This window comes from Miscanthus floridulus, chromosome 8 (genome assembly GCF_019320115.1).
Source record: "Miscanthus floridulus cultivar M001 chromosome 8, ASM1932011v1, whole genome shotgun sequence".
Taxonomy (NCBI): domain Eukaryota; kingdom Viridiplantae; phylum Streptophyta; class Magnoliopsida; order Poales; family Poaceae; genus Miscanthus; species Miscanthus floridulus.
The window spans coordinates 19999985-20144163 of record NC_089587.1 but is presented as its reverse complement, the minus strand read 5'-3'; the positions used below and the strand labels follow the sequence as shown (position 1 = coordinate 20144163).

The 144179-nt window shown below is 45.2% G+C and overlaps 5 protein-coding genes, 1 non-coding gene and 2 pseudogenes across 10 annotated transcripts; 7 read left to right on the top strand and 1 right to left on the bottom strand.

The window, feature by feature from the left end:
* Positions 1 to 10837: 10837 nt before the first annotated feature.
* Positions 10838 to 14555, top strand: LOC136471291 (probable receptor-like protein kinase At1g80640). The gene is made up of 10 exons (XM_066469019.1): positions 10838 to 11474; positions 12076 to 12240; positions 12357 to 12607; positions 12730 to 12862; positions 12990 to 13053; positions 13146 to 13242; positions 13369 to 13471; positions 13590 to 13708; positions 13877 to 13966; positions 14051 to 14555. Exons 1-10 carry the CDS (start codon positions 11081 to 11083, stop codon positions 14213 to 14215), a joined length of 1581 nt encoding a protein of 526 aa, XP_066325116.1. The 5' UTR covers positions 10838 to 11080; the 3' UTR covers positions 14216 to 14555.
* A 21695-nt stretch (positions 14556 to 36250) lies between these two features.
* LOC136471290 (proteasome subunit beta type-3-like) lies at positions 36251 to 39183 on the top strand. The gene is made up of 7 exons (XM_066469018.1): positions 36251 to 36383; positions 36516 to 36697; positions 36812 to 36919; positions 37293 to 37382; positions 38030 to 38114; positions 38548 to 38642; positions 38908 to 39183. Exons 1-7 carry the CDS (start codon positions 36378 to 36380, stop codon positions 38954 to 38956), a joined length of 615 nt encoding a protein of 204 aa, XP_066325115.1. The 5' UTR covers positions 36251 to 36377; the 3' UTR covers positions 38957 to 39183.
* On the top strand, positions 39145 to 40965 carry LOC136471289 (zinc finger protein 2-like). 4 transcript variants are annotated; one of them, XM_066469016.1, is made up of 3 exons: positions 39192 to 39283; positions 39362 to 39454; positions 39533 to 40375. In XM_066469016.1, the coding sequence occupies exon 3, from the start codon at positions 39614 to 39616 to the stop codon at positions 40265 to 40267; it is 654 nt and encodes a 217-aa protein (XP_066325113.1). In that variant the 5' UTR covers positions 39192 to 39283; positions 39362 to 39454; positions 39533 to 39613; the 3' UTR covers positions 40268 to 40375. The 4 variants fall into 4 exon arrangements, 3 of the variants coding, with proteins under 3 accessions (XP_066325114.1, XP_066325113.1, XP_066325112.1); XM_066469017.1 differs by lacking the exon at positions 39362 to 39454 and having other exon boundaries at positions 39145 to 39283; XM_066469015.1 differs by having other exon boundaries at positions 39362 to 40375.
* Positions 40966 to 78157: 37192 nt separating this feature from the next.
* Positions 78158 to 81313, top strand: LOC136471288 (disease resistance protein RPP13-like; annotated as a pseudogene).
* A 14511-nt stretch (positions 81314 to 95824) lies between these two features.
* LOC136475904 (two-component response regulator ORR24-like) lies at positions 95825 to 100479 on the top strand. Of its 2 annotated transcripts, none has more exons than XM_066473562.1 (6): positions 95825 to 96330; positions 96988 to 97156; positions 97639 to 98034; positions 98146 to 98222; positions 98928 to 100013; positions 100110 to 100479. In XM_066473562.1, the coding sequence occupies exons 1-6, from the start codon at positions 96223 to 96225 to the stop codon at positions 100161 to 100163; spliced, it is 1890 nt and encodes a 629-aa protein (XP_066329659.1). In that variant the 5' UTR covers positions 95825 to 96222; the 3' UTR covers positions 100164 to 100479. The 2 variants fall into 2 exon arrangements, with proteins under 2 accessions (XP_066329659.1, XP_066329658.1); XM_066473561.1 differs by having other exon boundaries at positions 95827 to 96330; positions 97004 to 97156.
* A 145-nt stretch (positions 100480 to 100624) lies between these two features.
* LOC136475903 (chaperone protein ClpB3, mitochondrial-like) lies at positions 100625 to 107233 on the top strand. Its single transcript, XM_066473560.1, has 10 exons — positions 100625 to 101591; positions 102758 to 102976; positions 103080 to 103317; positions 103523 to 103718; positions 103818 to 103872; positions 104254 to 104404; positions 104683 to 104991; positions 105087 to 105352; positions 105657 to 106586; positions 106727 to 107233. The coding sequence occupies exons 1-10, from the start codon at positions 101289 to 101291 to the stop codon at positions 107030 to 107032; spliced, it is 2973 nt and encodes a 990-aa protein (XP_066329657.1). The 5' UTR covers positions 100625 to 101288; the 3' UTR covers positions 107033 to 107233.
* Positions 107234 to 128685: 21452 nt separating this feature from the next.
* LOC136478561 (U1 spliceosomal RNA) lies at positions 128686 to 128848 on the bottom strand. Its single transcript, XR_010764285.1, has one exon. It is a non-coding gene; the product is annotated as a U1 spliceosomal RNA (small nuclear RNA).
* A 745-nt stretch (positions 128849 to 129593) lies between these two features.
* On the top strand, positions 129594 to 133647 carry LOC136471287 (uncharacterized; annotated as a pseudogene).
* The last annotated feature ends 10532 nt before the right edge of the window (positions 133648 to 144179 follow it).

The following is a 144179-nucleotide window of genomic DNA, read 5'->3' as shown; positions in this document are numbered from 1 at the left end:
GAAATCACCTCAAAGATTGGACAGGAAAAGAAGAAGAATCGTCGATCATCAAATCTGTCCAGAAGATTGCAAATCTGAGTTGACTGCCTTCAAGCATGGATTTGGAGATTCAAATACTGATAAATTGACCTGAAACTTTGTGAGCATGCTATGCACATCTAGTACTTGTTGCTGTACAATTGGTATGAAGATTGGTTTTGAAGAAAATCAGTTCTAAGTTAGTTTCTGTCAGCTTCAACAGTGCAGTTTCAGATTTGAGCAGTTCTAGTAGAAAATTATTTTCACAGACCAAATGGAGTTCAAATGAGCTAAATTTTTTTAGAGAAGTTAGAGGACTCATAGATGAAGATCTCTACCAAATTTCATGCATATTGGGCTAGTGGTCTGAGAGATATGGATTTCTTTTTCTTTATGAGGATGACAGAATCTAAAAACTGTCTGAATGGAATTGGATTGCATTGTGGCAACAAGATTGAGTTAGCTCTCAAGTTGGTCATGAAGAATCAGGAAATATGAGAAATATAAATTTGGTCTAAAGGAGTTTCAATGGAAGAAAAGAACTCACACAAGAGTCCAAATAAGTTGCAATCAGAGTACAAGCAGCAGCAAGTGATTGCAACTAGTTGGAACAAGAAGTAATCAGCTGATACTATTGAATTGCAAGCAGTTTCAAGGAGTTTAAATTAGTTGAAGTATAGTGCTAGTCACTCCCTTGACCTCATATTGTTAATGTGCTTAAGTGAACTTTGTGTACTCTTGTATGCACAAATTTAGGGGGAGCTTAGCCTATATCTTGTGAGATTATTGGTTTCTTTCAAGTGTTTGATGTGCAGTCACACACATGAAAAAAGAAGGATGGGTAGTTCCTTTGGATTCTCTAGGTGTTTCACAATTATTCTAGGAGGTCTCAGTCTTTATAAACCAAGTGCTCCTGGTTTAAATGTTGAATGTCCCAATCCTTTAAATGGACCTAGATTTGGATGAGATGGAGAAAATAATTGAAGAGTGGGCTTTCATTGCTATTTCTCCTCTCTAAGTGCTCATCAAGTACCTATGATCCATCCCATTGATCTCCCGAGATCTTATCAACAAAGAGTGGTAACTCCTAGTTCATAACTTGCAAATTTCATGAATTTTACCCTTGCTCTCTGTGTGAGTTGCTCTAGGTAAAGAAAGAACTAGGAAACTAATATGGATCTTGGATGATCACAAGAGCTTAGTTTTACCACATTTCATCAAGTGAGAACTATAGCCATCCAAATCATTGAAGTCTCGCCTATGATGGTCATATCGATGAAAATTTATGTGGTGATCTATCTACCTTGGTGGTGGTATGTTTCCTTGGCATAATTTCAATTGTTGCAAATTTATCATGCCTTTACCAAGATATAGGATGAACTTCCCTCGACTCTTAAACCGATTCTAGTGCATTTCACAAGTAATTCAAGCACTTGATGCACATACTAAGGGGGAGCCCATCCTATGCTTTGTGTCTTTTAAGACTAACCTTTTCTTCTAGTGAATTTGCGTAGTCTCTTGCTGAGAATGAGTCTCTCATGAGTATGCTACATTGACTCAATCCAAATTGGTTATCTCTCATATTCATTTGGATTGTATTTTTATCTCTTAAGTAGCTACTCTCCATAATATAGCTTAAATTCCCTTGTTTGGACTTAATTGACCAAAATTGCCTATGTTCTTGCCTTCCACATGTATATGTATGCACTATCAAAAAAATAGGAATTTAGTCTATGTTATAAGGTTTTGCAATTAGTGATCTACATGCCTTCCACATCCAAAGTGATCACTAGTTGTGAAATTCTCTTATGCAATTTAATGCTATCTCTTGTCTTTATGAGCATTTCCTAGGTAACATTATGAGATATGGGCATTCATTCCAATTGGCATAAACTAGTGAAGATCCTTTCAATAGAACAACACTCTCACTTGTTGATCTTTGGGATCTCTCTTGGTTGGGCTGGATAGCTCTCGAAATAAGCTTTCCAGAAAGTCCAAGATCACTAAAACGGAGTTCGGAGTAAAGAGATATGCCGTTTTCCGTGAGGTGACCTGTGCTGTTTCTGAGAGCTGCGGCAGTGCCGCGCATAAAGGCGACAGTGCCGCACCTGTACAGGTCTTGATGGCTAATTTTTGAACTCCAATGGCTAGTTTTGGTTTTGGGTGTATATATACTCATCCCACGGCCCCTGGTCTAGCTGCTGACGACCAAAACATTACAAAGCCTTGTGAAGACTCTCAATTGGTGTCAAAATTATGAAGATCATATTTCAATTGGTATTGATTGATAATCTTTAACTTGGTATATCAAGAAATTTGTCTTCAGCTGATATCTTAATATGACAACAAGAGCTAGCAATGGACTTTCAATTGATATCAAGCACAAGTTTATGATATCTCCTTGAAGATGACGATGATGAGAGATGGGCACAAATGAAATTATCTTGCATAAAGAAATACTAGTTCCATCAAAGCACTAAATCCAAGTATTGAAATCATCTTCATGATGGAGATTATGAGGCTTAGAACAAAGGTATATAGCTCCATAAACTCATGTATTACCTTTGTGCATCTAGGCCTTTACATGCTAGTGTGTGTATGTGTATGCAATTTTTGAGTCACACCATAAGTTTGTTCTTGTGGTGGCGATTAGAGAATTCTTTAGATATTTGGTTGATACCTCTTGTTGTGATGGCATGAGTTTGTCTCATGTTATACTGTCATCTAAGTGAGGTATGAGCCAAATATGCTAACCTCTCAAGAATCTTGACCTAAAAGTTGCATACTTTGTTTGGTAGAAAATAGGTGAGAAATCCCATATGCTAAACTTTTACCTACTCTCTGCCCTCACTTGTCGACCATCATTTCTTCCTTTTGGTGGAGAGATCCTTTTTAGAGATTAATGCCAAAGAGGGAGAAATATTGAGGGAGAATGTAAGGGGAGAGAGATTGATATGAGGATAGAAAGGGGTAAAGGACATGCATACATATAAGTTTTTTTAAAAAAATATTGTGGTGTGTGTAAGGATAGTTTAAATTGATGCTCTTGATAAGGACCATTTATGCTAGTGTGTGGTATTAATGCCTTGAGTGATGCTTGTTTTCTCCTGTGCTGGTCAGGCAGGTGCGGCAGTGCCGCCCTCTGCTGGTCAGTAATCTTTGAGTGCATGAACTATCATGAGCATCACGGTTATCATGTTATACCTTGCACCCCATGGATGCTAAGATATAGAGAAGTTCCCACACTTTATCTTAAATATATGCATTTGGCATTTGAGGCCAAAATTTGAATTCCTTCAATGTACACATTTAGGGGGAGCTCACTATATAATAGGATTCAAAATCTTAATGTTTATCAATCTCTTGTAAGCTTTAGTTGTGTTGTCATCAATCACCAAAAAGGGGGAGATTGTAAGTGCATCTAGCCCTTTAGTGGGTTTTAGTAAATTGAATGACAACACAATTAAAGGTCTAATAAGTTTGCTAAGTGTTGAATAGGAAATTGAGTCTATTGCATATACTTGTGGGTTGTGTATTAACAAGTATATACAATGTTCAACTAGTAGGCAAACTTGATGATATACCACATTGTGTTAAAGTGAATGCCAAACTATATATTGTTGTATCGGAAGTTTTTGGAAGTAATCTAGTTCAAGCAAAAGACAACAATGCAAATGGAATCAATGAAATGGCTTCTATGTTGTGGGATATCATAGCATCATGTGAAAGCAAACATACTTGGTAAATGACAATGTATAGTGGATATAAGTCGGTCTCTACATTGGTTTGCTTATATGGATGAATATATGAAAGATCAATTGGAATGTCAAGCAAAAATGAGAAGGGAATAAGGAATCGTGAATTGGCTTGACCATATTGATGTTGATCCATGTATGTCTCTATGTGAGACAAACTGAAGCTTGATTGATCTCAACATTCATATCTAGAAAATATTCAAGCAAGGATCAAAATATTGAAGAAATATTTTTCAATGGATGCTTAATATAATATGACTTAAGTATGGCTTAATAGGGTGAAGATAGCAAGGAAAGGGCTTCGAGGTACTAAGCGAAGGTGAAAGGCAAGCGACGGCTTGGCGACCGAGGTACCATGGCTAAGGTGAAGAAGAGAGTACTTGCATTGAGTCGAGGTACTAATCAAGCTATGAGGAGTCATATTGTGTTGAGGATCAAATCATTAGTGAAAGTGACTTGAAGCCATGAAGGTGAACTCATAAGTATGGAAATGGTTCAAGTCACATAATCAAGGTATAATGAGAATGAGGAAAACATATTCGATAATAGAAGTTTTCAATTGCCAAATGAAGTGGCAACCAGCTCAAAGGCATTTACATTCTTTTATGCTTTGAATTTGAGTTTAGGAAAAGCCGTACTATAAAGAGGGATTCTAGTATAGTTGGTCAACTGTGCAACCAGATGCTCAAAACTACAGATCTATATCATCTTACCCAGCCAAAGCAGCCAGCCAAAAATCTCCTGATTCTACCTGTTTTGGCTAGGGCGGTAGTGCCGCCCATAAACGACCATTGGGATCCAAGAGGTATAAATACCATTTGGGCCGGCCCACAACGGAGAACCTTCTTCTCCAATGGTTCAGTTCAAAACTGAACAGACCAAAGCTCACCTCTCTCTCCTCCATTGTTGCTCCTTCATCCCACAAGCAAATCTTTGATTCCAACCATCAAAACTTGAGAGAAAAGTCAACAAAACTCGATTGAAGAGAAGATCCACTGATTCCCAAAGTCTAAGAGCATTTGATTCATGTTTGGCCAGCGGTTCTAGGGTTTGTTACTCTTGGAGCTTGCTCCTAGCTGGCTAGGCGTCGCCCTTGTGCTTGCTAACTCGTGTGGTAGCCTTGGGAGGTTTGTAACCTCATCCTACAGCTAAGAAATTACCCCTCACTTCAAGAGTTCATTCTCTTGATTTGAGAATGAGGGCAAGGCAAGCCTTGGTGGCAAGCCAATCCTTTTCTGGATACCTCAACAACGTGGACTTAGGCAAGCCTTGGTGGCGAGCTAAACCACGGGATAAATTTTGTGTCTCGCGTGCTTCACTTTGTGTTCTTGCTGGTTCAGCTCTTTGCTAGCTGTTGTTAGGGTTTGGTAGCTCGATCCTCTATTGTGTGAGATTTCTGTGATATCCAGTCTTCGAACTAGATTTTATCTTTCTATTGCAGGATTGAGTAGTTGAGAGGGTCAGGTTACTATCTGTGAAATCTCAACACTATCTGCTTTATTTTTAAAGAGCGGTAGTGCCGCCCTCTGTTCTAATAGAGTTTCGAGTTGAATTTTTATAGGCCTATTCACCCCTCCTCTAGGCCTCCTAGGCGACATCAAGGTCCTTTCAAGGCCGAGGCCGCCAAGCGCATGGCGGACGCCAGCGCCGTCGACGCTGCTCAGCAATGCGCCTCCCGCCAGGTGGCCCGCGCAGCCGCCCTCGCCCGCACCATCACGACCAAGGCCGAGGCCACCGCCCACGCTCGCATTCGCGAGGCCCTAGTGTGCACCGCATAGGAGTGCAAGGGCGCCCCGCCTGACTCCGACAAGGAGGACGCCCGTGATGACCTCTCTGCTGTCTCCGATCAGGCACCTGACGCTCATCAGACCATGCTACTCCATGAGGCCGCTGTCGTCCTCAACTTGCACGCCTAAGCTGTCGCCGTGCAGAACATTCGGCACCTCATCCCTATCATCCTTGACGTCACTACCGGCAACTACACACGATGCGTGAGCAATTTCTCCTCACGGTTGGCAAGTATGCGCTATAGGATCACGTTCTTTGCGATGTTCCCGCTGTGGCCTCTCCTGATTGGGAGCGCATGAACTGCGTCGTTCGGTCTTGGCTCTACAGCACCATTGCCAACGACCTCGTCGACGTCGTCATGGAGCACGGTGCCACTGCTCGTGCCACTTGGCTTGCCATTGAGACGTAGTTTCTCAGCAACCGAGAGACGCAGGCCCTCTACCTCGATGCCCAATTCTAGAACTTTGTCCAGGGCGACTTGTCCATCACAGACTACTACCGACGTTTCAAGAGTATGGCGGACGTTCTCGGTGATCTCGACGAGATGGTCTCTGACTGCACCCTCGTCCTCAACATCATCCGTGGGCTCAACGAGAAGTTCACCGCCGTCGGCCGCGACATCTGGTGCTCCCGTCCTCTTCCCTCTTTCTTGGAGGCTCATGACTATCTACTCCTTGAGGAGCTCACGATGGCGTCCCCTGCATCGACTCCGTCCATGGCACTCCTCACCGGCGTCAACACTGGATCCTCCTCCTCTCGCCCCTCTGCGTCTCCCCACCAGTCTGTTGGCCGTTCTAGCTCTGGGGGCGGTAAAGGGGGCGACAAGGGGGGGTCCTCCGGTGGCAACCCCTCCAAGTAGAAGTGGGACAGGGGCTAGCGTGGCGGCCAGTCGCGTTAGGGCGGCAGTAGCGGCAGCAAGGCCTCTAGCACCCAGGCTCCTACCCCCGTGGACTGGTACCATTCAGATGTACCCAGGCCCACGACAGCAGGCCACCGCTCCTCTCCGTCTAGCCACGACACCTACATCGCTAGTCCAGCAGGCATAAGAGGCTCTCCTTGCCCAACAGCAGGCGTTGTACGCTCAGCAGCAGCAGCAGGCATAGCTACAGAGCCTCCAAGCACCCCTTCTAGGGCAGCAGGCGCCATAGGTGCCCCTAGGTTTCTACAACCCCATGACGGGTCTGCCTTTCTCCTAGGATCAGCAGTCCCTCGCCTCGACGTTCAGCACTATGACCCTCAACCAGCCGCAGGCGAACGACTAGTATCTTGATTCAGGTGCCACCTCCCACATGACTTCCGACGCTGGTACCCTTTCACATTTTGCTCACCTGTGGTATCCTTTTCCCTCCTCTATTGTTGTCGGTGATGGCTCCTTGCTTCCTATCACGGCTACTGGCGCAGCTCATTTTTTGGGTTCCTTATCTCTTAATAATGTTTTAGTTTTGCCTAAACTTATTAAGAACCTCATTTCTATTCGCTAGTTTACTTCCGATAACAATTGTTCCATTGAATTTTATCCCGCTGGCTGTTCTGTGAAGGATATGGTGTCTTGGAGACTGATCGTCAGGTGCAATAGCTCTGGTCCACTCTACCCCCTACGGTTTCCTGATGCCCACGCCCTTGCTGCCGTCTCCACTTCATCCATGTGGCATCGCCGTCTCGGTCATCCCGGTCATGAAGTTTTGTACAAAGTCACTTTGGCTATTCCTTTTTGTAATAAAGACATTAGTCCCATTTGTCATGCATGTCAGTTAGGGCATCATACTCGCCTTCCTTTTCAGTCATCCGTTTCTCGAGCATCTAGCAATTTTGATCTTATTCACTGTGATTTGTGGACATCTCCTATTCCCAGTGTTTCTGGATACAAATATTACTTGTTCATTCTTGATGACTGCTCTCACTATTTGTGGATGTATCCTCTACGTCTCAAATCTGACACATTTGCGACTTTGGCTAACTTTTTCTCCTTTGTGCGTACTCAGTTTGGTGCCACTATGAAGACTGTTTAGTGTGACAACGGCCGCGAGTTTGACAACTCTAGCTCACGCACATTCTTTCTTACACATGGGGTCCACCTACGCATGTCCTGCCCCTACACCTCGCCCCAGAACGGTAGGGCCGAGCGCATGATTCGGAGTGTCAACAATGTTGTTCGCTCCCTTCTTTTTCAGGCCAGTATGTCACCTTCTTACTGGGTTGAGTCTTTGCACACTGCCACCCATCCGCCCACAAAAAAGCTTAGCTCCTCCACACCGCACATGGCTCTGTTTGGCGCCCCACCTATCTATGATCATTTATGGGTCTTCGGTTGCATTTGCTATTCAAATCTTTCCGCTACTACGCCACACAAACTTGCTCCCCGCTCCACCCTGTGCGTCTTTCTTGGCTATTCTGCTCATCATAAGGGATACCGTTGTCTTGATCTCTCGTCCAACCGAGTCATCGTCTCTCGACATGTGGTGTTTGACGAGACTTCCTTTCCCTTCTCTTAGCAGCAATCGCCTCCAGCTAATGCGGATTTTGATTTTTTGTTGGAGCCTCTTGATGTGGTGCCAGCGCCTATTGGCTCGGTACCTCCTCTGTTGCTTGCAGGTTCCTCACCAGGCGCACCTCCGGCGCCCTCGGTGCCTTCCAATGGCATCTCTGCTGCATCCGTTGCCTTTGCACAGCCACGTGCGGCTGTGTCCCCTGGTGTTCTCTCATTGCCACGTGCGGCCGTGCCATCTCCCGATGCACCCGGCGATCCTGCACAGCCACGTGCGGCTGCTGTGGCCTCCCCTTCGTGGTCGGCTGCTGCCTCGCCGGTGCTATTCTAGGAGCCTGCTGGGGCTGCCCCATCACCCCCTCGTGCAGTTCCCGCTGCTGGCGCTACCCCTGCTTCACCGGGCGGCCACCCTGGTGCTAGGCAGCCGCTCCTGGTGTACAATCGACGACCTCGGCTGCCTCTCCCGCCCCCTGCTCCTGTCGTTCTACCTCGCGGTGCTGTTCCCATGCGTCCCGTCACCAACCAGCACTTCATGACGACATGCGGGAAGTTGGGATTTCATTTGCCGGTGCTATTTCAGTCCTCCCCACTGTCCCCAGTGCCCCGCACCTACCGGAGCGCTCTTGCTGATCCAAATTGGCGTCGGACTATGCAGGAGGAATTTGATGCGCTCTTGGCCAACAATACGTGGGATCTCATACCACGTCCTGCTCGGGCTAATGTTGTTACTGGCAAATGGGTATTCAAGCACAAGTTCAATGCCGACGGTTCTCTGGAGCGCTACAAAGCGCGATGGGTGCTTCGAGGGTTCACTCAGCGTCCCGGGATTGATTTTTCTGAGACTTTCAGTCCTGTTGTCAAGCCAACCACCGTCCGCACCGTGCTGTCCTTGGCCCTCTCTCACCACTGGCCGATTCATCAGCTAGATGTGAAGAATGCCTTTCTTCATGGGACACTTTCAGAGACCGTTACTGTGCTCAACCTGCTGGTTTTGAGGATTTCGCCCGCCCTGACCACGTTTGTCGGCTGAATCGCTCTCTATATGGACTTAAGCAGGCTCCTTATGCTTGGTACAGTCGATTTGCCTCTCACCTGCTGTAGCTCGGTTTTGTGGAAGCCAAGACCGACACTTCTCTGTTCATGTATCACCGCGGCGATGACATGGTCTATCTTCTCCTTTATGTGGATGATGTAGTCCTCACAACGTCTTCGACACCTCTTCTTCGTCGCACTATTGATGCCTTACAGCAGGAATTTTCTATGAAGGACCTTGGTGAACTCCATCATTTTCTGGGTATGCATGCGCAGCGGTCTGGTGATGGTCTTCTTTTGTCCCAGCGCCAGTTTATGCTGGAGATTTTGGAGCGCGCTGGTATGATTGATTGCAAACCTTGTTCCACTCCGGTTGATACAAATCCCAAGCCGTCTGCTGCTGAAGGTGCTCCCCTTGTCAATGAGACTGATTTTCGAAGCCTCACTAGTGCTCTCCAGTATCTCACCTTCACTCGCCCAGATATTGCCTATGTTGTTCAGCAGGTCTGTCTCCACATGCATGATCTTCGAGAGCCGCATCTTGCTGCTTTGAAGCGCATTCTGTGGTATATTCATGGCACTCTTCACTTGAGTTTGCTTCTACGGCCCTCTACTCAGTCGGATTTGCTGGTCTACTCCGACGCTGATTGGGCTGGCTGCCTAGACACCCGAAAGTCCACTTCCAGGTATGCGGTCTTCTTGGACAATAACTTGGTCTCCTGGTCATCCAAGCGTCAGAATGCAGTCTCTCGCTCGAGTGCCGAGGCTGAGTATCGGGCGGTTGCCAATGCCGTTGCCAAGGTCTCTTGGTTGCGCCAACTCCTTGTTGAGCTAAACGTTCCTCTGCGTCGCACCGCCCTTGTTTACTGTGATAACATCAGCACTGTTTACATGTCTTCGAACCCCATTCAGCATCAACGCACCAAACACGTGATTGATCTACACTTTGTTCGTGAGCGCGTTGCTACCAGTGATGTCCGCGTTCTTCACGTTCCGACGAGCTCTCAGTACGCCGACATACCAAAGGCCTGCCTTCTTTGGTGTTCACGGAGTTCAGGTCTAGTCTGAACATTCAGGCTCCCGACGATCAGACTGCGGAGGAGTGTTAGATATGTATGTGCTATGTGCGTGTGTATGGGTCTCCTGTGGCTGTGCGCCAGGCCTAGGCTGGTTTCCTGCCGTGCCTAGGTAGATTAGGATAGGCTGCCTATATATTTATATACCTTGTATACCCTAATCAATCTACTATTCCACACAATCTCTATTATTTTTATTCCGGCTGAAAAAAAAAACCAGTTAAAAAAGACGGATTATAAGAGAAGCGAACATGACGTGGTATCAAAAGTCTTTTAACAACTCTGTCACTTGTTGATTAACACGCTCAATGTCACTGGTACAGTGGTACTGCCGTACTGCGTAGCAACTGGCCAGCTCGGTGTGCACTCGGAGGAGGGGACGGGCTGGCTGATGCCAATAGGATTGTGTCGTGCAGAGCAGAGCAGCTGAACGGAACTGAAGTTGGTGTGCGCGGCAGCACAGCGCATGCGGCATCAACCGCAGGCCGAAGTGATGGGCGATCGCCATCCACAGCTGCGGTGCGGCGGTGCCTTTTCGCAACTGCCACATGACAAGCTCGACGCGACCACCAACCCTACAAGAGCCGAGCACCGCCTGACCCTCTCCTACCCCCTGCCGTCCGTGCACCACTAGGACTTACCGGGTTACCATTCCTGATTCCTCCCTCCCTCTCTTCTCTCTTGTCGCCATCGCTATCCGTCCCGCCGTGCTCCGTCCCTCTCACTGACCCGGCACCTCAAGAAAGGGTTACGCTGGGCGAAAAGAAACCGAGAGGCCAGAGAGATCAACTGGCGGCTCAAGAAACCAGAGGGAGGAGTGCACACAACTACATTGGGCGAAGGCGCCGAGGAGCCGAGAGCGCAGCCGTGCAGCTGTATCTGCGTTCTTTGTTTCTTTTTTTTCCCCTTTGGATTCCCTGACTCGCATGGTATCTGGTCAGAAAGGCACAGACTTTAGTGTGCCTCTTCTTGTTGTAACGCCCCTGTCTCTCTGGTCTCTGCTCCTGCGGAAGAGGGGTGCGAGCACCGAGGGAGGCGGGAAGAGAGAGAGAGAGAGAGAGGGACAGAGACGGAGGCGGGGAGGAGTAATGAAGTCAATGCCGCCGCCATTGCCGCTCCTCTGCTCCTCCGCCTTCGTCGTCTTGCTGCTCCTGCTGTGTCGCCCGTTGGTGGCCAATGGGAGGGCCACACCGCCTTCTCCGGGGTGGCCATCGGCGGCTCAGCCCGCGCTGCAGCCTGCACCCACCGCCAGCGGCGGCGTGGCCTCCGCGGACGGCGCCGCCGCCGTGCTTCCTGCGGCCGCGGGGCCTCCACCCTTAGGTAGGCTGGAATGCTGGATCAAAACCTTGCTCTTCTTTTTTGCGGGGTTTCAGCGTGTTTTGCAGTGAAATGATGTTCCTGGTTTCTTCATCCTCGTTTGGCCTCGTGTCGCAAAATTACGCCTTTTGGCCGGGAATTTGCTCATGTTTTTTTGGGAAAACATTTAGTGCTGATTTGATGGGCAAACCATGTCATTGGAGTGGTGGGGAAAAGTTCATTGGGATCCTAGTCTTTTACAATTTGAGCAGAAAACGTGGATTATTTTTCTTTCGGATTTTGCATTCAGGAAATTGTGCGGGAATCTCGTGGAGTTTCATTTGCTTATTAAACTTTATTATTCCTATTGCAATGAGGGAAATATTTGGATTTTAGGCTCCTATAACCTCTCTAAAAGGAAACAGTTGAACGCCGTCAATATTGTTCCATTTAATTTAACTCAAATTGCAGAAAATATCTGCTCTTCTTTTGTAGTTTAAGGAACCGTGTCATCTTTGAAACTCCAATTTACCCAGTTCAGTTTGGTTTCGAAGCATTCATCTTTCTGCGACGCCCCAATGAATCTTGCAGTGTTCATCATTTTGCTTTTGTGGTGTTGTTGCAGGGGTGATTGTGGTGGAGAGGCACCACCACCTCCGCACGGAGCTCATCGCTGCCATTGTTATCTCATCCGTCGCCAGCGTCGTGATCACTGTTGCCGCACTGTATGCCTTCTTGCTGTGGCGACGATCACGGCGAGCCCTGGATTCCAAGGACACCCAAAGCATAGGTCTTGGCCTGACTGGTTCTTGTTTCCCTTGGTTGACTTGCTGTGCTGCCCATGTGGGTCATGTGAGTTACTTACCTAGCTCCTGAGAATCTGACCTACTCACTTGCGTTGTTCAGATACCGCAAGGATTGCTTTTGTGCCAATGTTGAACAGCTTCAACTCGTACAAGGCTACCAAGAAGAGTGCTGCGGCCATGATGGATTACACATCTTTGGAGGCAGCAACTGAAAAATTCAGTGAGAGCAATGTCCTTGGAGTTGGTGGGTTTGGGTCTGTGTACAAAGCCAATTTTGATGGGAGGCTTGCTGCTGCTGTGAAGAGATTGGATGGTGGAGCTGGGGCACATGATTGCGAGAAAGAATTCGAGGTGATAATCAACTATGCCATTTTTTATCGACAAAATTGTCCATTTAAATGGTTGTGTTCGGATTGTTGTTATCAATTAAACAGTGCTCTAAAAAAAGAATTTATTATTGATTGAATCGGCAGAATGAGCTAGATTTGCTTGGGAAGATTCAGCATCCCAACATTGTGTCCCTTGTGGGCTTCTGTATTCATGAGGAGAACTGTTTCATTGTTTATGAGCTGATGGAGAATGGGTCGTTGGATTCACAACTTTATGGTATCACTTGTTTTTCAGAAATTCTACTGTGTTTTGTTGTTTCCTTATGTTTATTGTTGAGCGTGACCATTAATAAAATTTAGAGATTATAGAAGCTTCGGTGTAATCCCTGTGGTTTTGTATCCAGGGCCATCACATGGTTCAGCTCTGAGCTGGCATATTCGGATGAAGATTGCTCTTGACACAGCAAGGTTCCCTTTTTGCACCTTTTCTTAGTATGGTTAACTATGTTGTCTGCTTATGACTGTATTTTATAATGTGCATCTGTATCTGAACCAACCAGGGGATTAGAGTACCTGCATGAGCACTGCAACCCACCAGTTATCCATAGGGATCTGAAGTCATCTAACATACTTTTAGATTCAGACTTCAGTGCTAAGGTATGCCTTTGTATTTTCATTCTAGTCAATTTATTATTGCTATTGACCAATGACCACAACTCATATGAGTATATGGCCAAAATACGAAATGAAGAGTCAGTGTATTGTTTCTTTCTTGTTCGGCAGATTTCAGATTTTGGCCTCGCGGTGATTAGTGGGAATCACAGCAAAGGGATTTTAAAGCTTTCTGGGACTATGGGCTATGTGGCCCCTGAGTACTTATTGGATGGTATATGTGCCCTTTTTCTCCCCCTCCTTGTGTCTCACTTGTAATCCTGTCTGTTGAAGTCTTATTCATCACGACTACGGTACTCGACTCTAATCATGTGCAACTGCATTGAATTCAGGAAAGTTGACTGAGAAGAGTGATGTATATGCATTTGGGGTAGTACTTCTAGAACTTCTACTGGGAAGGAAACCTGTTGAGAAGATGGCACAATCTCAGTGCCAATCAATTGTTACATGGGTACACAATGTTATGACATTTGGCGTCTCAAATCATTAGAATCTAGTGTCCAATTAAAAAGTAGAATATTGTCCAATTAAACATTTGGCGTCTCAACATGCCAGAATCGAGGCAGATAAATTGACCTATTGACGTCTGACATATTGCCATACTTGGATTCGAATGCAGGCCATGCCTCAGCTAACTGATAGATCCAAACTCCCTAACATAATTGACCCCATGATCAAGAACACAATGGATCTGAAACACTTGTACCAAGTAAGCATTTTCAAGTCATTACAGTTTTGTCTGTTTCATGTGTATTTAGCTTTTTAACTGATCAGACGGGTACATTTCTTCTAGGTTGCTGCAGTGGCTGTGCTCTGTGTGCAACCAGAGCCAAGTTACAGGCCGCTGATCACCGATGTACTCCATTCGCTTGTACCCCTAGTGCCCATGGAGCTTGGAGGAACGCTGAGGATCAGCCCGGAATCACCCTATGCTACTCAGATGCAATCTCCCATTTGAGATAAATGAAACATGGACATGATTGGAATTGCTGATTCAGTAAGGCTTGTCCAAGTGGTTCAAAAACCAAAACCCCCAGATAACTTATGAAGTTGAGCACGGGTTATTGTTCCTTGCTTGCATTGCCTTCCATGGTGTTTGTCAATCTGAGGTGCCGCTACATGCCGAGCTGTGTTGGCACAGTTTTTGGGTTTGTGGAGGAGGGCTACATATTTCCATGGCTGTACAAAGAAGTAAAATGAAGTCCTTCCCCCCTTTTTATGGATCTGTTTACTTCTGTATAGATTAAAGATTTTCCACACTGTAACTCATCAGTACTACCATCGAGAAAATATTATTTGCCCCAGATCATGGCATGTATGGATGGTATCTATAAGGAAAATGGATCCTAGTCCATTTATTTTGGATTTTGGTGTTTGATGACCAACACAACTAAATTAGACTAATGAATTTGCAAGTGATTGTTTTGTAGTTCAATAGGATGCCAGACGTGACTTGGACAAAGACGACGTGATGATCCGATGATCAACACCTCAAGCAAGACCTTATGAGCACAAGAGAAGATCCAAGATATCAAGTAAAGTTCAAGCATGAAGATAGGAACCAAGCCACACGCAAGATCGCAAAGAAACGAGCTCACAGAAGCGATCGGACGCTGGACCAGACGTTGGAAGAAAGTGACCGGACGCTCTGATCAGTGGCTCGGCAACAGTAGGCGTCAGCAGCAGCGACCGGACGCTGAACAAGCAAAATGACCGGACGCATCGATGTCACTATTCATCAGTCCGGCAACACACTCAGCAAGTGACCGGACCCTGGCGGCAAACCGACCGGACATAGGACAGCAGCGTCCGATCGAGAACAGAGAGGTTCTAGAGTGGCGAACTTGCGACCGGACACATCCGGTGGCATGTGACCGGACACTGGCAGCGTCCGATCAGTTGTTCGTGGCTCCAACGGTCGGGACGACCGGACGCGTCCGATCAGGACGACTCTAGCGTCCGGTCAGTAGCAGAAAAGCGGGACTTCGTCCCTAACGACTACTTTCTCAGTGGGGCTTATAAATACAACCCCCAACTGGCCATTTAGGAGGAGTGAAGTTGAGGTAACATATCAAGGGTGTTGAAAACACTATTTTAGTGATCTCCACTTGCATAGTACTTAGTGTTTTATTAGGTGATTAGCATAGGTGCTTTGCGAAGTGCTTAGGTTGATTAGACCACCACTTATGCGCTTGCTCTAGATTTAGGCCTAGTGTTTAGTGAGGTTTGCATACCTCTTACCACTCAGTGCTTGCGAGCACCATTGTTGTACATAGGAGGGGCTTGTAGTCTTGCGAGATCACACCAACCGCATTTGTGGTGTGGCCGTCACCGTGTACCGGAGGGAATAAGGCCCGTGACGTTTCAGTCGGAAGCTTGATAGTGAAGACGGCGGGGAGCATCCAGAAGAGATTGCCGGAAGGCACGTCAGAGATCCACTTGTACGTGGGGAAGGCCCGAGGCTATCCACGGAGTTACCCGACCAGGAGCTTGGCCCTTGCGGGGGGCTCTAACGAGGACTAGGGGAAGCTTGCGCGCTTCTCGATACCTCGGTAAAAATACCGGAGTCGTCGATGGGAGTTTGCATATCTCTACCTTGCTCTTTAGCTTCCGCATTTACATTGATTATATTACTCATTTTGTGGTAGAGATAGCAACACACTAATAAAACCGTAGTTGCACATTTAGATAGTTTATCTTTTGCATAGGTTTTGCTAGGGTTAGAAAAAGAGGCCATAGTTTAGAGTTAGAATTTTAAGTTGCCTAATTCACTCTCCCTCTTAGGCGTCATGGTCCTCTACAATTGGTATCAGAGCCGGTTGGCTCAATTTGGATCTTTGGCTTAACCGCCGTTGAACCGATGCTATTTAGAGTGGTTGGGATAGATACCTCTAGGCCTCCGCACTTTGACGGCACTAACTTCCCATACTATAAAGCTAGAATGGCTTGCTACCTTGAGGCGGTTGACTTGGGAGTTTGGAGAGTCACTCGTGACGAGATAAAACCCATTAAGAATCCAGATAAACCCACGAAGAGTGATAAAAAGGAAACTCATTTCAATGCTAGAGCAAAAAATTGCTTGTTTGAATCTTTTAGCATGGATGTGTTTAACCAAGTGTTCACTTTAAATACGGCACATGAAATTTGGTTAAAACTTCAAGAGCCACATGACGGCACAAGTAATGTCCATGAGCAAAAACATTGTCTAGCTAAACAAAATTATGATTCCTTCGAAATAAAAGATGATAAGCTTGTTCGTGATATGTATTCTCGTTTGAATCTAATTATCAATGAGCTATATTCTATAGGATTAACAAAGCTAGATGATGCGGACATCGTAATGAAGATCATCTCTATGCTATCTCAAAAGAAATATGCAAGCATCATCATCATCCTTCACAATATGGAGGACTTGAGCACCATGACCCTGGCCATATTCATTGGAAAGATAGTGGCATTTAAAATGTCACGCAAGATGGGTCAAGAAGAAGCCTCTTCATCAAGCAAAGGCAAAGCTCTTGCATGTGTTAAGAAGAAGATGAAGGGCAAGCAAGTTGAGACAAGCTCAAGCACAAGCTCCTCAAGTGAAGAAGAAGAAAAAGATGAGGATGATGATGATGAAGATTCAAGTGATGTTGATCAATCTTCCTCCTCCACCTCCGACCTTGATGAAGAATCAATCAAACTTATCAATAAGGTGAAGAAGATGATCCAAAGGCTCAATGTCAAGGGTGTGCCCATCCAAATTTAAGATATCATCTTCACAAAATCAAAGAAATGAGCAAAGAAAAAGAGGATGTTATGGATGCGGCGAGTTAGGGCACTTTGTGGAAGTTTGTCCAGATAAGCCCACACTCAAGACAAAGAAGAAGGCGTGCAAGAACCAAGCCCTCACATTAATAAGGTTATGAAATGATTCTTCAAGTGAAGAAGAATACCATCATAAGAGGTGAGGGCATAAGCACTCATCATCAAGCTCTTCTCGTGTGTGCCTTATAGCACGAGGTAACGAAAGCTCATCCTCTAGTGAGAGTGATAGTGATGATGAAATAACTTCTTATGAAGAAATTGTGCAACAAAACCTTAATTATGCTAAAGTTTACACTAGTCAATAAAAGAAGCTCGAAAAAATAAAAGAAAAGCTAGATAGTTCACAAGAAGCATACAAAACTTTGCTTGAATAATATGAGAATTTTGCTAATCTTAATGTTCAACTATCTACTAAAATTGAACAACTTGAGGCTAGTGCAACAACAAACGCATGCACAATCAATGATGAGTAACTTGTAAAGAAAAATGAAAAATTAAAAGAAAAGTTAGCTAGCTCATAAGATGCTTATAAAAGTTTGCTTGCTAAAATGGAAACCATGTGCAAACATTATGATGAGCTAACTAATAAAGTTGCTAGTCTTGAAGCCGTTAGTACAACCCCCACCAAGACATCTAAAAAGAAAAGTGCTATCTTTAATATGTCTAAAAAGGATGTCTCTACTTCTTGTAATGATTTATGTTTAGACTCATCTTTGTGTAACCAAGTTTGTGTTGAGAAAGTTGTTGTAGATACATGCACACAAGAGGCTGCAAAGGAGAATGAGCAACTCAAGCAAGAAGTAGCTCGCCTCACCAAGGATTTGACTCAAGTAAAAGACAAGGCGAAGCAAGCCCAACTTTATCAAGATAACACCATCAAGAGAGTGAAAAAGCTTGATGAAGGACAAACCGTGGTTTGCTATGTGTACCATAAGGAAGGGCACAAGTCCTATGAATGCAAGGTGAAGAATGGGGGAGGAGTAAAGAAGAAAGAGAAAAAGCAAACAAGCAAACTCTCCAACACCTACACCAACAATGTGGATAAGAAGGCCTCCACACCATACTTGCTAAAGAAAAAGAAAAATGACAAGGTGGTGGCTATCAAGGTAAACAAGCAAGCCAACAATAGGGTCAAATGCTTTTGGGTGCCAAAGGAAATCATCTCCAATATGAAGAGCACCAAAAAAGTTTGGATCCCAAAAGAGAAGTGAGAAGTCCTATGGACTACGAGAAATTTGGAGACTTGGCAAAGTGTGGATGCATTTCATGGGGTGCATCATGATGGACAAAATCATTGCCAAGTGGGTTAGTGAATACTATGGACCCAAATTCCCCTTCCCATATTAGGTAATTAGATTCAATTTACTTCAATTGGTATTAGATTTAAATTTTCCTACAATTTGTATCTTTTAGCATCTAGTTACTCTTCATGCCTAGGTTTGCATTTGCATTCTTATATATTTTGTCATGCATACACTAGGTATTTCATATGGTAGGCTTGCTCGATTTCATTCTTATTCCTTGGAGCAATCCTACATGGTTTTAAATTGTTTAGAAGTACGGCATATAGCTTGTCCTTTAATTATTCATCTAATATGTGCCAAAGTCCAAATTGTAGATAATTTCTCCCGAATATCGCTTTTGAAAATGACTCACATTCATGTGATGTCATCTTTCAAGTGGTATTTTTTATTCTAAAATCAATATGCATGTTTCCTACAAGTATTCCATACTTGTGTGCACAAATTTAGGGGGAGGTTACTCTACAAGTTGGATGCTTTGAGACTAACACCTTTTCAAGCTTATCATGTGTATAGTAGTCTCATTGCAAGGAAAATGGAGTCCCCAAAGTTAAGCATCATACTTCAAATATCCACCACCGATTGCAAGTGGTAGAAATCAAATTAATTTCTACATGTGGTATTTCTAAACCAATATTATCATGTTGATTTCATTTTGATATTTATACGCTTTCTCCATGCATTATATAGATTAAATTTTCTTGTGCAATACTTTACCAATTATGCATATGCTTTGCCTTCTATCATATGCATGCATATTTTTAGGGGGAGCTTAGTCTATATAATGTGAGAGTCAAATTTTGTGATCTATTTCACTCTACACACAAAGGATCACAAAGTTTGACCCTCCCTTGTGCTACTAATGTCTTTCTTTTTGGTATTTGATTCCAAAGGGGGAGAATTTAGAGGACCAAAAGCAAGCATTAATTTGTAGTAATGGTCAGAGAAAGGGAGGATAGTGGATTATGGATTAGCCTATGTAATGGGGAGAATTTATAGGAAGAAGGCTTAAATCCATAATACCATATGGAGACATTTGCAAGGGCAAGATGAGTTTTTATGTGGACTTACAAGTAGTACCTTTTAGCATCATATAATCTTGCCCCTTGCATTGCATCCTAGCAAGTAGATATGTTTTAAATTCAAAATTTTTATTATTTGCTTATTTTGGTTGTGTTGTCATCAATCACCAAAAATGGGGAGATGGTAAGGAAAATGGACCCTAGGCCCATTTACTTTGGATTTTGGTATTTGATGACCAACACAACCAAATTGGACTAATGAATTTGCAAGTGATTGTTTTGTAGTTCAATAGGATACAAGACGTGACTTGGACAAAGGCGACGTGATGATCCGATGATCAACACCTCAAGCAAGACCTTAGGTGCACAAGAGAAGACCCAAGATATCAAGCAAAGTCCAAGCATGGAGATATGAACTAAGCCGCACGCAAGATCACGAAGAAACGAGCTCACAGAAGCGACCAAACGCTGGACCGGACGCTGGAAGAAAGTGACCGGACGCTCCGATTAGTGGCTCGGCAACAGCAGGCGTCAGCAGCAGCGACCAGACGCTGAACAAGCAAAATGATCGGATGCACCAATGGCACTATTTATCAGTCTGACAACACACTCAGCAAGTGACCGGACGCTGGTGGCAAACCGACCGGACGTAGGACAATAGCGTCCGATCGAGTACAGAGAGGTTCCAGAGCGGCGAACTTACAACCGGACGCGTCCGGTGGCATGTGACCGGACGCTAGCAACGTTCGATCAGTTGTTTGTGGCTCCAACGGTCAGGACGACCGGACTCATCCGATCAGGACGACTCCAGCGTCCGGTCAGTAGCAGAAAAGCGAGACTTTATCCCCAACGGCTACTTTCTCAGTGGGGCTTATAAATACAACCCCCAACCGGCCATTTGGGAGGAGTGAAGCTAAGGAAACATATCAAGGGTGTTGAAATACCATTTTAGTGATCTCCACTTGCATAGTGCTTAGTGTTTTATTAGGTGATTAGCGTAGGTGTTTTACGAAGTGCTTAGGTTGATTAGACCACCACTTATGCGCCTGCTCTAAGTTTAGGCCTAGTGTTTTGTGAGGTTTGCATACCTCTTACTACTTGGTGCTTGCGAGCACCATTGTTGTACATTGGAGGGGCTTGTAGTCTTACGAGATTAGACCAACCGCGTTTGTGGTGTGGTCGCCACCGTGTACCGGAGGGAATAAGGTCCGTGGCATTTTGGCCGGAAGCTTGATAGTGAAGACGGCGGGAAGCATCCGGGAGAGGCTTATCGGAAGGCACGTCGGAGACCCACTTGTGCGTGGGGAAGGCCCGAGGCTATCCACGGAGTTACCCAACTGGGAGCTTGGCCCTTGCGAGTGATTCCTTATGAGGGGCTCCAACGATGACTAGGGGAAAGCTTACACGCTTCTCGATACCTCGATAAAAATACCAGAGTCATCGATGAAAGTTTGCATATCTCTACCTTGCTCTTTAGCTTCTGTATTTACATTGATTATATTACTCCTTTTGCGGTAGAGATAGCAACACACTAGCAAAATCATAGTTGCACATTTAGATAGTTTACCTTTTGCATAGGTTTTGCTAGGGTTAGAAAAAGAGGCCACAGTTTAGAGTTAGAATTTTAAGTTGCCTAATTCACCCCCCTCTTAGGCATCACGGTTCGCTACAATATCTATCTACAACTACTTCGTATGCTTGTGTAACTGTTTGAACTCAAGACCAAGGCTGATTAAGAATTTTTTCAAGAATGAATCATGGCATTACTTGCTTCAACAACAACAATAACAAAGCCTTCTCTTCTAGTCCTGCTTGTCCTATCTACAAAAGCTGACATTCAGATGAGAGAAGCTAGTACATGTACTGCATGCTAATAAGTTATTTTTCCTTCTGATGAAATGTCAAGATCCAGTCTGTTCCTTATCCAAAACTACAAAGTTCTCAATTTCTCAGCCTAGTGAGTAAGGAGGAGTGACTTCGAGAGAGAGCACCTTCTAGCGCCGGCGACCACCCCGGCCCCGGCCGCCACCGGCTATCTCGACCGAGTGACTTCCCTGGTCCTCCTCGTGGTTGTACTGGAGCTGTGGTGGTTCTTGTGATACTCGCACGCAGGTTGTTCGACGTTTTGCCAGAAAGGATTTTACTTGGCGAAATGGTGAGCTCTGTCCATGGCGCCACTTAGCGCCTGATGACCATGGCTGCCTCTGTTTCCAACACTCGGCCTGGCTGGGTGGTGGAGGCTAAAATTCTTCATCGGTATGGCTCCTCTGTTACCAGTGATCCATCTTTAGCTGCTAAGGATTTCTTCCTTGTTCTCTCTGTGAGATGTTGTAAATTCCGTCTCTCAAAGCATTTGATTGAGAATCTTCTTCGCGCTATCATTGGTGGTTCCCCTCAAGCTTTCAGAGTTGTGAAGCTAGATGATAGAGTCTTCATGTTCTCAGTGGCCTCTTATCATAATCTACGCTCTTTTGAATATCAAGATTTCAAGGTCTTCTTCCATCACTGGCACAATGGAGGCCCCAATTTTAAAGTTGAATATCGTAATTGGTGCATTGAGCAAGCTGCTGAATGGATGAAAGTCTCTAAGCGCAAGTCGGTACGTCTTACTTGTGCCAATTCTGTTCCAATCGCCATTCCTACTATTCGCTTTCCTGCTTCGAGCTCCAATTCCATGGAGTTTTCAAAATTTAAATTACCTTTTAATTCTCATCATAAATCCGTTTTTATGAGACTTGATTACCCTATCAATGCCCCTAATTATAAGAACGTTCCTATATCACCCGTGGGTATTTTGGACCCAATTCCTGACCCTAGAAGTATTACTAATGGTCATGGGCCTTTAGTGCAGCTTTGCACCAACTGTTTATCGCTGGCCCATGCTAGGCCTGCCTGTAATAATCCACCACGATGCCGAAATTGTCTTGGCTTTGGTCACATTTCTAGAAAATGCAGTCTCCCGCCCTGATCCTCGCGCCTCCTAAATGATCAGAGTGCCCCTTTGAATTCTTATAATAGTCGCTCTACTCACTCGCTGAATGGTGGACCTTAGCAATCTTATACGCTAAGATTTTATCTCTCTATTTCTGAATACATTAAAGAGTTGGTCGGAATTCAGTCCATTCCCTCCCCTGTCATCGTCCCCTGGCGTCGGCCTTGGAGACTCTGAGCTCTAGAGTTCAACGACGATGGCTCTTCCCTCCTTCCCTGCTTGAGGTGTTATCGTCGTCCTCGTCACCACCGTCGATAATCTTCTCGATGTTCGGTGAGTACGCGTCTCGTGTTATTAGCATTCACCATTTGCCTACAACTGTCCATGTTGCTTGGTCTCTGAAAACCCCAATTGATGGTACAGTGAACCCTGATCCTTCCACTATGGCATATAGGTTTGTTGACCCAACTCCTTTCATGCCTACTTGGGGTCAGCGTGTGATGGTTCCTGGTCGGCCTACCATGCATCGAGTTGTTACTGTTCGATTGCAGCGGGTCAATAACGATGTCGCCATTGCCTTCATCCATCCTTTGCCACACCATCAGTTGAATTTCAATGACATCCATGGCACTCTCACGGAATTTTTGAATGTGTAGATGGGCATGCCGTATCAGTCAATCTAGCCCTGCCCATTTGGTCAGGCTTATGTCACCCTTAACCGTGTGTCACACAAGGACTCTTTGATTAACAATGGCCCTCATCAGTTTGGAAACACTCACATTTCCTTCATTGCCCATAATCGAGCTTGGAATAACAGAACTGCAGTGTATACACATAAGGTGTGGTTGATGATGATTGGCCTCAATGTTGACATCTAGTCGTATTCTCTGGTTGATAAAGTAGTTTCTCAGTTTGGCAAGCTTATGGTTTGGGAGGAGGACCATGATCATATGGCTAGAGCTTTAGTCAAAGTTAGAGTCACTGGTTTGGATGCCATTCCATGGTTTTTCAATTTTTCTAAAGGTGAAACCCCAGAGTCTGATAGTTGGATAGTATAGTGTGAGATAATTTCAGCAACAATGTTGGGGGCCCAACTCAAGATGAGGATTTCCCACCAGAAGATCCAGATGATATTGACCCTAATCATTTTGAGTTCTTTGGTTATGGGCAACTAGGTAATGGGCCAGCTCCTCCAGATGGCCCCAATGCATAGAATCAGTTTGTAGAAGACCAAGGTAACCAAGTTTGGGCCCCTTGGCCTAACCAGAATGTAGCCTAGCTTGGACAGGGCCATCCTGCTGATCAGCTTGGAATTCAGCCCAATATAGATGAAGTACCTCTTTTAATCCCATTTCAGCCTATTGAAGCTCAGCAAGGTGGGCAGGAAAATCATGTTGAGGAAGATGCTTTGACTATGCCTATAGAAGAAGTCATTCAAAATGTTCAACATCAGGTTGCAGTCTCTCCAGTGGCTGAAGAACAGGTCATAGTAATGGATGATGATATAGACACTGATTCAGAAGACTTTCCACAAGCTTAGTTACTGTACCTCCAGTGGAAATTATGCCCTTTCCAGATTTTAATAATCTATAGCCTCTTATGCCTGAAGAGATCCAGGAGGGTGATCTGATGGGCTAGATCAATGGCCAAGGAAATGTTTTTAAGCATAATGAAGACATTCAACTAGGGATGGTGTAGCTTTAGGACTCTTGGCCTCAACATCCAAGTCTTAGACCTTACCCTGAAGCAATCAGGCAATGGGTAAGACATTTCTTAGATAATTCTGGTAACTTTTCCTCTGTCCTTATCCCTGAACCATGGATTAATTTCTTCACATTTCTCTTATTACAGTCACCTACTTTTGATTGGGCTAAATCCTTTCTACAATCCAATGCCTGGAATCACTTTAGCTCTGATCTGTCCTCTTTAAATGGTAATGCTACTCTATTTTCCATTCCTCATTCCTGTCCCCAAGTTGATCTTCAGATTTGCTCTAACTTTGAGCATACTTCTTCTGTTGTTCTAGAGTCACTAGGAGAAGATCTTGGTCTTGACACTGAAGGCACCAACTCCAAGGCTCCTGATAATGTCACCACTCCCAAGAATACTCCTAAGAGAAAGGGTAAAGCTCCACTCTCTGAAGCTGATGTCAAAAGAAGCATGAGACTGAAGCTAATCAATAAGGGGTTCAAGTCTTCACCCACCTCTTGCAAGGATAAGAACTGCCTGGGTTGTGCAGCTATGCCACCCACTATTTCTCCCAAGGTCATCAGAAATTTGGGGGCATCCTTTTGTGGCATCAATCCTGTAGACCTCACTCCAGCAAAGCTCAATGCCATTCCTGTTGCAAAAAGAAGAAGTCTGTGAAAAGCAAGAAAACTGGCTCATCAGCAAGCCAAAATTCTTTAGACTAAGCTAGCCCTTCCTCTAGCCATAGCTCCAAGAATGGAGCTGTAGATCCTAGTACCTAGCTGCATAGGATCTTCTATCTTTTGCCTTTTGTTTAATCAATGTCAATTAGATCTTGGTATGTCCTTAGTTGGAATGTTAGAGGAATAAACTCTGATAAGAAATGGGATGCTATCAGAGATCGTGTAATGAACTACAATTGTGATATAGTTTGTCTTAAGGAGACAAAAAAAGCAAACTTTCGATCTTATGTTTATTAAAAAGATTTGTCCTCCTTTTGTCTCTTTTGAATTCATTCCATCTGTTGGAGCTTCTGGTGGCTCAATGATCATCTAGAAGTCTAATTTGTTTTCTGGCTCTAAAGTTTTTGAGAATGAGTATTGTGTGTTTGTGGAATTTGTCTCTAATCATAATAATGAACCTTGAATTCTCACAAACATATATGCACCCTGTACTGCTCCTGGAAAGAGGGCTTTTTTGCAATGGTTTAAGAACATCAACATTCCTGATACTGTTAACTGGTTGATAGTGGGTGACTTTAATCTTTATAGAAACCCAGATGATAGAAATAAATCTGGAGGTGACCATCTTGAAATGTACCTCTTCAATGAAGCTATTAGTGCTCTTGGTCTAGTTGAACTCCCCCTGAAGGGTAGAAGATTTACTTGGTGAAAGGTCCTAATATGGCTAGAGGGGGGTGAATAGCCTATTTAAAAATCTACAAACCAACTAGAGCAATTTGATTAGTATAACAAATAGCAAAATACAAATTTGCTCTAGCTCTACAAGGGTTGCAAGCCACCTATCTAACAATTCTAGTTGCTATGATCACTAAACACACAATTTGCTATGTCACGACTCACTAAGAGCTCTCACACTTGCTATACTAAAGATCTCCACTAGATGAACTTAGGCCCTATTTGGTTTCCATAAGTCAGGTGACTTATTAAGTCAGGTGACTGAAAACCAGTGACTTATAAGTCATGCCTGTTTAGTTGTAGATGACTTATAAGCTCATGCCTGTTAAGTGAAAGGTGTGTGCCCCACGTGGAAAATGGTGGCTTATAAGTTTTAAGCGAGGGTGAACCAGCTTATTTCTTATAAGCAGGGGTGACTTATAAGTTGGTGGTGTTTGGCAAAATCAGTCACTTATTTCACTTTTTAACTTATAAGTAGGTGACTTATTTGGAACCAAACATGCCCTTAAACTACAAAGCAAACTTTAGCTACACTAAAGAGATTGCTACAACTAGTTTGCAAGAATATAAATAAGTGAGTAGGGTGATTATACCGCCATATAGAGGAGTGGACCAATCACAAGATGAATACTAAATCAATCACCGGGAGAATACCAAAGTGCAAGAGACAACCAATTTTTCTGCTGAGGTTCACGTGCTTGCCGGCATGCTAGTCCCCATTGTGTCGACCAACACTTGGTGGTTCGGTGGCTAAGAGGTGTTGCACAAACCTCATTCACACAATTGGACACCGCAAGAACCTACCCATAAGTGAGGTAATTCAATGACACGAGCAATCCACTAGAGTTACCTTTCGGCGCTCCACCGAGGAAGGCACAAGACCCCTCACAATCACCACAATCGGAGCCAAAGACAATCACCAAACTCCACTTGACAATCCTCGCTACTTCAAGCTGTCTAGGTAGCGGCAACCACCAAGAGAAACAAGTGAATCCCGCAGCGAAACACGAATACCAAGTGTCTCTAGATGCAATCACTCAAGCAATGCACTTGGATTCTCTCCCAATCTCACAAAGATGATGAATCAATGATAGAGATGAGTGAGAGGGCTTTGGCTAAGCTCACAAGGTTGCTATGTCAATGCAAATGGCCAAGAGGGTAAGCTTGAGCCGGACATGGGGCTTAAATAGAAGCCCCCACGAAATAGAGTTTTTGGCTCTTCAGTCCACTGAAAAACGAGGCGACCGGACGCGCCGGTCAGATCGACCAGACGCTGGACCCCAGCGTCCGATCGCGCGATGTGTACCACGTGGCCCCTGCTTCAAACATTGATCGCCCGATCTCAATGGTCATTAATACATTTAAGTTGTAATCGGACGCGCCGCTTTGAAGTGACCGAATATAGGACCCCAACATCTAGTCATTTCTAGTAAGGTTCCATTATCGACCGGACGCGTCTGGGCACGCCCGACCGGACTCACCCAGCGTCCGGTCACTCACCATCTCCTCTGTGTGCCGCCACGTCAGCGTACATCAGCACTGATCAGATATAGGCCCTGAGCATCCGGTCACACTTCGCACTAGCGTCCGGTCAAAAGACCGAGACTATGCGCTCACTGCTGCTACTGACCGGACGCAGGACCCCAGCGTATGGTCACTACGTGGCCAGCGTCCGGTGCACTCTGTGAAACCCTATCTTTTTTGTACAGGGCGTCGGTGGCACCATCGGACTATCCGCACTCTACGGGCGGACACTCCGTCGATGGAGTTCTGAACCCTTGCTCACAAGTGCTAAACACAATGTGTATCATCTTTGTGCATGTGTGTTAGCATATTTTTACAAACATTTCCAAGGGTGTTAGCACTCCACTAGATCCTAAATGCATATGCAATGAGTTAGAGCATCTAGTGGCACTTTGATAACCGTATTTTGATACGAGTTTCACCCCTCTTAATAGTACGGCTATTGAACCTAAATGTGATCACGCTCGCTAAGTGTCTTGATCACCGAAACAAAAAGGCTCCTACCACTTATACCTTTGCCTTGAGCCTTTTGTTTTTCTTTCTCCTTTCCCAAGTCCAAGCACTTGATCATCACCATGGAATCACCATCATCATGCCATGATCTTCATTTGCTTCACCACTTGGAATAATGCTACCTATCTCATAATCACTTTGATAAACTAGGTTAGCACTTAGGGTTTCATCAATTAACCAAAATCAAACTAGAGCTTTCACTTGGTCAAATAAACAGTTATCCCCACTTTTGGAAAGGTTAGATTGGTTCTTTACTTCTGCTCTCTGGACTGTCACCTATCCTAACACCTTTGCATCTTCTGTGGTCAATGAAACCTCTGATCATACCCCATGTGTCATAACAATTTCGACTGCTATTCCAAAGACAAGTATTTTCAGGTTTGAAAACTATTGGATGGAACATGAAGAGTTTATGCCTTTGGTTCAACATACTTGTGCTTCTTCAGTTAATGAAACTGACATGGCCAAAGTCATCACTGCTAAATTCAAGAATTTGCGAAGGGTTCTGAAAGATTGGCAAAGAAACTTATCCAATCTAAAACTGGCTATTGAAAATGTCAAGCTGATTTTAACTTTTTTCTATATCTAGAAGAATTTAGAGATTTGTCCATCCCTGAATGGAACTTTAAGAAAATTTTAGAGCAAAAGCTTACTAATTTGCTCAGGCAGCAGCACATTTATTGGAAGCAAAGAGGTTCTATTAAGTGGATAACCTTAGGGGATGCTTCCACTAAAATTTTCAATGCTAATGCTTCCATTAAATTTAGAAGAAATCTGATCACTACTCTTGAAAATTCTGATGGCCAATCTTTTACTAAGCACAGTGCTAAGGAAAACTTGCTTTGGGATTCTTTTAAAGAGTGGCTGGGGGTTTCCTCTTTTCAGAGTGTAAATTTTCATTTGCCTACTTTTATACATCCAGTCAATGATCTTTCCTTTTTGGTAAACCCAATTCTTAAAGATGAGATTGACTCAGTGGTTAAGCACCTCCCTTCTGACAAAGCCCTAGGCCCAGATGGTTTTAACACGGATTTTTAAAGAGATATTAGCATATTATTTCCAATGATTTTTATGACTTGTGCTCCTCCTTCTTCAATGGGGATATTTGCCTTCAGAGTTTGAATGGTTCTCACATCACCCTGATCCCCAAGCATGATAATGCACTAAATGTTTCTGATTTTAGACCCATCTCTTTACTTAACACCTCTGTTAAGATCCTTACCAAGATTCTAGCCAATAGACTCCAATGTGCTATGCCAAGACTTGTTCACAAAAACCAATATGGTTTCATTAAATCTAGATCTATACAAGATTGCTTAGCTTGGTTTTTGGAGTACCTGCATCTTTATCATCAATCCAGAAATGAGATCATCATTTTGGAATTAGACTTTGAGAAAGCCTTTGATAAGGTGGAACATGAGCTTATGATTCAAATTATGCAGAGTAAAGGCTTTCCTGACAGATGGGTCACTTGGATGAAGATGATCTTTGGGTTTGGTACCTCAGCTGTTCTTCTCAATGGGGTGCCTGGAATTTTTTTTTCATTATAAACGTGGTGTTAGACAAGGTGATCCACTATCCCCCTCATTTTTGCCTTGGCAGCTGACTTCCTACAAAGTATTCTCAATGCAGCAAAGCACCAAGGTTTACTTACTTTACCAGTTGATTTACCATTTGATCAGGATTTCCTAATTTTACAGTATGCAGATGATACCTTAATTTTCATGCAAGGTGACACAAGGCAACTTTTCTTTCTCAAGGCTATCCTTAACTCTTTTGCTGAGTCTACTGGTTTAAAAGTTAACTATGCTAAATCCATGATGGTCCCAATTAATATCAGTGAGCACAAGCTTAATCTTTTGGCTAATACTTTTGGCTGTTCCAGTGGCTCATTCTCTTTTACATATCTTGGTTTACCCCTAAGTCTCACAAAGCCGACAGTGGCTAATTTTTGGCCTCTAATATCTAAATGTGAAAGAAGGTTGGTAACTGTTTCATCTTTTTTGAGCCATGCTGATAGATTACAGATGACAAATGCAATCCTTAGTGCTTTGCCTACATATACCATGTACACTTATCTTTTGCCAAAAACTATGATTAAGCAAATAGATAAATATAGGAAGCACTGTTTATGGAGGGGATTTGATATTAACTCCAAAAAGCCACCCAAAGCAGCTTGGAAACTTATCTGCAATTCCAAAGAAAATGGTGGTTTGGGTGTTCATGATATGTAGATTCAGAATGAAAGTCTTATGCTTAAGCATCTGGACAAAATTTTCAACAAATATGATATCCCTTGGGTTCAGCTGATTTGGAATTCTCTTTACAATAATGAAACAATTCCAATATACAACAGGAATGGTTCTTTCTGGTGGAGGGATGTCCTTAAACTACTTGATTCTTTCAAGGAGATGGCATCTGTCACAATTGGTGATGGCTCAACTTCCCTTTTTTGGTCAGATGTTTGGCATGGTGTTCCTTTCAATGTTTAGTGGCCTCATTTGTTTTCCTTTGCTAAAGATGCTAATACTTCTGTACAAAATTTCCTAGATGTTGATGATAAATCTGAGTTTTTTCATGTCCCTCTATCCATTGAAGCCCATGATCAATACCAGCAGATGATTACTGAATTGCAAAACATTCAGCCTAGTCACAAGAAAGATGTATGGAATTATATTTGGGGAACATCTCTATTTACATTAAACAAAGCTTACACTCATCTTTTGGGTTCTATACCAGTTTCACCTATATACAAATGTCTATGGAATTCGAATTGTCTTCTAAAAAGGAAAGTTTTCTTCTGGCTTACTTTGAAAGATAGACTCAATACCAGAGAACTTCTAAAAAGAAAACAAATGGAGCTACAGAGCTACAATTGTGTGCTTTGCCACCAAGATGTTGAGGAGTCCCTTCATCATCTCTTCATGGATTGTCCTTTTGCTATGACTTGTTGTAATCTGTTGGGCCTAGCACATCTCATTCAGGGAAGCATGCTTGACTTGGTTCTTTTCTTCAGGGCTCAAATCAACATGCCTTTCTTCATGGAAGTGTAATTGTTGCAATGTTCTGGGCCATCTGGTCTGCTCGTAATGATGTCATCTTCAGAAATCATCATCATTCTGTACAAAGATGCAAGATGGTTTTTAAACAGGAATTAGTCTGGGTTAAACTCAGATCTAAAAGGGATATAGGCACTCAGTTACAATTATGACTAGACAATTTTGTGTAATCTTATTTATTTTCTTTGTCTCTTTTTATATTTCTTGATTTGTATTTGGAGGATTTGTACATTTAAATTTTAATAAAATCCAGTAGGGGGCAACCCCTCCTGTTTCCCTAAAAAATAACAAAGCCTTTTAGTACCAAGTAAATTGGGGTAGGCTAGAGTTGAAATCTAACATGAGTCCCTAGTCACGATTCAAGCGCGTCAATAGCTGCTTTCCAAGCACTCCTATCCAAAACAAAGATCTCTAGGTATATCCTAACCCTTTAAATCTCTTTTTATTGCCTCTCCTATGCCAGCTTCAGTCTTCCTCTACCTCTCCTCATATTGATATCTCGACTTAGGACTTCTCACATGGCATTACTTGCTTGATTCTGAAATTTTGCTAGTACCTCCAAATTACTTGCAAGACATGCATTCTGTCCACAAAAGAATGTAATTATGGGAATCGTGCCGGTCAAACTAGCTCAAGTTTGACCAAGTCTATAATAAATAGTATTAATATTTATGTCTCTAAATAAATTTATTAAGTATATATATTCTATGACTAATCTAATGGTATTTGTTTTGTCTCATGAGTGTTAGTAGTTTTTCGTATAATTTTAGTCACAGTTTGAATCGTTTGACTCTCGAAACGTGATAATTGTATTCTTTTGTGGACACATGGAGTATATTCAGGGGCCGTTCGGCTGGTGCAAAAATTGCACTGTTCATGGCTGAAAGTTACTGTTCATGGCTGATTTCCTCTCACAAATTCCTCCAGAATCATTCAGATTCCTCCAAATTCCTCCAAACGAACGGGGCCTCACTTCCATTGGTACTTTCTACTGTGCCTGGTGGGTTATAGAGTGCAATCTACCCAGGTGCTTTCCCCTAATTTCAGCTGGTGAATCAAAATGTTTAGCGTGATTCATGGAATTCAATTACTAGGACTACGAGGGAAAGCAGTGAGAAAAAGAACAAGTGACCATGATGCTTACTCCCTCTGTCCCGTAATATCTGTCGTCGGTGAAACAACCCAGTTACCAATGACAATGGCAAAAGACGCTGACACCCCTACTCGAATGATTTGTCAACTGTGCATTTGAACGGACATGCCATCAATGCTACTCACCACATCATTCTTCTTACAATAAACAAATCCGAACTCACACCCACTTTTTCACAGTTTTACATGCAGTACAGTATTTCTCTCTTAAACAATGCATGCGTGCGTTTTTTTTACGAAAAAAGGCCTTCGGTGACGTGTGAGGCTGTGAGGGGGAGGGGGAAGAGATAAGACTGCCTTGGCCGACAGCACATGGTGCGGTGCAGCAGTACAGCTACGGCCTATGACGGGGAATAGGCAACGACAGATATTGCGGGACGTTCCACTGTCGCTCCAACGATAGATATTGCGGGACGGAGGGAGTATTAGGTAGGAAACTAAGGTCCAGTTTAGTTCCAGAAAATTTTGCAAAATTTTTCAAGATTCTCTATCACATTGAATCTTTGGACACATGCATGAAGCATTAAATATAGATAAAAAATAAAACTAATTACACAGTTTAGCCGTAATTCACGAGACGAATCTTTTAAGCATAATTAGTCCATGATTGGACACTAATTGTCAAATAACAACGAAAAGTGCTACAGTAGCATTTTACAAAAATTTTCGCCATCTAAACACAGCCTAAGCGACCATTTAAGCGACCATTTTCATATGGACGAGTGATCATAGACCGGAAGAAAGCGCCAGACATGCAGCAGCAAGTGCATGCAGCGCAGTGACAAAAGGCGACAGTGTGCAGTGCGATGACAAGAGGCGACAATGACATGCGTTGCATTTGTCGCCTTGTCGGTTCAGAGATTAGCCAAAAATGCTCAGCTCACAGGTTGTTGGCGACCTAACGTCCATACCAACTTTAGCAGGTATGTAGATTAATGCCATGACTAATGCTGTGTTTGGTTTTTTACACTACACTAATGGTGTATCATCAGGTAGTTGGAGATACTGTTCAGTGTTCATACTTGCTTAGAAATCAGTTTCTAGGTTAATCACTAGTGATGCCCTTGCTCTCTTATACTACTACTAATGATACCTGGTGCTGACTATTGAACAGCACCGTGGTCTCAACACTGAGTTTGACAATTCTTTCTCTGTAGTGTCATTGCACCTGAAAGCCAACTGAGTGGTTCATGGAAGTGCCCAGTAAGATCCTGCTCTTCATCACCATGAGTAATTTAGTCTTGCTTTTCTGTCGTTTCCACCTAACCTCCATGGTTACAATGTGTTCAAAATACTAGAGTGTATGCTTTGTCCTAAGCCAAAAGCTCTGATTTCGTGGCAGCATGTGTGTGTATATGGCTGTCTTTATGTACCTTTTTGGTAATGAACTCTTTGGATATAAAAAGACAGGCTGAACAATGATCACAGGGGAGTACCCCACTAGTACATTGCTTCCTATCAGTGGCGGATGCACGATGCGGGATAAGGAGGGGCTAAAACAATGGAGATGTTGATTTGCATGAAGATTTAACGGTGAAATTAAGTTTTTGCTACAGTGATTAGTATTGAAATCAAATCATTAAGGGGGGCTGGAGCCCACCCAACCCCCCCCCCTCTTTGGATCCGCCCCTGCTTCCTATGTACCTTCCTCATCATTTTTAAATATGACAAAAGGTACCAATAGCAAATGGAGCTTAACTTGTAGCTTTGTTGTTACAGAGAAGTATTATCTGAAAACAAACCTCTTCCACGGAAGTTTGAAATGAATTTCGCGAAGTTTTGCACGCCCTAGCGCTCGTTTAGTTCCGCCGAATTGGCGCCGGCAGGAACACTGTAGCGGCGCTGTAGCTACAGTGCCGTTTTGTTTTTATTTGGTAATAATTGTCCAAACGTTGGCTAATTAGGCTCAAAACGTTCGTCTCGCAAAGTACAACCAAACTGTACAATTAGTTTTTGATTTCGTCAACATTTAGTACTCCATGCATGTACCGCAAGTTTAATGTGACGGGGAATCTTCTTTTTGCATAGTGTAAAATTTGGGATTTTGGTGGAACTAAACAGGCCCCTAGTTTAGGCGAAGCGATTCCTTTCACGTTTCCTGACCGGACCGCGAGCATCTTGGGACAGCTCTGACAAGGATCGCGTCTTGCCGTCTTCACGTGCATTTGCCAGTTTGACTTGCACAGGTCACGGACGTGCGTGCTAGCACCTTTGCTTCCGTGGGAAGTAGTTAGTTCAACGGTTTACCTGCTCTACCACCACATGAAGATGATGGCGATCAGCTCGTTTTTATCTGATCCGATCCGATCTGATTTGATGATGGCATTAGCACCTAGCACACCTCGCATCTGAGGATTGCAATTGCAAGCCTCAGTTTGTCTTTTTGGCGCCTGTGTTTGTGTAGTTTTAAAACAAAGAGGCAGTATAAATACAGGACTACCTAGGTTTAAGCTTCCTAAGGACAGGGGCTCGTTTTCGTCATAAAAAAAACGTAGAAGGGGGGAGGGGGGGGGGGGGGGGGGGGGATCACATTTCAAAGGTCTAGACAAATGCCAGCTGTCGGCATGCTACTCATCTCAAGAATCGTGTTTTAGGCCTTTTATTAACCATATGTTTTAACTTTATATTTTATTTAGGTACAACACTTCAATCTGGAAATGACGGGTACAGTGCTACTTTGAGCTCAACTTCAGAATCCCTGGGAGCATTATTTTTTAGAAGAAAAACGTGAAATAAAAGCTTAATCTTTTGCACGTATATTGACTATGAGAACTTGCACCTTTGTGATCGGATCTGTTCAACTATGTGCTTCAAACACTATATTCGAGCTGCACGTACAACCCAATACTCAATAGAAATTTACTTATATACGACATTGTATATTGACTATGAGAATTTGCTTAAACTTTTTATATACTAAATTGAATATGTGTTCTTCCTGAGCAAGAGAAGGAAAACATTTTTGTGCAGCTGTATGTATCTACATGGTAATAACAAGGGAAGCTATAATAGTCATTGACGAAGCTAGAGCAAATTAAAGGATGATGTACATGTCTTGTGGGTGCATAGACAAGTGTCCTAGAGAGTGCATATATGATGAAAATTTAACCAAATCAATTGTTTTTACATTTTTTGGGTGCATTTTCACCCCTATCAATAGTGTAGCTTCACCCCGATAATTGTCACGACACAGCTATAATATTCACGCAAAATATGACAAAACTGTTATTATAGCAGCTATAATAGCCATGCAGCAGCATCACTATAATTTCAGTACTGGTGCACCATTGCAAAGCCGGCGTCGCACCATGAATAACTCGTGTGGCTCGGATCTAAAGATTGAAGACGACGGGTGACCATCTTCAAAAGAAAATATGACGTAACATCATCATGGAACACTGAAACACTAATTCTGTTAGCTTAGAGCGATTACTGCTCTGTGGTGCCGTGCACGAGAATTTGTACAATTTGCCTACACCCTCTGCCTATATAAACCATGGGCGTATAGCCCTCTAGTGAACTCATCAAAAGACTAGTATCACACACACTACATTCTCCGTCGCTAGCTAACCACTCCGGCAGACTCCACAGTCTCAATGGCGCGCAGGGCTCCGGCGGATTCGGAGAGTGCCAAAGCTGGCAGGGTCGGTCGGAGCCGGAGCAGGAGGCACGACCCTCATTTTCATCGAGGATAGTCTTGGTTCGGCCGGTAGACCCTCATTTTCACTGAGGATAGTTCGGCCGGTAGAATTTTAGCTGAAAAACGCTGTTCTAGCTAAATTGTTGTGAAAAAAATACTGTTTTAACTGAAAAAAGAAGTCAAATAAGCTAAATATGGGGTAGGCCGAACGGGACCCAGCTGTGGAAAGTCGTGAAGGGGTAGGGGAGCAGTTGTCATGGGGCGCGTTTAGTTCCGGCCGGATTCGGCATTTGCACAGTGTTTGATGTGATGACAAACACTGTAGCAATTTCGTTTGTATTTGTGAATTATTGTCCGAATATTGACTAATTAGGCTCAAAAGATTCGTCTCGCAAAGTTTAACCAAACTGTATAATTAGTTTTTGATTTCATCTACATTTAATACTCCATACATATACCGGCGTGGTAGTCGTGCCTGCGGCAGGAGCTGCCGTCCTCTCCACCTTTCTTCCTCCACTGCCTCCTTCTCCCTTGCCGAGGCCAAGTACGTCGCCAGTGACGGCGTCCGTCACGTCGTCCTCCAGTCCGTCTGTAACAGGTCCAGTAAAGAGTGGCACGTGCCCGCACTCAAATTCTAAATTTCTAAATAAAAAATATGCCTTTCTTTCAGCCGTCACTAAAATATTGTGCTAGTCATCATTATGAATTCACGGTTACCAAGTTCATCGCTGATGGGCTCCGCGTAGGTCAAGAACTCTTTAGAGCATCCTCAAGTCTTCGTAGGCCCAATTTACTCCCCAAAGTTTCAATTCGGCCCAGTAACAGTGAACAGTGGGCCTTCCGTAAAAAGGTCTCGAGCTGGTTACAGTGTTCAGAGCCCGGAGTCCGTATAGGCCCAGCATCCAGTTACAGTATTACACAGAGCCCGGAGACGGTTGGTACTCCGCGCTGTTCGTTTTTTTTTCTTTCCGCCGGCGGAAATCAACCTGAGTCGCCGCCTTCTCCGTTCTCGCCGTCGCCTCTCCTGCCGCCGCGCCCGCTCGCCACATCAGCGCCAACCATGTCGGTGAGTGCCCTCCGGAGCCCTAGTCTCCAACTTCCGCTTCTCGCTCCCCGTGCTCCGAAACCCTAGCTTTCAAACTCATGGCAACGCCTGATTGAGCGGCTTCGCTCCGTTGCTCGCTGCTTGCCCCCTCAGATCTTCGAGTACAACGGGAGCGCCGTGGTGGCGATGGTGGGGAAGAACTGCTTCGCGATCGCCAGCGACCGCCGCCTCGGCGTGCAGCTGCAGACGATCGCCACCGACTTCCAGCGGGTGTTCAAGATCCACGACAAGCTCTACATCGGGCTCTCCGGGCTCGCCACCGACGCCCAGACGCTGTGGGTCTTCCGGATCCTCGATTCATTTTGGTCTGGGCGACCTGTCTCGGGGACGGGGCCAGTACATGGTTTAGGGTTTGGGTTTGATGCGCGTGTCGTTGTCTCTTTGTGCAGGTATCAGCGGCTGGTGTTCAGGCACAAGCTGTACCAGCTGAGGGAGGAGAGGGACATGAAACCCGAGACCTTTGCCAGCCTTGTTTCAGCCCTCCTCTATGAGAAAAGGTGACAACAACCTACAATTTTTTATGGATCCAGTTATAGGCATGGTACAATTATGATTACCTTGGAGTGTATGGAGGTAAAACACTCACTGAATGAAGGGTACACTGGCAGTGTGAACTGCGAAGTACTAATATCGTTATCTCCACTCCACATCAAGAAATTGAGAACCATTGGGCTTTTGGGAGGCCAGTAATTAAATGCATCTCTGTGCTCTGCTGGCTGATATTAAGCTTTGTTGTTTACTTATTTCTCAGTTATCTTTAGGAAGTGTGCTGTTTCAGGTATTTGTGTGGATTCAGTCAGCTGTTTGTCACTTGACATATCATTTTTTGACTTTGGAGATCTCTGACGGAAGTATTTCGTGACATGTAAGGTTTGGGCTGTACTTCTGCCAACCAGTTATTGCTGGCCTAGGAGACAACGACGAGCCATTTATATGTACAATGGACTGCATTGGTGCCAAGTATGTATCAACTAATCTTCAGTTTATCTTTCTGGACTCTTTACTCACTGCTGTTACTTGTCTGAAATTTCTTTTAAAAAAATAGGCTACCTAGGTGGAACTAGTTGATTCTTGATTTTGCATCAAGAAGAAAATAAACACCTGGTTCAAATTGAACTGGACTCTAATCTAGATGGTGTTTTATGTCCACACCTCCATCCAACTGAGATAGGCTCAGTTTCTCAAAATTCCTGATTGATCTAAACTACTGTACATTTTGTTAATGTATACACCTCCACACCTTCCACCAACTGAGGTAGGCTCAGTCAGTGCATATTTCAGATTGGTCTGAAGTACGGCACACTTGTTTGAGTAAATAATGTCTATTCTTTTGACTTAACCAAAATGCTATGGGTTTCACAGATCCAAAATTAGGATTTAAAAAGCATTACAAACACACAGGTTTGCCAGGAACCCCCAAAAGATGTATTATTATTTATTTATTAATATATAAAACGAAGCCTTATTTTTGTTCCCAACTGTACCCTGTGCAATAGGCCTTAATGTTTAAGCCTGTTCATATTTGTTCGTTTAGATCCTATATGCTGACTTACTTCTCTGTCCTCTTTCTAATTAGTAATCTTATTAAAGTATTTCCTTTTGCGCAGGGAACTAGCAAAAGATTTTGTGGTCTCTGGTACTGCTTCAGAGTCGCTTTATGGTGCTTGTGAGTCCATGTATAAGCCAAACATGGTTAGTTTCTTTACACGAGAACTCTGCAGCAAATCTTTTACTGTCAATTCCATCTAGTTTGCTTATCTTTTATGTAGTCTCATAGGTAATCTTGTTCTTTCATGGATCTAACTATTACTTTTGGGAAGACATTTACACATCTTATTAGTTGGATTATTTCAAACTTGTATCAACCCTGAGATACCAGTTACCATCATCGAACCTGCACCAGCAGGGTTTTTGCTTTGCATATATGGTGACCACGTTCCATCACTTTTGATTCATCCTATAAATATTTTCTTTCTGTTCTATATTATAGCCAGTTAATTCCATAAAGGTTTGCTTTCTATATACTAATATATGCCTATACTGCTGTGTTTCTTTAGTTGTATATGGCGTGAAAATAACTCTCTGACTGTAAGCTGATAGTTATCACATTAATTTTTTTATGAAGGAACCTGAAGAACTGTTCGAGACAATCTCACAAGCATTGCAGGCATCTGTTGATCGCGACTGCCTCAGTGGCTGGGGAGGTTATGTTCTTATTGTGTAAGTTCCCTACATCTTTCAGATAATTACAATAAAAACGAATGCTTGTTCAGTCAACTCCACTGAGCGACAAGAGCCGCGTAATTAGCCAATTGGATTCCCAGTGCTAAAAATCAAACCCCTAAAAATCTAATCGAAAACAAAAAAAGTGGTTATGTTTTACTGCTCTTTGGCATTAGAATTTGGATGAAGATGAATATGCCTACTCTCCGTGGTTTTATAAGGTCTTGTTTTATTAATAAGAGACTTCTTTTCCTGGATGCAGCACACCCACTGAAGTGCAGGAGAGAGTGCTGAAGGGAAGGATGGACTGAGTGCTGCCATGTAGTTATTTTAGGAGATTGTTTCTTCATTCGGCCGTCCCTGCCCTGTACTACGGCGTACAGATTTCAGAAAACCTGTGCACTACGTTTACTTCTCAAAGGACATTGATTCAGTAGTTTCCTTCGTCTTTCTATGCTGTTTCTTCCCCAGCATTTTAGAATTGCATGACTTGTGGCACTTCAGTTATGGTAATCGACATATCTGTTTGACTAGTTAACAGGGACATCCGTGCCGCACGGGTTTTGTCTTGGAATGACAGTTTCACCTCATTTCTTATTCAATTGTTGACATGGATCCCAAGGCTGCACGCCAATCAGGTGACACCATGTCCTAATCCTTGGTGCTAATCACTTGCTCTTGCTCAACTCCTGACGTAGGCATTGGAATGTTAAAAGAAATCACCCACACGAACGGCAATCTTTGTTGCATCAGCCGGCAGATACATTCCTGCCCTCTGGAAGCAAAATACGGCAGGAAACTGGAAACAAGTAACCATTATATGCTTAGATAAAAATGTGCAGAGTACGTCCCTGTCGCATTACACAATCATGCTCATCTTATTGCAGTATCACTTCTCACAAATACAAGACGGTCGGGGCTTTACGGAACTTGCTCTGGCGACATCCAAAGCATTTGCGTTGCGCAGCATGCACGTGCTGTACCGTATGGAGGCAGAGGCTGACAAGGAGAGAGGAGACACCGGGCTAAACGGCGGCGGCGGCAACGGTCACCGTGGTCACCACCGCGACGTCAGCGCCGCCACACCGGTTGAGCTCAACCTCCTGGCCGGGATGGTCGGCGTAGGCGGCGCCCGCCAGAACGCCGTGCGCGCCGCGCAGCCGCTGCCTGTGGTCGTCGTGCCGCTGGACGTGGCGCAGTCACCGGCGGCGGTCGAGTCGGAGCCGCCGCAGCTGTTCGCGTGCCACTACTGCCGGCGGCAGTTCTACAGCTCGCAGGCGCTCGGCGGGCACCAGAACGCGCACAAGCGCGAGCGCACGCTCGCCAGGCACCGCGGCGACACGGCGGCAGCGCCACTCGGGGTCGGCCACGACCACATGCGCGCCGCCCATGGCGGCGGCGGGCCGGCGCCGTTCGCCGTCGTCCATGGCACCTTTGTGCAGGCTGCAGCGGCGCCGGCGCCGGCGCTGGAGTGGAATGACGCACGGAGCGGCCAGGCTCCACCCGTGGTGGTGGTGGCCTCCGGCGAGCAGCTGTTCACTGGTGGATACGTTGACGGCCCGGGGGTTGGAGTTAGACAAGACGAGCTGCCGCCTAAGCTTGATTTGACTCTGAAGCTGTGAGCCTGCCTGCCCTACATACATATACAGAATTTTTCTTGCTAGCTCAAAACAGTGAGTATACAGTGTGCCATTTCCTTTTCTTTCCACGCCGTCTGCCTTAAACATATGTACTCCCTCTGTCCCAAAATAAAAGACGTTTTGGGTTTTCGTACCACAAGTTTGACTCGATTTGTAGAAAATACGTGCAATATTTACATCTTCAAATAAATTTGTTAAAAAACTAGACAAAAAGATCTTTTCGATGATACTAATTACTTAGCATAAATATTTATATATTTTAATATATAATTGCCGGTAGTCGTTTCTCGGGAAGCGAAAACGTCACTTATTTTGGGACGGGGGAGTACGTTGGATTGACGCTACCATCATTGGTAAAGTGCTCTGATGAGTGTCTCATCATCACCTTGGTCAGTTTTCTAGGCCTGCTCCTGCTAGTTCACATGCTTTCCTAGCCAGAGTACACGTGCTACCGGAACTTCATGCTCGAGCTCGCTCGCGTGCAAGGATCAAGCTGAGCATGCTGCTGGTGACGAGCTAGCTTCTCGCAGAAAGTGGGCGACCGATCAGTAGGTGGTTTTCGGGGAAAACCTTGTTGCCAGGATAATTACCATGCAGTGCACTTTTTATTTATTTAATCTTGTTTTGAGTAGTACTAGTATATATGTAATGAAATTGGAGGGTGTACTTCGGGGACATGCTTTCTGACGCACTTTGATTTTAGATGATAAGAGCTCAAAATGGCCTTGAGATCGAAAGCGACGCGCGCACGAATATGTACAAATCAATAAATACATGCGTGTAGTGAGGGGTCCCCTTAAAATTTATAATGAATTGTAACGAAGTAGGTCCTATTTAGATCCATTAGCTGACAGTGGTTAGCTAGCTAATAATATATAGCTAATATTAGCTGTTATTATCTTATTTGGTCCAACTAGTAATATAGTTGTTATCTAGATGTCCAACTAATAATTAGTTATACTTTATTAGCCGCACCTGTTTGGATTCAAAAGAGATAACTATTAGCATATACTCCTGTTGGGGACCAATACTAGGGTCCCTGAAGAGGAGCTAATGACCATCAACGTTGATTCATCCGAGCAGTCAAGAGCGCGACTACAGCTCCAACCGACCCCAGGCGCGCAAGCTCTGCCTCGCCCGACCTCTGGGGGCGGGCCCCGCCTCGCCCGACCCTTAGGTCCGTGCTCCGCCTCGCCGACCCCGAGGCCACGGGCTCATCCTCGTCCGACCCCGAGGCCACGGGCTCATCCTCGTCCGACCCTTGGGTTTGCGCTCCGTATTACTCGACCTTTGGGGGCGGGCTCCGTCTCGCCTGACCCTTGGGTTCGTGCTCCGCCTTGCTTGATCTCTGGGGGCAGGCTCCGTCTCGCCCGGCCCCGAGGTCGCGGGCTCCGTCTCACCCGACAGAGAATCATACCGCCGCCAACCACTCTAGGTCCAAGCGTATGGGCATGGGTCAAAACTCTGACACCAAGGAAGAGACCGGCACGCCCCGATGTAACTCGTGGCCACGACGAGCCATACCTAAGGATTCACATCAGGAACACGTCGGGTGTACCGGTGTTGTTCTACGTAACCCCCGTACGGACGCTGATAGGTACGTCAGCTCACCACGACGTCCGCTGCGACGCAATGGAACGCCATGACCGGCAAACGACGCCTGCGCTTGACGCCAGTGACGGACAGGGCCAGGACGTGGAGCTGTCCCTGTTGACATCTACAGGGTCGGTGGGACCCACATGAAGGATAAGAAGGATCCGGCGATCCTGAAGGACTCCTCTCTCTCATTCTTCTTTTTTCCTCCGCTGTAACCCGTGCTTTCCCTTGGCCTGTAAAAGGGAAAGCAGGTCGTCCCATGAAGGGGACCCGATCCGACTCCGAACCGATCAGATCTAGATACACACAAGACCAGCAACTGAGCTCTCAGCACCCTTTCACTCCTTTCACTAGAGACTTGGGATATGTCCCTCTCTCGCCTGTTTGTAATCCCTACTATAAACTTTCAGAGCTAGTAACACGAGCAGCAGCGATAAACTAGACGTAGGGACTTTCTGCCCGAATCAGTATAAATCTCGTGTCCTCTAAGCACACCATCCGAGCCAGACGCGTAATACTACAAATTTACTCGTCGGTGGTAACTCGAAACACCAACAGTTGGCACGCCAGGTAGGGGCCTTTTGCGCGTCTCGACGTCTACTTCAGGTCTCGGATGGCCAGTCACGGCGTCAGTTGGGTCTCGGGCACGTACGTGTGTTTCGGGGACCTAGACTTCATCGTCACAATGGAGGGAGAGTTGGTGCAGGCTCCCGCCACCGTCCAACCTCTCCACTCCGTTGGTCTCAACGCGATCACTAAGGTGCTTGAGGAGCTGTAGCTGCACGCACCGGAGGCCCGCGCCCCCGGGAGCGACTAGCTCCTCGGCTTCGACTATGGGAGGTTAGAGCACCAGCTCAGCGCCTTCCTAGGACCCCGACCGTCCTGGGAGGATCTACGCCACCTTACCTTCTCACTCACCAACGTCATGGCACAGCTTGCCAGAGGAGAGCCGCTCTCTCTAGAATACCTCATCCGGAGCGCCCCGACAGCGCTCTCGTCCGGTCTCCGCAACGCCATAGAGATCATTGGCCACCTTGTGGCGTAACGCACTCCTCCATCCCCCGTGAACGATGAGTTCATAGGGATGACCGAATATATCGTGGAATCTTTCCACGACCTCCTCACAAGAGAATCAAAGTCACCCTCTAGCTCTGACTCTAGCAGGGGGATCCATCATCCCTCTCATGAATGTTTCATGGCAGGTACCCCCGAGGGACATGTCGAAAGCATCCACGAGGGAGAGGCTACCCCAATGAATGACTTCGACGACGAGGTCAAGAGGGATGTAGGGGCACCACCTCACCTATGGGTAGAGCAGCTGAAGGCCCGACACCAAGAGCTCGAGGAAGCATGACTCTAGCTTGAGCAGAACGTGCATAGCTCGAGCGAGAGATCGAGCTCCATGAAGACGGTGGGCGTGCGCGCGCCATGGCCAGCGATGTGAACCGGGGGATCATCGAGGACGATGAAGCCCTCCCACACTTCACCCGGGCGAGCCAAAACATCGCTGCTGCGGTGGCCTTGCTCCGATGGCTTCTGGGGCCCACGACGCCCAAGGACCATCGGGCCCATCATGAGATTCGCACGCTACTCGAGCATACGGCGACACAGCAGGCCGTGACCTCGCTATCCCGACGACATGAGCTCGACACCAGCCAGCGCATGCCCTTAGAACGACCTGACAAGGATGCGTCAGTCCATCAGGCGCCACAAGGCGGCAGGCCACGCACCACAATCCTAGTGCATGAGTGTCTTGGCTGCCACCGTGACATGCGTGACACCCTCGATGCCCACAGGCGTGCCCGCGGTGATGCGAGGGATGGGGCTAGCCACGGCTACCACCTCGTCATGGCAGACGCTACGATAGCAGCGAGGACCAAAGCCCGAGCCCTGACTTGCCAGGACCTTAGGCCTTCGGCCGACACATCCTCAATGTTGTCTTCCTACCATGGTACCGACCACTGACCAACATCCTAAAATACTCTGGAGAAACAAATCCTGGACTGTGGCTCGAGGATTATCGGCTTGCTTGCCAAGCCGGTGGAGTGGATAATGATGATTTCATTATCCGCAATCTTCCATTGTTCTTGGCCGATTCGACACGAACGTGGTTGGAACACCTTCTGCCCAATAGAATCCAAAGTTGGGCGGTCCTAAAAGAGATCTTCGTGGGATCTCAAAAACTACCGATAGAAGACTGAAGAAACCCTTCGTGGGTACATCCAGCACTTCTCCTGATAGTGCAACGAACTGCCCAACGTCGCCGACGCCGATGTCATAGGAGCTTTCCTATCTGGGACCACCTGTGAGTCCTTGGTCCATAAGCTAGAACGTAAGGGCCCATAAACCACCAAGGAGCTCCTCGACATAGCCACCAGCCATGCCTCAGGCGAGGAGGCGGTCGAAGCAATCTTCGACCACCTCAAGGGTAAGGAAAAGTGGGACGAGGATGCCGGTGAAGGCACCTCCAACTATCCTAGCAAGAAGAAGAACAAGCAGTGGCGTGAGGGCTCGCTCATGGCCATTGTCGACCGCAAGGGGGGTCGGAAGCCCTCCGAGGGCACCTCGGACCACTTCGAGAAGCTGCTTGAAGGACCATGTCCGAACCATGCTTTCCCCATCAAGCATCTATACAAGGACTACGATCTCATGAAGCGGTTCTTGTCCAAAGGCTCCAACAAGGGGGAGCATAGGAAGGACCCCAAGCTGTCTGTGGACGATGCCAAGGGAAAGGACAACGGCTTTCCGATGCTGGATGGCTACCTCATGATCTTCAGAGGATCAGCGGCCTATGACTCCAAGCATCGCTAGAAGCTCACACGTCGCGAGGTCTATACGACCGAGCCGGCCATGCCTACCTTCCTCCGATGGTTGGAGTCTGCCATAACCTTTGATCGAACTGACCACCCGAAGAGCGTCCCACAACCAGGGATATATTCGCTTGTGGTCGACCCGATCATTGGCACGAAGCGGCTTACCAAGGTACTGATGGATGAAGGCAACGGCCTCAACATCATGTACGCCGAGATGCTCGATGCCATGGGCATCGACCGATCGCGCATCCGACCGACTGTAGCGCCTTTCCATGACATCATGACTGGAAAGCAGGCCATGCCACTTGGGCAGATCGATCTGTCCATCACTATTGGGGATCCGAGCAATTCCAGGACAGAGACCCTTACCTTCTAGGTGGTCGGGTTCCATGGAACCTACAACGCCATCCTAGGACGTCCATGCTATATGAAGTTCATGGCAATCCCCAACTACACCTATCTGAAGCTAAAGATGCTTGGACCATTAGGAAGGAGGTCACCAAAGAAGCACCCGACCCCAAGTGGTCGGACGGGTCTTTTGAGCCTGTAGAGGGCGCCAAGGAGGTCCTCATAGACCCCAGTGGCTCCAAGGGCAAAGTGGTGCACATTGGCACCACACTTTCCTCCGAATAGGAAAATGCGCTCATCGACTTCCTCTGCTCCAACAGAGATATCTTTGTGTTGAAACCCTCAGACATGCCAGGTATTCTGAGAGAAGTCACCAAGCATGCCTTGAAGATCAGACCAGGCTCCAAGCTAGTGAAGCAGCGCCTATGTCGCTTCGACGAGGAGAAACGCAGGGCAATCGACAAGGAGATTGTGAAGCTTTTGGTGGTCGGATTCATCAAGGAAGTATACCACCCTTTGTGGTTAGCCAATCCCGTTCTTGTATGAAAAAAGAGTAGGAAATGGAGAAAGTGTGTTGACTACATCGGTCTCAACAAAGCATGTCCAAAGGATCTGTTTCCTTTGCCACGCATAGACCAAGTATTTGACTCAACCTCAGGGTGTGAAACCCTTTGCTTCCTCGATGCGTACTCCGGGTACCATCAAATCACGATGAACGAGTTTGACCAGCTTGCGACATCTTTGATCACCCCATTTGGATCGTTCTGCTATGTCATAATGCCATTGGCTCTAAATAACGTGAGGGCTACATACCAGCGTTGCATGCTCAAGTGTTTCGGGGGACCTCATCGGGTGAACCGTTGAGGCTTACGTGGATGACATCATGGTTAAATACAAACGGGCTAACCAGGTCGTAGCCGACCTAGATTAGACCTTCACGATACTTCGAGCAAACGACATCAAGCTCAACCCCGAGAAGTGTGTTTTCAGGGTCCCAAGGGGTATACTGCTAGGTTTTATCGTTTCTGAGCATGGCATCGAAGCCAACCTAGAGAAGATCTTGGCCATCACGAGGATGGGCCTGATTTAGAACATAAAGGGGGTACAGTGAGTTATAGGGTGCCTCACCACGCTCAGCCACTTTATCTCATGCCTTAGCAAACAAGGTCTCCCCCTCTATCGGCTCCTAAAGAAGGCCGACCATTTTGAATAGACGCCCGAGGCCCAAGAGGCACTTGACACGGTCAAGCAACTTCTGATGAAGGCCCCGATCCTAGTGCCCCCGACCAACGGGGAATAGCTTCTGCTCTACATCGCGGCCACCACGCAAGTGGTTAGCGCCACCCTAGTGGTAGAGTGAGAAGAAGAGGGACACACCCTCAAAGTGCAGCGTCCCGTATACTACATTAGCGAGGTATTTTCCGATTCCAAGACCCGCTACCCCCAAATCTAGAAACTCCTGTACGCCATCCTCATCGTCAAAAGGAAGTTGCATCACTACTTCGAGTCACATCCAGTGACGGTCGTGATGTCCTTCCCTCTCGATGAGGTCATCCAAAATAGGGATGTCACAAAAGTTGGACTCGCAAGGAGACCAAATGTGCGGTCGTAGAACGATGGCTCAGATCCTAGGGAGGGGGTACGTGTGAAAACTAAGAATAACGTTTCTAAAACAAGAGACGCTCTCTCCTACTAGTTTCGCTACCCTCTCCTCAATCTTTAGTGACACCCGACCCTAGCAACGGCAAGGGGTCGAGTCTCACTCAGGGGCTGATAAGGGTATATATATACCCTTTCTAAAACAATCGCCGTGACCGACCCCTTTCTTATGTTAAAAAACCTAGTGGCAAGGTTTGCGGAAACCAACGACTGAGTAAGGCTGGTCGAACTACAAGAAACCCATGTCCTAGCGGCTATGGCACTCTTACTTACCAGTGTGATCAAAGTTTCCCGCCTACACCTCGAACTCTATGGTCTTAACAAACAGAAGGGTCGGAACACATTAACCCCTTTTCACACATAAAAAGAGAGAAAGAACAAACTTGTTCAACCGAAATAAAAGAACAGACTTGTTCAAACAGAACACAAGGGTCGAAACTTGTTCGATAATTACAAAAATGATCGTCCAACCTATTTAACTGACTAGCCCCTCCAGAGGAGAACTATGCCTTCTATCCTATCCGCTAGGTCCTACGAAAGGGGAGCCACCACCGTTTCCATCTCCTCTAGCTCCTAGACTTCATAATCGGGCGCATAGCCATGCCTCATCGCCTCTAGATCAATGTTGTCCCCATAATGAGAACGAGCAATTGTGAAGGACTAATTGACCCCAGTGCGGAGGGCATTCCTCTCGAGCTGGAGCACCCGAGCCATGATCTTGATGGCACGAGCCATGAGCGAGCTGGTCCCCTTCGATCGCACCACCTAAAGGTCATCGTAGACCACTCCAAGGGCGGTGCTTAGGATACAGAGCTTGTCACTCTTCGTTTGAAGATTTCTCCTCACCTCGGCGAGATCCACGTCCATACCATCATAAATGCTCTCGGCCTCTAGCTTCTGGGTCATCGCGCTTTCGAGCTCGGCCTAGAGAGAGCCGACCTTCTATTGTGCATTGTTGCGCTCTTGGTAGGCATGGTAATGCTCTCGGAAAGCCTGGTCGCGCTCCTCATGAGCCACGCCGCGTTCCGAGCAGAGCCTCTCCACGGTTTGGATCAGTTCATCCCGCTCCTTGCGCAACTGAGCGACCGCTGTGGCATCTAGGCTCGCCCTATTCTCTAGGGCCATAATCTTCTCCTCGGCCCCTAGCTTTAGATCCCTCTCCTTCTCAACTTCACCCAGAAGGTCAAGGATCCGTAGGTGGGTCTCGGCGTCCTTCTGGAGCAACCCATCCCGCTCCTTCCTAACCATGGTGGCTTCTTCATCATACTTCTGTGACCTCGCCGATAGGACCTCAAATGCCTTCTCGGCCACATCAACATCCTGATAGGCCTCGGCCACCCATGGCTGAAGATTGGCCGCCTCCTCGGCAAGAGGAGTTAGCTCAGCCACCCTCTGCTGGGTGGCAACAAGCTGAGCTATCACCTCCCCATGTAGCCACGCCTCCTCGATGAGGCGGTCCTAGGTTTCCTTCTGTTGATGAAGGAACCGAGATTTCCCCCAGCTACGAGCTATAAGGGACTACAAAAAGACGATGGTCAGGATACAAAAAGTATATAAAGGAAGGTAAGCTAAAGAAGCAGGACCAAACAATACATGGCCGGAGGGAACAACAACGTCGTGTGGTTTAGGGCTTCTAGCACGGACACGATCCCTACGTCGAGGCTCTCCCACTCCATGCTCTCTACGTCGTCGTCGAGGGTGAAAAGCATCAATGCCGGATCCTATGGATCCGCCCACTGGAGCAGGGGCTCGCCCTGCGTGGGCGAGCCGCTGCCCATCGACATCAAGGCCAGGGATGACTCCCCGCCGGCTCCAAGCGCCGTCGACCAGTCTCGCCATAATGCCCCCACCGAGACATCCCCTTTGGTGATGGAAGGGGTGAGTGGTGCAGACGCCAACCTCTCTCCCAGCACCATGACTCCCGGGGACCCCTCGGCCACGTCCCCCTCCGTCCGACCCGCGCTAGGCGCCGTTGATTGGGCCGCCGATGGCACGGGTAGCGCTAGTGCCTCAGGCGCCGCTGTGGTCACGCCTGGCTGTGACCCGTCTATCATGGCCACTGCCACCTCCACCTGCATTTGTGGGGCCATGACTGGCTACATCGCACCTGCCACTATCGGTGCCATGAGCGAGGTCGGCAGCCCCATCCGCCCCACCATCAGCAGTGATATCACGGCCATCACCGGTTGCTCCACAACCTCTAAGGGCACCCCTTGAGCGCTCGCGTCCACCCATCTCGCTGAGGGCATGGGCACCACCGTGGGTGGCACCTGACCGGCCGACGATAGGGTCACATTGGTGCCGCTCCCGCCCAAAACATGCGCGACACTAGCCGACAGTTGCTGCCTCGATTGGAGGGTGATGCTCTTTTTTGGCGCCAGTGCCAAAGGATTCTGCTACCTACCGATGCTACAAGGGACGAAAAACATAAGTCGTGACAAAATCCGACTAGAACAAGAAAAAATAGAGGAACTAAAATCCGACTAAAATAGGAAAAAACATAAGTCGGATGGTAGATGTGTTTGGGGGACAAACCCTCTGACCCTCGCTTTGCCTCGCTGGGATGAGGCCATTTCGAGCCTGCCCCCTACTCTTGGGCAGAGGGGCTTGCTCCCCTTGGCTCTTGAGGCACGACGGTGGAGCCGTCCACCTCCGCCGGCACCTCGGGCGCGATGGCAGAGCCTCCCGCCTATATTGGCTCCTACGGTAGGCCGATAGTACGCCCCGCCTTTGTTTGTTCCTAGGGGCACCAATGATATGCCCTGCCTCCATCGGCTCCCCAGACGTGCCCTTCCCTCCATGGAATGGGAAGGGCTTCGACGCCTACAAGGACAAACCGACGCCTATCAGCGTATCCTCATTCTCGAGGTTATCCTACTCGATATCATGGCTACCGTCTCTTCTCCCTCCATCACCTCGTCGTCGTCACCATCGCCATCGTCATCATCATCATTGGTGTCCTCCCCTCGTTCCTGCACCTGTAGCTTCTGCATCTTCTTCCTCTTTTTGTCCTCCTTCACCTTCCTCAACCGCTCACCCTCAGTGTGATTTGCCGTCCTCACGGCCAAATCCCTCAGTAGTGGCGCCAGGTGGTCCATGAGGATGAGATCCCTCAGCTGGTCCCACCCTTCTCAAAGTTAGTATCATGGGGTCAGGAAATCAATTAAAGAGAAGGCAAGAGAAAGGAAAACTTACACAGATGACGTAGTCTGGCTCTGGTCGCATCGGAGGATGCCCTAGCACTGGGTAGACGAAGTCGAGGGCGGCACTCGCATTGTCCCACAAAGGCCCCATCACCTCGTTGATGCATTCTATGATCTCAAAGTTGGGGAGCAATACCTTGGTGAGTGCCGTTCCGTCGAACGATGCCTCGGGCGCCATCGCGTATAGCGGGAGCGCGCACATCATCAACGATGACACCCTCCTTACATGGTAAGCCCCGATGATGCCCGACCCCTTTAGGCCATTCTCCTTCTAGATGTGGATGGCGGCGATGTGGTGTTGGATCTTCTTCTTGTCCTTTTCTAGGACGCCCACTTCCTCCACTGCTCTAGGGCCTCTTTGATTAGGCGCCCGGTGAACTCCGGTAGAGGGGCAGCGGTGTCATTCTTGAGGTAGAACTACTATGAATGTCACCCCTTGTTGGACGTCGAGAGCCACATGGACAGGTACTCTCTGACCCGATTGTTCCAAAGTTGGATGCCGGCGCACCCCATCAGCATGTGTAGCTCCTGCTTGCCGCTTTTATCCCTCTTCTTATGGAGGTTGACTGTGAAGAAATGCCTCCACAAGTCAATGTGCGGGCTGATCCCTAGGAATCCCTCACACAGCGTGATGAACGCCATCATGTGCTAGATCCTGTTGGGATTGAGATGTTGCAGTGCAATCTTATAGTAGTGCAGCATCCCCCGAATGAATTTGTGGGTGGGGTCACAAGCCCACGCTCATGGAAGTGGGCGAATGACACCACATAGCCATCGGGCATTGACGGGAAATCCTCATCATCGGGCAACAACTACTCCTCGGCTGGGGTCTATGTGCGGAGAAGACCGTGATGAATGAGGCCCTCCATGCGCTGGAAGGAGATGTCAGAAGGACACCATGGATCCATTGGAGGCGGGGGCGGATAGATGCGGGCTCAACGGCAGCGGAGACATGGAGGCAGGAAACTTAAGCAATGGTGGCGGCGACATGGCTATGGAGGCAAGGATGCAACATATGGAACCCAGAGGGCTAACCCTTTGGTTTTATAGGTGCGACGGGTGTGAGGAAACCAACCGCCCACCTAGATCTCCATGCCTACAATGACCTATCACCACGTCTCGCCGCGGGGCATGCACACACAACCTATGGTCGTCCCCTCAGAAAACTCATCAGACGTTTTGACTCCTTGAACGGGCCATGACCCATCATAGGTAAGAGGGATACGGAGCTAAAGACACTCCTACGGCCCGTTTAGGCCTAGGAGTTCAAAGGTTAGCCCACCGATGGGTTCGACAACCGCTCTAGGCATCTTTAGAGTGAGGGGTGGAAAGAGATAGGCCCACTAGCGGCTAGTACCTAGGTGCACAAGCATCGTGGGCATCCTAGCCCATGTTCGAGTCTTGGCTGGTTACGATCCATGGTTTTTCCTCGAAGAAAGGCAGAGAGCCCTCAGGACCGGTCGAATGGACCCCAGAACTATATGGATTGACTGCTGAGAATCTAGAGTTGGTCACTAGCTAACCCAAGCTAGATCCCCACAAATGGGATGTCGGGGCCCACTCGGACCAGCCCATTAATAGCTCACCGAGCACCATGATTCGTCCATAGAGGAAAATCATAGCATGGCTTAGCCCCTTCGTTTTTTCAAAAAAATGCTTGAGGGAAGACGATCACAAAGATGAGCCGACCCTCGATCGGACTCCTGCTACAGGCGAGGGCTCAAGGAAAGTTGGACTTGCATGGAGATCGAACGCATGATCATAGAACGACAGACCCCATAGGGGTCAAAATTAGGAAAAGACCTTTTTCAACCCACCAAATCTCAGGGCTATACCCCCAAGGGGTCCGATCATGATGAAAGGGAATCACCATCCCCATGTCACGCCGTGGGCGACAAAAGAAGGCCAAGGCCCTTAGAGTCCTCCCGTTTAGAAAAGCCTCTAAAGGAGTATTCTACTCCTCCACAGGCTTAGGGTCTACTCTCGGAGACCAATACTAGGGTACCCGAAGAGGAGGAGCTAATGACCATCAACATTGACTCATCCGAGCAGTCAAGAGTGCGACTACAGCTCCAATCGACCCTAAGGCGCTCAAGCTCTGCCTCTCCCAACCTCTAGGAGTGGGCTTCGCCTCACCCGACCCTTAAGTCTATGCCCCACCTCGCCCGACCCCGAGGCCACGGGCTCCGCCTCGCTCGACCCTTGGGTTTACGCTCTACCTCGCTAGACCTCTAGGGGTGAGCTCTGCCTCGCCTGACTCAGAGGCTACGGGCTCCACCTCGCCAGACTCAGAGGCTACAGGCTCCACCTCGCCTGACCCTTGGGTTCGTGCTCTGCCTCGCTTGACCTCTGTGGGCGGGCTTCGCCTCGCCCAACCCTGAGGTCACAGGCTTCGTCTCACCCGACGGAGACCCATACCACCGCCATCCACTCTAGGTCCAAGCATATGGGCCTGGGTCAAAACGCTAACACCAACGAAAGAGATCGACACACCTTGATGTAACCCATGGCCATGATGGGCCATACCTAAGGATTCACATCAGGAACAGCATCGGGCGTACTGGTGCTATTGATGTCCGTTGCGATAGAATGGAATGCCATGATCGGCAGACGAGGCCTGTGTATGGCACCAGTGACGGATAGGGCCATGATGTGGAGCTATCCTTGTTGACATCTATAGGGTCAGTGGGACCCGCATAAAGGATAAGAAGGATTCAGCGATCCTGAAGGACTCCTCTCTCGTTCTTATCTTTTCCTCCACTATAACACATGCTTTCCCTTGGCCTATAAAAGAGAAAGCAGGGCGTCCCATGAAGGGGATCCGATCTGACCCTGAACCGATCAGATCTAAATACACACAAGAGCAGCAACTGAGCTCTCAGCACCCTTTCACTCCTTTCACTAGAGACTTGGGACATATCCCTCTCTCACCTATTTATAACCCCAACTACAAACATTCAGTGCTAGTAACACGAGCAGCAGCGACGAACTGAATGTAGGGAATTTCTGCCCAAACCAGTATAAACCTTGTGTACTCTAAAAGGATCAAAATGCCCAAGAGGGGGGTGAATTGGGCTAATTCTAAAATTCTTTGCAATAATTAAACCCTACACTTATCCCACTTCACCCCTTGTGCCTAGAAAGTGATTCTATTGATCTACCGCACAAAAGTTTAGCACCCTAAGTTCCAATCCTACTCTAGCATGGTAATTCTAAGTATGTAAAGATAAGAATGGAATTGCTCAAATGTAAATGCTTAAAGTAAAGAGAGGAGAAGGAACACGGTGATGTTTTGCTGAGGTATCGGAGAGTTGCCACTCCCCACTAGTCCTCGTTGGAGCACCCACATAAGGGTGTAGCTCCCCCTTGATCCACGCAAGGATCAAGTGCTCTCTATGGGTTGATTCTTCGACACTCTGTCGTGGTGAATCATCCACAACCGCTCACAACTTGAGTTGGGTCATCCACAAGCTCCACTGGATGATCACCAAACTTTCAATCACCACCAAGCCATCTAGGTGATGGCGATCACCAAGAGTAACAAGCAAGAACTCTCACTTGACCACAACAAGTCTAATGAGAAGAGTGGATGCACACTTGCTACTCTCTTTTTACTAATTAGGCCTTAATTTTTTATTCTCAAATCTCAATCACCTCACTAGGCTCTTGCTCTCCTTGGTACTCTCAAGGGTGTTTCTTAGCTATTGAAATGGGTAAGAGTACTCCCTTGAATGAATAGAGGAAGTATTTATATCCCCTTATTTAAAACGAACCGTTATGTGCCTGAGTCAGCACTCTACGGGGTGACCGGACGCTCCGGTCAAGATGACCAGACGCTCCGGTCAGTTCTCCCTGCCACAGAGCTGTTAAGTTGTGACCAGACTCTGACCTGCGTTTGGTCAACACTGATCGGACGTGTCTGGTCACAAAAACTGCTCTCTAGAACCTTACTGATGTTGACCGGACGCTGAAGTCTAGAGTCCGGTCGCTTCGCTGTTCAGCGTCCGGTCAGTAACCAGAACCTGACCAGCGTTCGGTTAGCACTGACCGGACGCGTCAGATCAGGATTCTTCCTCTCTGGAACATCTCTAGAGTTGACCGGACTCTGGCACCCAGCATCCGGTCACTCTTCTTTCAACATCCGGTCACAACCAGACGACTTCACATTGATCAAATGAACTGACTGGACTCTGTGCCAGCGTCCGGTCATACCAGAACCAGCGTCCGGTCAATATTTGACCCTCCATTCACTTCCAACTCGAAATCATATATGAATGAAGTTTGCTCCAATTGATCTTAGGGCTACTTCGGAGCTATCTAGTGCTAGATTTGATAAGTGTGCACCACACATAACCCACTAGACTCACCTAGGTCAAGCTACTAGTCCATATCCTCTTTAATAGTACGGCCAAAGGAAAAATAAAGTCCTAAACTACTCTAAGTGTCTCTTCAATACCAAACGACACTTAGAACTAGTCATCATTAACCTTGTCGTCCATCCTTTAAAAATCGAAACAATTTTTATCGTAGGGGCATGACAACCATGATTGCCCAATCAATTACCATTACCTTTGACTTAACTTTATTGCCTCTCCAAAACACACGTTAGTCATAGTAATCTTATATTGTTATTAATCACCGAAACCTAACTAGGGGCCTAGTTGCTTTCATCATCTAAGCACACCATCCGAGCCAGACGCGCAATACTAGAAATTTACTCGTCGGTGGTAACTCGAAACACCGACAACTCCCTCCATACTAAAAAATAAAGTCGATTTAGACAGCGACACGGTCTTCAAAGTATTACTTTGACTCCTTATTTTTATAAAAATATTTATCAAAAAGTGATATATGTATATTTTTATGAAAGTATTTTTCAAGACAAAACTATTTATATGGCTTTTACATTTCCAAACTCAACAACTTAAAAGTTATTCATGATTTATATTCCCAATGTTTAACCCAAGCCTTATCAAAACAACTTTATTTTTTAGTACGGATGGAGTAACTATTATCTATAGGGATCTAAAGGGTCGTACAAGTACATATACATATATATAATAAATCTTCATTTAGATCTTGTTTAGTTTCTCCCCCTAAAGTTTACTCCTTATCACATCGGATGTTTGGACACATGCATGTAGTATTAAATATAGACTAAAAATAATTAATTGCACAAATTGCGACTAATTTGCGAGACAAATTTTTAAGCCTAATTAGTCCATGATTTGACAATGTGATGCTATAGTAAACATGTGCTAATGACGAATTAATTAGACTTAATAAATTTATCCCGCGGATTACCGACGGATTCTGTAATTTATTTTTTTATTAGTATCCGAACATCCCATACGATACCCTATGTGACATCTAATGTGACATCCCTAAACTTTACTTTCTAGATTTAAACACCACCCTAGTTGATCAGTACATGCGGGTGTGCGCGTGCAGAAAGAAGCTAGGTCTTGCTTTTGTCATGGCTAGCTACCTGATGGAAGTGATGAGATCATGCACAGAACAGAAGCGGTATATATATAACTTACAGTTGGATTAACAAGATGAATCTCCTCACTCTTCCATGCTTACAAGAAACAAACTCCTTGAACGACGGCGCAGAGAGAGCAATAAATAGAAAAGTGGGCACAAGCCAAGGCATTGGGATCCTGGAGTCATCATTGCAGATCTGGGCTTGACGTTCCTGTGAGCGACGTAATTCTATGTTAGCTTATCGGATCAGATCAAAGGTGACGCAGGTGTACTTGTTCCGGAGACAAAGACCATATGCCTCGCAGGCAATTAATTAAATTATATGGTGACATGCATGCATAGTACACGTTCACGGGAAAAGAAACGATGCATGCTCATGTTTGATACTAACATATAGTTTGACGTGGATTTGTCCATCTTCTTTTTATTTATAAAGTACGGGTGCAATTTGTCAACCCTAATATCAGTGTGCTCTCTGTTACGTTGTCTGATTGCAATTATATTGTTCTTAAGAAAAACAAAATACACCTACTTAAGTGGCAGAGAGATAATAAACCTACTTAGGGCGTCTCCCAATGTATAGAACCACCCCTGTTTTCTTACGAAGATGTGACATCATAACTGCTCCTAGTGTTTGGAACTAGGGGTTGGATCTATAAATGCCCCCACAGTACTTTGTAGCACAACTTATCTACGTGACACCCTAAAATTTGCACATTTTAAAATAGGGTTAAAATAATTTAATTATGAATTTTCGTGCTCATAAAAATATAGGAAAATAAAAAATTTCATTAAAAATTAAAATTCATCATAGGGAATAGCAACATTTTTGTGCATACATGTTGGTGCATATGTTTTATTGTATTGAGTGTTTTGAACCCAAACTCCAAAATGAATTCAAATGCATTTAAAAATTGCTTGCTTTGGAAATTTAGGAAAAGAAGAAGAAGAAGAACCTCACCCCTCTCTTTTTGGCCCAGCCTCCTCACTCTCCCCCGCAGCCTAGCTTCACCCCGCCGGCCCGCGCGCGCCGAAGCCCAGCCGGCCTGCTTAACCGCCCGGCCCAGCAGCCGCCCGCGCGACAGCCCTCCTCTCCTTCCCTCTGTCTGACGCCTGGGCCCCGCTCCCTTGTCTTGCTGATCGGTGGGCCCTACACGTCAGCGCCGCCGCCGCCATCTTCCTCGCGAAGGAAAGCGTCGCCGCCTTTTTTTCCTCCGCCGCCCGAATCCCCCTCCCGATCTCTTCCTTCCATCCTTGGTGCCGCCTTCGTGCTATAAAACCCGGTTGCCCGCACCTCTCCGCATCTCCCAAGACGCACCGCAGCAGCCGACGGCCCAGATCAAACCACAACGGTTCAGCTATGGCCTTTTTCAAAAGAGCCCCTCTATTTTCTGCAAATAGAACCTACAGTCCTTTGGCAGATTCAAAATCCCAATTTTATTTATTTTAATTCGAAAATCCATCTCAGTATTTATAGGTTTGCCACTGCCCTTGTTTTATGCATAAAATCTTCGTTTTAAGGTCGATTTGATCCGTTCAAGTTGTGTTAGATTCATAATGACGTAATCTACATTATAGTAGCATTGCTTTCAAATAAAATGTTAAGTTGATCAATCTATATGCAATTAGTTTTCCAATTAAAAGCAACTTAGATTTTCCACTTCGACCTTTTCTAAATAAAATAAGATTAGTTTTATCTTGGTTTTCCAAATCAAATATAATTTGAATTGATTCAATCTAGATATTTCTCTAAAGTGTCTTATATATGTTTTATATAATTAAAATAAATAAAGCTTATAGTTTACTTTTTGAATCTTTCGGAAGACGTTTCTCTTCCACCGTAGCTCCAATTAGAGTGCATTTCGCGTATGTGTGCTCGTAGCTATGCGTAGATTAGTTTTTAAACCTTTTTCATTGATTGGTGTATTGCTCTAATCTATAGTCTTTGTTTGCTATGCATGTTTGTGCTTAGATGCTTGTGTGGTGCTTTATGATCTTGTTCAATCGGTGAGCTATACGTGGTGAATCCAAAAGCAACTCATTGAAGGTTTAGACTTGAAGAAGGATCTGAGTTTAAGGCAAGTATAGCATAGGATCATCCTTGTTGTCCTATTCACATTAATCACACTTTAATCATACTACATGTGTCTACCTTGGCTACCATTAAGGATATCCTAGTCTTTTGTACCTTGTACCTTGACACCGTGGGTATATGCATTGGGTAGTATGATGCTAGCGCTCAATTAAAGACCATGATCTTGTAACTTGACTAATGTTATATGCAATAAACACTAAAAGATGACTTTTTAGCAACATGATTAAAGGGGGTTGGAGTGTTTGGCTACTTTTTAAATGCTTTAGATTCCTCTCCCTAAGAACTTATCTGTAAGTGATCATCTAGGACTTACAGTACAACCATGAGTACTACATGGCTCTAGCTTTAGTCAAGTATGAGAACCTTTTCTAGCTTGTTAGTGGTTACTTTTATGGCACAAGAGCAGCTTGATGAATCGGGTATAGTGCGGCCTCTGTCCTTATGTGTATAGCCTGCGCGGAATATGCCATTTGGAAGGGGAGCTCTACATCTGTTTGCCAATTAGAATCCTAGCGGCCCTAACTTGTTAGATGAACCTTTGAAAGACTTCATAGTGATCCCTGCCTGCTCACCTTGGAAGTATTTTGGGAGTTATAAATCCGGGCATATGGGTATCACGGCTCATGGTGGAAGTGTATAACCTCTACAGAGTGTAAAACTGGTATATCAGTCGTGCTCACGGACACGAGCGGTCTTGGACTCCTTATGGAATAGATTATCACTATTGATTAATTGTTTATGCTATTCATTATTCATGTTTACCTGATCATGTGTTTATATAGGCTTATGATAAACTTGTGGTTACTCAATTGTTTAAAATTGTGACTCATAAAAGTTAACCGTAGTTAAACCAGTGTCAACCTTTTGAGCCTCACGAACTCCATGTCATATTGCTGAGTACGATATGTACTTACGCTTGCTTTACTTTTCAATACTTTGGAAAAATCCCATATGGGTACCAGCTTGCTAGATTCTAGAGCAGTTAGGCTTGTGATCAACCAGTCAGTTGTCCTTATGGATTTAGAGTCTTCACCTGAAGATCGGAGTTATCTACCCGCTGTTTGTGCCTAAGGTTATATTCTTTGTACTAATACGTTATGTAACAAAGCATTGTCTTTTGATATTACCCCTTATTTATAGCTATGTGTGATTTGACTTCCTAGGCTCACATATGGTGTATATCTAGTTTTGTCCTTAAAACCGGGTGCTACATCCTCTCCCTTCACGCATGAGAGTGGTCAAAAGCATGAGAGTGAAAAAATAGAAGCTGGTTCAATACATGGGAGTAGGTTCTCTATAGGACCAGACCCGCAATGTATGGAGCTGAGTTCTTAAAAGATATATAGGACTAGGATAGAACCCTCCATTGTGGACGCTCTTAGGACAACTCCAATAGTATTAAAAGAGCTAGTTCATATATAGAATATTTTATTCAAATAAGAAGGATAGGGAATGTTAAGGGCACCTTAGCAATAGAGTCATCGTTGGATAGTGGATGGCTGGGTTAACTCAATGAAACATGCGTCCCTAGCCCTAAGCATATTATTTCATATCTATACTATAAAAGAGCGAAGGAATTGAAAAATATATTTCACCCAAACATTGTTACCCACCTTATATCAGAACCCTCGGATGCATTATTGTATTTAGATCTAACGGTGCTTATCCATGTAACTGTGGGCCACAGTGAAATCTTATGCTCACCATAAGAATCTTACGCATTCCTACCGTCATAGAATCTTATGCGACGCCTCAATCGTGTTTTCTTTTTCACCCACCCACCGCATACCCATCCACGTGTACCCACTGGTAACTTCTGAATCCCCGAGATGCAGACGTCGGATGATCCTCCTTCCCCATCACCATCCACCCTATGCCACCACCGCTGAGGCCCTAGGCTGGCCTTCTCCTCCACGCCAACGTCCAATTGCCGCTAGCTAGAGGAGCGTCTCGTGCTTATCCCCTCTGCCTCCAAAAAGTTGCCTAGAGTTCACCCTAATCTCGTCATCCTCATCTCCCCACTCTGCTAGCGCCCACTGTGCACCTCGTGGTTCCACTTTTGGTGCCCGTGGAGCACGCCATGGCTAGAGCCCTGCCTTCTTCTGGCGATGACAAGCATGGGACAGCGATGGCGCCCTCACCCCTACAGGCCTACGATGCCTTCACGGCCTCAAAGACTGACAACCTTGCTGGGCCACTCAAGGTCGCTGGCATCCCCTACAAAAATCCACATCTAGGAAGCAAGGGCTTCGGGATGGGAGGGTCGACAGCTTGAGCGACTACTGCGTGCATCGCCGTTGTGGTGGTGTGTTTCCTTGATGATGGCTCTACAGAGGATGGGGAGTCTGAGTGTTTGTCCTTGATGGATGGTATTGAGGGAGTGTGGATGTATTGCACTGGGTGCTAGAGGGGGTGGAGGCTGAGTACATGACGCTACCGAGAAGCACAAGAGTAACTGAATTTCTATTCTTATTATACTGCTTAAGGATAAAGTTGCCATCATGGAATTACAGTTGCTTTGATGGAATTTTGCCTTGGTTTGTTATCTGTCTGGTTTTTGTATCTCATGCAATTATTAACAAGTAATTTATGTTTGCAAGTTGCAGAAGGCTGTGCTAAAAGGAGTGATTACTGGTTGCAATTGCAATATACATTGTTTTTGTCTGTCCTGTAATGGCTCAAAGGTATGGGTTCCGCAGTCTATCAACTATTAAAGAACAAAAACTTTTTATCTATTATGCTACTCTCCTTCTCATGTTACAGGTTGTTTCGGCCTATTACTTTGAACAACATACTAGAAGTACCAAAAAACACCCTGCGGATTACATTTACTTAGGGAATGACAATAGTTTGCGTGACATGCTACAAGCATCTGACAGATCTCCCTTGGAGGCCGTGGAAAAAATGATTTGTTCCACCATTGATCTAGTAGTTAAAAGGAGCTGCGTTAATTGTTTGAATTGTAACGGTAAGAACTTCATGATTTGAGCAATTTTCTAACTGCATCCTCAAGTTCCTCTAATATATTTCACAACATCTTCAAATGCTGCAGAGCTTGTTCTTTGGTCATCATAAACTGAAAACATACTGTGTCAAGGTTGCCTTGGGTCAAAGCAGCCCCTTGCCGCATCCTATACATGTAATAGCAGTTTGAGGCAAGCAGTTTGAGTAAAAGGTGTGCTACATATTCTTGTGCCCAAATAGCTACGTTGTCACCATTGGTTAGATAATTAATATGAGATATCTGCCTGATATGATTAGATGCTAAGTAACTTTCTTTTTTTTTTGTTCTATCTAGGTTCATAGTTTGAGTTTTGATTGCAAATTTTGCTTAAAAATGACAATTTCCTGCTTAAGCATTGGTTGAGTCATGAGTGGTTAGATGCCCTGTGAAGCTGATCTGCTTTGTATGAATTCAGTGCTAATAATCCTAGCTAAATTATCTGAAGCTTATGGTCTCCTTTATGTGAATTCAGTGCTAATAATCCTGTGCTAAATTATCTAAAGCTTATGGTCTTTTTTATTATGTGAATCCAGTGCTAATAGTCCTGTGCCAAATATCTTCCATGAAATTTCAATGCACTTTCCCCAGTCTTCTCTTTTGCGAGAGGTGCGCTACGTAGAGGCGGATCTTGGGGTGCTCGATTCAATGGCGTTCGGCAGCGGGTTCCGATCTGCTTTGGCCTGTTCAAGGTCACCTCACTTTGCCTTCGTGTTCAGCTGCAAATCCTGTTGTATGCGGGAGTACTTTAGTCATATAAAAATCTTGACAAAGAACAAATTGCCATATCCAGTTTTGCTGTGGAAACTCTTTTATCATCTACGACATATTCATTATACATCCATCACTGATGGAAAGGGATGCAGCCACGACGGCCATGGACTTTATCACTTTCCATTGTTTGATATTGTTAACCGCTTAGCCAGCATGAAATTAGCAATAATGATATGGCAAATGTAAAATAAATCCATAATAGTCCATACTTTGTTTTAAAAAAGTAATGGTTGCTATCTATTACAAAAATGCTATGAAGAACTACTAGCCTTGTCCTAAATATTCTTTATGTTTGTGTTTGTCCCTAAATTCCTTGCCTTCTCCAATTGACTGCAGAATTGTCCAGAATTTTTTCCCTGAATATTCTATTATTCATCTCTACTAAATCAAGCAAGGTCAATCCACAACTTTTATTTGTATACGGAGTTACTTGTTAATGAAACTGAACCATATAATTACTAAAATCAATGAATTTTTTTTAACAAAGGACACTTTAGCCCTGTTTCCTTGACTATGGGTTGATTAACAAATATGGATACTGAAGAAAGTGCCAGATGTCTAACTTATTGTGTTTTCCATTTTCAGGTTTATTGGTTTGCCACGATAGTCGATCTTTGTACACTACTGCTATTGATGGCTGGATTTCTTGATTCTTCTATTTGGAAAGCAGAGCAAATCAAGGATATAGCGGCATAGATAGCAATGGAGGAAAGTATTTTTATAAGAACATTCATTTTCGATGTTTGTGGGCAAAATCACCCATTTTTTGGAAATTTACTTTCCATTGATGTATGTGTGAATAGTTTCAATATTTTTTAATCTAACAAATAGAAGTTCATTAAAAAAATGTGTTCTCTTTCACTTCTATATGATGGTGTAATTTTGTTCGTGTTGGATTCGCTTCTATTTAGGTCAATGTATCTATGTTTACACGTTATACAAAAAAAAGGTCAACCCTAGATCATGGAATTGAGCCATGGACCTTCAAAAAAAAATTCTCTGAAAGGACCTAACCGTACAAGAAGACCTAACAGATCACTTTTTTAGCTATTAAAACATACACTACAGCATCAATATCTTAAGTGGCATACCTTGTACCCTGGTTGAGGGGGTGAGCATACCATGATTAAATTGTAAAATAGATTTATTATTAGTTTGTATGTTCTACGTCTATCTTGGACCTTGGTTGAGGGAAGGAGCACGCCATGATTAAATTGTTAAATACACTTACTATTAGTTTGTTGTATTCCGAGAGAAAAAAATTATTTCATGATTGTGTATGATTTTTTTATGCACACATGCGTGCCGCACGTGCATTTCTATTAGTTTTAATAAAAGAGAGAGAAACTATTTCTTAATCAAGAACTAATCTCATCGTGCATATAGTCCGAGATCAGGTGAGGTTATCATGTGGGTAGTGGCAAAGGCAGGAATAATTTTAAGGTGTACCAAAGTTTATAAAGATGAAACATCTAATATGCATCTATGCAATGGCTTACTACAACATAATATGAATATATATTACTTTGTGATCAACAAATATAATAGAAATCCAAAAGGTAATGGCTCGTATTGACATGTATACACAACATATACTTGGTCTTTTCTACATATTTTATTTTAGGTATGGCAGCTGCCAGACCTTGCCAGATACCTTGGCTCCGCCCTTGTATGTGGGGTTATTCATATTCTAAGCTATGTGCTAAAAAAGTTATTATCATTTAGAGTGGTTGTCTTAGAGTTACTAACTACTCCCTCTATCACATATAAAGTGTCGTTATAGGAAACGTGCGGGTCAAACTTTCTTAGTTTAGACCAAGTTTGTAAATATTAGCAACATTTATATCTCCAAATAAGTTTAATCCAAGGATCTATCTAATGATACTAATTATGTACCATAAATATTAATATTTTATTTTATATATTTGATCAAAGTTAAAAATGTTTGACTTCTCGAAAGGTGAGAATGATATTTTTTATGGAACGGATGGAGTATCTCATAATATTGAGGGTGTGCCCTAACGTAGCTCCAAGCTAGCTCAAAGCATTATTTCATTTTTTAATAAAAAAAGAGAGAAAAACTGTCGGTGTAGAAAGTGACCAACTAGTAAATATTTGTAGTTTTGTTGTACGTTGTGATCGGAGGTAGCCTAGCGCTCAATGACACAGGATTTATACTGGTTCGGGCAACGTGCCCTACGTCCAGTTGGGGTCGGTCGGTGACTTTATTCTTGAGCCCAGACGCTCGAAGTCTGTAGTGGGGGTACAAACAAGAAGGAGGAAGAAGGGGGGATACAAGAGGTTCAGTTGGCCCCGACCAGAAGGGTCGCGGTCGGAACTGGGTGGTCCTGCGGTTGGGAGTGTTGATGTTGATCTAGTGAGTCTGAGCTTGAAGAAGTCGATCTCCTTTTGTTGGAGGGAGCACATCCTCTTTTATAGATGAAGGGGATGGCTTTTACAGGTGAGAGGGAGAGAGTACAGATATTTCTAAGCCTTGCTGCCTACGGTGATGAAAACTGGATAATGGTTGAAGCCCCCAATACTATCGATGTCGCTGTAGGATGTCAGATGTGCACAGGAGGTCGAGCTATCTTCTTCAGGAAGGATGACGCCGGTACCTACAAAATACTTCTGGATGCCTAGTGGTAGGTGAGGAGCCGTGCTATGTTCACCCGGTATAGCAAATCCTAGAGCCCATACCGCGATTGGTGTCTAGAGACACGCAGGGGGGCTTACCATATGGGAGTTTCTAGCGGCCCCTATAATAATTTGTGTCAGGATGGCTACAGAGCACTGTTTCGTGCAGGGTATGGTCCCTGGTACAGTGGTTTTGACTTGTGAGCCATGCCTTGCCTTTCTCTGCACGTCTTCTAGTTCCTTCCGAGCGGGGTGTCCCGGTCGGATGGCCCCAGTCGACTCTCAGTGCACCTATCGGAGAAGAGTGGTGAGCAGGGTTCCCATGAGCCTCGGTCGTGGGGTCGGAGTCGGAAGCAGCGTTTTGGGCCAGGCCTTCCAATTGGAGAGACTGCTTGAGACGGCTGGTGCCTGAAGCGAGTGCTCCGGTTGGAGAGGTGGGCCGAAGAAGTTAGCGAGCGGGCGCCTGTTCTCAAGGGTAGATCTTCCGGTCGATGACCAGACTTCCCTTCTAACCCGCTGTGTTTTAGTTTTTTGGGCCGGCCCATGAAATATATGTTGTTTTCGTGGGCCAACCCCGGGCGTGGAAGACAGTCCTCAAGGGACCCCGGGTTTACGAACCCGATAGGAGCCCTGAGCCCCGTGCGATTTGAGCCGAATCGTCTGGGGGATTTTTTGTCTTGCTGGCGGGTGCGCGCGAGCGCACCCGTGGGTGTAGCCCCCGAGCCCCCGGGTGGTTCGGGCGGAACCGGTTGGGGGGTTCTTTGTGTTGATTTTTAAGACATGATTTTGTTTAACCATGGCGTCGTTGTGCAGCCGAGGTGTTTTTAAGCGTGGGGGTTGGTTTGAGACAGCACTTATTGATCCCGATGTCAGTGCGCGTTGGGGATCGATTGAGGAAGTTTAGTTTCAGATATAACAGAGTTTGATCTTTGGCGTTGGTGTGCGCTGTGGGATCGGGTAAGGTGGAGTCGTGAGCAGACCCAGGCGTCGGTGCTCGCCGTGGATTGAGAGAGTTAGTTTTAGTTAGTGAATCCGTCTGAAGCCGTTACACGAGTTTAGGAGTCGCGGTCCTAGGAGTCATAGCCGGATGTCGCCGATCCTATCGACGCGAGTTTAGGAGTCACGGTCCCAAGAGCCATAGCCGGATGTCGCCTATCCTGTCGACACGAGTTTAGGAGTCGCGGTCCCAAGAGCCGTAGCCGGATGTCGCCTATCCCATCGACATGAGTTTAGGAGTCGTGGTCCCAAGAGCCATAGCCGGATGTCGCCGATCCTGTCGACGTGAGTTCAGAGTCGCATTCCCATGGCATTCAAGCCCCCGAGCCTTGTCGGGCCTTCGTGGGGGTTGTGAGTTGTTTTGCGCTACCCTATCTGGTTCCTCACAACTGGAGGGGCTGAGTTTCGTCGCCTATTCCGATCGCTCGAGCTCGAAGACTAGCTCGGTGAGCTCGCTAACGGGTGTGATCGAGCGGAATCTGGGTCTGTCATTCATGATGGGGTCGGCATAGCCCTCTTGTGGCATTCCACTACTCCTTTACCTGTAGCCCAGCAGATGCCTAGGTCATTCCGGAGACCGACCCTGGTGGCCTAATGGCCTCCCCTCGATGGAGATTCTGCGGGCTTGGCGAGAGGTTCAGGATCGAACGAGAAGGTTGAGATGACCTGTTTTGCTAGACCAGGCAAAGGCCGCATGGTGCTCATCTATGATTTTCTCCCCTGGCTCTGTTCGGTTGCTCATATCGAATGAGGCAAGCCGCCGCTTCGTGGCGCAACACGGAGCGTTCTGATGCATTTCGCTGCATGTGCGATGCTTAGTTCCCGAGCCCCCAGGCGGTTGATGCCCTAACCATCCAGGGGGTTCAGGCGTATGGTATGAAATGCACATATGGATGTATGAAATCATTATAAAGAAATAGAGGGGGGTTTTACAGTGTTTACCTTTGATAGTTTTGAGTGATAGGGCTCGGAGAGCTTCAGTCGAAAATGTCCGACTGGGACCCGAGCTCGTCATTCGTGATGGAGTCGGCGTGGCCTACATGGGGCATCCCTTCGCTCCCTACATATGTCCCTGTGCTTATCCTGAGTGAATCGATCGACTCAGGAGGCCGATTGATCTCTCTTGGTGGGGATCTTGCTGTTGGATCTCTCTAGGTCTGGCCTTGATGACTAGAGTGACGAGGTTTGGAGAGCTCCCGTCGGAGATGTCTGACCGGGACCTATGCTTGTCAATCGTGGGTTAGCCCTTGTGTGAACAGTTTTGTTTTAATGAACACATGCTCACCTTGGTGACCTAAGAGACGGGGTTTGGAGAGCTCTAGTCGGAGATGTCCGATCGGGACTCTGATGACCTGAGTGACGAGGTTCAGAGAGCTTCAGTCGGAAATGTCCAACCGGGACCCATGCTCGTCGTCCGTGATGGAGCCGGCGTGGCCTACATGGGGCACCCCTTCGCTTCCTTACCTGTCAGTTGGGGTCTATCCTTACCCGTTGTTCTAGTTCCTTTAGGTTTGGCTTGGGGAAGTGGGGAGCCGCCTGTGTGTGGTGGCACTTTGGTTCCTGCACCCATCGTGTGGTAGTGGTTGATCATGCGGTAGTGGTAGGCCATGGTCAGGCCATGTCCTGTCTGATTAGGAGCCGTTCCATCGAGCAGGGCACGTCTCATCGATCAGAGGGCATCCCATCTGCATTAAATGGAAAGAGAGAGAGAGAGAGTTTCTTGCCCCACCGCTTCGCCTTCCTGATTGGCACGTCCTTTTCCTAACCACTGCTCCCTTTCCTTTAAGTAGGAGAAGAGAGAGGGTGTTCGTCTCGTTCTTTTGCTTGTTTGTCGTCTGCCACCGCCGCCTTTCTTTTTCCTCCTCGTCGAGAGTGTTCCTGAGAGCTACGGAGGTTTCTAGGAAAGGAAGGGGGAGAGAGCTAGGGACAAGAGGAGAACTCACTGATCCTTTTCGCAAGTCGGAGCAAGATGTTGGACTAGAGGTCATCCACCGTGAGGAAGTCGGTGCTGGAGTCTTTCATCAAGAAGGGTTTTCTGCCGTCATAGGAGGTGGCACACTGGAGGGTCCCTAGGGGAGAGGAGTTCCCGTGACCTCATCCCAGCGAGGTAGTGTCCTTCCTTACCATTCATGAGCGAGGGCTAGGATACCCCGCGTACTGGTTCCTATGCGGGCTCCTTAATGAGTGGGATTTGGAGCTACAACACCTCAATCCGACGGGGGTGTTGCATATAGCTGGTTTTGTCATCGACTGCGAGGCTTTCCTCGAGATGGAGCCGCACACGGATCTCTTCCGACGATTCTTCTCTAGGAGGACCTTGACGGTGGGGAGCTCGGTTGAGGCCACGCCGGTGGGGGGTTTCGCCCTTCAGAGGAAGCCAATCATAGGAGGTTTGTACCCCGCGTACACCCCCTATAGTTCCAACCGGGGGTGGCACGGGGAGTGGTTCTACATCAGGAACCTGGAGGCGGCGCCATTCTCGATGTTTACCAGCATGAGGCCGGAGGAGCGGGAAAGCTAGTCGTGGGGTTGCGGCCATAAAGGGAGGCACAAGGTGGAGGCCATCGAAGAGGAGCTCCAAAAGCTCATGAGGCACGGCCTTGATGGAGTGTGGGTGTTCTACACCCTCTACCGCCGCCGGATTGCGTCGTTGGTGGAGAGGACATAGCCGATGTGGGAGTACGGCGGCCGGTCGGACCCGAAGCACGCGTCGCTGGAGGAGTTGCTGGATGACAAGGTCTGGAGTCGCGTCAGACGGGTGTTGCAACTGAGGCCCGGGGAGATAGTTGTGGGAAAACCCATACCGCTCAATGCCTCGATCACGTCCACATTGGTGCGTTCCCTTGTTTTTGTTAGAGCTTCTTCTTTGCTCTTTCCTATTTCTTTGACCTGGTCCATTCGTTCCGTAGGGGCTTGGGAGGTATAAGTCTCGACCGCACCTTCCTAAGGGTCCGGAGGGCGTGGCTCAGTAGACCGCTCAGAAGAAGGCGGCCGAGGCTCGGAAGAAGAAAAATAGTAAGGAGATCCTATGGAAGCAGGAGAAGGAGTAGGAGATCGTTCGGCGCACGAGGGCCGGGGAACGTAGGAGCGACGTTGAGTTGGAACTCACGTCAGACGATCCTATGAATCTAGATGATATGGTCTTCTCCGATGAGGAGGAGAGCAGGGGGGGTCGTTGCGACCTTGGTGGAGCGTCGTGATGCTGCGACATCGTCCATTGGTGATGAGCTGGTGGTCGTGCGTCATGCAGCGGATCCCTCATCAAGGAAGCGCCCAACGGGCGTGGACGTCATCGATGAGCGGGCGTCGAAGCGAACGCGGTCACTGTGCCCCTTGACAGCGTCGCCGGCCCCTTCCCCACCTGTTGTGGACGTGGTGGAGCAAGGCAGGCAGTCTGCTGAGGGGCAGACTAACACCCGCGTGTCGCTCGGACTGGTGTCGACGCATGGCTCACGACGGGGGGAGGACCTACCGGCTGTGGGCATAGTCGAGCATGGCAGGAGATCTGAGGGGTGGATCGGGGCACGTGTGCCGCGTGAGTCACAGTCAAAGGATACTGAGCCTGTTGCTCTAGTCGAGGATTCCCGAGCCGAGGGTCGAGATGACCCGTAGGTTGGGTAGGAGCCGATAGGGACGACTTTGCCCCCTAACGAAGTAAAGGAGCGCGGGTCGCGGTCCGGGAGTGGTCCTCGACGCGCAGGCGCATCGAGGTCGGGGTCGGCCTTTAGAGTTGTGTCGCTCGCCACCCGGTATGTCTTTCTCCGTTTTCTTTTGGTTTTTTGCTGGTTGAGCTTTTGTTGGAGTGTGACTGACCCATACCTTCCGTCAGTGGCTTGGGGATGCCGGGGATGAGTATTGCCCCGACTGCCGTGCAGGAGACCTGGAAGCCTATTCTACAGCGTGTCGCGGCGGCAGGACCTTATGTTCTAGGGATGGTGCCCTCTGGTTCGGCTGTTGAGGACGCGGCGGCTGTGGCATCGGTGTTAGCGGCGATCCTGGTGCCGACGGCGATGGTGGCGTTGGATGTGACTCTCGCGGCGGAGGCAAGGGATACTGAGCTTCCTGCCTTGCCGGGTAGAGGGTCGCGTGACTCGCCTTTGCCGTCGGAGCCGAAGGCGCTAGGGGAAGACGTGGCCGAGCTAGGGTCGGGATGACCGGCGGTGGCCTAGGTCGACGAGGTGGTGGAGATCCCATCTGACAACGAGGCGGATGTCTCGGTGGAGCCATCGGTGCTGTTGCGGCAACCCACCGGTGATGTCACGGCGGAGGTGTCGTCGTAGGGCCTAGCGGTGGTCCAGTCAGTGGCTGGGACCTCTAGCGGGCCGGTGGTGTCACCGTGGGACCTAGCGGTAGCACGGTTGGAGGCTGCGCCTCCGGCGAGGTGCCGGAGGGTGACCTGGAGTGGCCCTGCCCTGAGCACCCAGCGAGCGTGTGGTTCATCCTTTGAGACTCCCAGGAGCGTCACCTCTAGGACATCTTTGGGGGGCAAGGGCACATCACGGTATCAGAACTCACCAAGCTGACCGCACAGCTTGAAAGCGCCCGGAAGCAGGCTCTATTTGCCCGGCAGTTGGTTGAGGGCGACATGCAGCTCGCAGTAGAGGTGAGTTTCTGGTACTTGTCCTTTACCCTTTGAATCCCTTGTCGGTTGTTTTTAGCGTGTTTACCTTTCATAGGAGATAAGGAAGACGTCGTCCCGCAAGTCCCACTTCCTCCGGTCAGAGTACGCCCGGATGGCTGAGCTCGAGCGTTAGGCAGAGTCCGCTTGCCGCGAGTCCCGAGACCAGGTGACCAAGGCGGCCGTGGCGCGGGCAGAGGGGCAGCGTGCGGAGGAGCGGGCGACTGTGGCCGAGCAAGGGCTCGAGGCGGCAAGGGCCCACCAGGCGGAGACTGAGGTGGAGTTGTGAGCATCCCTGGCGAACACCGAGGTGGTGCTTCAGGAGGCCTTGGCGGCCCTTGATCTGGAGCGCGCCGCCCTAGAGTCAGCGGAGAAGGCCCTAGAGGTGGAGCGGAGGGCCCGGTCGGAGGCGGATCGAGAGGCGCTTGCGCTCTAGGGCCAGGTGATGGAGACGGAGGACGCGAGTGCCCAGCAGCATAAGCAGGTGGCCCAACTGTGCGAGCAGGTGGCTAGGCAAGCGGAGGATCTCTCCACCCTCGAGGCTTCTCATGTCGGTATGTACCCTTTTTGTTTTTGTTGTGTTGGCTTTTCCCTTAGCCTGTTTCTGAGCTCGTTGCTCTTCTCGCAGAGCTAGGCGAAAAAGTGGAGGTGCTGGAGCGGGACCTAGAGACAACAAAGGTGGCGCTTGGCTGGCGCATGGAGGAGCTGGCCAAGTCCCATGAGGAGCATCATGCTCTTGAGGGGGATCTTGACTAGATCTGCAACGTTGCCCAACACGTCGTTTTGGAGATCTTTAGGTCGGCGCCGAGCACCAGCGCACCCGCTATCCAGCTGGCGGAGGTCTCGGGGGAGGTCCAGGATCTTATTAGATCCGGACTGTTCTACGGAGCATCAGGGGTGCTGACCATGGTGGGGACGCACCATCCGCACCTGGACTTCACCACCATATGTAGCGGACACGCTGAACGCATGAGCATGGTGGACATCCAGTCCATCGAGGAGAGCTTGCTGCCATATGCGCGGTCGGTGGTAGACCAAGTCTTCGTCGAGTGGGTGATGGGCGTCCGTCATGAAGACCTGGCCAAAAGCGCACATGGAGAGGATGCTGCAGAGCTCTTGGATGGCTAGGAGCCTGGGTCGAAGGTGAATGTCACCCCGGTTTTGGCCGAGCCGGATGCTGTGCCGTCGAGAAGTGAGCAAGCTGCGCCTTCGTCGGTTGCACCATCGTCGGATGTCGCCGGGCTGGCCTAGTAGCATGTAAAAATATAATTAGTTAGTAAACGTAAAAAGTTTTAAGTTCGTGGGGAAGCCCCCGTGTAAGACGTTTCATGGTGTGTTTTAATGATTGCAATTAGTTTTTGTTCTTGTGATGGAGTCGCTTCGTTCGGGGAAGCTTGTTCCCTTTCGTTCCTTAGTTTTCCCTTAGCATAATTTTGTTTTAAAATTCTTTCTTTCTCGTACCTACCCGTTTATTCCGTAGGCTGCAACTTTGCGAGCCTGGGGCGTGGCCTGTGAGGCTCGGCCGGTCATAACCGTAGGAAAAGGTGGGGGCAATCAGTCAGAATGTTTCAAAGCAAAGCTACGTATGGTAAAACAAAGGAATAAACTGCCCTTTCGTTTGGGTAGGAAGGAGTTTCTCCATACGAAAGTAAAAGAGTACTTAAGGTAAAAACAAAAATAGAGGGGTAGTAGAGCCCCCTAGTGGAGCCCCCGAGCGCCCCGAGCCGAAAAGTGTTCGGGTCGGGGTGCTCTTATAGGAGCGTTCGCTAAGTAAAGGTAAGACTGAAACTTAGGAAAAGAGTAAAAGACATAGCGGTTCCAAGGTCCACGGAGAGGGCGTCGTCGTCGTCGTTCTTTAGTCGGTAGGCTTCCGGTCGGATCACTTCAGTCATCTAGATCCTTGCCCGTTCCGCCCCCTTCTTTGGTTGCTGCTTCCCCGTCTTCTTCCTCCTTTGGCCTGCCAGCCTACCTCTGCAGGCGCTTGAGGAGTTGGCAGTCCTTGTAGAGATAGTTGACGGCATAGTTGTGGTTGGTGCACGGGCTCTCCATGAGCTAGTGAAAGTGGTCCGGAGGGTCTTGCTGGGGCTGAGTGCCCACATAATCTGCCGTGGTGGCCATCGTGAAGTTGGCCGATCGGCGATGATCCTTTCTGTTCTTTTTCCCCCTAGGCATGGAGGGGCCCTCGTCTTGACTCTAGCGCTTGGCCTTACCTTTGTCGCGGCCTCCGTTGAAGCACGGTAGGAACGACGCTTGCTGGAGTGGTTGGACAAAGGTCTGTGGTCCCAGGCGGTCAGGGCTGGGACCCTGGTCGACGCTGCGTGCATCTTGGTTCGGCCCGAGCTGTGCGTAGATAGGCAATCGACATGAGGCGGTCATCAAGTCAAGGAGAGGTGCGGCTACAGCTTCCTGCGCTGCATTCGTCGGTGGTGGCGGTGACGGGGTGTAGTGCCCCATCTGCTGCGTCCATGTTCCCCGGACGGGGAGCGAGTTCGTGAGTCGGCGTCGCCATACGGAGGACTCCGCTTGTTGAATGGCGGCAGTTTCTAGCAGTGCCTAGAGGTTCTGGTGGATCGCCCGTTCGCGAGGGTCATTTGGCTCGGACAGGTCGCGCAGGAGCATTGCCGCAGCGGCAATGTTCTGACTGGCCTGAACGAACTGTGGGGCGTCGGTCCCCCAAACCGGGGCATTGCACTGGGGCTCATGGGTGCGACCCCGAGCGCCGCTCACCGGTCCATGCGCACAGGGCGCAGCATGGTGCGCCGAGCGCGTTGGTGCAGTTAGCGGCTGATGTAGCCACTATCGTCGTAGATCCTCCCCGTGCTCACGTGTGAGCTCGGGGGTCTCCGTGTGAGGGCTCGACGGGGCGTGGGTCTGGAAGGACTCCGTTACCCCTAGCAGCTGTTCCGGGGCGTCCGCCACGGCGTACTCCTGGGACTGACGGTGGCTAGGCGCCATGTCGCCGATGCTAGAGCCGTCACTCCCGACGTCGTCATCCATGATGTCGAGGAAACAGGTGGGAGCATAGCTCGCCATCCCCATGAACTCAGACGTGAGAGGGTGTGGTGCCAGCACCTTTTGGAGCCCCCGGGCGTATGCATCCGCAGAAGACGTGAGGCCATAGGGGAACCAGCCGTATGGCGGCTACGACGGGGACAACGGTAACCCACCAGGTATTTGGCGGAAGATAGAGTGCAGCAAGTAAATAACAACATGTATATTACTCACCACGGGGTTTGAGCAGAGAGTTTGCTCGGAATGAAGCGCAGATGCCGCGCCGTTGAAGTCACGCATCCCAGAGTTGATGGAGGACGTCCCTCCGATGGGTGCCGGGTCACGAGCCTCCTCACGGAGGTGGAGTACACCGAGCCGGTTGGCGACGAAGTCCAGGCTCCCAAAGCGAAAGGCCTGGAGTGGCTCAAAGACGTGTGGAACCCGCATCCCGGTGGGCGAGACTGCAGGGAACTCCAGTGAGCTGAAACGAATTGTATCGCCCGAGCCTGCCACGGCGGGGGTGGCGGAAGAAAGGGCCATCCGATGACCAAAAGAGTGTTGAACGTACAGCGTCTTCCCCACGGACGGGGCCAACTGTGGGTGCAGAAAGTGACCAACTAGTAAATATTTGTAGTTTTGTTGTACGCTGTGATCGGGGGTGGCCTAGCGCTCAATGACATAGGATTTATACCGGTTCGGGCAACGTGCTCTATGTCCAGTTGGGGTCGGTCGATGACTTTATTCCTGAGCCCAGACGCTCGAAGTCTGTAGTGGGGGTACAAACGAGAAGGAGGAAGAAGGGGGGATACAAGAGGTTCGGTTGGCTCCGATCGGAAGGGGCGCGGTCGGAACTGGATGGTCCTGCGGTTGGGAGTGTTGATGTCGATCTAGTGAGTCTGAGCTTGAAGAAGTCGATCTCCTTTCGTTGGAGGGAGCGCATCCCCTTTTATAGATGAAGGGGATGGCTTTTACAAGTGAGAGGGAGAGAGTACAGATATTTCTAAGCCTTGCTGCCTACGGTGATGAAAACTGGATAATGGTTGAAGCTCCCCAATACTGTCGATGTCGCTGTAGGATGTCAGATGTGCACGGGAGGTCGAGCTATCTTCTTCAGGAAGGATGACGTCGGTACCTACAAAATACTTCTGGATGCCTAGTGGCAGGTGAGGAGCCACGCTATGTTCACCCGATATGGCAAATCCTGGAGCCCATACCACGATGGTGTCCAGAGACACGCGGGAGGGGGGGGGGCTTACCATATGGGAGTTTCTAGCGGCCCCTACAATACTTTGTGTCAGGGTGGCTGTAGAGCACTGTTTCGTGCAGGGTATGATCCCTGGTACAGTGGTTTTGACTTGTGAGCCATGCCTTGCCTTTCTCCGCACGTCTTCTGGTTCCTTCCGAGCGGGGTGTCCCCGGTCGGATGGCCCCAGTCGGCTCTCAGTGCACCGGTCGGAGAAGAGCGGTGAGCAGGGTTCCCATGAGCCCCGGTCGCGGGGTCGGAGTCAGAAGCAGCGTTTTGGGCCAGGACTTTCGATTGGAGAGACTGCTTGAGACGGCTGGTGCCTGAAGCGAGTGCTCCGGTCGGAGAGGTGGGCCGAAGAAGTTAGCGAGCGGGCGCCTGTTCTCAAGGGTAGATCTTCCGGTCGACGACCGGACTTCCCTTCCGGCCCGCTGTGTTTTAGTTTTTTTGGCCGACCCATGAAATATATGTTGTTTTCGTGGGCCAAGCCCGGGCGTGGAAGACAGTCCTCGAGGGACCCGGGTTTACGAACCCGACAAAAACTAAGTCTTAATTAAGAGCTGGTCTCATAGACTCATATATACATTTCAAGATTATAGGAGGATGTCACGTGCGGATATTCATGTTATGAGCTGTGTTAAAAGTTAGTATAATTAGATAAATTATTATATAGCTAATAACTAGCTCATACTATTGAGGATGTCTTCACACACTTTCATATGATTTATGTATCTGTGTTTATAATTTTTTATACTAGTATATTAATTTACTCTCTTTTTTGAAGTTAGTAAGTTAACTTTATTGTCGAGGCGCCACCACCGGTCTGCGGCGATATCTCGTTCCCATCTCCTTTGCCACAGGGAACAGCATTCCATCTGAAATCTCTATCCCTAGGGGGGAAAATAGCGTTCTTTTCAGAATACTTATGCACATTTTGAACTGTGTATGTTGTAACATTGTAGTACGTCAGTTTGCAGCAAATGCTTATGCAAACATTTAAAAGCATATATGAGTAATTAACATTGTGAAAGTAAATTTGATGAAAAAATGTAACAATACTTTTTGTTACTTTACGTAATAACCAAACATTGCTAAAACTGATATCAGTCAAATTTGAACAAGAAAGAATGAAGCTGCCGAGTGCCGAGTGGTTTATACGTCCGAGTTTTTTTTAATGGAAAACCACTCAAGTTTTGTTCATCTATATATTCGCATCATAAGTTGGGCCCATAAAGTAGAAAGAGGCCTTTTTCTCCCTTTCTGTGTGGGCTGACGGAATGCACTTGTCTCACCAACTAGGCCCACTTCATTGGAACAGCTGATCGAACCTAACGGGCATCAGGTCAAACGTGGCAGAAACAAATTTCAGATCACGGCCATAACTCGGTGTCATCAATCAAAAACTCAAAGTGGTACCTTCGCAGGTATAGCACCACATATGTCGTGGTCTAGCCGTCCTAAGCCCGCGACTCGACTTTTATTAACACGCACCACGCCTCAGCTTGACACGCGCGTGGGTGGTATGCGCCGTTTCGTCTTTTCAACTTCACAATAGATACAGTGCAATATCCATCTAATCTTAAGACCCTGTTTTGATCCTCAAGTTTCTAAGAATCTGGTTTTAAAAATCAGGTGGGATCCAAACAGACTACTTTTTATCTAGTTTCTTGTGTTAGTTGTTGCTAGATTCTTAAAAACAAGAATCTGTTAATATCAAGCTTTTACTAGTTTCTTGTGACCTGTAAGCAATAAATGAAGCCATATTCTTAAAAATTGGGGATCCAAACCCCCCTCACTAGTTTTTCCTCAGAATTCAGATTTTAGAAACTAGAGGCAACAACTGCTTTTTAAGAATCTGAAACTTATCCAAACAGGCGCTAAGTTGAGTCTATCTTTAGCTAATTTCACACTTTATCGTGGTCGCTATAACTTAGTTGAGTTAATGAGGCACGCCCAATTAAATTACAAAACACCCAAATGACACAACAACATTATAATCACATAAGTAATTCTAATTTAGTACCATAAGATCAAAAAGATGACAAGACTACATAAGTGCAACCAATGGTGGATGACAGATAAAAAGTGAGGTGTGGCAGTAGAATTGTCCGAGCTCCACGCCTTCATTAATGACATAGACCTTGAGGAAAAAAACACATGATACAACCACAACAAAAAGAAAACATGAAAAACTTGAGGTGTAGGACGTCTGCCATACCCAACCCTCAGCCTGTTCGGTTGGCTGGTTCGTATCGTTGCTGGTTCGTGAAGAAGTACTGTTGGCTGGTTTGTGTGAGAGAAAAATATTGTTCCGACTTAAAATTTACGATCATTTACGACAAGCCACAGCCAAACCAACAGGCTACCTACCGAGAGCTCTGCCACTAAGTGCAACACGATAAGGGTGTATTTGGAACTGTTCCACGAACTCTGCTTTACACGGCGCCGGTCTTTAGTTTTTGTGAACCTAGAACAAAACTAAAATTTTGGATCTTTTTTATAAACATGATAACACTACTAAGTACTACTCACTGCTAGTATATATACACACATATACAAAATGTTATTAATATTCATATGAAATAATTTATATACATATTAAAATACCTCAAAATTTTCGATAACATTCCTCGACGCAAAGGCTCCGTTTGGCTGCCTGCCTTTAAGCTACATCTGGCTTCTTTGAAGCTTGGATGAATAGTGCTTGCTGCTTGCTTTTTGCAGCAGCAGCCAACAGCATAGCCAGCCGAACGGATTAAGTTATCAATGATGAATGATGGTGTCAATGTCAATCTATTTCAACAAACGCTTCTCGATGCATAATATTGTCAATCCATTTAACCTCTCTCGTGATATTGTAGATCTCTTTTTTAGCACTTTTAATTTTGAGAAACAATTAGTAAATGCGATTTTAAATAATATCAGTACGCTAGACAAAAGAGAATTCACAAATATTAAACAATTCTACACTGCCTTAGGGAGTCAAGTGCCTAACACATGATTAGGGATGACAGAGATTCACACATGATTGGTTGCTGCTGCCTGCCTGCTGAAAGTCCTTGCCCTATGCGGATCACCATGCAGACGTGCCCCGCCGGCGACTGTGTTTGCCTGCTGAAAGTCGTTGGCCTATGCGGATCAACGTGCCGACGTGCCCGGTCGGCGATTCGCTGTCTGGCGGCGGCAGTGTCTGCCTGCTGCTATGACTCGTGAGGAAGCCGAGAAGTCGGAAGAGAGAGGAGACGAGTCGCGTGATCACGGACACACGGTGTTGATTTATATGTCCTATGTTTACTGGGCTAAAATGTTGAATACTAGTGCTAATCTATGCCTACTTGGGGAGGGCCCCCTTGGCTCCATGCGCCTAGGACGGCTGCCCTTCTCGCCCCGCCCTAGGGCTGGCTCTACAAATTCTACTATGGAGTAACTTCATAAAGAAAATGAGGTTTGTAAAGCACCTCTATAAGTGCTCTGATAAACTGCACATGTTTTTCCTAGAGCGGAGTTGTGTGGGGCTGAATCTGTTTGGCTAAAAAACGTAGAACAGAGCTAAAAAACATAAAGTGGAGCAGTCAAACACATCGTAAGAGCAACTCCAAGAGTTTATGTAAATTTGGATCTCTAAATTGGCTCTCTGAATCTTTATAGACCATCAAAACATATAAAATAGGCTCTCTATTTTAGACTTGAGACAATACAGATGTGAGACTGTGTCTTGCATGAGAAGATGGTGGGCCTGCATGCTGCTGGTGGACGGACAAACACCAGGAAAACGCAGATGGCGAGCGACCCTCAATATCCAAATCTACCAAGCGACAAGCCGACAAAGACGAAACGATTTTTTTCCGGAAAAACGCTAAAACGGAATACACCTAAGGCTTTATCGAGGCTCATGGAGTTGCTCTAAGCCAACTACTTACACTAGGCTGCTGCGGTGCCGTGGGATTAGTTAGGCTGCATTATTGGACAGACTAACCAGACCATAAACGGGAATATAACGAAAATGCTCGTATAGTTAATTTTGTTGAAACGAGGATAGCAAAAACGGTCAAGAGTTGAATACAGAGATCGGGGCGTCACGGAACAGAATTTATCTCTACTCAAGCTATTTGGCTGATGATTTTTACGGCCGATAAACCGGCTGAAATTGTTTCGTTGTCAGAGAAAAATAGTTATTGTTTTTACCCCTAGTAACCCACTTGCAATTACATTGCCGGCCCTGGCCCGTAGTTTGACCAGGCCTTTTGTCATTCTTGCGTGCAATAAGGAGGCAGCACAAGAATGAAGAATATCCCTCAAAAAAAAAAGGCAGCACAACTGCACAGGAAACGCGGAAACTTAGCACGCGCGCACTCAAGACCGCGACCATAAAGCTTCGAAGTGAAAGCACGCATCCAAGCAAAGCAAAGCAAGCGCGTCCTCCTGCCGGCCATGTTGGAATCCTCAGTGGTGTCAGTGTTGCGCCCGGTAGGCATGATCGCCGAGGAAGCCGCCTTCCTGCGCGGCGTCAACGCCGACGCCGACCTCCTCAGGGCCGAGCTCCGCCGCATGCAGTGCTTCCTCCGCGACGCCGAGCGCGTCACCAACTGGGTGGTGGACGTCCGCGCGGCCGCCTACGAAGCGGAGGACGCCAACTAGGCAGCGAGCGCGGTCACCAACTGCGGCGCGGCTACTCTGGCCTTCTCGCCTGGTGCGCTGACCTCGCCGCGCTCCACAGTTTTGGCCAGAAGATTAGGCGCGTCCGAGCCAGGATCCGAGAGATCTCCGATGGCGCCGTCGCCTACGGAATCGCAAATCTCGGTGAGGCCAGCATCTCAGTTTCTCCACAGGACATAGATGTGACGACGCCCTGTGACCTTCGTTGGGCTGGTGGACACGATAGTTGGGTTGTTGGATTCCACAAAGAGAGGAATGGGATCATCAAAGAATTGATTGATACAAAGACCCTGCAAATTTGTGTTGTTTCCATAGTTGGGATGGGTGGATCTGGCAAATCAACGCTTGCAAAAAAAATCTACAATTTTTTCCATTCTCAACAGCATTTTCAGGCCTTTTGTTGGTTAGTAGTCTCTCAGAAATACACGTTCCTTGATCTTATCAAGGATGTAGCTAAGAGGATTATTGACATCAAAAGTGAGAAGAACAGGGAGGAAAGAAACAAGGATGGAGAGGGGACAAGCAAAAATGGAAAGGGGACAGGCAAAGATGGTGAGCGGACAAGCAAAGATGGTAAAGAGAACAATCAGTTAACGATCGAAGCATTGGAGAAGATGGACGAGGAAGAAATAAGTGAACTTCTGCGGAAGGAACTTGCACATAGAAGGTTTCTTGTTGTGCTGGATGACGTCTGGAGGTGTAATTCCTATAGCGAGATCAATAGGATCATCAGCCTCTTTCCAGATGTTAACAATGGGAGTAGAATTATGTTGACCACTCGAGACCTAAGTGTCGCAAAGCATGTCAGCAAGAGGAATAGCATCCATCAGATGAAGCTTTTGGACGAGGGCCAGAGCTGGGAGCTGCTTGAGAAGAAGGCCTTTCAGCAGAACCAAAATTTTAGCCCCAGTGATCGGTCACAGCTGACACCTATTGGAAAGAAATTGGCTATTAAATGCAACGGGTTGCCGATCGCTCTTGTGGTGTTGGGAGGATATCTTTCGAGGAACTTGGACTATGACATTTGGTTGCGACTGGTTGACAATTTGGATTGGGAAGCTCGCAAGGATGATGAGCCAGTTTGGGACATATTAGCTAGAAGTTACAATGATCTGCCAAATCATCACCTGAAATCATGCTTCCTTTATTTGGCATCCTTCCCAGAGGACCACGTCATACGTGTCAATAAGCTTAGCAAGCTGTGGATCGCTGAAGGATTTGTTCCTGAGAGGCACAACCGCACAATGGAAGATACAGCAAGAGAGTACACAAACGAGTTGGCTCACAGGTGCATGCTCCAAGTAGTTGATAGGAGCAAAGTGGATGGCTCAATAAAAAGTGTAGTCCTCCACGACATTCTTCGCGATTGGGGCATCAAAGAGGCAAGCAGAGAGGGGGTTTTTAATATTTGGTGTAATACAACAGTACCTGTGGTGTATTCAGATTCGATGCCATCTTACCGAATTGCTTTCCATAACTTTTCTGGCTGCAGTCAAATCGTTGCGTCCATGCCAAAGTTGCGAACCTTATGGCTGAGTGGCTCATTGTCAAATGCATTGGGCTTATGCAGCCTGACATTTCTCAGAGTGCTTGATCTTTATGGAATAAAAGGCCTCAAGAGGCTGCCTTCTGGTATTGGCAAGATGATGTATCTTAGGTACCTTGGACTGCAAAACAATGGCCACAAACCAATTGATATTCCTTCATCTGTCTCAGATCTCTTGAACTTGCAAACTGTTGATGTGAGAAATTCGAGGGTCGGATCACTGCCACGGTATTTCTGGGATGTTCCAACGTTCAGGCACATTCATCTTACTGATGTGTACTGCTGGGCTGCACCTGAGGTCCGGTGCCTTCTTCAATTACAGACATTGCACTTCTCTGGTGTATGCTCTTTAGATGATATTGAAAAGTACCAGATTTCTAAGTATAGAAGAGCTGCTAGGGCATCAAACAAGTCGAGCAAGAAGGCAAATGACAGAGAGTGGACTCTCTTGATTGAAGCACTGCCAGAAATGAAGCAGCTTGTGTTTCTTCATCTGGAGAGTTGGTACTCTGTCAGCGGAAAGAGAGAGAAGGCCATGTTTCCAAAGAGATTAATCACGGTACTCTCTGGTCATAACTGCCTTCGTGTGTTAGAGTTGTCCGGACAACTTCATTGGAGTCTGCCGATAAGTCATTTTGCCATGCTACCCTGTAACCTGAAAAAGCTCAAGCTGGTAGGCTCTAGATTGCGCGAGGACCCAATGCCGGTGCTGGGCAAGCTTCTGAACCTGGTGGTGCTAACCTTGGAGTATGGAGCATACCAAGGGAAGACAATGACATGCACTGCAGATGGATTCCGTAGGTTGCAATATCTGACATTCAACGAGGTCTATGATGTCAGGCACTGGAACATTGAGGCTGGCACATTTCCTTCCCTGATCCAGCTAAATCTCATCTCCAGCTTTCGAGAGATGACTCTTCCCCCACTGGGACTAGTCCACGTGAAATCACTTCAAGAGTTGCATTTGCGTCACTGGGATTCTAAATACGTGTCTCTGCAAAACATCGAGAAATTAAGGGGAATCGGATGCAAGGTCAATATCAAGATGCAGAAGCTAGATATATATTAGAAGTTCAATTGCAGTTTTGTAGCTAAATTGGGAGCGTCATGTACAGGTCAGAGCATGCAAGTTCATGCGGTGGCTTCTCGTTTTCTCGGTTGTTCTACCGTGGCGAGAGGCATGTCTTTGAGCTGTGGGATGGCGCGGCTTGTGCGGAGACGTGGGCGGGCAGGCGTCGTGGAGATCATGACGACCACGATGGTTTTGTATGTAGAGTCCTGTCTAGAGCAATACTTCGTCACTCGAATAAATCAATTTATATTAGATATTATTAAGTTAGACCTTTTTATGTTTGACCAAATTTATAAAAAAACACACAAATATTTATGACACCAAGTGATCATATTTGGAAATATATTTAATGTTGTATCTAATAATACTAATTTGGTGTTACAAATCTAAGCACTCATTTCTGTAAATTCAGTTAAATTTTTAAAAATTTGACTTAATACAACTCTACGAATTTATTTATTTAAAGACGAAAGTAGTATTAGAAAGAGTTAAATGCATGAGCGGTCCCTGAGCTTGTCAAGGAGACCGATCGATCCAAGCTCAGTTCATTTAGATTCATTAGTCCAATAGCTCACAACCGCAGAACCGCCAGGTTCAGACCTCAAACTCACAGCGAAGTCCCTGTCACTCTCGGCCCTTCCGGTCGGAGCCGACCGGACCTCTTGTACACCCCATCTTTCTTCCTCTCGTTTGTAACTCCACTATAAACTTCGAGCACCTGGGCTCAGGAATAAAGCCACCGATCGACCCCGACTGGACGTAGGGCATGTTGTCTGAACCAGTATAAATCCTGTGTCATTGAGTGCTAGGCCACCTCCGATCACAACGTACAACAAAACTACAAATATTCACTAGTTGGTCACTTTCTGCATCGACAGGGCTAGTGTGGGCTAGCGGGTTGGGCCTGATTTATCGAGGCAGTTATTTTACAATGTCCGCCTCGGTTAATGATTTACCGATGCGGTTATGTTTTAATCCCCGCCTCGGTTAATACTTATTAACCGAGGCGGTTATGTTACAATGTTGTCTTGGTTAATACTTATTAACCGAGGTGGTTATTTTACAATGCCCGCCTTGGTTAATGATTTACCGAGACGGTTATTTTACAATGCCTGGCTGCCCTGGTTTGAATAACCGAGGCGGGCAACCGGGCCTCCCGCCTCCAGGGCCATTTTGGAAACGCCGCGCAAAAGATTTTGTGTAGTAGTGTGTGCGTGAGGGAGTTTTCATCGTTGTCGGCAAGGAGATGCTAGGGCTAGAGACAACAAATGGTTCAAAGCCTGGCTACCAAGTTGTAGGCATGGAGCCCGTCGACGACGGTGGACATTGACATCATGACCACATGGCATTGGACGCTATTATGAAGGGTGTCCTGCCGGAGATGGATGGCACCATCGCTACCAAGGGAACCGCCAAGACCTGCTTGGGACTCCATCAAGACGATGTATCATCCATCGAGTGCGCTACGCGAAGGCAAACACGCTCCAGCGTGAGATCGACACCCTCAAGTTAAGGATGGCGAGACCGCAGACAAGTTTGGCGTGTGCATCAACGGCATCGTCAATCGGCTCAACATGCTCAGAAGCGATAAAAGCCCTTCACTGTGACTAACGTGTGTTTTACGGTGATATTACTATTTTGTATGTTACGCAATCAAATATTTCTAAGACTGCTATCACTTGAAGCTTCGACTAGAAAGATGGATGTACCGAATAGTTTATACTTCTTTCGTCGTATGGGTTATGGTAAGAGTCATTCTAACATTCTAGGTTGTTCCAAGTTATTTTCCATTTTCACCTTCCAATGCAACTTTCTCTTTTTTGAATATGTATCTATCTTTTTTTTTCTCCTTCTCGTTCCATGTACAACACACACTTTCTACTCCTCTCTAATCGCATGTCCAAAGCCAAAACGACAAATAATATGTGGGGGAGGGAGTACGTCGAATTGTTCTTAAGGAAAAACTATTTGGGCTTTCTTCCTCATGTATGTTTCATCTCAATTAGACCTGAGAATTTTCTTTTTGACCAGGCCAGGCCGAAAAAGTCCTGCCCACGACCATCCTAAGAGGGAGGGGCCACATTATTTGAGATGAGCTCGAGTTAGGCCCGTGCCTGGGCGGGCCACTTGCTGGTTTTTAGTTGGAAATAAACAAAAAAAAACTTCAAGCCAGGCTTCACTAGTAGAGAACAGACCTTTCATTCGAGGCCAAAATGTGCTCTAGTCCCGGCATTTTTTGCGCCCGGGACTAGAGAGACCTTTAGTCCCGGTTGGTGTCTCCAACCGGGATTAAAGGTCCCTACCCAACGGCTACTGCGCTCGTTACTCCCGGTTGGAGCAACCAACCGGGACTAAAAGTCCTTCAACCTTTAGTCCCGGTTGGTAACACCAACCGGGACTAAAGGGTGACCTTTTAGTCCGGGTTGATATTATGAACCGAGACTAAAGATCTCCCACCCAGGACTAAAGGTCCCTCATGGGTCAATTTAAAAGTAGGAGCGGGGAGGACTATGTCACATGTGGTGTGTAGTTGAGTTGGTAAGGAATCTACGTGTGATGAGAGAGGTCTTGTGTTCGAATCCCACACAGCGCAAGCGAGGTCTCAAGCAATTCGTTTATTTTTTTTTAACTGAGGAGGGGGCTTTACTCCCGGTTACTGACCCGGGACTAAAGGGTCTTCCCTTTAATCCTGGATTCTTACTCCCGGTTGGGAAACCGGATTAAAAGGGGATCCCAACCGGGAGTAGAAGCCTTCTCTCCATCAGTGCTTAGACCAGAAAAAAATTACCAAACAACTGAACCCCTGTTCAGGCTCTATCCACCAAGACTCGTAGACGGGCCAAAACCCTGATGGGCCGTTTGGATCCCTTCATTTTGTAGGAATTAAAATCTACATAATGGATTACGCTATTTTGCTTGGAATTTGACATTCCCTAACATTCCCAAGCTCACAAATAAGCCTATTTCTAATTCATAGGGTGGGAGATGGAAATGGATTCTATATATCACTATGCTATAATTCCATTCTTCAACTTATAGCACACTCTTCAACTCACTTCCCTATAATAGAAATGCAACATATAAGTATGTTCCTTGTATGCCTAACAATAGATTTACAAATATATTCTATATATAACTATATTAGTTTAATTAATCTATATTTAAATTGTCATTATTAGAATGAATTCAATTCTAAAGATCATACGGCCCTGACAGAATTTGCTCAGGTCTAATCTGAAATGATGCGAGAAAATAGAAAGAGGCCTTTTGCCCCCCTTCCTGTGTGAATTCACTTGCTTCAGTTGTCTGCGCCATCTAGGCCCACTTAATCGGATGAGCCCAGCAGGTCGCACCCAACCGGCAGCACTGTGCCACTGTGGCAGAAACGAATTGCAGATCTCGGGGCATGGTCTCAAGCCTCATCAAGTCAAACATCTCTCGCTCTTCTGTTCTGGGAGCATATATATTATGTTCTTATATATAATATAATATGATATATATATAATATGAAAAATGGTATTGACAAATTAAATCGGCCCTTTTTCTGTGGCTCAGATGATGTACGCATCTCACCCTGCTAGCTGCCTATTATTCAAAGGATAAGCACGCCCTCTCTTATATATACTTAATTACTGTACTAGCAGTTCATAGCACTTGTTTATCAAAGAAATAGGGCACGATTTCAATTTTTTCTTTTTTTTTTAAGAAGAAGAAGAAGAAGATTTAGCTAGAAGAAAGATGGTGCTGCTGTGAGTTTCCTCCCCGCTTTCCTCGTGAGCTCCGCAGTAGTACGTGCTCCAGACGCGGGCGCCAAGTGTGTCGACCACTTGGCACGTCGGCTCGTCATCGGCAACTTGGCACGAGGCCGCGTCGTCCCTCAGCTGGCCGCCGCCGCGTCGTCCGCAGCAGCAAACGCGTGCGGTGCGGCGCGGACGCCCGCCTCCCCCGACCCGGAGCGCGCGGGCGGCCTTTTTGTTTGGGCAAAGTAACCGCACCTCTTTCCGGGGCCTTTTTAGGCACGTTGCCTGCCGCCTGCCGCCGCGAGTCGTCGTGCCGTGCGTGGTACGTGTCCTCTCCGCGCGCGAGAGAGAGAGAGCCGGAGAGGCTGGCAGGTGGCCACCGGGCGGGGGCTCGGGGCTCACAGTCTCACAGTGTCTACATGCAACACACGATGGTGGTACTAGTAGTACTAGCATACTGCACGCCACGCGCGTACAACACGACGCCATTTGGTGGTACTCCATTAACCCAACTCCCAAGCGTGTGTGCGTGTATCATGTGCAGCAAAATGGCCAATATATAGTGGCGGCGCGCAACAGTGGTGGCTAGCTGGTGGCCAGGCCACACGTCTATCCACTGCTGCTACAGCCTACGGTAGGATCTCAAGGTCAAGGAGCGAGCAGTTTTGCAACTTTGATGCAAGCTCCAATCCCCTCTTTCTAATGATTTTCCTTTTTAAAAAAAAAGAACAAAAAATACTACTAGTACAAGTGCGTCTGCAGCTCCGATGTCCGGCGCACGGAGATTCGTGCGCTGTAGATTGGGATTTGTGGGGGCGCCCTCCAGGCCGCCCAGCCTGCTAATGATTGTGACCATGGGAAATGCAAATGCACTGCACTGCAGCTTCTGTGTGGTCTGTGGAGAGGTCGGCTTAACTTGTGCGTCAACGAGACAAGGGGACCAGTAAAAAAAATCATTGCTTCCGGGAAAGGACTGAAGGAGCAAGCCAAGCTACTTTACTGTCACTGCACGCAAGTAGTGCTACTGGCTAACTCTAATCATCCACTTCTTTATTTAAGTTATTTCATCCAAACTACGGAGTAGTAACAAAGTGGGACCCTCTCCATTTTTCAGCTAACAAGACTCACGCGTTGAAAACACCGTAAACAGGTTTCATCCCTATGCAACTCATTTTATTCCATAAAACTTTACCATTTCTCTCTTCATTTAAATTATATCATATTAACAAAGATATAAAGTATGTGAAACTCTCATAAAATTTCCATTCAGACTGGCTTCTTCAATATGTAATGGCTACAGATTATGGATCAATTCTAACGACTTTTATAATCCCTAGCTAAAACAATGCAAATGTAGAGTTTTTTTTCCTTATCCCAGATGACACAATCAAACAATCTATTGAAACCCAACATTTGTTATATTGTGCATGGCATTCGTAAACTACAATCCAAGCTGACACATACTAGCCATTAGCCTTGCCCGCAGAAAAAAAAAAATGTTAGCCTTTGGATCCTCACCTTGCCACTCTCCACTATCTAAGGATCTACAAACCGCTTTTAAGGATCCCTTGCTAAAGCAAACGTAGCCAAGCTAAGGTTATACATTTTGCTTTACAGAAGTTTACAACTTGTTTGGAACTCCGAGTGTTTCCATAGTATATAATTCATCAAAATCTTGTGAAGGGGCCTTCATAGTTCAAAATATTATTCTAACAATGTCCTAATAAAGTATCCTAAGCAGAAATTGCACTTGTTCTTGATAATACTTCCCCCATCCCAAATTGTTAGTCGTTCTGACTTTTATAAAATACTAAAAAAACAAAAGCAATAATGTAACTAAAAAATAAAACGACTTATAGACGGAGTAATTCATAGGAAGAATCGGAGGTCTCTTGTCTCTTTCGTGTACTATGTCTTTAGTAGTGCCGTAGTTCCAGAAATGGTAGTGGTGGTAAAGCGAACTAGCGAAGGATTGTTGTATATACCCAACAGGCCAACAATACTGTGGAAGCAGCCCCAAATGCATTGCATTTTTTAATGTGTGTTTGATTTGGCCAACTAGCCTCGAATAGAAAAGTATGTTCTCTGCAGGTAATAGTGGTACCTACAAAAGCTACAATAGCCTCCAAATAGAGAAGATGATTAGATGAGGACCCCTGAAATTGTGAGGGGAAAATAGAGAGGGAAAAATAGAGAGGAAAGAGAGTCACAGAGACAACAAAAATATACTTGTATTGGATAGATAGTGGCTTTTAAAGTTTTTCATTTTCAATTAGAACTAGTTTTGAAATGGAAATCGCCACTACTGTATGCCTGCGTTGATCGTGACCTGTGGAGTACCTTGACCTGGCCAACGTGCGTGCGCCAGTGATCCATAGTACCGGTTCCAACAGGCGCATACCCCATATTCAGTTTATTCGGCTTTTTTTTAGCCGGAACAGTATTTTTCTCACAAGAATTCAGTCGGAACAGTATTTTCACCCGGTTTCAGCCAAGTTTTAGACCAGCGAACGTGGCTATATGCCACTGCTGTGTCATGTGGCCACCTGGCATGGCCACCTGGCACAGGCCCAAATAATTGTATGTGTGCTAGTACGTAAAAAGTGGGGCATGGCAAGCGCACGATCACCTGGCTCGTGTATCGGGCAACATGCGATGCCCAATTATGGCCGATCCGACCAACCGGATGGATGGAGATGAAGAGCTAGCCCACCTTGCATCATTGGCAAAATGAAGCAGGCAACAGCCACATATATGAATGAGTCTCATCAGTCGTAACCTGGAAATTCACTGTTAGCATACCATTTGCAGTTGACTATATAATAGGGCCACTAATACATACTCACTCCGTCTGAAAAAAAAACTTAAATCCTTATATAATAGGGCCACTAATACATACTCACTCCGCCGGAAAAAAAAATAACTTAAATCCTTAGGATTTTTAAAGATACATTAGTGTCCAATGAAAATTCGCACATATACCCCTATGTATTAAAGATGAATTATGCTAATTAAGAAATAAACCCCAAATTAAAAGGGTATATGCTAATTTTATGTTCGCTGGTGTTGTATGTGTGTTATATATAATTCATTCTATGTTTCTTACTACTAGCCATCATGAACTTCCTAAATATAGCAGGTCGAATATAAAGTCATTGTATAAATTCAAGCATTTTTTTCTTAATTGTGCTGCCTTGAAATTTTCATCTTAATACTATATATCAAAGGTAATTTAGGGTACAACATATTTTACTCTACTACTCCCTCAGTTCTAAAATAAGTAAACATCTCGTAATAGGTTTTACTATAAAATATATATCATGATTAATCTAATGAAGCTTATACGGAGTATGATATTATAAATATTATTATTTTTTGTCAAATTTGCAAGTTGTGCAATTATTTTGAGACATAGTGGGTGCCTTTTAAACATTCCTGCTACAATATTATTATATATATCTTGTTTTGGAACAGTACTATTCTCATCTTGCCAATTACTATACGGGATTTTTTCCCTTATAAGAAAAATAAAATCCGTAAACTTTGACCGAGAGCTAGTTGAACTACATGCACGTCCAGCGTGCATATACTCAGTACTAGTTTACATGTGATTATTTCATTGATCTTTTAATAGGAATAGGAATCCAGGCGATGGTGTCTATGCAGGCAAATATGGAGCTTTTGCGGTGTGCAACTGTGTAGTACGCGTAGCAGAGGAACAGTTCCGGGCCAATAGATGGTGGAAACGTTGGCGTGGACGGACGAGCAATCAGACCTCAGAGGGAGAGGAAGAGGACAGAGGAGGCGCGGGGAAGGAAGAAAAGGCTACGCCTACGCCTACGCGGGGGCGGGACCCGCGCGCGCCAAAGTACACGCGGTGTTGAGTGCGGAATCTTCCCCATTCAGCTCTCCACGCTGTCTGTCGCGTACCTGCGCGGGCCCCGCAGTCCAGCCCCACCAGGCCACCACCACTCTGGCGCCTGTAGCTGCATGGGGTACGCAAGTACACGGGAGTGTTCGGTCCCCAGTTCTAATAAAACACCGTCTCCGGTTTATCTGGACGCAAAATAGGCCAAACTTGCTCTAGCACACTCTTGAATTACGGTCTTCCTCGTAGAGTTTTGCTAATAGACACTACTTATCTATACCGATTTTAGACACATTGAAGGAAATTAAATATCAGAACTTTAGAAGTGTTCGCTTCAACTAAAGTTCAGTAGGTCGTTGTTGTATGCACATTGTTGTGTGAGAGAGAATACAGCCGCTTGTTGCTGCTGCTGCACTGCAAGAATGCAGCCTGCCACTCCTATTGATGTTCTCCTACGAAGATAGAGAAAAGATGTGAGAAGTCCAATTTGCCCGTATTTGAAAGGGCCATGTAGGTCATTGCTCGTGCTAGCTCCTGCTGCTGATTCCCCATGGGAAGAAGTGGTTTATATAAAACAAATTATTTCGTGTTTATTATTTACGACCCACTATGATTCTTGAGAACAAACTTTACATCTATAAGAGATTGGTTCTGCGAGGAAGTGAGTCAAGAGAACTTGGAGAAGCTATTTTTTTTTCCAACTCCCATCCTCTTACTACATTTCAAAGAATCACATGATAGAATCTCATTTCTTTTAAAATAGTGTTTGGGAGAGCTCCGCCTAGATTCAACTTGTAAGTCGCTGTAAGAGCTTTTGCATCTCTGTCTATTCTAAAATATTTGATTGTGCTAGCTATCTCTTTCTTTGCTATTGCTTTACAGCTGTTTTGGCGGTACCTACTGTACAACTATGGCGTAGCATAGCTGTACTTAGCTCTGCCGATCAGGCTCGATACTCACTCCTATATCTCTCACATTTGACTTTATATGTTTTTATATGTAATTTGTACGATTAATTTCTTATAGAACATAGTATTAAAATACTTCATGTTTGTGTGATGTTTCGAGTGTTATTTACATGAAAATCGGTGCGTATAACTTACATCTTTCCGAACTAAATAATTCAAGAATTACCAACGTCTGTACAGTAGATTTTAATATATTTGACCCCAAGCTTGTCCTAAACGATACTATGTTTTTATGGCCAGAGATACTAAGTTGTTTTAGTCTTGTTTTAAGACACATACTTTTCTAGACCCGAACAAGTTTAATTTGTAGAGTAACACAAGAAAATCTACAACATTAAAATAGTATTATTAAATTTAACATGAAGTATGTATTCTCAGTGCATTTGTTTTGTTATTGGAATGCTAACATATTATATAAATTCTTCAAAATTAGAAATTTGACTTAAAACAAATTTCAAACAACTTACATCTTAGAACAGAGGTAGTAGGTACTAGTGTGCATCACTCATACATGGGGTCAGTACTATAAAACCATAGTAGTATGTACTATTATGAAATACGAACGTGTTTTTCTCTTAACAAATCTTTATTATGTATAGGCCATGTTCGCTTTTCTTATAATCCGTCTTTTCCAGCTTGTTTTTTTTTTTAGCCGGAACAATGTTTTTCTCTCACAACAAATCAGCCGGAACAATGTTTCGGCTTGTTTTTTCAGCGAAGTGAACAGGGCTATAGTTGTTGTGTGGAGTAGAAGCTGACAAGTATTTCACGACGAGTGGTGGCAACCATATATATATATATTGTCTTGTAAGTGTTTGTTTCGAGGACTATGTTTGTTTAGGGCCGCAAACCAATAGTGTTTGGCAGTCTGGGTACTCTTTTATTTTTTGCAATATGCTTTACTGGATTTCTGTAGGAGTCACAACAAGAATCAGTGGTAAACATCTTCACAACGCAAACAGAAACTTGATTACTGGAGTACAGGTTGGAAGCTTCAATCGACGTGAATAGTTGGAGTGAATGCAAAGATATTCACATCACAGGGTCAGGGGTAGCTAGCTAGAGTTGCCAGCACCGCCGCTGCAGCAGATCAATGAAGAAGAAGCAGCAGCTGCGCACGCACGCACGCACGCATGCATGCATAGGACCTGCAGGGTCTGGAAGCTACAGCGAGTGATGCTGGAGAAAGAAAGGCACAGGAGGGCAGGCAATGCATGCATGCATGCCTACCATCATCACTTCGTGCGTGTTCATCACAGCACGCATTGGAGTTGGATACGACGACACACTACAGTCTAAACACTACTGCCTCTGCGACTGCGACCATGCGCATGCATACGGTGAGCCTTCCTTTTGGCCCTCACGCTCTCTGCCCCGTATCAACTCCCCCGCCTTAACCCGCAGTTAATCACTGTAAAAAAGCCAGGTCCGGTAATTATTAATATATATATATACACTTAAAAGCACCGCACAGTTTATTAATTACAGTACCACGCACAGAGACACAGGCTAAAGTGGCTCGAGAGTGACTGCGAGCAGCAAAGTTAACTCCACAGTCCACACACACCCTGCAGCGAAAGTAACAAAAAGTCACTACCCTCTGACTCCCCTCATGGTCACGCTGCTCTCTTCTGTTGTGCACTGAGTACTAGTACTGTACGTACTTGTGTACCCTGCTGATGCACCGTACCGCACGCCGCCGTATACGAAAAGGGAAAAGAAAAAAAGAAAAATACCGCGACGCGATGTCCTGGTCCTGGCCCGCGCGCGTCGCGACTCGCGGGCACCTGTAACCGCCGTCGTACGTGCGTGCGGTACGTACGGCCGTTGCTTATTTGTGCCGCCGTTGCGATTCTGATTCCTCATTCTTCTTCACGGGCGCCGTGCCGGCGCTGTGTCTGTGTCGGCGAACGACGACCGCGACAGCGTCAAACCCGAACGGGCACGGCACGGGGTCCATGTAAAAAAAAAAAAACCCCCCGGTTCAGGAGCTTGCATTATTGGCCACGCCGTTTCGTCAAGTGAGCGCTAGTAGCAGGTTGCGATTTGACCATCCGGCCGGCCTGTTGATTCGCGGTGAAAACAAGTTATAATGACCGTCATTAGAGTGGTATCCACGGCACTAAATTAGGACGGGGACGAGGGAGATGATGAGGCATAATTGCGATGTTACTGTGTCTAGTTCCACCTCTGATTAGATTAATAATAAGGGGCTTCCCAGGGTTAGCATCACATCCTAATATGCACTTCTGGTAATTACCTGCCAATAGGAGCACTTACTCGCGAGAGTACTGACAAGTGGAGCAGTATATATATATCATGCATAAACACGATGAGATCGAGTACCACGGCAAGGCAATTTGTGTTTAATTTGCCCCGCGTCGCGGATCCACCGATGTGATTGGTTGGTTGGGTTGGGTTGCTGCCGAACAACGCCCCGACCTTGCCACTGGATCTGAAACAAGGTAGTGTCTTACATGCATTTCCCACCGTTAATTCCATCCCCATACAGCCATACTACGTGGAATATGCAATCTAGAGATTTTCTACACGGACGGAACATCATGATAGCAAAGGAGTCATATACTCATAATATGCATGCAATTTTCCTTTTTATTATGAAAACAAAATGTTGGAACAGACCAATTGTTAATTCCCTATGTTTCTATATCACTACATGTTCCAGCTGGTTATAATAATAGCAAAGTAAATTAAAGACAACTTTTATCCGTGACAGCGACGCTACAACAGTAGGAAATGCGTCCATGCGAATGACCATCATTCTATTTTGTTGTTGATCACCAAATCTTTCATTCTCATCACCCTAGCTACTCATGCTGGTCGATGCTGGGAGCAGAGGGCACAACCGGGAGACTACCTTTCATGCCACTTGTACTATGAGAGGGACCCCCACCCATGGATCTGTCTACTCTAGTCTCTACCCATCGAGTGCATTGCAAAAGACGAGAAGGACGCAAATATGGGCCATGAGTGTCTCCAAAGAACCCATATGGACACCCAAATCTAAAATGGGTAGCAAGAGATCCAAAATCAGCCTTCAACAGAGTACCTATACAGGAGACCTATTTTGGGTTGTCTGAGAGGCACAACCTAAATATGGACATCCTCTATCCTGAAAACCCATTCGCAGAAAGAATTATCTTTTGGGTCTGGTTGTTGGAGAAGATGCCGAATAGGTATTGAACTTTTTGCCTGTAGCACTACCCAAAGGACAAATGTATCTTATATTTTGGGTGTTGTTGTTGGAGATAACCTTGTGATAACGGGCTACTTGGTAGATTGCTTGCATGCACTGTTGCAAAGGGATGGATGGATGGGTCACAGTTTGTGGTTTGGTCTCCATGATTCAGCAAAAGGGCAGATCAAGGTGTTGTCCATGTGAAGCAGGAGCAAAGGAACACAACAACACACGCACACACAAAAATCAGGAATCCAAGTAGTGGTGTGGGTGTTGGGGGAGCTGTCTAACAATTGGCACTTAGTTGTCAAAAAAATGGCACTTTGTGTGCCACACTAGCCTTTGAGGCTTTTTCTGCTGTTGGCATGTAAGGCTGGATATGTTCGGTTAGTGGGGCTCCTCAAAATATACCTTGGAGCATCATGTATACATAGCATAGCCTACTGCAGGCAATAATGTGCACCCTAGCTATTTTGTGTTTATCTAAAACAGCAAATGAAATACTCATAAACTAATTAATAGCCTCTTTTTGGTAATTTGCCTACTGAAAATTAGATTGTGTGCCCTTGGAGAACGCGTGCAGGGGCAGGGGGGGGGGGGGGGGGTTGTGTTGTGCTGCTAAACAAAATTGAGTAATTAATATTTATTGAAACACCTGTCGCAAATTATGCATCACCGTAAGACGAGCATAATACATACTCTCTTTTTTTTGGCAGAATTATATGGCCTACGAGTTCGTTTTTTACTTGCAAGTTTCACTTCCTTCATACCCCTAGCTAGCTGCTTGTTAGGTCACTTGAATCTCAATAACTCCGTAGTAATGTGCGTACTAGTTATTAAATACTCTAGTTGCTCGCGATTTGGCTGAGCACTTGGTTATAAATCCAGGGCCATGCGAGCTTGTTAAGATAAAAAAAGTTATTCTTTGTTTATCTAAGTCAGCAAATGAAATATAATCAACTAACCTCTTTTTGGTAATTTGAATTGTGTGGCCTTGGGGTGTGTGTGTGTGGGGAGTTGGGGGGGGGGGGGGGGGGGGGGTGGCTCTGAAAGGAAACTGAATAATTAGTACTGTAAACACATCTATCGCAAATTATATTCAATCAACCGCATAGCCACGACGCGAATCATAATACATAGCTCTGTTTTGGTAGAATTATATGGCCTACAAGTTCGCTTTTTTACTTGCAAGGTTCACTTCCTACATATACCCCTAGCTAGCTACTTGTTAGGTCATTTGAATCTCAATAACTCTGTGATCCGTCCTTGTTTTGCCCTGACATTGACATCCGTATCCTATACCATTACAAGCGATATATAATACTTAATCTTAACTTTACTACAAGATTAATTGGCAAATTGTGACCGAGCATTTGTGACCACGAGAATCCGTGCGTGATGGCAAGCTGACGCGTTGATACCAAAATATTGGCAGGGCCGGCAATATTTATTATAAAATTGCCAGGGAATACTTATTAGAAAATTGGCAGGAAACGAATAATTATTTGTCGCAAGTACGAGCACAGGGTGTATTAGCCAATAATGTAAGCATTGGTGCGTGGTGCCTCACGTACTTTGAGCAGCATAATATATACACGGTTCAATGCAAGGACAGCAGCGCTCGCATATTAAAACCAGCAGCCATTTCATGCGGATGTTTGATTAAGCGTCTTGGACGGCAGATTAGCAAAGCACGCAAGAACAATGAACAAATATATGCTCAATTCTGGGACGCAAAACCTTCTAGAAAAAGGCATTATTGTTTGCCCTGATTTAGGAAAATCCTTAGAGTGAAAAAAAGGAAATAAATGGATGGTGTCTGGGAAAAAACACTAGAGAATACAAAAGCAATTAAAGTGCTTTCCTTCCACAGAGACAGAGCTAGAGTTTTCTTTTTATTTAAATTAAAGGTCTGAATTATTATATTATATATATATTTTTCCCTACTGCAGTGGGTGTGCGTGGACACTGAGAGTTGTCTCCAGTACGTATGTATCTGCGATCCCGCGGGAGTGGAAGCCGGCTAATCCTAGAGATGACGTCGAGCTATCGTGCATCACTAATCAATACCATGTTCGCTTAAACTTATTAGCCGTATTATTTCAGTGAAATAACAATATTTTTTCTCATAATAAATCAACATCAGTATTAGCATCCGCTGTTTTTTCAGCCAACCGAACAGCGCGAGCTTTGTTTAATCAAGCCCCATAAACCAACCACAGCGAGCTTGGGCTGGCCAGCAGCGAGCTCGACCCACGTCAGCATCAACCATCGCCGAATAAGAAATGCTTGTCTTCTGATTACTTGTTCGGGTAGATCCAAAACCATAGCTATCTTCATTCACTCGTCTGTCGCCGCAATCGTCCAAGTCCAAGAGATGAGCAGCCTCTTCGTTTCGTCGTAAACGATCGTGGATTATTTACCGTTGACTAGTTTGACTGGTTTGATGTGAAAGAAAAATATTGTTCTAGCTTATAATCCACGATCATATAAGCCCAGCCAAATAGGAGATAAATACTTGAGAAATCAGAGCTTTTATGCCGCAATTCTTTCCTTCTCGCTCACATGAAAATGTGTTACACGTCCACAACATCCGAAGCACACATTTGAATATCCATACGTCATTGTATTTGGTTAGAACGTGGAAAATGACTAGTGCAGCTAAAAGATGAATTAATTAAGTATATAAGTCTACTACAGAAAGCGAAAGAAAAATATCGAACATTTCAAGAAGAATCAAAACTGAGGCACATCAGTATACTTTTTCAAACATTTATATGTGTGTGTATATATATATATATCAAATTACAGCTGTATGTTGTCTAAAATGCAAAATGGGAAAAACCAAAAGGCGAGTCCAAACGAACCCTAAAAAGAACGTTGGCGCGTGCACACGCGGAATACACCAGGGCAAGAAACAAATGGCCCCAACCCAACCCCACACCCCAACACCGATAGCATAGCAGCATATAAAGACCTGAATAAATGGCAAGAAATATTGTTCCCAAAAAAATGGCAAGAAATATGGAAGCGTAAAAGGAAACGAAAGGGGGCCGAAAAAAAGGGTTACCATCTTTGCACTGCATGAGCTCTCCATTCTCCCTTCCCATGCAGCTCACCCTCCTCCTCCCCCTTATTATTGGGTTCTTCACCGTACCACACACCCTTCTCTCTCTCTCTCTCTCTCTCTCTCTCTGCTCCGGTGCTGGTGCTGCTCTCCTCCTCCTGCTTTGACCTCCCTGGCTTTATCCGCCTTTCCCCGCTGTTTCTTGGATTTCTAGGATCCAAAGAAACTCCCTTGTTGTGAGCCTGCCTGCCTGCCTCCATACAGGAACCTCCGGTGATCCAGGTGCTGTTGGATTCGCCGAGCCGGAGGAGATGACCGTCGAGGAGGTGAAGCTGCAGGCGGCGAAGGCGAACGGCGGGCATGGGGCCAAGGACCAGTTCCCCGTCGGCATGCGCGTGCTCGCCGTCGACGACGACCCGACCTGCCTCAAGCTCCTCGAGAAGCTCTTGCAGCACTGCGAGTACCATGGTATGCCATGCTCCTCTCGCTCCTCTGTTTCCTCTCTGCCCCGTGCGTTTGGTTTCCTACTATTCTCTGATCGGTTCATGTATATCCTTATTAACTGCCGTTTTTTTACCTTTATTATCCACGATTCGGCTCCTTGCTGCTTGATTTATTTAGTCTTCGATGTTCGCGTATCAAGGAGGCTACAAAGATATTTGGCTTACTGGTTTTGCCATTCTTCATCACATAAATAGCAACCCCGACTTTATGCCCCACTTTCCCCCAGTTCGTTTTCACGGTGAAATATTTTTGTCATGTAATGTCATGTCAGGCTCAGTTTCATTTTCTTTCTTCTGATGAAAATTATCAGGTTTGTCTCTGCTCGTGCTCTAAAGATTTTTTTTTGAATTTTTATCATGCGTTGGCACACGACTATATTTGGAATAATCTTCTCTCTCCAAAAGTTTTAAACCTCCAGCTGTGTAATTTCTGTAAATCTTGTGTTGTGCAAATTTTTGGCTGTCTATTTCCGTTTTCCGTGGCTTAATTTTCTTCAGTGGAAGGAATGTTCTCCTCTCCAACTTTCCTCGAAGTCGAGTGATTCTTACGAAGATTTGACTCCCCACATGTGTAATGCGTTCCTCCGGTCTTTGACTTGTATATGTGCGCTAACCTGTCCAGATTTGTGATGCCGCAGTGACAACAACTGGACAGGCAGCCACGGCCCTGAAGCTGCTGAGGGAGAAGAAGGACCAGTTTGACCTTGTGATCAGCGATGTCCACATGCCGGACATGGACGGCTTCAAGCTCCTCGAGCTTGTGGGCCTCGAGATGGACCTCCCGGTCATTAGTAAGTCTTTGCTTGCCCACTCCTCTTCGTGCCTTTATTGCGGCCAATGATCTGGAAAAAAATGGCATTGCTTGAAAATCATTGTGGAATGAATAGATCTTGTATAGTACTACTCATCTGGTTACTTTGGTTTTTACCTCCAGTAGACAGCTGAGCTGTGGAGTTGAGGAAACAAGGCCCCATTTACATTAATTTTAGGAAATTCATCTTCATCGTCTCGCCCAATTCGTAAAGGATTTGTCTTGTTCAATGGGCCATTGAATTTATTAATTTTGGTGGAATGACAAGTCTCATGAAAACTTCTGTATGCCCTACATGTGACCACTAAAACAAAGAGTTAGAAAGGACAAAAGTCTGCAGGCATAATGAACGCCAATTAGTTTCCTGCAGGAAGTTCAATTATTTCTGCTGGTTCAATGTACAATGAGCACAGGGTTTGCATTTCTCTTTGATCTGAAAACTGACCATGTATCATCATGCAGTGTTGTCTGCAAATGGGGAGACACAAACAGTCATGAAGGGTATTACCCATGGAGCATGTGACTACCTGCTGAAGCCAGTGCGGATTGAGCAGTTGAGGACCATATGGCAGCATGTGGTTAGGCGGAGGAGTTGTGATGCCAAGAACAATGGTAATGATAACGATGATTCTGGTAAGAAGTTGCAGGTGGTGAGTGCTGAAGGTGACAATGGTGGTGGTAATCGCAACAAGAGAACTTCCCGCAGGGGTAGGGATGATAATGGAGACGACAGTGATGATTCTGATGAGAACAGTAATGAGAATGGAGACTCATCGACCCAGAAGAAGCCAAGGGTCGTGTGGTCTGTTGAATTACACCGAAAGTTTGTGGCATCTGTCAACCAGCTTGGCATTGACAGTAAGAGTTCTAACTATGTTACTCAGTTACCAGAATGTTAACTATTAATTTTCCTTATTTTTTATATTATTCATGAATCATAATAGCATGTACTCGTGTCTATAAATGCAGAGGCTGTTCCAAAGAAAATATTGGATCTCATGAATGTTGAGAACATCACAAGGGAGAATGTTGCAAGTCATCTGCAGGTTTGATTTCCATTCCTACGTAGTTCTGTTTGGCCTCATATTTATATTTCTATATAATGTTCATCGCATGTTTATTATGTGACATCTTTGGAACTTATGATTATCTATCCACTAAGCTTGAATACTATGTATCTTGAAAGCGGGTTCTTGTTGCAGTTTCTGTTTCTTTGCGGCTTGTCCTTTATAAGGGGTTGGGGATGTTGTCTTGTGTTCTTCTTTTCTTTACTTTAATGCAAGGCAGAGCTCATGCCATTTCCTTTCAAAAGAAAAGCACATGAACTATATATTCCTTTTTTTCACCATATCTAGGAAATTCTCAAACCTATCAGCATTTCTTCACATGATTGTTAAACTTCTGAAAGAAACAGAAAGTGATACCTGCAAGCATATTGTTCACATTATACAGTTCATGTCCTTGTAAAGACAACAAATTTCTTTGCTCACTTCAGCATCTTTTTTTTTTCTTTGTTGCAATTAGAAACACATTTGAAGGGCGGACCTGGTGCAAGCGGTAGAGTCTTACCGCCTGTGACCGGAAGGTCCCGGGTTCGAGTCGCGGTCTCCTCGCATTGCACAGGCGAGGGTAAGGCTTGCCACTAACACCCTTCCCCAGACCCCGCACAGAGCGAGAGCTCTCTGCACTGGGTACGCCCTTTTTTTTAAATTAGAAACACATTTAATAAATCCTTCTTTGTTGGTTTGCAGAAGTATCGGCTGTATCTGAAAAGACTCAGTGCAGATGCAAGCAGGCAGGCTAACCTAACTGCTGCATTTGGAGGAAGAAGCCCTGCTTATGTCAACATGGGACTAGATGCCTTCAGGCAATACAATGCATATGGGAGATACCGACCAGTTCCAACCACTAACCATTCACAGCCAAACAACCTCCTTGCAAGGATGAACTCTCCTGCATTTGGTATGCATGGTTTGCTGCCTTCGCAGCCGTTTCAGATTGGACACACCCAGAACAATCTGAGCACTTCCTTAGGCAATGCCGGGGGGATGAACAATGGCAACCTGATCAGGGGTGCGCATATGCCACTGCAGGATACTAGCAAATGCTTTCCTACTGGCCCTTCTGGTAATTCATTTGCGAACATATCAAACAGCACACAATTGGTTACGACAAATAACTTGCCATTACAGTCTCTTGAGCCAAGCAACCAACAACACCTTGGTCGGCTGCATTCTTCTGCAGACCCATTCAACTCATTTGTGGGTGAGTCTCCCCAGTTTCCAGATCTTGGAAGATGCAACACCACCTGGCCAACTGCGGTCTCATCATCCAATGTTCAGGAGCTTGGTCAGAAGGACAGAATTGTGAATGGGCCCAAGCTTGAGCCTCTCTCAAGCTTTACAGAAGCATCCAGTCAGATTCCCTTGCTGGGAAATGAAACGCAGAGCCAAGTAGCATCACTAGCCAGCAACGGTCTTCCGATGCCGTTCACTCAGGAAGCGGTGCCCTTCGCATATGGAAGCAGCACGAACTCAAGAGAGATGCTGAATAACAACCTTGCACTTAGCAATTCAGGCATCAACTCTTCATTGCCGAACCTTCACATAGATGGTTCTGTTTTTGAAAGAAACATAGATGGTTCTGTTGTTCCGAGGCAGACACTGGACCGTAGTAATTCAGGTGGTGGTGGTGTTCCCCCTCTACAAGATGGCCGGATTGATCACCAAGTTGTTAATAGTCATCTAAACTATAACAACGAACTCATGGGGACAAGTAGGCTGCAGAGGGGTCTCAGTGGTGGTCTGGATGATATTGTCGTCGACATGTTTAGGCCGGTATGTTCCTATAAATCTTTCTTATTTTCGACAGTAGTCAGCATTACGGTCCCATCTTTTTATGTAAACCATGTCAAAAAAAAAATTCCATTGCAGGACCGCGCAGACAATGGCGTCCCCTTCATTGATGGGGACTGGGAACTGGTCTAGCAAGTTTCAGTTCCCTACATCAAGTCTGCTGCCATCGCGTGAGGTTTTCCGCAATTGTGGGGTTCGGCGCTTGATTGCTCCATTATAATTTGCCTGCTCAAAGTTGTTTATAGTAGCAAGTTTGCATCACAAATGCCCTTTGCATTTGGTTTTTCAGTTTAGCGACCAGGTTCCAGTGTCACGTCCTTATATCAACTATGTGGTATTTGCTACCTTAACTCGTATGGCTATGTTTTAAGTCAGGTGTTAACTGTGGCTATCGTGATATATAGCATGGTTATGAGCGAAGAAATGCTTTCCTGTTTACTATTGGAAATCGTTTTGCTGTTCCATTTGTTGATCTCATTGGCGATATGTTGAAGAAATCCAGAAAAGATCACAGCACACAAGATTGCTGTTCGAGAAACATGGAATTATTGATCTTACTCGTCATTTGCATGATTGCTTGGTAGCCTGGGATTGGGAGATAGGTTTGCATCTTCAGATCAATGGCGGATGACCTGAATTTGTTCTAGATATGCAGCTTCCAGCATGGTAAACAGGCATGGTAAACAGTCTTGCCAAGTCTGAAGTTACAGGTGAAATTCAGCTGAAGCGTGTGATCAATGCTTTGCAGTTTTTTTTTTGAAACAAGTGTTTTTAGTTTATGCGTTTGCAATTTACAAAAGATTTGGATACGAAATTCTGAGTCAGTCCATGAGCTGTACGGTGCCTTCACTCGCTGCTTCTGCCGAGTAGAGGATGCGACGAAAGAAAGAACTCGCGCGGTAGCGCCGAACGCCTTCCTCTCTATCTCGCCAATGAGTGGGCCCCCTGAGTGGCTAAGTCCGGTACAAACGGTATCCGACGGTTACGGAAAGAGCGGCACTAGATCAGACGGTTGATGTGCACGGAGGTCGACGAGCACCGCAGAACTTTCTGCAACCTTCCACCCGCTTCGCCTCCGGTGCCGGCGCTTTTTCTTCCCCTTCTCCAAGCATCGCCACCCCTCTCCGTTGCGCCCTCACAACCACCACTGCCCCCACAAATAACCGAGCCGGCGTCTTCGCGGCGTAACCGCTTGGCCAGTCCAGTGTGCGCAGCCGCCGCCGCAGCAAAGCGCTAAACCCAAACCCCTCCGCCACGATGGCGCGCTCCGCCGCGTCCAGGCTAGCGCGCGCAGCCCGCGCGGCCGCGTCGGCCACCACCCGACGCCAGGCCCCCGCCGTTAGCCGCGAAGTCCTCCCGCGGTCCCTCGCGCCGCTCGCGGGTGATGCCTCCGCCGCCTTCGCCGCCGCCACGACGAGGAGGCTGGCGTGGTTGGCCGCGCCTTTGGGGCGGTTTCCCGTCGGGGCCGGCGGAGCAGGGCTCCTGGTGCCGCCGCGCCGGCTGTTCCACTCGACGACGCCCGCTCATTACAGCGCCACCGGCACCTCGTCCTCGTCTCAGGTTGGTGCCCACTATGTACACCGCTGCTCATGTCTCTGTTCTTATGCGCCGAGCCGCCGATTGGCTACCACTCGTGTCGATTCGATTTCGGTCAGTGCTGTAGAGATTTGGCTAACCAAACGGTTGGATTGTGAAGCTCTGGACCGTTGAATGCTTGCTATTCTGCACTTCTGCTACAAATTCGTAAAGATTCGTGGTGTCACGATAGCTTTGAATGATATAATGATAAGTGTGATACGATCGTGTAGTAGTATGGTGTCACTGATTTCATCCTTTGATCTTCAGAAGTGTGGAATGTTGGAGTGATAGATTTGTAAAGTTAATAGTTCTATTCCACAATGCAAACTTCATAAGTGATGGTGAGATGATGATTTTAGGCACTTTCTGTGTTGATGTTGTTGGACTGTTGTCTTTCTGTAGCTGTATTTCCATCTTGTGTTGGTGATTGCATTCTCTCGTTCTTTATTAATTAGACGAGTCAACAGTTTCCAACCTTGTTTCAAAAGTGTGTAGAATCAGCTGATCCGTTTGTAGATGTGATTAAACAATATATCAGAGTGCTATACAAAAACTATAGCCTATAGGTTTCCACTTGAATAGAGTGTCTCCATTCTCCAACCACGAATCACTATAGTTTTCACATGCATCTAGCTCTTTGCTTGGTTTGCAGTATTTGTATGTGCGCTAGGGCAGGTTTGCAATTGTGATTTTTTTTGGTGACAAAAACGTGGGGTGTCTTCTCCAGAGTAAAATCTCTTTCTTTTTATATGTATACAGAAAGGAAAAAAAATAATGTACAAGAGGGAGTCACAAGGATCATAAGTCAAAAGAGGAGGAGACTAACATCATGGTAAAATTGATCAACCAATCGGACAACAAACTCTTAACATTTGATTTTGCCTTAAGAAACAGTAGAGCAAATTCAGACTTGAAAGATTGCTTCCATCTGCGAACTGATGGAACCGCATCTTCGAAGACTGTACTGTTTTGATGACACCAAATAGTCTAAACAGCCACCATACTAATTTCCCTGAAAACCGGAGACCCAAATATATCTGTTCCAGCAGCAGGGTGTGGTATATGCAGCAATGGGTAGGGCTTGCAAACTACTGTTGGTTTGAGTCCTAATCTCTATGTTTTTCCTTAATTTTCTTTGATCAAAACAGATAACACCAGGAGAATTCACTGAGATGGCCTGGGAGGGGATTGTTGGTGCGGTTGATGCAGCAAGATTGTCAAAACAACAGATAGTGGAGTCAGAGCACTTGATGAAAGCTCTTCTGGAGCAAAAGGATGGGCTAGCACGCAGGATATTTTCAAAAGCGGGCATAGACAACACATCAGTCCTGCAAGCTACAGATGACTTTATTTCTAGACAGCCAAAGGTATTAGCAGTGTGCTTTAATAATTTTATAGATTAAACTGACTAAACAAGTTCTGTTTATTAAGGTGGTAAATTTTATTAAGATTTGGGTCTTGCATTGGTAGGTTCTCGGTGATACAACCGGACCAATTATAGGATCAAGTTTTGTGTCGATATTGGATAATGCGAAGAAGCATAAAAAAGAATATGGTGATGAATTTGTGTCAGTTGAGCACATCCTGCAAGCATTCGCTTCAGATAAAAAGTTTGGACAACAGCTCTTCAAAGATCTGAAAATTGTGGAGAATGATCTTAAAGAAGCTATTTCAGCAGTACGGGGAAGCCAGCGAGTCACAGATCAGAGTATGTCTTGTGACATTTTTCTTTGTCTTTACTAGTTTCTTTCTTTTGGCAGAGTACTTCTGTGGTTTTAGTATTTATTTATACTTTGTTCATATTCATATAGCTTCCTGTATTGTCCAGAAAGTTAACTTGATCCTGATAAGTAGATAACAATATAATAACCGATGACCTGTTTTATATGCCTATATTGTTTTTCTGTTTCCAGATCCAGAAGGAAAGTACCAGGCTCTAGAGAAGTATGGTATTGATTTGACAGAATCAGCTCGGCGTGGAAAACTTGATCCTGTTATAGGCCGTGATGATGAAGTGCGTAGATGCATTCAGATCCTATGTAGAAGAACTAAAAACAATCCTGTAATCATTGGCGAGCCAGGAGTTGGCAAAACAGCTATTGCTGAAGGGTGATTACCTGTTCATTTATTGTTTGTAGTTTTTTCATAGTATGCCTATGCTTTGCTGCTTTGAACATGCAGTAATCAACCATCTTGCTCTTATTTCAGACTGGCTCAGCGTATTGTACGAGGAGATGTTCCCGAACCTCTAATGAATAGAAGGGTATTGAAATGTCTCTGTTCATATCTAGTCTAGTTAACTGAATTTTAGGGCAATTATATTTTCTGACTGTGCTATGGCAGAGACAACTCTCCTCCATGCATCCTAGCCGTCCCAGGCTGTAATTATTCCTTCTCTATAAAATGGGCATCACCTTGTGCCAGTCTTGTTAAAAAAGAACTTTTGATTGATATATATATCCGATGTTCATTGAAGCATTTTGATTATCAATTAATAAAAAAATAATACAAAATTCAGAGCTTACAGTCAGACGTAGAATAACATGTCACTATAACTGTATAACAGATGAGTAGACACAGTTGTATTAGTGTCAAGAATGCAATAGACTGTATGTTCTGATGCTATGTACATCTGCAATTACAGCTTATTTCATTGGATATGGGAGCACTACTTGCTGGAGCTAAATTCCGTGGTGAATTTGAGGAGAGACTAAAGGCTGTTCTAAAGGAGGTCACTGCTTCTAATGGACAGATCATCTTGTTCATTGATGAGATCCATACTGTTGTTGGTGCAGGTTTGTACTTCTAACTTCTTCTGTGTTTTGGCTATTTGCAAGTTGTTTTTATGGCAGTGAACATACATCGATAGACTTGAAAATATTAGTCGAAGCTAAGCTCTCTGTTAATGATTAGACAGGTCTACACAAGTGCGTTTCATTTTTATTTGGTTTGTGCTGGCCTTGTGCTTTCAAATCACTGATGCTTTGTTTTATCAAAAATTGATGCTTATACCACAATCCAGGAGAGTCAGTGCTCTGAATATTGTCAAATTTACTGTTTATTCTCTGAATAGGAGCCGCTGGTGGAGCGATGGATGCTGGTAACCTGTTGAAGCCAATGCTAGGCCGTGGAGAACTCCGCTGCATTGGAGCAACAACATTGGATGAGTACAGGAAGTACATTGAGAAGGATGCTGCTCTTGAGCGTAGGTTCCAGCAGGTTTATTGTGGTGAGCCAGCGGTTGAGGATACCATCTCCATACTGCGTGGTTTGCGAGAACGATATGAACTGCATCATGGTGTTAAGATATCAGATGGAGCTCTTGTTGCTGCAGCAGTTCTATCCGATCGATACATCACTGGACGTTTTTTGCCTGACAAAGGTACTTTGCATGCTATAATGTGGATAAGTTACAGTGAACAGCGAGCTGATCTATTCATTATCTAATATAATAATATTCTTTATTTGTGCGTGCAGCCATTGATCTAGTTGATGAAGCAGCTGCTAAGCTCAAAATGGAGATAACATCAAAGCCTATTGAATTGGATGAGGTAGACAGAGAAATCATAAGGCTTGAAATGGAAAAGCTCTCACTGAAGAATGATACAGATAAAGCCTCCAAAGAACGACTGAGCAAGCTTGAAGCTGAACTAGAATCTCTCAAGCAGAAGCAGAAAAATCTTTCAGAACAATGGGAATATGAGAAATCTTTGATGACTCGTATAAGATCAATTAAAGAAGAGGTACGTGCATTCTTTATTCCTTCTGTGTATTGCCTGCCATATATATTGGTTCTGATCGCTTCTATTTAAAGCGCAAGCGTTGTTATGCTGTGGCTTTGCCATACAGCCAATCGGCTGCAATTGTGAAGAGCTGAGAGCAAGCTCTGGCTGTTTGCTTCTGAATGCCTGCTATCGCTGCCGCTGTTTGGGCTGCAGGTGTTGCTAGTTGGCTGCTGCAGCACAGCAACAGCCAGCTATCCGATCAGGCTGATTTTTTTGCCCCTTATGTCATGTAGGCTCTAATCTTGTCTTTATCTTGTTTTAGACTGACAGAGTGAACCTGGAGATTGAAGCTGCTGAGAGAGAGTATGATTTGAATCGTGCTGCTGAACTGAAGTATGGAACACTTTTGTCACTTCAGAAACAGCTGGAAGAGGCTGGGAATAAACTTGTTGAATTCCAGCAATCAGGGAAGTCAATGCTTCGAGAAGAGGTGACTGACGTGGACATTGCTGAGATTGTGAGCAAGTGGACTGGTATTCCAGTGTCAAACCTTCAACAGTCTGAAAGGGAAAAGCTGCTGCTGCTGGAAGATGTACTCCACAAGAGGGTTATTGGCCAAGACATTGCAGTCAAATCAGTGGCCAACGCCATCCGCCGTTCTAGGGCAGGCCTATCAGATCCTAACCGTCCGATAGCAAGCTTTATGTTTATGGGACCTACAGGTGTAGGAAAGACTGAGCTGGGTAAGACACTGGCTGAATTCCTTTTCAACACTGAGAATGCCCTAATACGAATTGATATGAGCGAGTACATGGAGAAGCATGCCGTCTCCCGTTTGGTTGGTGCCCCACCTGGATATGTTGGTTATGAGGAAGGGGGCCAATTGACTGAATCTGTTCGCCGGCGGCCTTACTCAGTTGTTCTGTTGGATGAAATTGAGAAAGCGCACCAGGATGTCTTTAACGTTTTGTTGCAACTGTTGGACGATGGAAGAATAACTGATTCACAAGGCAGGACTGTCAGCTTCACTAACTGTGTCATCATCATGACCTCAAACATTGGGTCACCATTGATCCTTGACACACTTAGAAACACCACAGACAGCAAGGAGGTCGTTTATGAGATAATGAAGAAGCAGGTGATTGAGATGGCCCGACAAACATTCCGACCAGAATTCTTGAACAGGATAGATGAGTACATAGTGTTCCAACCTCTGGATACAAGCGAGATCAACCACATTGTGGAGATCCAGGTAAACATTTAACAATTCATTTTAGAAGCATGCCTGATAGATATATTTAAACCATAGTATCAACCTTAAGTTATTTCTCCACATTTGCACATAGTTTGTGTAGCCTGCTCTTTAATTTGAAATGGTTTCCTTACTTGCAGTTGAATCGGGTTAAGAACCGGCTGAAACAACAGAAGATTCATCTCCAATACACTGCAGAAGCCGTTGAGCTTCTGGGGTCTCTTGGCTTTGACCCGAACTATGGTGCGAGGCCTGTCAAGAGAGTGATTCAGCAGATGGTGGAGAACGAGATTGCCCTAGGTGTCCTGAAGGGCGATTTCAAAGAAGACGACACTGTCCTCGTGGATGTAGGTTCTGCGGCGATAGCAAAAGGACTTGCTCCGCAGAAGAAACTTGTCCTTCAGAGGGTAGAAAATAGAAACGAAGAGTTAGTTGCCAATGACTAGGTCAGGGGGTTCACCTTTTAGCGAGAATGTTCAAGTGAGATGATACGCATCTGTTAGCTCTGCGTTTACGCGTCTGAGAAACTTAGCTTGGCCTTTTGGGTTCTTATTATGAAGTCGTGTCCAGTCTCCTGTGGCAAAACTCAACGTGCAAATCTCTGTGAATATATAATCCTGAGAGTTCTATCTGAAGAGCTGTGAATATCTGTTTAGGTAACTTTTATCTTTGGTCTTTTATATTTCATGACTTATCTTACTCTTATTATTTCCTTTTGAGCTTTCAAGTCAACCCTTATAACAAGACGTCATAAAAACAAAAGGAAAACCCATTGATTTTGTTCAATCATTGTCATTTGTCAAGAATAGTCACGCGGCAGCGTTTCAGCTTACAAACGTATGGGAAAAAGTTCTCTAATAAATTCCACTTGGTAAGATCAAAACCTAGAAGCCAAATTCTATATTAATGAAGGTATGACAGATGAGCAATCTGAATGGTGGATGGGAAAACACATATAGACAACTAGATACAGTTTACAAAGCATGTTCATATAGGCTCCGTTCCTTTCGTTGAAAAAACAAGTCAAAACACTGTTCCGACTAATTTGTTGTGAGAGAAAAATACTATTCCAGCTATAAAAACAAGCTGAAAAATACGGATTATAAGAGAAACGAACATGACCTAGTAATTGAGCATCATTTCTAGACTATACGTCTTGTGGCCAGATTTGTTGCTTAATAAAGTACGAAATGGGTTATCCAAAATAATGGTTATGATCATATAATACTTCCTCCGTTTTAGTAGTTCGCTCTGGCTTAATCCTACATCAAAACTATGATTAAATTTTAGAAAAATATTGACATCACCTATAAGTTAAAAATAAATGTACTGCCAAAGACTCGGTTCGCTGCAACGAAAGCAGCAGCACCGCAGCCACCTGCTGCTAGTGCAGCCGAATAGGCTCAGAATTTAGAAAGCTAATCTGACAACCCCTTAGGCTGGATCAAGTTTATAAAAAAAATACCAATAGTTATATTACTCCCAAGTTAGCGTAAATTAGACTCACCATGGATATTTATTTTATTATGTACCTATTTGGATATGTCTGTGTTTTAGGCATGTGATCACATGTGAAGATATCTGGGTTTTAGGCATCATACGTCACAACTTGCTCAGAAACTTCTAAATTTTTTACCACAACCTCTACATGCGATGACACGACGCCTCGACAAGTTTCGTGATTTTCAGACTTCGTTTGCATTTTATATAATTAAAAAACACCTTTTTAACAAGTTGTGGTCATGTTTCGTGAAACAGATATTTGAAATTTCACGAATGTCCTTGCACACGGCCTCAAAATACACTCAAAAACATAAATACCATTTTTTGAATCGCTAAATTCTAATATTTCATGCACCTGCAGTTCAAATTTACTTTTTCGAGAAAAATTCAAGTAAACATAAAAAATTAAAAAAATATATACCAAAAAGTCATAGGAAAGTTCCAAATTGGAACATGTGCTTCTAGGTACTGTATAAATACCACAGAAAAAATTTAAAAACAAAAATACAAAAAATAAAAATACTTTGCCGAGTGTCGCAATTGGCACTCGGTAAAGGAACCTCTTTGCCGAGTGCCAAGCTTGCAGCACTCGGCAAAGATTTTTCAGAAAATTTTTTATTCTTTCCGATTAAAAGAACGCTGAATTTCTTTGCCGAGTGCCCGCATCTCGGCACTCGGCAAAGAGCCGACCCACTTAACCCTAGCGGGCTGGCCGCTCCCACTCTCTCTCTCCCTCTCACTGCCGTGCGCGCCCGGCCCCACCCCGCCGCCACGCGACCACCGGCACCGCCCCGGCCCCGCTCCGCCACCGCAGCCCCGGCCCCGCTCGGCTGCCCCCCCCCGCCCCTGACCAGCCGGAGTGGAGGAGCAGGGGAGCAGAGGAGAGAAGGGAGGTGGAGGAGAGGAGAAGAGAGAAGGAAGAAGGAGAAGGGAGGAGGAAGGAGAAGGGAGGAGGAGGAGCCTCGACCGCCGGCCACGCCCCTCGCCGTTCGTCCCCGTCGTCGTCCCTGCCCCTCACTGGAGACGAAGGTGACCCCGGCACCGCGTCGCCCGACTCCACCACCACCCAAGGTATAAAGCCCCCCCGGTTGTCGGCCTTCGTGCCTTGTATGTCATTGACGGCCTTCGTGCCGTATGTGGATGTGTGGGCCTTCGTGCCGTACGTGGATGTGTGGGCCTTCGTGCCGTATATATGTTGTCGGCCATCGTGTCGGCTTTTTCTTGCAGGTTTTGGAAACCTCTCCGTATAGGGGAGGTTCTGCCGAAATTTTTAACTTATAGTATTATAATTCTTCTTTTGTAGAGCAGGACCCGTCGGAGGGGACCCGTAGTACGTAGGCGACCCCGATCGTCTTCGTCGGCGCTGCGGTCCTGCCTGCACAGTGTCGCTTCGCCACTGCCCCGCTAGCCTGACTCCACCGTCACCCTAGGTATGAATAACCTCTCTTCCTTATCGTTGTCGTAGATCAGTGTAACCTAGTTAGGCGTCTCCCGTTCGAAACAGATACGGTTGGAGGTATGCAGATCTTTGCATATCTAAGACCGTATCTGTTTCAGATTGTCCACTTTTTTGGATAGCCCGCGGATGCGTAGATGGGGTAGTTTTCATGTTCTGCTTTGATTCGAGATAGAGTTTCGGCACCACCTCCCTATTGTTCTCCGGATACACACTCTCCCTTCTAGGACGTGTATCGAGAGAACAGTGGGGAGGTGCTGCCGAAATTCTATCTCGGATCGGAGTAGAGCATGTAAACTAACCTTATCTATGCATTCACGGGTGGGATTAGGACCTATCCTCACCCATTAGACAGTAGGCACGTCGTTCAGATGCAATTGGTGGTTATATTACTCGCTCATGTATATGCTAGAGGATGGATAACCGTGAGTGGATGTACACAGGCCACCCAAGTCAGGCTGAAATCACCCCTGAATGGATGACAAGACCGAGGGTTTCTTGAACCAAGCATTTGACAAGGCAGCTAATGGAGCGAGAGACACATTCTGTCCCTGTAGCGAATGTGGAAACAGGAAAAGAAAAATAAGGAAGATCATGGGGGAACATCTTTGCAAGTATGGATTTACGCCAAACTATACCCGGTGGGTGTTCCATGGTGAAGCCCATCGTACTAGAGAGGAGGTGGTGAGACCACGCTTGGAGGCGTTTGATGCTGATGGTGGGGTAGCAGGATGGTTAGGTGACTTTCACGAAGCAACGTTCGCTGAAAGACCTACGGAGGAGGAGGAGAAGGAGGATGAGGAGGAGGATCCAAAGCCAACCGGAAAGGCGTTCTACCAAATGTTTTCTTTGGCATAGAAGCTCCTACACGAGAAGGCAATAGTTTATCAACTGGATGCCATTAGACGCCTAATGGGGTCGAAGTCCTAGTACAACATGAGTCGAGCCTGCTTCGATGGTATGTTGGCAGTTATTGGTGGGCTGCTTCTAGAGGGTCATATTCTGCCGAGCAGCTTCTACGAGTCATAGAGACTCCTTCGTGCACTTAAAATGCCGTATGAGCAGATACATTGTTGTCCGAAGGGGTGCATCCTATTTAGGAAAGATCACAAGGATGCAAAGTACTATCCAAAGTGTAAATCCTCTAGGTATGTGGAGGTAGACAAAGGTGATAGCCAGAAGGAGCAGCTTGAGATCCCCATGAAAGTCCTACGGCACCTTTCGATCATACCGAGGCTCCAACGGCTATTCATGACCGAGGAGTCCGCGAAACAGATGACATGGCACAAGAATGGCATTCGATATAATCTTGACAAGATGGTACATCCAGCTGATGGTGAAGCATGGAAAAACTTTAATCGCAAGCATCGTGACAAAGATCTTGAGGCCCGTAATGTACGTGTTGCGCTGGCAATGAATGGATTCAATCCTTATGGAATGATGTCGACCCCATACACTTGTTGGCCTGTGTTCACTATCCCCCTCAATCTTCCCCCCCCCCCCCGAGGTCCTCCTTCAACGGCAAAACATATTCTTGACGTTGATAATTCCTGGACACCCAGGAAACAAAATGGGTGTGTAGATGGAGCCTGTTTATGATGAATTGATCAGTGATTGGAATGAAGGGGTATGGACTTACGACCGAGCTACAAAGAAAAACTTCAAAATGTATGTTTGGTACCAGTACTCCATGCATGACTTCCTAGCGTATGGGATATTCAACGCCTGGTGTGTCCACAGGAAGTTCCCATGCCCGATATGCAAGACAACACTAGAGTTCATTTGGTTGAAGAAGGGTGACAAGTTTTCATCATTCGACAAGCATCGACAGTTCCTCCCTCTTAACCATGCATTCAGACAAGACACCAAGAACTTCACAAAAGGTGTCAAGGTGACCGACCCTAAACCTCAAAAGATGACTGGTGCCTAGGTTCATGCTCAAATAGATGCTCTCGTGGTCAATCCACAGAAAGATAGTCGGAAGAAAGATAATCCAAAGAAAGATTGCTTTGTAGGATATGGTGTCGAACATATGTGGACTCATAAGTCGGGCTTGGAGAGGCTTCCCTATTTTGATGACCTTCTCCTTCCACATAATATAGATGTAATGCACACTGAGAAGAATGTCGCCGAAGCACTTTGGGCAACACTCATAGACATTCCTGACAAGACAAAGGACAACCCTAAGGCCAGAGTGGACCTGGCAACGCTATGCGATAGACCAAAGCTAGAGATGCTGCCTCCAAGAGATGGCAAGCCATGGAAAAGGCCTAAGGCCGATTACATCTTAGAAAAGAAGCACAGAATGGAAGTGATACAATGGATGCAGACGTTAAAGTTCTCGGATGGGTATGTAGCGAATCTGAGGAGGGGAGCGAACCTAGAGACTGGCCGAGTCTTAGGGATGAAGAGTCATGACTAACACATATGGATTGAGTGGCTTCTTCCGTCGATGGTTCGAGGCTACGTCCCTGAGAATGTCTAAAAGATGCTGGTAGAGTTGAGCTTTTTCTTCCGCCAGCTTTGTGCCAAGGAGGTATTCTGTGAAAGTGGTTGATGAGTTGGAAAAAGCGGCACCTCTATTGCTCTATAAGTTGGAGAAGATCTTTCCACCTGGCTTTTTCTTGTCGATGCAGCATTTAATTTTGCACCTTCCGTCCGAGGCATGAATGGGGGGGCCCGTGCAGAACCGTTGGTGCTATCCAATCGAGAGATGTCTAAAGACTATTCACAAGAAATGTGGAAACAAAGACAGGATTGAGGCTTCCATTGCTGAGGCATTCATTCATGAGGAGGTGGCAAACTTCACAACAACATACTATAATGAGAACCTTCCTAGCATGCATAATCCACCCGCTCGGTACAACGAGGACGAAAATGAATTGACCCTTAGCCTTTTCAAAGGGCCACGTGGGAGAGCAAGTGGAGCGACCACAAAGACCTTGAGCTATGAAGAGTGGCGCAAGATCATGCTCTACATGTTGACCAACCTTGACGAAGTGGAAACGTATCTAGGGTAAGTTCTCAACGAACTTGTTACATACTCCGTAACTTTTGTACATCCAACAACATTGTTCTTTGTCGGTGTAGAGAATTTTTTGATGAATCCTGGCACCATTCAAGGCCACCTTCTGACCATGAACGAGAGACCCTTCTTCAACATGGTTCGCCTGATTTCATTACATGGTTTCAAAAAAAGGTACCAACCAACTTAGCTCTTACTAAGTTTGACGTTCCAAGTTGCCTGATTTCATTTCTCTCCTGCTTGAACTTGCAGTGCCAAAGAGATGTGTCTATAAGTGCTGAATTATGATAGGTGGCCAATGGCTTTGACTATAAGGTCTTGTCATTTAACGCTTATGACGTGAATGGATATCACTTCCACACAACAAGGTATGAGTAGAGTCGTCCCAATCCAAGGACCACGAATACCGGAGTATTTACACTGGGCACTGATCAAGAGGAGTATTATGGGACAGTTGAAGAAATATACGAGCTCGACTACCATGGTTCCAAAGCACTTAATCCTATCATATTCAAATGCCAGTGGTTTGATCCTGTAGTATCGAGAAAGTCCCATCAACTTGGGATAGTCGAAACTCGACAGGATTTCTTCTATCCAGGAGAAGATGTCTATATTGTGGCTCAACAAGCCACACAAGTTTATTATTGTCCATATGCTTGCAAAACCGACCCACGTCTTCAGGGTTGGTATATCGTGCACAAGGTATCACCACACGGTAGATTACCTCGCCCAAACCTTGATGATTACAACTTGAACCCAAACACGCATGATGGAGAGTTCTATCAATAAGAGGAGGGGCTACCAGGGATGCTTGAGATAGACTTAATCGGAGAGATCGAAATGGAAGCAGACGAGGAATGGGTTGTTGATGAGGACGCTGCAAATGAGGTGCATGATCCGAAGGACTTGGAAATGCTTGACGGACTATGACTAGGCAATGACAATGATGAGGATGTGGTTGTTGAGGATTTGGACAATCTTGATAGTGATGACGATACCTATCGTCCAGATAATCCTGATCATAAAGAATATTAGAAATACATGTAATACTATGTTATTTTGTAATTACATTTTCTTTATTTTGCATCTCTTACTAAGTACGTCTCGTTTATCTGTACTTACTGGTTTACTCTTTTTAATTGCAGATGATGGGGCCCACTAGGAGGAGCTGCCCCTCGGTTTACACCAACCGGAGGGACATGGCGCCAGCTGAGGAGGTGGAGGCGTCAGAGAGGCCGAGGAGGCTGAGAGGCAGGCCCAGGCGGGAACCGTTGACTGACCACGGGCGCAGCTCCTCACGTGACCCTATGCACAACGACGACCTTTAGCACACGGTGGACGAGGACGGGGGTCCACGGACGGAGGATGAGGAGGCGGTTCTAGCGACGGAGGACGAGGAGGCGGCGACGATAGGGGGTTCCACTTCCTTTGGTACGTTGAAGCCCTACCAGCGAGGCCCCGTAAAGCTCCTGAAGCGACCGATACCTGTTGAGAGGCGCCCACTGATTACACCCGAGGGCGATAAGTAACTTCATATGTTCTTCATTTGATATGTTGAAAAATCATAATAACAACTAATAACTATTGTGGATCACTTGTGCAGGAACTGGGTGCTTGTGGACCAGGCGGCCCCGGCACGTAATGTGAATGGCATCCTGGGACTTCTATGTAAGGAACACTTCCCTGGCCTGGTTAAGAAAGGAGATCAGGATTGGGAGCCGGCCTGGACGTTCAACCACTATGCCCTTGTGCAGGATGCTCCAGATCATAATGGCATCCACTGTAGAAACAAGGCAGATTGGGTAATTAGGGAGTTGTGGGTAAGTCTTTCTTGCACTACATTCCTCAATTCCTCGTATTCATTGACATTCTTGAAATAAAATAATGGATACCTCGTGTCTTTATGCAGGACTTCTTTAGAATCCAAGAGAGATAGGAGGAAAGTGCGTATCAGGTGGCTTACGCTTCCTGTAAAAGGCATGTCACGGACTTGCACTACGAGTCCCGCATCCTGAAAGGACCTAGGATGTCGCCTAGAGGGGGGGTGAATAGGCGTTTCTGAAAAATCAACACCTTTAAAAGCAGAAACGATTAGTAATAGGAGTTTCCAAAATGGAAACTCCAAATCAGAGTAATACAACCCCTCACAAGTTAGCCACAAAGTGTATAAAAGATACTAGATAAACTTAGGGAGCCAAACAGCGGCAACCAAAGAGTTGAATCAAAAATGCACTAGTCAGTTAATGTCGGAAGTCCCGACAGTTTGGGTCAGAAGTTTCGACGTGTCAGAAGTCCCGACGTTTGGGTCAGAACTTCTGACATGTCAGAAGTCCCAACAGTTTGGGTCAGAACTTCCAACGCAAACTGTCAGCACTTCCGACCCCTACGGGAAATGAACTACAAGTGCTAAAATGAACTTTGTGATGCCAATAACTTACAAACCCACTTCCTAGTGGTAAGATAAGGTGTTGGGTCACTCTCTTGACATTGATAAGCCACCACTCCGTAGATCGAGTCCCAAACCCTAAGAAATAGCTAGAGAGAGGGAGACAACCAAATACAAGTAATTTCGAGCAAATCACAACAACAACAAGCACGCGGGAGACAAGAATTTATCCCGAGGTTCGGCAGCCCCACAAAGGAGCTCCTACGTCCTCGTTGTTGAGGTGACCACTTAGGTCAGAGTCTCTTCCACCTCCTTGCCTCACTCAAGGATACCACAAAGGTCACTTGAGTTTCTTCACTAGAAATCAAGGGTAATACAAACTTCCCAAGGCTCTTCCATAAGATGGAAGCTCTTGGGCAACGTCTAGCCGGCTAGGGGAAAATCCCCAAGAGTAACAAATGCAAATCAAACCGGCTTGACAAAGAAATCAAGTGCTCAAGCTTGCTCAAAGTGTTTTTCTCACTCAATCCACTCTCCAATCACTCAAACCCTTTAGGAATTGAAGTTGGAGGCAAAGGAGAGAAGAGTGGCAAGCCTAGAATGCTTGGGGGCTGTTTTGGCCGAGTGTTTGTTGCAATGAAATGAGTGGGCTTCGGTTAGAATGGAGGAGACGGGTATATATACTCCAAGGCAAAATCTAACCGTTCAGATCTACGTCGGGAGTTCCGACGCAGATCTCGGGACTTCTGACGTATGAAGAAAACACTATTCATGCGAGGTCAAAGTGCACTCGAGACAGCCAACATCGGGACTTCCGATGAACGTCGAGATTTCCGACGGTCGGAACTTCCGACGAACGTCGGGACTTCCGATGGGCACAGTCAGCAGGTCAGTAGAACCATCGATGCCGGGACTTCCGGCTTGGGTCGGGACTTCCGACTGTCGGGAGTTCCGACTCACGTCAGGACTTTCGACGTCCACAGTCGCCACGCAGGCTATGACTGGGAGTCAGCACTTCCGGCAAGAGTCATGACTTCCGACTGTCGGGAGTTCCGGCTTACGTCGGGACTTCCGACACCGACAGTCACAGAAAATTATTCTTTGTGCTCGTGAAGTGCTAGAGTGTCTCTCTTTTGATTTTATTATTATGCTTGAGCACTCTATCTTCCTCAGACCACCTAAACTTGCATCCCTCTTAATAGTACGGCATACCGATTAACTCAAGATCAAAAGAAAAACGAAATTAAACCTTTTGAGTTGATCTTCTTTAAAATTGATACCGTGTCTTTCAATCTTCATCAAGTGAGGGTGCCAACATATCAATATTGATCTTGTCACTTGAGCATAGCCATCTTGAGCACGTGACTTGATTCCATTCATCAAATATGAATAACTCCAAATGCATCAAGTCGCTTCCATCAAACACTCCAATAGTGATTTGATCCTCCACAAAAACGTGGCCATCATAGCTTGATTAGTACCTCAACTAAATGCAAGTACTTCCTTCTTCACCCTAGCTAGGTTCTTCGACCGCCAAGCCGTCGCTTGCCCTTCACCCTTGCTTAGTACCTCGAAGCCTTTCCTTGCTATCTTCACCATCTCAAGCCATTAAGTCACATCTTGTGTTGAATCATTCATTCATATGTATTATTATCTTTTTCATTTCAATTTAGCAAGCTTCAAATATGAGACCAATCCATATGCAATCCCTTATGTCTCATTAATTAATTCTTACAAGCTTACTTTCACATAGAACATGGAAATCCCACAATAAATAAGCCTTTGCATGAATTCTATTTGCATTGTTGTCTTGTGCTTGAACTAGATTGTTTATACAATAACACATCATTTTGGCTTTCATTAAGTACCTGTGAGATAACCTATTACCTGTCCACACTTAGCAAACAGGTTAGTTCTTTAATCACGTTGTCATTCAATCATCCAAAACCCACTAAAGGGCTAGATGCACTTTCAATCTCCCCCTTTTTGGTGATTGATGACAACTTGATTAAAGCTTACAAAATGATATAAACATTTAAACTTTTGGGTTCAATGATTTATGAGAGGCTCCCCCTTAATATGTGCTTATGATTAGAATTCACAAAATGACCTCAAATGTCAATTGCACATACTAAAACATATAGGAGACTCCCCCTAAATCATTGCATCCGTGGGGTGCATGTGTGTGACAAAGTTAAACCATGATGCATATGACAAGATATATCACACAAGAATAAATATAAAGGCATCACATCAAATATTTTCATTCTAGCATGCATAGTCCTTATGAAAATAAATATAACACATGTAATTCACACATAGCACTCATTACACATTTTCTCAAGTCCAGAAACCACCGATATATAAAAAATATCATATCTCAACAGATACATAGATAAAGCATAAGTGAGTCTCATCTCTCACATGATACAATCTATCTCAAATCCAAGATACATCAATGAAGCTCAAAAACAAGAAACGACAGCCTGCAGTACATATCTTCAGGTACAAAGATAAGCAAATGAAACTATCCTAAAGCTTTAATCAGTCTCTCTCCCCCTTTGTCATCTATCACCACAAAGGTCCAACTAATGACATACTAAGGACAAAGGGGCTACAAGCTATCACACAAAGCACAAAGGGTGCTTAAGGTTCAAACTTTGTACTAATCTCTCCCCTTTGTATTAAACTCTCCCCCTTTGTCATCTTAAAGAGGTTGTACTTGTCACTTGTTTGCAATTCAAAATAGATCAAGTACATTGGTTTACTAGCTCATGAACAAACTCATACACTAACCACTAGATTATATAATCATTCAAGCAATAGTGGTAGTCTATGAATCTAAAAATTTTCATTTGTAATGCATGATCCTATAAGCATGTACTATATGCACTAACCGCATACTAGTAAGGGATGAAAAATGATCATGCACAATACAATGATACCTTTGCTATATTGGAGAGGAAGATAGTCATATAGATTTCAATTCATTTCTCTAATAGCACCATGAAGTCCAATTATAAGCTTGGTGAAGACCAATAGATACCAATTCTTTGAATTCCTATTCTTCACCCATATGAATTGAGAATCACTAATGATCAAGTGCACTCTTCTTGTTGTGGTTGGCTTGCTTCTTCTTTGATCATTGCTTGCTTGAGAGAACTAAAAGATGCACCACTTGTAATACCACTTGAAATTTCATGATACCACTTGAAATTTCATGACTTGTTCTCTTTTGGGTGTTGCTTGCTTTCTAGACCAATCTCTTGATTTTCTTCAACCAAGTACCTCAAATGTCCCTTTAGATTACCACTTCAATTTTAGCCATCCAAGCCTAGAGCGAAGTGACCTCTGTCCAAAGAACCATCCTTGATACTCACTTGAAATAACTTGAAAGGAAACCACTTGATCCACTTGAAAGATTTTGTTTGATTGATCCATATTGTTGGACTTAATTTGATGAATAACTTTGAATCCTTCTTTAAGTCCTTTTCTTTCTACTTGTTTAAGTCCTTTTGTTTCTATCAAAAGATCTCCAATTATCACTAGAACTTAAACTTCATCTTCATCTTGATCTTGGTCTTGATCTCTAGCTTGAGTACCAAATGTGTACCAGATACACTCTTCAAACAAATTGTCTTGTACTCATCATTTGTCATGCTTCTATCTCAAACCAAAACCAAAACATAGGTACCTCAATCACTTATAGATATGATTCTAATTTGAGGACCTTTGAATCTAAGTGACTTTTGATCAATCCAATAATTGTCACTTTCCTGGCAGATTCTGTACTCTTCAAAGAATAAATCATATCTCCCAAAGTACATATCCTAAAAACCACAAAATTTGGTGAAGATGTGACACACTAAGCCTTCTAGTAGCTGTAAAAATTTTAGCTTCTTTTGACTTCTATATTGCTACCAGATTTCATATCTTTCCACACTGCTACATGCTGAAAACTGCTGCACTATAGCTGACAAGATCTACTCCAAATCCGAAGTATCACTTATCCAAATCTCATGAAAATTTGCACAGCAACTAATACCATAAGTGTAGAGCATGCAGACCAAATTTCAAGCCAATACAAATAGATTTGGTTGCTCAAACATGTCTATGATCACTGCTAGCCTCAGATTTTCAATATTGGACAGATTTCAATAATTGAGCTATTTTTCTCCAAATTGAACCAAACTTGAAATCAACTTGTTTGAATACTCTCACAAGACATATGTCCATTCAAACCACTTACTAGAAGAAATCTTATGAACATATCCAATCAAACCAACTTCAAACTTGATTACTTAAGCATTTAATCCATTCAAACATCTCATAGCAAGCAACATATGCATATATATCCAATTCAATTAACTCATATGCACCCAAATAAACTTTGATCAACAAGAGATATACCTTGATAGCTTATGATCATCTTTGCAAGCTTCAACTCCACTTATTTGCAGGCATTCAAATATATCAATAAATTCCCACAACTTGAATATGACACTTGTATGTTGATAGCATATGGACTTCACTCAATTTTGACTTGGCATTGGGATAGAATTGCACTAGGCTTCAATACTTGACTCAACATAAGATGAACAATAATAATTCCATTAAATCAAGTCTCCAATGCCATGGTACCTACAAACGATCATCCACTTTTCGATGGTACCCCAAACTAGTTTGGGTCCTCTCATGTTAGATGCAACATACTTAGGCATAGCCTTAGTATGAATAGCGGAATTTTTGCAATACTAACCAATAAGGTACAATAACAAACCTTCCTAGGCATAATATTTGCATCAATTGAAATAGGCTTAGGATTCTCACTTAGGGGACATGAATTAGCCAAGAATTGATTTTCTCTTTTTCGAATATTTGGCAAATTTATGATTTTCAAAAACTTGAGAGAGATTTTAGACGGACATAGGGATTTTTATGGACTTGAGAGAACCATGTCACATGTGATTAGGCAAATAATCAACCAAGGGTAGCAATAATCACAATATGACATGACTAGGTCACAAAGACCCAAAAAACACATGATTTTCAAAAACCACACCACCTACACATGCTAGTTAGGGATTTTGAAAAACATCTATCCTATATCACACTAATGCACACACTAGCATATAAAGGGCCTTAGATGCACTTACAATGCATGTATGTAAATACATACCTTTGCCTTGAGCCCACAATATCACCACTGAGATAATACATGGCATGACAACATCATGTTGACCTCACTTGTCAAATAATCATACCATATATGAAATCAATTTTCATCCAAAGGACTACAAATAATGCTAGATAAATCTGTTAGTCCACAATGGTGCAAAATAGAAACTGAGCTCCCCCTAAATAAGTACCACAAGTAATTTGAATGACTTTCAACAAGCACTTTATTCTTTTAAGAATTTGGGAGTCAATTTTCTATTTTGACCCACACAAAGTAGTTTGCCATATTTAAATTTCGTTGAGACATACTCACAACCCACTTAGGTTTGATAGATCACAAGCTTCTGAGCAAATTAAGGATATATGAAATCATATGGATCAAACCTCAATTGCATCCCAATTAGTGCTCTGGTTCCTGCCATACCAGACACGTCCTGTAGACATACCGGACACGTCCGGCATGTGAAGAACATAAACACTTTTCCTTTCTGTCCCTGGCCATACCGGACACGTCCGGTAGGTGCAGGACAGAAACAATTGAAGCGCTGCTTGTAATTCTTCGTTTTAGCTCTAGTACTTCTTGTATGCCTGCATCTGAACAAATGCATTGCTCTACTAGAGAGCCATTAAAAGCATCACATGGCAAACATGATAATTATTAAATGAAACTAATTAGTCACTTCCGATTATTTCACAAATATGCTTATTTGTGAGCCATTGAGCACTAAACACAAAGTGGCTATCCTATAAGGTTTTTAGGTACTTGTTACCAATGGTAGAGATGAAGTAAACGATATGGTCATTGATTTATCTTCGGGTCAACCATATATGAGATTATGATAAGAATTGATTGATAGATTGAGTGAATATTTTCAATTTGCTTGCTCAACCACCCCGAAGCTTTCATCTCACCACCAAGTACCTACATTATCAACCTAAGCACATTTTGGTACCCAACTCTTGTTGGGTCCTTTTGGGTTAGTCAACAAGTGCTTAGGCACCCAAATGGCCTTAGTACTAGTTTGTGGTGAACACATCACCTTGCTAGTGCTAATTCTATTTGTGGTCTTCCTAAGCATATTATCATAAACAAATGTGTTCGGCTTAGGGATGTTACCATTTGGGCAATCATAGCTTAGATGCCCCTTTCTTCCACAAGCATAGCATATGCGACCTTTGTTTGCTCTATGCTTGTTTTGCTTGTATGGACATCCATCAACCTTGTGGCCCATCTCATTGCAACCATAGCATCTTCTTGTTGCAACTTGGGCTTCCTTTCTTGCCTCCTTGTACATTAGGCATTTCTTGATTGGATGCCCCAACTTCTTGCACATGAGATAAGTGCTTTGTCCATCACTTTTCCTTTGGTTGGCCAACTTGTTTGAGGCCGTTTGATCGGCCACTTCACACTTGTCGGCCCAACTCTTGTGTGGACATATGGTAATCTCATGTCCATTCACTCCACAACCATAGCATAGTCTTTTTCCATGTTTCTTGCTCTTGGTTGTGTTGGCCTTGCTTGAAATGTGATTCTTTTGTTGGGATTTGGAGGAAGCAAGGTTTGAACCCTTCTCAAGCTTCTTCACCATGTTAACACGGTTATCTTGAGAAGGTTGTGCTCTCTCCTTACCCTTCAATCGAATCACATCATTTTTTAGCCTTTCCACTTCTTCCTTAAGCTCTACATTTTCTATAAATTTTTGCTCAATCGAAGATTGGCTTGCTTGAGAAGCACACTCATTAGCACAAGAAATATTCAATTGAGATTGTGTACAAGTGAGTGTGTGAGTAGGAGGTTGAGATGATTTTACCGTTGTAATCACAACCTCATGAGCCACCTCAAGCATGATGCTTGATTCTACTAATTCTTCATGAGAGCACTTGAGATGAACATAGTTTGCTTGTAGCACATTATATTTGCTTGAGAGTTCATCTAATTTTGCCTTGAGCTCAAAGTTTTCCTTCTCTAGTTGTGAAACACTAGAAGAGGAGTTAGTAACTAAAGTATGCTCAATTGATAATTTTTCATACCTCTCATTTATGGCCTTTAGCTCTTGCAATTTGGAGATGAGAAACTTTTCTTGATTTTGAAGTGATTGCTCTTGTTTCTCATTCTCTTCCTCTAGCTCATCATTCTTCTCAACTAGCTTCATGAGAATGAGCTTGTCTTTGTTGCTTAGATGATCAAGAGTGTAGCTATCTTCAATTTCAATATCACTCTCTTCTTGATCATCTACTCGTGCTATCTCCTTGGCTTGATCTTTCTTGCTAGCCTTCTTCTTGCTTTTCTTGGCCATCAGACACAAGTGATGAGTATCATGAGATACTGAGGTTGACTCATCACTTGGCCGCCACCGGGCTTGAGCCTCATCATCACAGACTGTCTGCTGTCCGACTACCTCGGCCATACCGAACGCGTCTGGTAGGGATACCGGACACGTCCGGCATGCGCTTGCAGACAGCGTAGTCACCTCGGCTTGCACCTCTTGCTCTGGCTCGGCGCTCTTGAGATCTTGTGAGGCTTCTTCGCTGCATGAAGACATAATGGACATATTTTCCATTGACTTAACCTCAAGTGCATCATCGCATTTGGATTTTCCATATAACTCAATGAGTTTGGTCCAAATGAGATGAGCACTCTCCGGAGGTGGTTGTCCATTGAATATTGCCTCATCTTGAACCTCTGCACTCAATGGACTCAAAATGATATTAATAGCTTGAGCATTTAGTTGCATGCATATCTCTTCCTCTTTTGATAAATTCTTATAGTTGCTCCAATCAACTATAGGAAGAGGTATGCTTGCAAACACAATATGCTCAACAAGAGGACTAATATCTCTAAAAGCATTGAGTACATGAATTGACCAAGGTAGAAAGTTTGAACCATCATTTTGGAGAAGCATCGGCTCCAACTTGATAGGCGTCGACATCCTTTTCTCATGGCGGTGAAGCTTTAGGTGAGAACCTCGCTCTGATACCAATTGAAAGGACCTAGGATGTCGCCTAGAGGGGGGGTGAATAGGTATTTCTGAAAAATCAACACCTTTAAAAGCGGAAACGATTAGTAATAGGAGTTTCCAAAATGGAAACTCCAAATCAGAGTAATACAACCCCTCACAAGTTAGCCACAAAGTGTATAAAAGATACAAGATAAACTTAGGGAGCCAAACAGCGGCAACCAAAGAGTTGAATCAAAAATGCACTAGTCAGTTAATGTCGGAAGTCCCGACAGTTTGGGTCAGAAGTTCCGACGTGTCAGAAGTCCCAACGTTTGGGTCAGAACTTCCGACGTGTCAGAAGTCCCGACAGTTTGGGTCAGAACTTCCAACGCAAACTGTCAGCACTTCTGACCCCTATGGGAAATGAACTACAAGTGCTAAAATGAACTTTGTGATGCCGATAACTTACAAACCCACTTCCTAGTGGTAAGATAAGGTGTTGGGTCACTCTCTTGACATTGATAAGCCACCACTCCGTAGATCGAGTCCCAAACCCTAAGAAATAGCTAGAGAGAGGGAGACAACCAAATACAAGTAATTTCGAGCAAATCACAACAACAACAAGCACGCGGGAGACAAGAATTTATCCCGAGGTTTGGCAGCCCCACAAAGGAGCTCCTACGTCCTCGTTGTTGAGGTGACCACTTAGGTCGGAGTCTCTTCCACCTCCTTGCCTCACTCAAGGATACCACAAAGGTCACTTGAGTTTCTTCACTAGAAATCAAGGGTAATACAAACTTCCCAAGGCTCTTCCACAAGATGGAAGCTCTTGGGCGACGTCTAGCCGGCTAGGGGAAAATCCCCAAGAGTAACAAATGCAAATCAAACCGGCTTGACGAAGAAATCAAGTGCTCAAGCTTGCTCAAAGTGTTTTTCTCACTCAATCCACTCTCCAATCACTGAAACCCTTTAGGAATTGAAGTTGGAGGCAAAGGAGAGAAGAGTGGCGAGCCTAGAATGCTTGGGGGCTGTTTTGGCCGAGTGTTTGTTGCAATGAAATGAGTGGGCTTCGGTTAGAATGGAGGAGACGGGTATATATACTCCAAGGCAAAATCTAACCGTTCAGATCTACGTCGGGAGTTCCGACGCAGATCTCGGGACTTCTGACGTATGAAGAAAACACTGTTCATGCGAGGTCAAAGTGCACTTGAGACAGCCAACATCGGGACTTCCGATGAACGTCGAGATTTCCGACGGTCGGAACTTCCGACGAACGTCGGGACTTCCGATGGGCACAGTCAGCAGGTCAGTAGAACCATCGATGCCGGGACTTCCGGCTTGGGTCGGGACTTCCGACTGTCGGGAGTTCCGACTCACGTCGGGACTTTCGACGTCCACAGTCGCCACGCAGGCTATGACTGGGAGTCAGCACTTCCGGCAAGAGTCATGACTTCCGACTGTCGGGAGTTCCGGCTTACGTCGGGACTTCCGACACCGACAGTCACAGAAAATTATTCTTTGTGCTCGTGAAGTGCTAGAGTGTCTCTCTTTTGATTTTATTATTATGCTTGAGCACTCTATCTTCCTCAGACCACCTAAACTTGCATCCCTCTTAATAGTACGGCATACCGATTAACTCAAGATCAAAAGAAAAACGAAATTAAACCTTTTGAGTTGATCTTCTTTAAAATTGATACCGTGTCTTTCAATCGAGGGTGCCAACATATCAATATTGATCTTGTCACTTGAGCATAGCCATCTTGAGCACGTGACTTGATTCCATTCATCAAATATGAATAACTCCAAATGCATCAAGTCGCTTCCATCAAACACTCCAATAGTGATTTGATCCTCCACAAAAATGTGGCCATCATAGCTTGATTAGTACCTCAACTAAATGCAAGTACTTCCTTCTTCACCCTAGCTAGGTTCTTCGACCGCCAAGCCGTCGCTTGCCCTTCACCCTTGCTTAGTACCTCGAAGCCTTTCCTTGCTATCTTCACCATCTCAAGCCATTAAGTCACATCTTGTGTTGAATCATTCATTCATATGTATTATTATCTTTTTCATTTCAATTTAGCAAGCTTCAAATATGAGACCAATCCATATGCAATCCCTTATGTCTCATTAATTAATTCTTACAAGCTTGCTTTCACATAGAACATGGAAATCCCACAATAAATAAGCCTTTGCATGAATTCTATTTGCATTGTTGTCTTGTGCTTGAACTAGATTGTTTACACAATAACACATCATTTTGGCTTTCATTAAGTACCTGTGAGATAACCTATTACCTGTCCACACTTAGCAAATAGGTTAGTTCTTTAATCACGTTGTCATTCAATCATCCAAAACTCACTAAAGGGCTAGATGCACTTTCACATCCAGGCCCACATAGACTACAATGCCAAGTTCCTACCCAGGCGTGTCAACAAAGAGGAGGCAAGACAGATGATGCTGACAAGGGAGCAGTACATATAGGTAAATACAAAACATGAATATTCATTTCTTTTGAGATTAAGTATGCCTAATTTGATCTTCTGATATGTCGTCTACTTGATGTCCTATAGGCGATTCCAAGCTGGTGCGCCACCCACCCCAATTGCTGGGAATATATTGTGGACACCTGGTTGGACGGGGACTGGCAGAAGAAGCACGAGGAGGCCCACGACAGGCGTTTGCAGATGCCAGGTGTACCTCACCATCAGGGCAGCTGCAGCCTCAGCAAATATGCAAAGGCATATGTAAGTCTCCGTCATTGCTCTAATCTTGCCGCGCTCAATTCTGCATCATTTTTAACCACATGTTGTTGTCTTTCACATAGTCGGATGCACACAGTGGCCAGCCAGTTGGTCAACTCAAGGCATATGCTCTGGCTCACATGGGCAAGGTGACGGCCGACATCGAGTACGACCCAGATGCCCCAGTTCAGGCGTACACCAACTCCAGCATCCACACCCGCCTCTCTTCGTACACGGAGGCGGCAAGGTCAGTCCATGGGCTGGGCTACGATCCGAGAACCAAGGAGCGCCTTGATCCTCAACTCATGATGAGGGTGGGGCAAGGCAAGAAGCATGGACGGTTCTGGATTGGCGATGGTGTCCTCGACATGGCCTCTACTCCTCCTCTCCACCAGCTCCGAGCATTGAGCACGAGCTCAAGCGTGCCCATACGCCAACGGCTGATCGCGGTGTCGGCACTCTAGGTAAGCATTCCTGTTTCATTCGTTGTTCTTTGACTTTTACATACCTTACCTATGCATTATTGAAACATTAGGGTCAAATGCTGCAGGCCCAGGTGCAGGAACTACAGGTCGAGCAGGAGGTCGAGCGGCAAAGGCTACAGGCTTTGGAGGCCCAGCGGAAGCAAGATCAGCGGCAGATGGCCAAGATGATCAAGTTCATGCAGCAAATTGACCAGCAACAAGGTTGGGTGATCCCACAGACGCTGCTTGCTCTAGATCCACCTCCACAACGTCCTGATTCTACCCCGATGAGTATAAGTACGAAGTTTTACTTTCTATGCTAAAACTTAGAGAAACCTAGTGGTGGTGGTGGTGGTGTGGTGGTCATGGTGGTGTGGTGGTCATGGTGGTGGTGGTGGTGGTGGTCATAGTGTTGTGGTGCTCATGGTGGTGGTGGTGGTGTGGTGGCGGTGGTGGTCATGATGGTGATGTGGTGATGGTGGTGTGGTGGTGAAGTGTTGGTGATGGCGGTGATGTGGTGGTGGTGGTGGTAGTGACGGATATTTATCTTGCATATTTATCTATTCTCTTGTCGCTCACGTGCAATCTCTTCTATTTTGTGCAGCATCAATCGGGGGCGGCGTCGAACCACCTCGGAGGGTCGCTGGGATCGCACTTTGGGCCATCCCAACCCGGATCGTCGCCGTGAGCTTCAAATGGCATCCGTTGTGATATAATGCACTTGTGAACTTTGTGAACTATGCTTGTATGTTTGGACTTTGGACTTGGAAGTCGAGATTGTGATACTTGTATGCTATGTTTGTGTTTGTGGTGGATTGTGATATACATTTGTATATATTTGTGTGATATATAGTTGTGTTATATATATATATATATATATATATATATATATATATATATATATATATATATATATATATATATATATATATATATATATATATATGATGTATATCTTGTTTGCAACGATGGAAGACTAAAAACAAAACAAAAAATTGAATTTTTTCACTTCTTTGCCGAGTGTCATGACCATGACACTCGGCAAAGCTGAGAATCTGGGGCACTGAGCTTCCCAGCTTGCCGAGTGCCATGGTCAAGGCACTCGGCAAAGAAAATTAAAAAAAAACAAACTGCTTTGCCGAGTGCCTACCTACAACATTCGGCAAAGAAAATAAAAAAAAAAGAAAACAAGCTTTGCCGAGTGCCAGATGCAGGCACTCGGCAAAGCATTTTATTAAAAAAAATAAAAAACACATTTTTTTGCCGAGTGCCGACGCGTGGCACTCGGCAAAGGGGCCGTCACTGTGATCTGGCCATCACGGCGGCTTTTCTTTGCCGAGTGCCGTCGTGGCATTCGGGAAATCCTTTGCCGAGTGCACGACATGCGGCACTCGGCAAAGAAGCCTTTACTGTGAACGGATATGCCGACAGCTTTTTACCGAGTGCAAAACCTTCTTTACCAAGTATAATTGCACTCGGCAAAGCACGCGTCTACTGTAGTGAGACGAGGAAAGCAGAGGGGTGCGAGCGGTCCCATGTAGAGTCGGGCGGTGCAGGTCCCCGTGTTGAGTGTATGAAACGGAGTGCAGACGCGTACGTCCGCCCGGTCGCCGGCACTACCGAAGTAAGTATCATCAGCTGCCCTGCCCATCATTATTTGTCTTGCGACCACTAGTACCTATATATATACCCGCCTACGGAGCAATAACACAGTGAATGAATACTGGAAGTACGTTGAGAAAGATGCTGCTCATGAGTCATGAGTGTAGATTATTCCAGCAGGTTTACATTGGGTTCACAAAGGCTTCAAATAGTGGAGAAGGTCTCATTGATGAATGCCACGGATAAAACCCTGCACAGAACGACGACTACGCAAACTTGAAGCTTAACTAGAATCTCTCAACTCTCAAGTTGAAGCAAAAAACTTTTAGTTGTGAAATCTTTGTTACGATGGATGTCTTTACTTGTTGCTGCCGTAACAAGCTACATTTAACTCTCTTTATTTTTGCATTTATCGGTTGGCCAATCTAGAAAACCAAGAACAAAACAAGATGGCCATTGAAAAGTCCTTCCAATCGACAACGGCGACTCACCCTAGTCGACCTATATTATATTTATTTTATATTAAGAAAAAATTGGTTGTATTTCTCAAATATTTAGGTTAATAATTACTTGCCCTAGTCGATCCATGGAATTATATATTATATTAAGAAAAAAAGTTGATTTTACTTCTCAAATATTTAGATTAATAATTGGTAGGGGCCGCCCGAACGCTTACCCCTCTTTCACAAATTAGGACCCATAGAATTATATGTTATATTAAGAAAAAATGGTTGTATTTCTCAAATATTTCAATTAAAAAATTGGTTGTATTTCTTAAATATTTAATATTTATATTAATAATTGGTAGGGGTCACGCGTACGCGTACCCCTCTTTCACAAATTATGACGTCCACTCTTCGTTAGGACTTAGGAGAGTGTAGGCAAGCGCTCTTTTCCGAGTGCAATGGAAGACGCTAACCTAGGCCATAACCCTTTTTATCAACTATAGACCCTGTCCATATAAGTATGTATCAAGGTTGCGCTTGGGGCTCATTTTGCAGCTGCTCCTAGGTGCAAGCATGCTTAGAGCATATCCAAGAGTACCCAATATTTTCTTCAAAAAAACACGGCGTTTTATAACTTATAAAAAATATTGGAAGGAATAAAGAAGGCCATCTCCGAGAGTTTCTAATAATCCACTCCTAAAATATAGAAGACAATTTTATATCAGGAATCATATACTATTTCTAAATTATCCTAACCACTTTTATATATTTTTTCTCTCTTGTACATTTACGTCATGAACCTTTTTCTACTCTTTATTCTTTCCACGTCATTTCACCTTTAAATTGGCCGACAAACATGCGTGGGAGAGAGAAGATACACGTAACTCGAAAGCGCATAACTTTACGCGGAACGGAGTGACTTTTCCCAATCCCAAGTTCTAAAAAATTAGGAAGATGTATTAGGAGTTGATTGAGAGGGTTTTTTCTCATCTTACTAAAAAAAAACAAGGAATAGGAAGGGACATATGCTTCTCAGAGTACCGATATGGTATTAAACCGATCGATGTTAATCTGTGTTTTTTTTAGCAGATAATCTGTGTTCTTGCTCGCGTGTTGCTAAGGTCCCGCTGTTGTTAGCCCGTTGGGCTCGGCACCAGGCCCATGGCCTTCGGTTGTACGTAAACCAGGCCCAAACGAGAATAGTGCCCAAGCCGCCAACTCTTGCGAGAATGAAGTACTGAACATCCTCCAGGAAAAGAATAACTACTCTGAGCTGACTGAACTTGGCCTGAGGGAGAGGATAAAGAGGACGCCCCGAAATGCCACTCCTGCTCCCACCAGCGGCGTGCACCACCGTAGCGACCGCGCCGGCGCCGGTGCTGGCGTCGCTCGCGTTCTCGCGGCCCCGGCCGTCACGGGCGCGTTGGTCCAGCCTCTCTTTCGCGTTCCCCCGCCTGAGGAAATACGGGCGCCGCCACCGCGAGCCCGTGGCCGCCCCCAGCCTCGATGACGATGACGAGGAGGAGGAGACGGGAGCAGGGGAGTGGGAGTCCGACGACGGCGAGGAAGAGATGGAGGTAGACGAGGAGGAGTTTCTGGCGACGCGGCTCAAGCCTTCTGGATTTGGTGAGGGCAAAACATATTCCACTGACATTGAGGAGCAGCTTCTCCGGGAGATGGGCTTCGGCGGGGGCGGGGCGCGGCGTCGAGGAGAGGCGGCCCCGGCCAATCGCCGCTCCGGGGATAGTTCCACCAATGTAACGGCCGCAGGTTGGCTCTCTCTGCTCTCCTCTCCCCTATATACTAGTATTACGTTCTCTTTTCTTTCTTTCTTTGAGCACATGAGACTTGCCAGGGGTAATAGCGAAATTAAAAAAAATCAAGAAGAAGATCCGCCGTATGTGATTCCATTTATATTAGAAACTAAAAATGTAACCCAACAACATCATGCAATGTGGCGACATTTATAAAGCACTAAAGAATGTCAGCGAAATTTGATAATGTCGTCAATAACAAGCATGAATGTAGTCACATTCACATCGTCATAATCTACGTTCCTTATGGAAAGTAACATTTCGAATAAATTCGGTCAAAGTTAAAGAAAATTGACTTTGTATTGTGTGTGTGCGCACGCTCATTTGGTGATCCACCATTGGAAAGCAAATGTAATGTGTGATATATTTCTCAATTAACCATGGTTGTGTTTCCTGTTTTTACTTCCCCCGTGCAAATAAAGATCTGCGTTCTACAACTAAATGTGTCCTTGCCATTCCATTGTCAGAATCTTGAACATCTCCAAAATATGATAAATTGTGAATTATTGAACTACTTGTCCGGAAATGTATGGCCGTAATATGCCACGTACCCAGAACTTGATAGAAAGGATAGGTAGTATGAACAAGTATATAAATAAATTGTGAATGATAGAACTACTCATTTGAAGCTGGCAGTACTGGTAAACGGTAAAGAAATGAAATTGTGTACATATAATAATCATTTCCCAAGGACAAATACACAGTTGAACTAAATAAGCTGAATATGAGTTAGATAAAGCAATTGCCCTATACCATGCATGAAACAGCTTAAAAAGTTGTGAGAAAACAACGAGCTTATAGTCCCTTTTTTTGTTCCTTCCAAGTTCTAAAACTAGACAAAATTGATGCCACATGTTCTTCCGCCATATAAACATGGTCTTGACAAGGTTTTCTTCCATCCCAAATCCAGCTCCTAATGTAATGACAGAAACAGAAAGTCTGCATGAAAGATTAAGCCTCAGTAATTTGTGGTTGATGTCAATTTACTTTCTTTCAGCAGAAGAATATATATGGATAGATGTTTTTCCTATTATTGTTATTTGTGCATAGCCATGATTTTGTAGAGAGCTGAACTGCCTCAGCATTACCTTTTGCAGATCATTTGAAATTGACATCACTTTATTCAGCTACCACTATAAGTCTATAAGTGTTGAAGGAGCTATTGTTGGGCATAAAACTTTGTTCTTTTGATTCATTCTCTATGCTTCATAACAGATGCCAGTGACGATGGTGTTCAAGTTCGAGTCTGGAACCTCCCAAAAAAGAAAAACATACACAAGGATCTGAAGCAAGCTTTTAAAGGGTTCCGTGGCCTTTTATCTATAGATCCAGCAGTTTCCGCAAATAAGAAAACTCGTGATCCTATCTGTAAGGGTTTCGCATATCTCAAACTAGAGTCTGCGGAAGCTGCAACAAGGTAATTTATTCTTGTTAAACACTTGAGTTTGTTTGCAGCATCCTTTGTTCTTCACCATTTGTGTAGCATATATAAACTGCCACTTGGTTATTCTTTTTTCAGGGCAATTCCATGTGATTATTCCTTACTTTATTGCTTTGCACCTAAACAAATCCAAAGAACAGTGCTGTTAGTTCATTGCTGAAATGTCTTAAGTATAGTGTTTTGTTGACAACCAAATCCCTTGTGGGGTTTTCATCACATCAGTGGATAAATTCAGCCGAATATAACCTTCATCTGATATTGCTCAAATTACACCCTTCATTGCTTCTCTTCATTTTGTTTACATCTGTGTCATACGACTCATACCTGGCTTCTTGAAATCGTCCATTGATATTCAAATTGCTAGCTTTAGCAAGCATGAGAAGCACTACTTATTCTACTAGGTACTACAAAGTACTCATACCAGTGTCTATTATATTGAAATTTTTGGCATGATTCCATCTGCTAGTCATGTTGCCTAACCATTCATCCACATGTTGAATTCATGGTACCGATGCATGTGAAATGCCAATTTAACTGAAAAATGCCTATGTTATCTTATTAGATCAACTTAAGCACGTTCATCACTCACATTAAGGCCAACTGCCATGGATACTCTGGCGATAATATGAAATGCTAGATTCTTCATGCCCTACTGCCTGGAATTCCATCTACTCAATCCATAGATTTGTAGAGAAACCATTATGTGCTTTGCACCCATTATGCCATTTTATGTAAAAGTTGATTCTGACTTCAGTTCTGTTTCTGCTAAGTCTGCTGTGATGGTACATTGCTTTTAAACATCAACCTCATCACAGTATTCTATGAAACACAGATATCCAGTGCACCTTTCTTCCTCTGTTTTGTGATTCTGTCAGAAGCTGCTGAGCTAGGAACCCAATCTAGCTAAAATTTTCTGTCGCAGGCAAAATATAAACATGGAGTATGCTTGAACCCAATTACATGTTGTTTGGCTCTTTTTTGCTAAATTAACACCAGCGTGCTAATGTTCTTAAGGGATGAAAGGGATACATTGTTTCTCCTTGGACACTTCATTACAAGCTACCATAATGACCGTATTATGCAGAATATGTTCTCAGTGTTAGTGTTTGTAGGAGTATAAATATCAACTATTTGTAAATCTGAAAAGCCTACAGTGCACAGTAGAAGCTATTATTAAAAGTACACTGGCCTTGATGAATCCCCGCGATTGGACCTGTAGCCATAGGCTACTGGAAACAACGCTGAATCGTTCACAAACAGTGAATTGCTTTATCAATTCAGGGGGCAGGGAAGTTTAGTTTCTTTACAGTAGGCAATACATATCCCTACGAGTAATATCCTGCCTTATTCCTAATTATTTAGCCATGTCGATTTGATACCTGAGAGCATTGAAGTCTTCTCTGTCTCTCTCCTCTCAGATGATTTTCCAGGTTATTTTTTCTTATTTTAGCCCTATCATCCATTTTAGATTCAAGACCAGGTCCCTTCCTCATTATGTTCTGTTTACCCATTTGGTATGTCTCACTTAACATAGGTTACATCAATGCTGCATGGTTATGTTACTTGCTGTATGCCTTTCCATTAGAATTGTTGTAAATCTCACTTAGATATGTTTCCGAGAACCATGCGTTAATAATTTGTTATGTGATTATTCTGAACCCTTGTGTACCTCTACTTCTAACCACTGAAAACATATTATACTTTATGTCTGCAGGTTCGTTGAGATATACTCTCATCAAACCGTGTCATTTGGCAAGGTTCAGAAGCCAATCAGTTGCTGTATCGTCGATAAAGGCACCTCTGCTGAGCCTTCAAAAGCATCCAGTAGTCAGGCAACCCCTCAACCAATGTTGAAGCACCAAAAATTGGTAGCGGCAAGTTAAGTAACACACTGTCATCTAGCACAAGTGGTCACGCACACTTCTAGAGGTCGCAAGTTTTCTGAAAAAAGCTTTGATAAGCAGATTGATTAGATAGTCCTCTGTATTCCAAATAACTGCTTTGTATCAAGCAATTTGGTCTCGTTACCATCTATATATATAGGTAATAGTATTGGCATTTGCGCATCGACGATTTTCCACTGAAGTGGATAACAAGCATTGACATCCCTTTTTATTTTTTGGTGACAACCTTGAGGTTGGCCTTCAGTACTATGGGAGGAGGCGCTACGGGAAACTTATACGCTAATGCTCACGCTCGGTCGTCCGTCCGTCTGGACCTGAAAAAAAATCAAATCTCCCCACGCGGCCACGCCGCACTCGTCTCCTAACTCCGCGCTTGTTTGTCGTGCGGGCGTCCACCCACCCCGTGTCGCCGCCACCATCCTCCACGGTGCGTCCATCCCGCTGCACGGCCCATTCTGGTGCGCCTCCACACACACACACACTGTGGCGCCGCCGCTCCCAGGCCAGGCGCCCAGCAGAGGGGGCGTCGCTGGCTGGGCTCAGGCCAGGCGCAGCTGGCTACTGCAGGGCCGCGCCACTATCCTCGGCCGTCGCCTGGCCTGAACCGACCATTCCCCCGCTCTGTGTTGCGTTGTATGGAAAGGGTAAAAAACACATGTTGCAAGCGTTATGATTCAAGTATTTCAGATGTTTTATAGATACGTTGTAAGTGTTTTATATGAATGTTGCAATTGTTGCACACGTATGTTGCAAGCTTCTGTTCCCAAAGTTTCATCTGTTTTTTTTTCAGGAATATGTTGCAAGTGTTTTTATTTGGATATTGCATATGTTTCGCACATATGTTGCTAGTGTTTTTATCTAGATGTTGCATATGTTTTGCAATAGTTTTTCAAGTGTTTTCAGATGTTTTTACAAGTGTTTTAAACACATGTTTCAGTGTTTCATATGTCTTCAGACATGTTGTAAATGTTTTATCTGGATGATTTAGAAGTAAATTCGGTGTTGTACTGTCACAGTCGCCTTATGCAGCTGCTAGGGCATCGTGCACGCGTGTGGTAAGCGGATGGAGCGTGGCTTCAAGCACAGGAAGCGGAGAAGCGCGGGGAAAGGCGCGGGGTGGTCCTCACCTGGCACGGGTGTGCAGCAGCCGCGGGTATCCGTCCGAACGTTCGGGCGTGAGTACTGCGCAAACTCTATACGCAAAGTCTAAGAGCATCTTCAAGATTTTCCTACTTTTTTTTCCTAAAAACTTGTAGTTTGGCAACTCCTAAAAAAATTTGGGGAGGAAAAACAGTCATCTCCAAGAGTTTTTAATAAATGGCATAAAAATCAAATTTGGGGCCCACATGATTTATGTTGCGGCTTTTTTTTCTTTTCCATGCATCTTCCTCACTTCCGGGCGGACCCCACATGTCATAGACAGCAACATGCATCTTCCTCCTCTCGACAGCAGGGATGCCACACTCACCCGCTGGGGCAGGCCGCGCTCACCCGCTGGGGCTGGCTGTGCCGAGCTCGCCGGTCGGGGCTGGTCGTGCCGCATTCTCCAACCGAGCCTGTCCACGCCGCATCGGCCTGGGAGGTGTGGGGGCGGAGCTGAGGCGCGTCGTGTGGGCAGCGGGCGGGTTCACTGGAGGTGGAGGGGCAACGGGGCCGCGGAGGTGAGGCGAGGGCGTATGGGAGGCAGCAGGCTTCGCCGGAGATGAAGGGGCAGCGGGCCGCGATGTCCTCCGTGCTGGATCTGCGGTCGCGCCTGCCGCCAGGGCTAGGCCCTAAGTCCCGAGCGATTCGCCGCGCCGTGCCGACCGTGGCTGCCCGCGCTCGCTAGCCGAGGCTCCCGCGCTTGCTGGCAGCGAAGGAGGAAGGGAAGGAGAGAGGGAGAGAACACCAGTTGCTTGCCGTGCCATTGGAGCCGTGTCCGCACGACCGGAGCAGGCGCTGCCGTCGGGATAGGACCACGCCACCGCCGGGGATGGGGCAGAGATGCCCGTGGCCGGCAGGGGAGGATCCGGAGGGAGTAGCGGCGCGTGGGAGGCGAAGGAAACCGAGCGAGAGTCGAAGGATACGCGCGAGGCTGCGGCTCGTAAAGTTACGCGGATGAGGAAGATTTTTTTTTAACTCCTAAAATATTATGAGATTGTATTAGGAGTTGTTGGAGATATATTTTTTATAGATATTTCTAAAAAGGAGGAGGTTTAGGATGCTCTAAGAAGCGACTGGTCGCGCTCCGACTCCATGGCGCGACACCAGGCCGCGACGAGCCAGCCCAGCAGACACCCCCCTCCCCTCATCCAACGTTGCGGCCAACACTCCGAGCTCCCAACGCTGCTTCTTTCTCCTTTCGTTCCGACAGCGCATACGACCAACGAATCCGGCGTTGCTGGCGGAAGCGCAGCCGGCGACCGATGGTGGACGAAGTTGCGGCGGGCGACGACAGAGGAAGTTCTCGGATTCCGCCGCGCGTCCAGATCGCCGCTTGTTCTGCATCTGCCCCGACGTGGTTGGGCTCCGACCCCAGCGATTGTGGCGGCCTGGCGGTCCTCCCCCACCCGACGGCGGTCACGACGGCTGCTCTCCCTCTAGCCGTGAGCCCGCGAGCGCCCCTCCCGCTGGGGCTCGTCGGAGGTCGCCGGCCCCGCGCTCCCCGCCCGCCGGTGGTCGCCGAAGGTCGTCGGCCATGTGCTCCTGCTGCTTGGATCAGATGAGCTGTGCCCCAAGGTGTATTCGTTCTGATTTCCTCTGTAAAGATCCGCTGCACAACTGACTCACAGATTCGTTCCCCCCTCCTGCTGCTTGGATACGAAGGCCATCAACTTCGGTGCGATGTGTTAAGCATTCAGATGTGTAAGATGAAAATAATTGCTAGGTTGCAGGTGATCAGTTTCCACTGCTAGAGTACAATGTGATTGCAATGTGGTGCATTTGCGCTCAGTCTGATGCAACAATATTCCTGCGTTCAATCTGATGCAACAATATTATGTGAACCCCCTTTTTAGGTGACTGTGTGGATGTACATGATGCTTAACTGGAATACAGAATTACGATACTGAATTTTATCAGGAATACTGAGTGAGCATATTGAATGGTCAGATAATGAAAAACATTGTTCAGAAAATATGCAGTGTTTCATTATCTATTTCAGAGATTCAGTTTTATTATTATTTTTTATTTTGGTAGCTATTTCAGTGCTTCAGTTTCAGTTTTATTAGGTTCAAATGTCTTTCGTAATTGGTAGTTATTTTTTGTTTCATTGATTCTTTGTTTCATTTTCAGTCATGTCTTTATTTCGGTGCTTCAGTTTTAGTTTCAGGTTCAAATGTCTTTCGTAATTGGTAGTTATTTTTTGTTTCATTTTTCAATCTTGTTTTTCTAGTTTCAGATTTCAGTCACCCTTTTAGGTTAGAATGTCCTTCTAAATCCTGCATATTAGTTGCCTCACCTATAATGTATAAGTTGTTATAAAAGGATAGCTATTGCACACATAAGTTGCCACAAAAAAAATTGCCTCTCAGTTTTAGTTTTCATTTTTTTTCAGTTTTTTTAGTTTCAATTTTCAGTCATGTTTTTTAATGTTTTTTTAGTTTCAGTTCTTAAGTCACCCTTCTAGGTTTGAATGCATTTATAAATCCTACGTATTAGTTATATAATAACTTATTTCTTTTTTTTCTAATTATTTGTTTTGTTTTCTAGTTGTTAATTTCTTTTTTAGTCACTGGTAATTTCAGTTTCAGTTTTTTTCACTGGTTTGTACTATTGAGCCACTTGTGATGAGATCTATGAAATAAGACTATGATGCATGTGTTTCAAATTAGTTTGTATGTACTGGCAATTTATGTTATATATGTAATAGCCATTTATGTATTAAGTGTGTAGCAACCTAATATATTAATCTTCCAACAAATAATATATACTAGCAAACGTTTAACAACTTATATATTAAGCGTGTAGCAATTTATGTGTTAAGCGTGTAGCAACTTATTTGTGAATTTCAGTTTTTATTATTTGTTGTCATTTTCAATTCTAGTTTATTGTACTTTCGGTTTTAGTTTTCTTTGGAATATTTTTCATTGTGTCTACTTTAGTTTTCATAGTCTATTCATCAATTTCATTTTTTTTGTCAATTTCAGTTTTGTCATGGTAATTTTACTTTCATTGTTATTTTGTATTTTTCTTCATTTTGTCTTCTTTCGTTTTTAGTTCCTATTTGTCAATTTTAGTTTATTTATTGCTTATCAATTTCAATTTTTTCATTTTGTCTACTTTAATTTTTATTTTCTATTTTTCAATTTTAGTTCTATTTTTTGTTTGTCAATTTCGGTTCTATTTTTTTTAATTCCAGTTTCATTTTGCAGCAAGTCATATTTGCTGGATTTTGTAATAACTGCCTACTAGTCAATAGTAAGTCTTGTTTTCTTGCTTTTTCTTAATATGTTGTATATAACTTGCTCCCTTGTTGGTAGTGTATGCGATGCTTATTTTAATAATTTGCCTCTCTAGTTCGTAGCTTGGCTAGTTTTGGCCCGCTACTCTCTCTAGGGGTTAGTACCTTTATGTAAATATTATATAACAATTTTATTATATACCTATGATAATGGACGATGTGCATACTTTGGCCCTGTTCGGCTTACCTCATATTCGGCTTGTTTGGTTTTTTTTAGCCGGAACAGTATTTTTCTCTCACAATAATTTAGCCGGAACAGTGTTTTCAGCCAGTTTCAGCTAAATTTTAGACCAGCGAATGAGGCCTTTGTAACAACTTCAGTATATTTTTAATAACAACTTTAGTATTACGTGGTAGTAACTCCTAGCACATATTTACACATAAATTGCCACTAGAATAAATTTCTTCAAAATATAGGCAAGTTGGGTTTAATTTTATTCGCCTCGTCACGTAGAACACACCGATACGGATGGAACTGAAAACGGTTACATCATTCAAAAATTATAGCCGTTCAAAAGTAAATGTTTTCTTTGTTTGTGTCAGCTGACGTCATGGTTGTTGGGTTGTCGGTACTGTAAGGTCCTAATATGGCTAGAGGAGAGTAAATAGTATATTTAAAATTTACAAAGTAACTAGAGCAATTTGATTAGTATGACAAATAGCGAAAAACAAACTTGCTCTAGCTCTACAAGGGTTACAAGCCACATATCCAATAATTCTAGTTGCTATGATCACTAGACACAATTTACTAAATCACTACTCACTAAGCTCTCACACTTGCTATACTAAAGAGCTCTACTAGATGAATTTAAGCTACAAAGCAAGCTCTCAATTCTAGCTATACTACATAGCTTACTACAACTAGTTTACGGGTATGTAAATAAGTAAGGTGATTATACCGCCGCGTAGAGGAGTGAATCAATCACAAGATGAAATACTAACTCAATCACCGGGAGAATACCAAAGGGCAAGAGACAACCAATTTTCTTCCGAGGTTCACGTGCTTGGCAATACGCTATGTCCCCGTTATGTCGACCAATACTTGGTCGTTCGGAGGCTAAGAGGTGTTGTACGAACCTCATCCACATAATTAGACACCGTAAGAACCTACCCACAAGTGAGGTAACTCAATGACATGAGTAATCCACTAGGGTTACCTTTCGGCGCTCCGCCGGGGAAGGCACCGTCCCCTCACAATCACCGGAGATGGCCACGAATAATCACCAACTCATGCCAATTCTCCTCTGCTGCAGCAAGTCGTCTAGGTGGTGGTAACCACCAATAGCAACAAGCGAATCCCACAGCGAAACACGAACACCAAGTGCTTCTAGATACAAACACTCAAGCAATGCACTTGAATTCACTCCCAATCTCACAAAGATGATGAATCAATCATGGAGATGAGTAGGAGGACTTTGGCTAAGCTTATAAGGTTGCTATGTTAATGCAAATGACCAAGAGAGTGAACTGGAACCAGTCATGGGGCTTAAATAGAAGCTCCCACGAAATAGAGTCGTTGGTTCCTCAGTCCACTAAAAATCGGGGCGACCGGACGCTCCGGTCGTATTGACCGGACGCAGGACCCCAGCGTCCGGCCGCGCGATGCACGCCACGTGGCATCTGCTTCAAATACTGATCACCCGATCTCAACGATCATTAGTACACTTAAGTTGTGACTGGACGCACTACAGTGTAGGACCAGACACAGAACCCTAGCTTTCGGTCACTTCCAGTAAAGTTCCAGCTATGACCAGACGTGTCTGTTTGATCACGACTGGACGCGGGGCCCCAGCGTCTGATCACTTCTAGTAAGCTTCCAGAGGTGGAAACTCGCAACCGAACACGTCTGGTCAGTCACGATCGAACGCAGCATCAACGTCCGGTCACTCACCATCTCCTCTATGCGCTGCCACGCCAGTAGGACCGGACGCTGAATAGTGTTCAGCCAGAGTTCGGTCACTTTTCTTCTCAGAGGCTGGTCATAGGGCAAAACGAGCCCAAGAACACCTCCTTCTTTTATAATTGATCGGACGCTCAAACTCAAAGTCCGGACACTATGTGACCTACGTTCGGTGCATTCTGTGAAACCCTGTCTTTTCTGTACAGGACGCCAGTGGCACCGTCAGACTGTCCGTACTCTACGGGCGGACACTCCACTGGTAAAGTTTTGAACCCTTGCTCCCAAGTGCTAAACATAATGTGTATCACCTTTGTGCATGTGTGTTAGCATATTTTCACAAAACATTTTCAAGGGTGTTAGCACTCCACTAGATCCTAAATGCATATGCAATGAGTTAGAGCATCTAGTGGCACTTTGATAACCGCGTTTCGATACGAGTTTCACCCCTCTTAATAGTATGATTATCAATCCTAAATGTGATCATACTCTCTAAGTGTCTCGATCACTAAACCAAAAAGCTTGTATCAATTTCACCTTTGCCTTGAGCTTTTTGTTTTTCTTTTCTCTTTTCCAAGTCCAAGCATTTGATCATCACCATGCCATTATCATCATCATGTCATGATCTTCATTTGCTTCATCACTTGAAATAGTGCTACCTATCTCATAATCACTTTGATAAACTAAGTTAGCACTAAGGGTTTCATCAATTCACCAAAATCAAACTAGAGTTTTCATAGCACGTGGGAGGCTGGGGTCGGCCAGCACACGAAAGTGAGGAGCGCGCGTGGGGTCTGGAGTCACGCGGTCAATGCTATGCGCGACCGGTTGCACTTTATCCCGGTGCAACTTTATATGTTTGGCAACAACAATCCACGACAACCCAAGGGAGAATTAACATAGCTAGTTCTTTTTGGGCCGGAAGGCCCAACGCACCAACAGCGAGAGGGAGATAGCAAATATAGCCCGAGGAGCCCGCGACCTCTCGACCAAATCAGGTGTAATTACTAGTTTATAATGAACCTAGGTTCCGCCGCCCCCTTCTCTCCTGCTCTGGCATCGATCTGCTCTCCTTTCCTTTCAATCAGTCCTCCCGGTGGCTAGCGATGTCAGCCCCACACTGAGCTATACCAGGAAGACTCCGGTTACGCGATGGAAAGGCCGTCCATCGTACTATCAGCCTAGAGGAGATGAGGGATTTTGGTGTGGGGTGTCGTGCTCGTGCACCAGTATCTTCGGCTTTACCAAACTGGGGGCTGGAACCTGCCGTGTCGAGTTGGATCCGACTGCGTCTTCCTGCTCTTGAGCCACGCCACGACCACGACCCCCCTCTTCATCATCATTACTCGCGATAGGAACGGGAGCCAAACAAGTCGAGAAATACTTCTGTCCATAGCGAATCTTCAGAGATGGCCACAATCATGATCTGGAGCTTGCACCCCCATGTCTACTATGTGGAGCTACAAAGCATCTTCGAGGGAGTCGATGGGATCATTGCTGTTTACTACAATAGTTTCAGGCATGTTTTGCTTGTTGATTTCGTGACTCGAAAAGCTGCACAGAAGGCACGTAACAACAAGCTTTATGGTTGTTGGCTGAGGGATTGCTCACTCAACATCACATTCTTTAGCAATGAGGAGTATGTCCTTGATAGAGATTTGATAGGATTTTTGGAACCTCTAGGTGCAGATCAGTTGGTAAATTGCTTAACTTAGATAGGCTTGGTGATATACCTCCCCACATGCAGTCGCTACCATGGCGTTGCCATCATGGTGGTCGCGACGTGTCGGAGTAGGAGAAGCCATGCAGGCGCCCGCTAGGTCATTGACTGTAGCAGCAACATAGGCGCGGACCAGTGGCGGTGGCGAAGGCGATGGGGCTTCCCGTGGTGGGGCTGGCGGTTACCGGTGACCTCATGTCTTGTGCCCCAGCCCCCACCATCCTTTTATGGCGCTACGTGATGGGGGCCCATCAGCTAGGAGAACTGGCTGGATGCCCCTAATTAGGGCACGGATCAAGCGCCTAATTGACCGTTGGGCTAACTGGTGGAGATCATCTTAACATTCTTCTCCTTGATCTTACCTTATGATTTAAACTCAACTTACTTTATCTTTTTCCCATTCCATCACAGATCAGTGCATAGAGTGTGCCTCATCATCACGATCAGTTGCCACTAGATTAAACAGCTATAATGCACCTCTATGTTTTAAAACAGATTCTCAACTAGGCCCTTAGTATCTAGAAATCATAGGCTTTCCCGTAAACCCATGTCAACTATGTGTTCTCTGAATGCACTGGGTGGTTAGCCTTTGTTAAGCGGATCCACAAGTACTTGCTTGGTACTCATATGTTCAATGCTTTCAAAATGATTATGGATGTTCTCATTTACATCATATAACTCAATGTCAATATGTTTGGCAGCACATTTGACCTATTGTCTTAGGAGTTAACTACTTTAAATGGTTATTGTTGTTGACCACCATTGTTAAATTCGGGTACTAATTCCATTAACCTATTTTTGCTTGTTTCTTAAGCCTCATGTCAAGCTATACTATGGTATGCATCACTGATGACACCACAACTGTTTCTTTGAAGCTTTTTTCATAATAATACTCTAACTGCGAGTGTTAGCAACTACTGTGGATTTCACTACATATTTTGCTAAGACTTAACATTTGTACCCTCAACTATTTGAGAGTACTGGTTCTTTCTTACTCAGCATGAGGCCTATGATACTTTGTAAAATTGTAAGACATTCTCAACTCCATTCCAGCGATCTATATCTGGACTGGACTTCTGCTAAAATATTCCGGATATGTAAACTATGTTAGGGTAAGTTCTTTCTTGTACTTATACACTCATCAAGCTTCCAACAGCTGAAGCATATGAAACCATGTTTATTTGATCGATCTCATATTGGTTACTAAAACACTTAAAGTTCTCAAATCTATTACCCTTGACTATAGGAGCAGGCATAGGTTTACTCGCACGCATACTTTATTTCTTTAGAATCTTTTCACCAAGATCATTTACATTGAAACTTGAGGGCAAAACTTCTTCTCTAATGACAGATTAACATCACTACAGACTCTTTGAATAGAATGTCATCTATTCACAGGATGTGGAAAATGAATTTTCCATTCTTGAACTTCGCATAAACGCTATTATCCTTCTCATTTTCTTTAAAACCTAAACTTTTTCATTATTTCATCAACTTCAAATACTACTGCCTTGTGACTTATTTTAACCCATAAATGGATTTTTACAGGCGGCATTCCATACGTTCTTTTTCTTCCACGACAAAACCTTTGGGCTGTGCCATGTAAACGTTTTCATATAAATCCCCGTTGAGGAATGCCATCTTTACATCCATCTGATGTAACTCTAAATTATAATATGCCAATAACACCATTTTGATTCTAAAGAATCCTTGCATGAGACTGGAGAGAAAACTCTCATCGTAATTTATTCATCCCTTTTGTGTAAAGCCTTTTGCTATAAGTCATGCTTTATATCTTTCTACTTTTCTTTTGGAGTCACATTTTGTCTTGTAGACCCATTTACAGCCTACTGTTTTTGCTCCATTAGAAATTTCTTCTAAATCCCAAACAACGTTGGTATTCATCAAATTCATTTTAACTTTCATAGCTTCTTACCATTTAGACGAGTAAACACTTCTCATAACTTTTTCAAATGAGGTGGGATCACCCTCTATTTGAATTTCTTCACTAACATAGACTTCATAGTTATTAAAAAAATTGGTTTACTAATTCTTTGAGACCTTATGGGGCCTCAGCTACTGGCACTTTCATATGGGGCTGTTGTTGCTCTTTATTGCCAAGAGACAATTGATTCTACACGCTCATGTATTACAAGATCCTTGTTTGCATTATTCATCTTCTTCAAAGAGCCAACAACACGTGTTGTATAAGTTATACAACATCAACATATATTAAGAAATTCGTTGTTTTTGAATCACTGAAGTGGACACGTAGTCTTGTTTCTCTTCAAGTCATAGATCTCTACATATCATGCTCCCCTAGATCATCCCATCTTCTAAAAAAGATAGTGTACCTTCAAATTTCTTGTTTGGGTTTAATCTATTAAAACTTCATATGGTGCTTTAAGCACCGCCTTTATATCTTTGATGGTGACTATGCTATCTTCCTCTTGGAACTTTAAAAAATCTAAGAATTTAGTTGTTTCTCTGATTGGAGGTATCATTGTTATGACCGATGATCACATTCATCAAAAACTTTATCTCATTCTTAATGAAGAGTACACATTCATCAGGTTTAATATGTTAAAACCTCATATGGCGCTTTAAGCATTGCCTTTATATCTTTGATGGTGACT

Bases quoted from the DNA above. Each gene is read 5' to 3' on its own strand.
- LOC136471291 (XM_066469019.1), top strand. From the start codon at position 11,081: ATGGTATCTGGTCAGAAAGGCACAGACTTTAGTGTGCCTCTTCTTGTT. The intron at 12,241-12,356 runs GTCTTGGCCTGA...TGCGTTGTTCAG, and splicing joins CAAGGACACCCAAAGCATAG to ATACCGCAAGGATTGCTTTT. The intron at 13,243-13,368 runs GTATGCCTTTGT...CTTGTTCGGCAG, and splicing joins ATTCAGACTTCAGTGCTAAG to ATTTCAGATTTTGGCCTCGC.
- LOC136471290 (XM_066469018.1), top strand. The intron at 36,698-36,811 runs GTGGGTCTTCCG...CTCTTTGTGCAG, and splicing joins GCCACCGACGCCCAGACGCT to GTATCAGCGGCTGGTGTTCA. The intron at 37,383-38,029 runs GTATGTATCAAC...CCTTTTGCGCAG, and splicing joins ATGGACTGCATTGGTGCCAA to GGAACTAGCAAAAGATTTTG.
- LOC136471289 (XM_066469015.1), top strand. From the start codon at position 39,515: ATGCTCATCTTATTGCAGTATCACTTCTCACAAATACAAGACGGTCGG.
- LOC136475904 (XM_066473561.1), top strand. From the start codon at position 96,174: ATGACCGTCGAGGAGGTGAAGCTGCAGGCGGCGAAGGCGAACGGCGGG. The intron at 98,035-98,145 runs GTAAGAGTTCTA...CTATAAATGCAG, and splicing joins CAACCAGCTTGGCATTGACA to AGGCTGTTCCAAAGAAAATA. The intron at 98,223-98,927 runs GTTTGATTTCCA...GTTGGTTTGCAG, and splicing joins ATGTTGCAAGTCATCTGCAG to AAGTATCGGCTGTATCTGAA.
- LOC136475903 (XM_066473560.1), top strand. From the start codon at position 101,289: ATGGCGCGCTCCGCCGCGTCCAGGCTAGCGCGCGCAGCCCGCGCGGCC. The intron at 103,719-103,817 runs GTGATTACCTGT...CTCTTATTTCAG, and splicing joins AAAACAGCTATTGCTGAAGG to ACTGGCTCAGCGTATTGTAC. The intron at 105,353-105,656 runs GTACGTGCATTC...ATCTTGTTTTAG, and splicing joins TAAGATCAATTAAAGAAGAG to ACTGACAGAGTGAACCTGGA.